Source organism: Pyrus communis, chromosome 16 (genome assembly GCF_041283825.1).
Source record: "Pyrus communis isolate YQ-2024b chromosome 16, ASM4128382v1, whole genome shotgun sequence".
NCBI classification, from domain to species: domain Eukaryota; kingdom Viridiplantae; phylum Streptophyta; class Magnoliopsida; order Rosales; family Rosaceae; genus Pyrus; species Pyrus communis.
In genome coordinates, this window is record NC_142580.1 from 15,291,759 (window position 1) to 15,435,937 (window position 144,179).

At 37.0% G+C, this 144,179-nt stretch overlaps 8 protein-coding genes and 1 pseudogene across 15 annotated transcripts; 4 read left to right on the plus strand and 5 right to left on the minus strand.

The window, feature by feature from the left end:
* The first annotated feature begins 31,283 nt into the window (after positions 1–31,283).
* Positions 31,284–32,983, plus strand: LOC137730556 (uncharacterized). The gene is made up of 2 exons (XM_068469538.2): positions 31,284–31,467; positions 32,632–32,983. Exons 1-2 carry the CDS (start codon positions 31,324–31,326, stop codon positions 32,854–32,856), a joined length of 369 nt encoding a protein of 122 aa, XP_068325639.2. The 5' UTR covers positions 31,284–31,323; the 3' UTR covers positions 32,857–32,983.
* A 2,216-nt stretch (positions 32,984–35,199) lies between these two features.
* Positions 35,200–37,682, plus strand: LOC137731833 (glycolipid transfer protein 1). 2 transcript variants are annotated; one of them, XM_068471067.2, is made up of 7 exons: positions 35,200–35,487; positions 35,648–35,780; positions 35,985–36,040; positions 36,264–36,394; positions 36,499–36,634; positions 36,867–36,998; positions 37,451–37,682. In XM_068471067.2, exons 2-7 carry the CDS (start codon positions 35,663–35,665, stop codon positions 37,484–37,486), a joined length of 609 nt encoding a protein of 202 aa, XP_068327168.2. In that variant the 5' UTR covers positions 35,200–35,487; positions 35,648–35,662; the 3' UTR covers positions 37,487–37,682. The 2 variants fall into 2 exon arrangements, with proteins under 2 accessions (XP_068327168.2, XP_068327170.2); XM_068471069.2 differs by having other exon boundaries at positions 35,351–35,487; positions 35,653–35,780.
* A 1,458-nt stretch (positions 37,683–39,140) lies between these two features.
* Positions 39,141–41,792, plus strand: LOC137733043 (uncharacterized). Of its 5 annotated transcripts, none has more exons than XM_088687987.1 (6): positions 39,141–39,638; positions 39,739–39,939; positions 40,245–40,345; positions 40,474–40,549; positions 40,684–41,212; positions 41,475–41,792. In XM_088687987.1, exons 2-5 carry the CDS (start codon positions 39,882–39,884, stop codon positions 41,166–41,168), a joined length of 720 nt encoding a protein of 239 aa, XP_088544113.1. In that variant the 5' UTR covers positions 39,141–39,638; positions 39,739–39,881; the 3' UTR covers positions 41,169–41,212; positions 41,475–41,792. The 5 variants fall into 5 exon arrangements, with proteins under 5 accessions (XP_088544113.1, XP_068328373.2, XP_088544112.1 ...); XM_068472272.2 differs by having other exon boundaries at positions 39,186–39,508; positions 41,512–41,792; XM_088687986.1 differs by having other exon boundaries at positions 39,287–39,508; positions 41,475–41,731.
* Positions 41,793–43,372: 1,580 nt separating this feature from the next.
* Positions 43,373–47,392, minus strand: LOC137732522 (kinesin-like protein KIN-10A). 2 transcript variants are annotated; one of them, XM_088688336.1, is made up of 6 exons: positions 46,602–47,392; positions 45,932–46,087; positions 45,731–45,838; positions 45,520–45,630; positions 43,964–45,418; positions 43,373–43,735 (listed from the first exon to the last, which is right to left on the minus strand). In XM_088688336.1, exons 1-6 carry the CDS (start codon positions 47,232–47,234, stop codon positions 43,445–43,447), a joined length of 2,754 nt encoding a protein of 917 aa, XP_088544462.1. In that variant the 5' UTR covers positions 47,235–47,392; the 3' UTR covers positions 43,373–43,444. The 2 variants fall into 2 exon arrangements, with proteins under 2 accessions (XP_088544462.1, XP_088544463.1); XM_088688337.1 differs by having other exon boundaries at positions 43,373–43,817; positions 43,908–45,418; positions 46,602–47,389.
* A 1,189-nt stretch (positions 47,393–48,581) lies between these two features.
* On the minus strand, positions 48,582–52,182 carry LOC137731981 (plastid-lipid-associated protein 6, chloroplastic). The gene is made up of 4 exons (XM_068471254.2): positions 51,297–52,182; positions 50,159–50,395; positions 49,102–49,228; positions 48,582–49,008 (listed from the first exon to the last, which is right to left on the minus strand). Exons 1-4 carry the CDS (start codon positions 51,552–51,554, stop codon positions 48,794–48,796), a joined length of 837 nt encoding a protein of 278 aa, XP_068327355.2. The 5' UTR covers positions 51,555–52,182; the 3' UTR covers positions 48,582–48,793.
* Positions 52,183–65,886: 13,704 nt separating this feature from the next.
* On the plus strand, positions 65,887–69,778 carry LOC137732340 (KIN14B-interacting protein At4g14310). Its single transcript, XM_068471651.2, has 3 exons — positions 65,887–67,824; positions 68,158–68,768; positions 69,051–69,778. The coding sequence occupies exons 1-3, from the start codon at positions 66,073–66,075 to the stop codon at positions 69,577–69,579; spliced, it is 2,892 nt and encodes a 963-aa protein (XP_068327752.2). The 5' UTR covers positions 65,887–66,072; the 3' UTR covers positions 69,580–69,778.
* Positions 69,779–79,006: 9,228 nt separating this feature from the next.
* Positions 79,007–81,383, minus strand: LOC137732754 (uncharacterized). Its single transcript, XM_088688313.1, has 4 exons — positions 80,838–81,383; positions 80,451–80,558; positions 80,295–80,348; positions 79,007–79,509 (listed from the first exon to the last, which is right to left on the minus strand). The coding sequence occupies exons 1-4, from the start codon at positions 80,840–80,842 to the stop codon at positions 79,278–79,280; spliced, it is 399 nt and encodes a 132-aa protein (XP_088544439.1). The 5' UTR covers positions 80,843–81,383; the 3' UTR covers positions 79,007–79,277.
* An 11,465-nt stretch (positions 81,384–92,848) lies between these two features.
* LOC137732755 (long-chain-alcohol oxidase FAO1-like) lies at positions 92,849–100,344 on the minus strand (annotated as a pseudogene).
* Positions 100,345–107,652: 7,308 nt separating this feature from the next.
* LOC137730532 (phosphate transporter PHO1-like) lies at positions 107,653–117,411 on the minus strand. 2 transcript variants are annotated; one of them, XM_088687120.1, is made up of 15 exons: positions 117,120–117,411; positions 115,739–115,822; positions 115,256–115,493; positions 113,793–114,132; positions 112,997–113,045; positions 112,770–112,841; positions 112,465–112,594; positions 111,959–112,079; positions 109,458–109,707; positions 109,189–109,293; positions 109,024–109,068; positions 108,767–108,919; positions 108,390–108,671; positions 108,166–108,305; positions 107,653–108,036 (listed from the first exon to the last, which is right to left on the minus strand). In XM_088687120.1, the coding sequence occupies exons 1-15, from the start codon at positions 117,354–117,356 to the stop codon at positions 107,946–107,948; spliced, it is 2,337 nt and encodes a 778-aa protein (XP_088543246.1). In that variant the 5' UTR covers positions 117,357–117,411; the 3' UTR covers positions 107,653–107,945. The 2 variants fall into 2 exon arrangements, with proteins under 2 accessions (XP_088543246.1, XP_088543245.1); XM_088687119.1 differs by having other exon boundaries at positions 113,793–114,144.
* Between the last annotated feature and the right edge of the window lie 26,768 nt (positions 117,412–144,179).

Here is a 144,179-nt window from a genome sequence, read left to right on the forward strand (position 1 = left end):
TGCAACTACATCAATGAATAGGTCAGTCATAGGCATAGGGTATTCATCCTTGAAAGTTGCTTGCCTAATATTTCTATAATCGACACAACATAAAATGACATTAGTTACAGCTTTCAGTACAGGTACAATGTTTGCCAACCACTCTACATATTTTGCAAGCCTAATAAAACTTACCTTCACTAGCTTCTAAATTTACTCATTAACTTTTTCTTCTATTTCTTTTGACATCTTCCTTGGTGCTTGCTTTACAAGTATGTACCTCTCTTTAATAAGCATTCTATGCTCTACTAAGCTAGAGTCTAATCCTGGCATTTCTGTGTAATGCCATGCAAAACAATCTTTGAACTCGTGCAAAAGATTAACTATCTTTGCCCCATCTTCTATTTCCAGTAGGGCACTGAGTTGTATTGGCATTGGATCCTCCTCAGTTCCCAAATTAATGGCTTCTAAGGGGTGTTGAACTTTGGGTGCTAGTTTATAAAGCTTTGTAGACAAAAATTCTACTGACTTTGGAGCCTCAAGCTCATTCTCCGGCCAATCCAAGTCATATATAACTATGTGGATGATTGCCTTCATTTCTTCTTCCAAAATTTCTTTTCCTTGATCATCTCTGGTGCTTGAAGTTCCCACTCCCCGTTCTGCCATTTCCTTGGCTGATCTTTTCTTGATCTTCCTTTGTTCTCTTCCATAGTCCAGCAGTCTTTTGATTAAGGACCAAACTGCTATCGCCTGGTCCTTTCTCTTTTGGTTTGTCATTATTGGGGTTGGCGGGCAAGGACAATATGAGGCTTATCCCATTCTTCTTGAGTAAGAGAAAGTCCTTGTTCTAAGAGCTTTTGGGTCGTCACCTTAATAGGGCGGCAGTTCTGATCAGCACCTAGACATTGTAGGATCCCAACATTGGGATTGTAGAAATTAGTCTCAACAACATTAGTTATGGGGAGAAATGGCCGTGAATCGACCTCCACTATCTCCCAAAAACCTTGTTTTGTAATAGTGGGTTCATGATAGACAACAACTTGTTGGTGCAAGGTAGATGGTATAGACAAACTCTGGTGTATCCAATCCCTTCCCAACAACACCTTATAAGTAAAGCTGTTATCTACTACAAAGAATGCCAACATAATCTTCTTGATCCCAGGTCTATTTCTAAAGGCAGTATCTCATGTGTTTTAGTAATGGTTCTAGAAAAACTAGACATTGCGAGATCACTGGGAATAAAGTTTTTTTTTTATCTATTTAAGTGGTAGTACATTAACTGCTGCCCCCCCATCTATCAACACCCTTTTAAAATAGACCCCTTACAAATGAGATGTCACATATATAGGCTTTAGATAGTTTGCTAAGGCCAAACTTGATTTTTTTTTTTTTTTTTTAATACCATTTCTCATAATAAACTCTTTCGGGCTCTTTTTATGTAGGGTTGGGCAAGTTTACGAAGCTTAACTTTTCCTTACTAACTCTTCAATGTTTATAAGAGCCATCATTGGCTCTTGTGCCAAATAATCATCCTTCATAACAGCTGGTTGATTTGGTTCTGCACAAAACATGGAGGACAACATATAGGTCATGTTAACATGAAAATTGCTAGGTCTAGGTGTTCTTTCCTTCTTCTCCCTAATCTGGCACAGAAACTGGTCCATCCAAGCTTGGGCATCTTTGCTTAACATCAACTCGGGCACTTCCTCTTCTTCTATTGTGTTGAAATCATGTAGTTGTTCTAAAGTCCAAAAGGGACTATCCTCATGTGGTGGTGGAGGCACCCTTCTCTCAGGAGAAATGGTTCCAAAACAAATAGGCTCTAGATTCTAACCTGGTGTAGGTACCATCACCATGCTCTCTTGCATTCTTCTTAATACCCTGTATTTCCCTGGATTAAGGGTTTGAGGAACATGATCCCCTTCGCCTTCAACGTTGTTATTAGCCTTCTCTACTTCTTTCCTGTTTCTCCAACTAGGTCGTCTCTCTTCTTCTTGGGTAAACTCCTCTAACTTAATATTCTCAGAAGCCTTTGAAATAGTAGGAATTTTTAGTAAGTTCTTATGAGCCTTGTGTTGCCTCTGAACCCTTCTTATCATAGATGCCCCCATTTCTTTGATAGGTCTTCTGTCTTTGCCCACTGTGTACCATTTTCGGCCAATCAGGTTAAATTCACCTTTGTAACTGGTGGTATTGGGCTCATGGTTCTTTCTAGCCTTCCTTATCTCATGCTGTCGTGGTTGGTTGGCAGAGAGTCTTAACATCCACCCAGCGTGGTAACCTCACATCTTTATCTTCCACTTCTTCAGAGGCTTCAAAGTTTCTAAACACTTCAGATAGACTCTTAGGCTCTGAATCTCCTCCCAATCTCTAGAACACATTCTTAGTAATCTCTTTAGTAGCCTGGAGAATACTCTTGCGGACATCCTGTTTTTCCACCTCTTTCATTTTGACCAACTCTCGATCAATGATGACACCTGATGCCGGTACCTCGAGCTTACATTCACATTTACATCTACTACACAAAACCATTCATTTGACCACAGCTGCTTGTGGCATGTCGGGCAACCTTCTGGTGCCTTTTGTTGGCCTACGTGATTGCCTTCTTTCTCCTTTTTCATCTAAGGTAACTTTTCTTTTCCCCCTCGTAACCCAATTGAGATTTATCATGTTGATTGGGGCTTCAGAGAATGGATTTATGTCAATCATCATGTTGGCCTAGGGTTTTTCCAGCAACAATTTCCCTTTGATTATAAGGTCTTGGATCCAATCTCTGAATTGCACACAATTAGCAATTGAGTGACTAAATGTGTAGTGGACCTTGCACTATTTTTTTCCTTCTGAGTTCTTCAGGTTTATGCATCTTCTTAGTGTTGTCGAGCAAGATTACCCGAGCCCTTACTAGTTTTTCATAAATGTCTGCTGCTTTAGTTAAGTCAAAGGAATATGACTGATACTTTAAAGGTTTCATGGGTACAAACCTTCCATCATTCATCATGATTTTTTGGTCCTTGATGGGTTGATTCAATCCTTTCACCATTAAAGGTTTGAAATGAGTGGTCATCTATGTAACTATAACTTTATTCCTTCTCCTAAGCTGTCATCATTTTTCCCTGCCTCTAGGCCTTTAAACTTCAGTTGATGTATTGGTGCTTTATTTTTATTAAAAAAATAGGTACTTTAGATGAAAGCTTCACTTGTTGTTCTTCTATCAATAGCTTCTCATACTTAATGGCTGCAATCATTAGCTTCTGAAGCTAGTTAAACCACACATCATAGAACTTCTTCCTCGGAGTTAGTCACAGAGCCTTCTGGGCAATGGCTATGAGTTAAGCATGGTTTATTGGGAACTAGCATCTCATCATGGTCTTTCTAAACCTCATCATGAAATCCTCTATAAACTCATGTTCATACTGCTTCACTTCCACCAGATCATTAATAGTCATCTCAAGTTCCACTTTATAGAACTGTTCATGAAAGGCCATCTTCATTTGCCCCCAGTTAGCAGTGGAATTAAGGGGTAACAAAGAGTACCATTGGGAAGCTATGCCCACCATTGAGTTCCCAAACAATTTTAGTTTGTAGTTGGGGTTGTCCTCGAACGCCACATAATGATTCAAAAATTTTAAAATGTGATCTCTGGAAGATACATTAGAGTCTTCCCCATAGAAAGTTGGGAATGCGAGCATTTTGAAATTGAGAAGGAAATGATTATGCTAATCAACATATTCAAGATAAGGCTTCTGATATGTTATTCTAAACATCGGGCGGTCTTGAGGTTGACCATTCTGTACCACCATCATTCTCAATTCTACCAACTCACTCATAAGTTGTTGATTAGCCATATTATTGTATGGAGGATAAAAAGTCCCCCACTTTGAGCCATGATCGATGCTTGAGAAACCTTCCCTCTGTATGTCTGGCTGCCTCCATCTAGCTTCTCTTCCTCCCTTATTAACCAATGGTGGTGGCCTGTAAGGAAGAGGCTTGCCTCCGATTGTGTATAAGCATTTTCCACTTGTTTCTCCTACCGAGTTAGATGTACCAATCTTTATTCCTTCCTGCCCGATTTGCCTTCTAACATCTGGTAATGGTGGTAGAAGATCGAGCAAGCCTATCTCTTGAAACTCATCTTTAGGGTCTTCTTGCTAACTGGTTTCAGCCTCTTCCTTCATTTTCCCTTTATTCTTCTTTTCTTCAAGTAAGTGAAACTGATGAATTGTTGGTTCTTTTTCTGGGCTCACCTCCATGACTTTTTTATTGACATAACCATCTTTTGGTGTGGAGTACTTTAACTCCAATAACCATCTTAAGGAGCACAACCTGTTAACCTCTCATTTAGTTTCCATATAGATCTTCTCCATGCTCCTTAATACTTGCATCATGTTGGCTTGCAAATCTTCATTAGTGATCTTCCCACCCGACTTCTCAGAAGAGGTCAGACTCTCTAAGATCCTAAGGTTGTGTGGTGAAGGAAAGTCTTCTGGGCGATCTGTCATGTCTACTTCTGTTGGACAACAATTTGCCTAAATTCCACCTTCCACTTGAATGTTTAATCCTTCCATCGTCTTGGCATACAATATTACAAGATAGGTCCCACTGAGCATGCCAAAATTATGTTCGGGCTAGATCTGTCCCTCACACAACTCCCCTAGGTATTGGCTGTCAGGCAAGGTTTGTTGCTTGGTGTAGTACAATATGAGTTTGTTATTAGTTTGAATGGTGCATTTGTGGGGCCTTTGTTAGGCCTTGAGGCTCTCAATCAAAACTAAATATGGGTCTAAGCGTGCCACCATTATCTTTGTATAACATGTTGTTCTTTTTTGGTTATTAAATGGATTGATTACTTCGACACAAGTTTTTTAGACTTCTTTGTTGGATTGTTTACAGATGGGTTAAGTCTGTATAAAGTTCTTTTTCTTGCTTTGTAAACAAAGACTTTTACTCCTAATATCATATGTCCAATTAAAGGGGCCCTTCAAATTATTTCTCTGGTTATAGTTTTAGGCAAACAATAAAGAAGAAAGGTTAATTAGTTTAGTAAGATTAATCATAGATGAAACTTTGAATGAAAAGCAATCGAAAATGATATAGGATCCAATGAAAGATGCATAAACAACAGATTTACTTTATGTAAGTACAAACAAAACAGAATCGGACAAGATTATGACCTTGTCAGGCAAGGTTCGTCTTTTTGCAACCATTTTTCTGTGTTTTACAAAAGTGATAATCTTTGGAGAATGAAATATAAATCGGGTTTACTAAAAAGATTTGATACTACAACACAGAGGAAAGGTAGCAAAGCTTCTAAAACTTGACAAAAGATGGCTTTCTATGGTGGACCTACGACTAAAAGGGTAAAGTTTGAACAAACTAAAGCTTTCTAGTTTATTGCTTAGTGCAGAGTTGAATGTCTTTTGATTAATTGATTGAGTGTCTTTCTTTCTTGTGTCCTTCATTGTTTTTATAAATTCTATAGCCCGACTATCCAAACCTCCTTTTTTGGTGATGGCCTCAAGAGTATGGTGAGTGACCATCTACTTTTGTCATTTACCTATTCAAGCCTCGGAAAAGTACTTTTTGCTGGGGCTGAGCTGCCCTCTGTCACTTGTCACTTGTCACTTCTCACATACGCTTGTTGCTTATATCTTGGCAAAAATGATTTTCAATTCTTCCTGGGCTGCCAATTGTCCGAACTCAATCTTCCTTATACTTTTTACGTTCTTGGGCCTTCAATCGCACTAAGCCCAGGATTAAATATCCACTTAAACACTGATCAGCTTAGCTCGGTATCCTGAGAGGATGAACAACCTGGATGATCTTAAAAAACACCCTATTGGCGTATAAAAATGTTAAAGTTGTGATCACAAATGATCCTTGAAATTGGCATACACCATCAATATGGTCCCTAAAATTGAAAATAGATTAATGTAGTCGCTGAAAATAGGTGCCGCAAATCAATGTAGTCTTCTGTCACATATTTGTCAAAAATTTTGTTATGTGCTGATGTGGCACATAAATAGGTTCCACAAGTCATTTCTTTTTTTATCACAAAAGGTCCCTGAAATTAACCCACACCATCAAGATAGTACCTGAATTTGAAAAACGATCGATGTAGTTCTAGAAATTAGGGTCTCTAATCAATGTCGTCTTTCAGTCCCAATTCTATCAAAATTGTGCTATGTGCTGATGTGGTATATAAATGGATCCCACAAGTCTAATTAAATTAAAAATAAATTAGAAATAAGTTTCATAATTTAATACTTAATTAAAAAAGTTGTCAACCTAAAAACCCAATCCCGCAATCACCTCTGATCCCATCTCACACTCCTTAACTTTCATCTACAATAGCTTTTGTCCTCTTTTATCAGATTGGCCCAGCACCGAGACCACCTTTAGTGACGGTGTGGATTGATGACGACTTATGTGACATCACCATCAACATTTGGGCGATTGACAACCTCACAACCTTAATCTTGGAGAGTTTCTTAGGCATTCCCAAGTGATGTTGGGGACTCGGAGAACGACGAGTTTTGCCTTGAGATAATCTCACTATGCAAAAGGTATTTTGAAACAACTATTTTAATTAATTATTAAATTATTAAACCCACATCATCACCTAACAAAATTTTGACAAAATTGTGACATGACCACATTAATTTGCAACACTTATTTTCAGGGACTACATTGATCGTTTCAATTTCATGGACCATCTTGATGTTGTAGGTTAATTTCAAGGACCATTTGTAATAAAAATCCTTAATTCTTGTAAGACTCATTTACGTGTCACATCAGCATATAACGAAATTTTTGAAAGAATTGTGACCAAATACCTACATTGATTTCTAACACCTATTTATTTTTTCAACGACTAGATTTATCGATTTTCAATTTCAGAAATCATTTTGAAGGTTGTGTCATTTTTAAAGACTATTTGTGATAAAACCCCAAATGTTAATGGAGATCCAACAAGTCGACTAAGAGGAATGTTGTCTCATCCCAAGCATTGGCCAGAAGATTCGAAGACGATACTAAAGATTCCAAAAATTCCTAAATCATGATGATTGTCAAAGACATGTGTCACAATCCTGTGGTGTAGCTGGTCCTCTGCCCAGCTAACAGAGCCGTCCGAGATATAAAGAGATTTTCTCCCCCTTAATCACAAGAACTAACTCTTGGTTTTTCATAAAACCAGGGGATTTGCTCTTCTATAAATACCAGATCTCTCAACAAAGAGAGGTAAGTCATATTGTTGCCCTAAACCCCATCTCCATCCTTCAACCCGTAGTGACTTCATCATCGGAGCATCGTTGATAGCCACTATGCCGATGTGCCTCGGATAACCATTTCCGTTCATATTTTGCAGGTTACTCCACTTAGGCAAGTTTGACCACCTCAAATTTCGACTAGAAACCTTGAAATCAATAAAGAAAGTTGAGGTTTCACTATAAAATTAATTGACAATATCGGGAGTAATCCAACTACTTATAAGCACATGCAAGGTTCTTCATTTTCCTGATGTAGGATTATTACTCTCATTACACCCTCTCACGTCTAACGAATTTTCAAGTCTAGCACATGAACAACAGAAATCGGATGAAGTGAAGCACACGTGGCTATTGGACTTCACACGTGAAATTACCTGACTCTAGTACCATGTAGAAGTTCATGTTTTTGTAAAGATTAAAATAAATAAATAAAAACTTAGAGAGAGAGAGAGAGAGAGAGAGAAATTGTAGAGAGAGATTGAGAATGAGAAGAATGAATTCTCATCGTTCACTTTACAATTGATATACACATAAAAATATCCACCCATTGTTGAATCATTATTATTACATAACAAACTATAACTACCAATACTTAACAGCTAAGATAAGTATTAATCTGGTGCCTTCAGTGCATTGTGATAGGGTAGTACTTCACTATCCATAACAATGGAGATCATTGAGGTTCCTTTGTTGGCTCTCAGTTTTTTGCTACAAGTATTATAATTAGTTAGATAAATAAAATTCATAACTTTATAATAGAAAACAGACAATCTCCTATCACTATTTAAGTAGTAATGTTTCATCATTTGGAGTGTATCTTTTTATATTATGGTCTGTTTAATCGTTATATCAAGAATTAATGTAGAGGAAGTGTGGTACGTAGGAGAGAGGAAGAAGGATTCACATGAAATAATGTACAAAAAAAAAAAAAAAAAAAAAACTAAAAAAGAAAATCTAATTTGATTTTCATGTGTATCACTGTTGACATTCATTTGGCCACGATCAGACACTTTCATGTTCTCTAAAACTCACTATATATCATCACTCCCACTTTATTTCTACTCTTTAATATTTTCGAGAAGAATTTTCTGTTTTTTTCCTCTAAATATCTCCTGGGTTGAATTCCCACTGCAACTTCAAGTAGGCCACTGCATTCAACATGGCTACCACTTCCATAGAACTTGTACAGTATGCATGGAGGAAACTGTTGATACGCGTCTGAAGAATATATGCCAATATTCAATGGGAATTGTTATTGGCACTTCAAAAATCTCATTCTACACTCCAAACTCTCTATATTTGGAAAGAAAAATACACTTTTGAAGAGTGTAGAATGAGATTTTTGGAGTGCCAATAACACTTCCCTATTCAATAGAATATAGTTTAGTCTTCACGCAACTCTGAAAAAAAACAAAAACTTAAAAAGTAGTAGAAGAAAGAAGAAGAAGCAAAGGTGTGTGATGCTTAGATAACATTTTAAATTTAGGTCCAAATGTTTTCCTTAATTAACTTGTTGGGTGATGGTAATGGTGGAATAGTAGTGCCGCGATATTCAACAAAAGGGAAAAGGGTGACTCATTGATATCTAAGCTTTGCATTTCCCTCTGTATCCTTCTCTCCAAAAGGAAATTCTTTACTCGAACTATTTGAGACCAGACATAATAAGACTCGATTTCAGAATCTCAGATCGTTACCCTAGACCCTCGAACTGGGGTTCGAAGACCTTGACGTGGACTCCATATCTGGACCCGAACTTTTCCTCCACCTTATACTAAAGCAGAGACGACTTTGGAGAAGGTAGTTTAGTTTAATTAGTAAAACCGTAGCTTCGACTTTTATTGAATGAGGGAGAGCATGTTAGCTTCGCATACGTTGTTATTCTCTAACAGTATGTAAGTTGTTTGAGTCTAGTAGTTGTTTTACTTGGTGTGCGAGCATTAGATGTTGAATGATTTTTAAGTTCAACGCCTTCCAGGGTAGGCAGTACATTGTTTGGCCATAAAATACCATAATAATATGCCAATATGCCCTATTGTTTATTTGAGTTTCTTTAGAAAATGTTTCGTTTTGAGAAAAACTGGATAGGATTTATGAAATTCCTGCCCAGCAGCAGTTAACATCACCCAGTTAAGATGGATGTCAAAGTCCAAAATGATCACCGACTAAACCCTAGCGCAAGAACATATTCTGAAATATTTCTGCCTGAGAATTTTTACATATAAAAAAAATTCAAGCATTATTGTGCGAACCCTTTGCTCATTTTTATCTTATCGTATCTTGAATGTGGCATTGAATATATCGTTATTAAGTTTATCTTTGTGCATCTTTCATGTCCACACCCTAGCTAATTGATTTCCACCTTTCTATCTTAACTTTTGTAATTTATTTATTTCTAATCCATATCGTATATTCTTGTATTTTTCGACTTTATTTGGATTTTACTCACATTATCTACTGAATTAATGATTATTCTCAAGGTTGCACTTGTACGTGAAAAAACTTTGCATTAACAATTTTTGTAAGCATTTGCTATACAGCGATGGTTTTTTAGTCAAAATGGTCCCTGAAATTTGTATAACTCCTCACTTTGGTCCCCAAGATTTGAATTCAATGGAAGTGGTTCCTGAGATTGTCTATCATCAATCATTTTAGGCCTTCGGTGAAAAATTATGTTTAATAAGAGTCAAAATGACAAAAATACCCTCAATCTAGTAAACTGTGACGACCCGTCCCGAATTATAATATATTTTATCTCTGGAAGTGTGGAAATGATGATTTTTCCCTAGAACGATGTGTTATGAATATATAAACGGACTAATAAAATAGAAAAAGGACCAAGATAATGGACCAATTACCTTATTTCCTATCTCTTGGGATCCAATTAAAATTGTAGGGTCGTTTAGGACCAAATTGGTGGCCCTAAGTTGTAGCCCAATAGAAATTATGGCAATTTAAAATTGCCCAATCCGGACAAGGCCACGCACACATACCTTGTTTCCTTCACACGCTCTCTCGTTGTTGAACTCTTTCTTTCCGTACAACTTGAGCTCACAGATCCAAAAATTCTTTCAAAACTTCACACATCGAGTGTAAGGTTAGCATCATCGTGCTTCTTTCGACCTCACGAGTCGAACCGTACCCTTGGTTTAAGGAAATGACTGGTAGAACTAGAGATACCCGAGCTCCAGCAAAGGGTGCAATTTTCTCTGACATGATCGCGAAGGTTTTAGTTAGTTTTGAGGCTTAGTAAGGTAATTACTCAACTTCCTTGGCACGTTAGACTAGTTTTGGTTAAGTTTGGATGTCGAAATAAGCTCGGTAGTGGGTATTCAAGAATAGCCGGTTTTTCAAGGATTTTTTCGGCCATTTTTTGTTGGATTTTGGAGTTTTAATAGGTATGGATGTGTTCTCCTTGTTGAGAGCTTTAAATCCATGTAAATTTCATGAAATTTGGTTGAGAAATGATGAAGATGTTAAGCTTTTAAGCTTTTCTAGTTTCCGGTGATACAGTCGGCGACTGGCAACGGAATCCGACAAACCACCAGAGAAGAAGGCGAATATTCCGTCTAGTTTGATGGAATATACCTCACGGCGTTAGGTATATTTAGCAGTATATTCCATTATTTAACGGAATATTCTTTAACGGCGTTAAAGATCAGAAAATTATTCTAAAAATATGGGGATGCTCATGGTGTTGAGTAGGCCATGATGGTTTATTCAAACACCCCAGTTGAGCAACGTATGAGAAGTTATTTCATAGTGATGGTTATGTGCTTTAAAATAACGTTAAATTAGTTGTTTCACATATAGGTGAGATGTTTCCAGAGGACGAGTGCAATCAGGCAAGACTTGGGGGTTACGACTCGGTTACATACTAGTGAGTGGGCTTTTGGTTTTATATATATATGCCTTATGTTTCCTAAAAACTGTTTAAATGGTTTTTACATTTTAAATACCATGTCATATGCATTATATATTAGTATATGATATAATATAGCTGTGCGTATTACTGCTCGACGCCATGGACGCTCAGGTAAGCTTCAGGTGAGTATATAGTGATAATTGTGATGGTAGTGTGTATCATTATGATGAATTTCTTTTAGTGAATTATATCCTGCAACCCGGTGTTAGTGCTCTGCCCGAGGTAGGGCCTAGCCTTCACATGATCGTTCACCTCTTGCACCACATGCTCACCTTGGATCCAAGGTAGGTGCCAACCTATCATACAGACCACATTAGGTGGTTCCGACTCGTAGGTGACTTGCGATACTTCGCACAGCCTTCACGTGATCGCAGCACTTGAGCATATTTATTTACACCTAGCATGTCGTACAAACCACATAGGTGATTCCGACTCGTGTGTAGAATTTGATTTGATTGTTGAGTTATTGATTCAGCCGTACAGGTCACGTTAGGTGACTCTGACTGATATGTCACTTTATATTAAGGCAATTCACCTGGCTTACTTATTCATGGTTGAGATAATTGTCATGGCATACACATGGTTCAGTTATTCTTGAGTATAGTTTTCATATATGTTTACACTATTATTTCTGGGAAACTTATAAGGGTTTTACAGCGAGGGGTTATTACATTTGAAAAGATAAATGGTTTTGAAAGTTTTGTTTTTACCCACTCACACTTTCTGTTTTGCGCCCCTCTAGGTTCTAGATAGAAGTTCGTGTTGATGGCTCATGAAGACGTCACGGCGGTTCTGATAGACATCCACTAGTGTAGGGTTTCTTTTATGATTTGTATAATTATTACTTAGTCTTCTGGACTGCACTTCGATACCTATGCTCTGGTTGTTTATGTCTTTACTCTAATCACTTTCATTCGTACTTATAGGCTAGTCTAAGGTAAGATAACTAGTGGTTTTTATTTATTCGTATTTTCATATCATTACCGCTTCCGCACAACGTGCATGGTTACATCACCCTCACGTGACGGCCAGCATGCCTCGATTGAGGTCGGGGTGTGTCAGTTTGGTATCAGAGCCTCGGTTTGGTAGTCTTGCATATTTTGTGAGTATTCTAATTATTTGATGTCTTATGTCAGAACTATGCCGCCTTGTAGAGAGCCCCGCACTTCGTCTGAGTCTAATTTCCCCGATATTACTCAACTTGGGGAAGCTATTAGTAATGCCATTCAGTCCTCGTTTCGTCATCCCCAGAGGACTCCCTTGGAGACGGTATATAATTTAAAGTTGAGTAACTTCATTGGTACTGAGGGGCCCGAGGGAGATGAGCATTGGCTCAAACATGTCGAGAAAACTTATCAAGTGATGCAGAGGCAGGGAAATTTCCCTGAAGATAGGTGGAGGCAAGAATCTTTTCAGTTGACACTAGAGGAAGCTGCAGACTGGGAGATTTTTAAGCAGTTATTTCAGAAGAGATTTGTACCATCAGCGTATATAAGACAGTAAGAAGCAAGAATTTACGCATTTAAAGCAAGGGAAGATGTCAGCTAATGAGTATTATCAGAAGTTTACTGATTTGTCTCGGTGTTGTCCAAAGCTTGCTGAGAATCCCGTAGAAATGCTTCGACGATTTAAGTTGGGTACTAGAAAGAAATGGCGTTCTATGGCGACCACGAGTCCCTGCACCACATACCAAGAGTTTTATGAGATTTTACTGAAAATAGAGGATTCTGAAAATATGCCAGTGACAGTGATGTAGAGGAAGAAAAAGATAATAGCCAAAAGAAAAATGATAGTAAAGATAAAGGTCAGTCGTCTCTGGAACCTCGCAAGACACAGAGTTTTAAGAGAGGTGGTACTAGTTCTAATTCTTCTAGTGGGGGTTTGAGTGCCACTGCGCCGCGGAGGGGCAGCCGTTTAGGCTGTTCCCGCTTTCAGGGACATAGAGGCTCTAGTAGTTCTAGTGGGCCCTAGATGTAACGGCCGACATTTTGGGAGTGCAGGCAAGGTAATAGAGGATGTTTTACTTGTGGCCATATGGGACACCGGGCAATTCAGTGCCCACAGAACCAGCAGAAATCCCAACCATCTGCCTTGCCACCACCAATTCCTATCCAGCAGATTCCAGGGTCTAGTGGTTATAACCAAACGGGTTATGGTGGAGCATATCATTATCAGGGAGATATAGCCCCATATTCCAGAAGACCGTATTAGTACCCATATGATTCGTATCAGCAGAGCGGTTACGCTCAATATTCGGGAGGTTACGCACCATATCCGCCATATCCAATTGGTGGATCACAGTGGTATTCCGAGGAACCATCCCAGAATGTTGAAGTTGCTTCCAGTAGTGCCGGATCATCGAGACAGCTTAACTAGCCTGTTCAGGGATGAGGTACGCAGGGATGTGGAAACTAAGGTAACAGAGGTTGTGGAGGACGACAGCAGGCACATGGCCGTGTTCATCATATTACTTTACAGGATGCTCAGAACAATCCCGATTTGATTATCGGTACATTAAATATTCTTGGCTATTTTGCTAGAATATTAGTTGATTCTGGGGTTACACATTCTGTTATTTCTCATACGTTTGCTCAGATGACACAACTACACCCTACACCTTTCGGTTAGGAGTTAGAGTTTTCGATGCCTAGAGTTGAGACATGTTATGTTAGCTGGGTATATCATGCATGCCCTGTTTTAGTAGAAGATGTCGTGTTGCCAGCTAATCTCATTTCACTAGATATTGTTGATTTTGATGTGATTATGTGCATGGATTGGTTACACTACAATCGTGCTCAGTTGAATTGTTATGAGAAAACGGTTACTTTCCATCGTCCAAGCTTGCATGTGGTACATTCGTGGGCGAGCAAGGTGGACTAAGACATAACAGTATCTCTGCCGTGAGAGCTAGAAAGTGTTGAGGAAAGGTTGTTAGGGGTATTTGGCTCACGTGGTATTGAATGATGATACTCCTGTTCGAGTAGAGGATGTTCAAGTAGTTATACATTTCCCTGATGTGTTTCCCAAGGATTTGCCTGGATTACCACCATATAGAGAAGTCAAGTTCACCATTGATTTACTTCTGGGTACTGATCCTATTTCCTTAACTCCTTATCGAATGGCTCTTGCTGAGTTGAGGGAATTAAAAGCCCAGCTGCAAGAATTGCTTGATAAAGGTTTTATTTAGCCTAGTACCTCACCTTGGGTAGCTCCAGTTTTATTTGTCCGGAAGAAAGATGGGACTTTGACGCTGTGTATTGATTATCGACAGTTGAATCGGGTAACGATTAAAAACCGTTATATGTTGCCACGTATAGATGATTTATTTAATCAGCTTCGAGGTGTCTGCGTGTTTTCCAAGATTGATTTGAGGTCTGGGCATTGTCAATTAAAATCAGAAGTGAGATGTTCCTAAGACAGCTTTTAGGACTCGGTACGGTCATTACGAGTTCCTCGTAATGTCACTGGGATTAACTAATGCACCTGCAGCTTTTATGGATTTGATGAATCAGGTATTCAAGCCATACCTCGATAGGTTTGTTATCGTTTTCATTGATGATATTTTGGTGTATTCCAAGTCTAACACAGAACACGTTCGACATCTCACTTTAGTTTTGAAGAAATTGAGAGAACATTAATTGTATGCTAAATTTAGCAAATGCCAATTTTGGTTAGATCAAGTGGCATTTTTAGGGCATGTAATGTCGGCCCAAGGTATTCACATGAACCCTCAGAAAGTAGTTGCCGTTAAAAATTGGAAGCAACCATGAACCGTCACTAGAGTACGAAGTTTTATGGGCTTAGCAGGTTATTATAGACGGTTTGTTAAATATTTCTCAGTTATAGCTTTACCACTGACAAAGTTGACGAGGAAAGATGTTAAATTTAAGTGGGACGATAATTGTGAATGGAGTTTCCTACAGCTTAAGTATTGTCTCACTCATGCACCTGTTTTGGCACTCTCAGATGACGGTGGTAACTTTGAGATTTATAGTGATGCTTCCTTGAATGGTTTAGGCTATGTGGTAATGCAGCATGGAAGCATGATTGCTTATGCTTCGCGACAGTTGAAGCCTCATGAGATGAATTATCTGACACATGATCTCGAGTTAGCAGCCATTATCTTTGCCTTGAAGATTTAGAGGCATTATTTATATGGAAAAAAGTGTAAGATCTTTACAGATCATAAGAGTCTTTAGTATCTTTTCGCCCAGAGAGATCTTAATCTCTAACAACGGAGGTGGATAGAGTTGTTCAGCGATTATGATTGCACAATTGAGTATCACCCTGGTCGTGCAAATGTAGTGGCAAACGCGCTTAGCAGAAAATCCCGAGGTCAAGTTAATGCTTTATATGCTTGTCGTGTTCCTCTTCTCGCAGACTTGAGATCCATTGGAGTGAAATTAGGGGTGGAAGATCGGAAGGAAGCTTTACTTGCTAACTTTCAGGTCAGGCTGATTTTGATTGATCGTATACTCAAGGCTCAGGTGAATGACGAAGAAACTCAAGAGTTAATTCAGGCAATGTCACAAGGGAAAAAGAAAGACCTCAGAATGCGGGAATCTGATGGCATGCTTATGCAGGAGAAACGGATGTACGTGCCGAATATTGTTGAGCTAAAGAAAGATATTCTTGATGAGGCACATGTTTTAGCTTATGCAATGCATCCTGGAAGTACTAAAATGTATCATACCATTCGGCCTTTCTACTATTGGCCTAGCATGAAATGGGAAATTGCCGAGTATGTGAGTAGATGTGCAATTTTCTAGTAGGTTAAAGCTAAAAGGAAGAGACCTTTTGGGTTGATGCAGCCACTTCCCGTTCCCCAATGGAAATGGCAAAATATTACTATGGATTTCGTGTACAAGCTTCCTCGTACACGAAATGGTTATGACAGCATTTGGGTGATAGTAGATTGGCTTACTAACTCAGCAGCACACTTCATACCAGTTCGGGAGAACTATTCCTTAAGCCGATTAGCTAAGTTGTTTATCTCAAGAATTGTTAAATACCACGAGATTCCAATTAGTATCATTTCTGATCGGGATCCTAGGTTTACTTCTAAGTTTTGGGTGGAATTTCAGGAAGCACTTGGTTCGAGATTACTTTATAGTACGGCACATCACCCCTAGACTGACGGACAATTCGAGAGGACTATCCAGACATTAGAGGATATGTTGAGATCTTCAATACTTCAATTTGGTGATGCTTTCCATAAGCGTTTAGATTTAATGGAGTTTGCTTATAATAGTAGTTACCATTCTAGCATCGGGATGTCACCTTTTAGGCGTTATATGGTAAATCTTGTCGAACCCCTCTTTGTTGGTTAGAAATTGGTGAGAGGGTATTAGTGGGCCCAGAGATTGTGGACGAGATTACTCAGAATATTCAGGTAATTAAATCTAACCTGAAAGTGGCCCAAGATCCACAAAAGAGCCTTGCTGACAGACACGCCACAGATAGGGTGTATAATGTGGGAAATTGGGTATTCTTGAAATTATCCCCATGGAAAGGCGTAGTGCGGTTTGGTAAGAAGGGTAAGCTAAGTCCTCGCTACATCGAACCTTACTAGATCAACGAGCGAGTCAGTGAAGTTGCCTACAGACTTGGGTTACCTCCAGAACTGGCGAAAGTGCACGATGTCTTTCATGTTTCCATGCTTCGCCATTATGCTTCTGATCTGTCACATGTATTACCTCCTCAACCATTAGAAATTAATTCAGATTTGACATATGACGAGGAGCCAATAACGATTTTAGATTGGAAGGATAAGGTTCTAAGGAACAAAACTGTGCGCATGGTGAAAATTTTGTAGAGGAACCACTCGGTGGAATAAGCCACCTGGGAGACAGAGCATCGTATGCGACATGTGTATCCACGCTTGTTTTATGGATATTAGTGGTTTGTTATATTATTGTATGAAATTTCAGGGACAAAATTTTCTTAAGGGGGGTAGGTTGTGACGACCCATCCCGAATTATAATATATTTTATCTCTGGAAGTGTGGAAATGACGATTTTTCCCTAGAGCGATGTGTTATGAATGTATAAACGGACTAAGAAAATAGAAAAAGGGCCAAGATAATGGACTAATTAAATTATTTCCTTATCTCTTGGGATCCAATTAAAATTGTAAGGCTGTTTAGGACCAAATTGATGGCCTTAAGTTGTAGCCCAATAAAAATTATGGCAATTTAAAATTGCCCAATCCGAACACGGTCACACACGCATACACCACACGTGCCCTTCTTCTTTCACACGCTCTTTCGTTCTCGAACTCTCTCTTTCCATACAACCTAAGCTCACAGCTCCCAAAATCCTTTCAAAACTTCACAGATAGAGTGTAAGGTTAGCATCATCATGCTTCTTTCGACTTCACGAGTCGAGCCGTACCCTTGATTTGAGGAAAGGACTGGTAGAACTCAAGATACCCGAGCTCCAGCAAGGGGTACAATTTTCTCCAACGTGATGGCAAAGGTTTTAGTTAGTTTTGAGGCTTAGTAAGGTAATTACTCAACTTCCATGGCACGTTAGACAAGTTTTGGCTAAGTTTGGATATCGACATAAGCTCGGTAGTGGGTATGCAGGAATAGCTGGTTTTTCAAGGATTTTTCCAGCCATTTTCCGTTGGATTTTGGAGTTTTATCAGGTATGGATGTGTTCCCTTTGTTGAGAGCTTTAAATCGATATAAATTTCATGAAATTTGGTTGAGAAATGATGAAGATGTTAAGGTTTTAAGCTTTTCCAGTTTCCGGTGACACAATCGGCGGCCAGCAATGGAATCCAATGAACCACCGGAGAAGAAGACGAATATTCCATCAAGTTTGACAAAATACACCTAACGGCGTCAGGTATATTTAGCGGTATATTCCATTATTTAACGGAATATTCTTTAACGGCGTTAAAGATTCTGTCCAACTTGCCAGGCACGTGGCAACGCGTGTGGCCGTGCCTTGGTTGGCGCGTGAGGGCGCGTGGAATGTCAGAAAATTATTCAAAAAATATGGGGATGCTCGTGGTGTTGAGCAGGCCACGATGGTTTATTCAAACACCCCAATTGAGCAATGTATGAGAAGTTATTTTATAGTGATGGTTATGTGCTTTAAAATAACGTTAAATTAGTTGTTTCACATATAGGTGAGACGTTTCCAGAGGACAAGCGCAGTCAGGCGAAACTTGGGGTTACGACCCGGCTACATACTAATGAGTGGGCTTTTGGTTATATATATATATATGTCTTATGTTTCCCAGAAACCATTTAAATGGTTTTTACATTTTAAATACCATGTCGTATGCATCACATATTAGTATATGTTATAATATAGCTGCGCGTATTACTGCTCGACGCCGTGGATGCTCAGGTAAGCTTTAGGTGAGTATATAGTGATAGTTGTGATGGTAGTGTGTATGATTATGATGAGTTTCTTTTAGTGAATTATATCCTACACCCCGATGTTAGTGCTCCGCCCGAGGGTAAGGCCTAGCCTTCATGTGATCGTTCACCTCCCGCACCACACGCTCACCTTGGATCCAAGGCAGGTGCCAGCCTGTCGTACAGACCACATTAGGTGGTTCCGACTCGTAGGTGACTTGCAATACTTCGCACAACCTTCACGTGATCGTAACACTTGAGCGTACTTATTTACACCTAGCCAGTCATACAGACCACATACGTGGTTCTAAATCGTGTGCAGGATTTGATTTGATTGTTAAGTTATTGATTCAGCCGTAGAGGTCACGTTAGGTGACTCCGGCTGATATGTCACTTTATATTTGTGCAATTCACATGGCTTACTTATTCGGTTGAGATAATTTTCATGGCATACACATGGTTCGGTTATTCTTGAGTATAGTTTTCCTATATGTTTACACTATTATTTCTGGGAAACTTATAAGGGTTTTACAGCGAGGGGTTATTACATTTGAAAAGATAAATGGTTTTGAAAGTTTTGTTTTTGCCCATTCACACTTTCTGTTTTGCGCCCCTCTAGGTTCTAGATAGAAGTTCATGTCGATGGCTCATGAAGACGTCACGGCGGTTCTGACAGACATCCACCAGTGTAGGGTTTCTTTTATGATATGTATAATTATTACTTAGTCTTCTGGACTGCACTTCGATACCTATGCTCTGGTTGTTTATGTCTTTACTCTAATCACTTTCACTCGTACTTATAGGCTAGTCTAAGGTAAGATAACTAGTGGTTTTTATTTATTTGCATTTTCATATCATTACCATTTCCGCACAACGCACATGGCTATGTCACATTCACGTGACAGCCAGCATGCCTCAATTGAGGTTGGGGTGTGTCATAAACAATAAGCCAAAATAATTTAACAAAAATTGGGTGCATTTTGTCATTTTATCCTCATTTTTTGAATATTTTTTCCAGAATGACTAAAATGATTGATTGTAGGCAAACTGAAGGACCAATTATATTGATTTCAAATCTCAAGGATCAAAGTGATGAGTTATGCAAATCTCATTGATCATTTTGGCTAAAAGCCTATAGTGATATATGCTTCTGGTATCTACCGCACACTTATACAAATAAAAAATCTGAGTAATAATTTGAATTAACAATCTAACAATATAACATACAAAATTATTTAAAAAAATCGATTAACTATTATATCTTTCTCGTATTAAAGAAAGTGTATTTGTGCCTGATGCCGCAACTATTAAAAGGAAAATCATCTAAAAGAAAAGGAGGATAAAAGCAAGGTTTTGCTTTTCTAGGGTTGTATTCATTGTTTGCATATTGATTTGGGCAGTATGCGGAGATTGATCCATTCAAAGATTCATATACACTTGTTAATCTCTGAATGATGTGAGATGCATATGGTCAATTTAAATTCACGGTACCTTAATTGCACAAATTGTGACAAGAAGATAATTTGAGTATTCTGAAGTGCTTAAACATTAATCAGTTAGTAAAAAGACAATGAAGTCGTTCTTTTGTAACAGGCAACTAAATATAACCAACAATTTAATATCAATGTTCCCAGAAGAGGAAGAGGGGGCGGTAATGAAAAGTACAATTACACCCAAAGGACTAGATTATACATGTGGAAAAGTGAATCGTATAAATATAGTTCTTAGGCGTTAATATGTTAGTAAAAAGACAAAGAGACCGGAATATAAACAACTTCACGTATAACCGCCCCTTTCAAATCAATGTTCATGAATTTTCCATGGTGTAAAAAAAAAATGGGGTAAATGATCAAACAAGTCAATTTGTTATGTTAAAATTGCTGCATTTTGGCCACTCAACAATACGGTCTGGTGGTATTTCTCTTCATTTGAAAGTGAGAGGTCTTAGGTTCGAATCTCGTGGATAGCGAATTCGATACCAAATTAGGTTGTCTATTGTGTGGCTTAGCCAAACTCACTACTACATTAAACACTTTGCACGATGAGGGAGTATGTGTCACGCAAAGCATTTCCAGGTCGCACAAAACCTATAGCAACGCAAAAATCGTGGCGCAAATTTTGTCACACAAAGGTCGTGAAGAAAGAGCCTATGTGACAAAGAGTGCAGTTTCGTCACGCAGCAAAACGATTGCACAACATTTTACTACTCGTCGCAAGAAAGGTCCACAGACAAAGGTTTTCATCGCACGATATAAGAGGGTACAAGTGTGCTTTGTGACAAGAAATTTATGGGGACGTCTATGGTTCGTCTAAAAAATGTTTGCACGCCGAAACATGTAAGACGCACGTGGTTTTGCACAACGACATATCTTCGTCGCACAAGTGTAATTTTTAATAAATAAAATAGAATTTAATAAATAGAATGTCATTAAAAAATATATTTCATACAATTGACAACAAAAAAAACAAACAAATTAATGAATAGAAAAACAATTTATTTATAATATAAATAAAAATGTGCGTACAAATACAAAGTTTAAAAAGAAAGCGGGAAAAAAAGTACGAAAAATGAGGCATAATCTATGGGCAAGTTGTTCGAAGGTGCTTGGTAATCTTGTTACTGGAAGGGGGTGGGGTTGGGGATGGGGTCAGAGGTCGACGGGTCTGGTTGCTGTGTATGCTCGGGGTGGAGGGGCTTTGACAAGAGTGGTGCAAAAAAATCACTATGCGAGCTCAATCCTCAGACCAGTGACTTCTTGCATCAAAGCCTTAACCTCGCCCTTTGACTGCTAGGATAAAGAGGCTTCACTATCCCGCCGCCTGGCATTTCCCATCCCCCGACAATATGTCATTGGCCTCTGATCGAAAGTTTGGTCCAATGTCTTTGTAAGAATGTGAAACCCCGCATCCTCAAGGGGATCCACAGACTCTATTGGCGTGTCCGGGGGAAGCTGGGAGGCGGACTCCTGAATGACCGACTGACCCTTCTCCACCATAGACGCCTATGAAATAAAACGTGAAATATTAATAGCAAACAATTTGAAATAATTAGTATAAATCTTTAATGCATAAGAAATTAATTACATGAAAGGACTCATTCAACTCATCCTCAGGCCAAACATAAACGTCAGCAAAGATGTCGATCTTCGGGAATTTTGAACCCCCCTGAAATAGAAAAAGATAAGGAATATGTTAGTACAGAAACAAACAAAAAAAATTATTATTAGTGACATTTTAAAATTGGAAATGAAAGCTTTAATATATAACTTCCGCCACACCTCCATCCTATATGGGAAATGCCTCGAACCCGATGGTGGAGAAGAGTCTTCTTCTCCCGATTAATCTTGTTCACCTTCACCTTCTTCTGTTATACACAAAATAAACGTATTAGTTGTAATATTTAAAGAAAATAAAAAAAAAAGTAATAAACATTAGTAAAAATTTTAAAAAGTAAAATGAAAGAAGTCCTATTTAAAAACGCACCACATAGCTCGGCTCCGGAAAATGACCGTAGAGCTAAACCCAACTATCTTCTCAGTCCTCAAACTCCTTCGGGCAGCCCTTCTCGAGAGCAACCTGCGGATCATCAAACATCTCGAAATACTGGTGCAGGTCACTCTTCCACTGCTTGTAATGTTTGGAGAAGAGCCGATTGAGGTACGCCAACATGTCCTTGTTGATGTTATTGAAATTGTAGTTTGTCTGCAATTTAACAAATATTATGAAAGTATTAGTAATAAAAGACATTAATAAATATAAATATATAAATTTTACATGAAAAGCATTAAAAAGGCGACGATACTTACCGACAAATGATTGCACACCGTGTTCTTCACCTCCTCCGGCATCGCCTTCCAAGACTTCCACCGCATAGAGCAAAGGTCTGCACGACATGCCCAATGTTGTGGACCAATGTCGCTCATCGTATCCGATTGTGATATGATCGTTGGTCACCTGGGTGACCTTCGCCGTCTTCAATTGCTGACAAGGTATCTGGGTGTTTTTCTTGGCTGCAAAGAAATGAAAAATTAACGTTAACCTAAAACTAAGAACAAATTCCACCAAAATTTCGACAGAACCTCCCTATAATTAAAACATTTCCCAAAACCCTAAAAATAACATAAACAATATATTTATCCTACAAAATGATCACAATTGTTTAATAATGGGTTTGGAACGATGACAACAATAAACAATATATATATATATATATATATATAATAACTTTTTAATCCTTAAATGACATAACTTAACAAATTGAACCTAAAATAACAAAACTAAGTTAACATGGGAATGAGAGAGTAAATTAGGATAATATACTTGGCTGTGGACTCGAGGCATCGGTTATGGATCCCGATGGTGACATCTACCTTGGAGTGCAGGGGCGCCAGTGAGCACATCGGGCGCTAATAGGTAGCGCCACCGAAGAAGTCGAAGATGCCAGTGCCTATGGGACTGGAGGACCAACTAGGTCAATCAGATTCATCGGCCTATGATCCATCTCTGCCGGAGCAGTTGCAGCAGTAGTAGGTGTAGTCGTTGGACGAGGTGTAGTTGTCGGACAAGGTGAAGTCGTCATCGCTTTCCGGCTTCCAATGAGCTGTGACACCTACAAAATTGGAAATAAATTTGTTAGATTACAAAGATAAAAATTATCGAATACATGCATAATAATTTCTACTTAAATTTAAAACGAATAAACCATTACAACCCTAAATCCAACTCACTATCCTAATTCTAAACCCAAATTAAAAAACCCTATTTCTAACTCCTAATTCAAAATCAACTAACCCCTAACGTAAGAACACTATATCTAACCCCGTAAACTAAGTACCCTGAATCTAACCCCACAACCCTAATTCTAACCCTTTACTTAAAATTAAAAAACCCCAAATTTAAGAACCCTTATTCTAACCCCCAATTGAAGAATTCTAATTCTAACCCACTACCCTAATTCTAACCCCAAATTTAAGAACCATAATTGTAACCCCTAATTTAAAATAAACTAACCGCTAACTTAAGAACCTTAAATCTAACACCACCCCCCCCTCCAAATAAATTAAGCACCCTAAACTTAACCCCATTGCCCTAATTCTAACCCCTAACTTAAAATAAAAAGAAAATTCCCAAATTTAAGAACCCTAATGCTAACCCCTAATTTAAGAACCCTAATCCAATCAGACATTTTTTCAGTGTTAAGAAAGAAAAGTCGACCACATGTTGAACATGACTACATAGCATTATAACAACAATTAAATATGCACAAACACTGACCCATGCTTTCAATTCAGATACCAGTAATTTAAGAACCCCTAATTTAAGAACCCTAATCGTAACCCCTAATTTAAATTCAACTAACCCCACTGCGCTAATTCTAACCCCTAACTTAAAATTAAAAAAACCCCAAATTTATGAAACCTAATTCTAACCCCTCATTTAAGGACCCTAATTGCAACCCATTGTCCTAATTCTAACCCCTAATGTAAGAACCCTAATCTAACCCCCAGTGAAGCACCCTAAATCTAACCCCGAATTTAAGAAAACCTAATCTAACCTCACTACCCAAAATCGTTCCCCTAATTCAAGACCTAAATCTAACCCCAATTAAGAACCCTAAAAACTCTAATTTAAGAACCTAAATGTAATCCCCAATTTACGAACCCTAAATCTAACCCCACTGCCCTAATTCTAACTCCCAATTTGAAAAAGAAAAAAATAATAATAATAAATAAAAATAAATAAATAAAATAAAAACTCCTTAATCTATAAACCCTAATTAACATGGTAAATAAAGAAAAAACAATTACGAGGAAATTACCTCTTGGAGATGAAGACGCAACGGCCGGAGAGAGGGACGGAGAGACGAGGTGAGTGACAGAGAGGGACGGAGAGATGAGGTGAGTGACGGAGAGTGGTAGTGAAAGGGTTTGAGGGTGAAATAGGGTGTCGGGGAAGAAGAACTAAGGGTGAGAGAGGGGCTGCAATCGCATCGGGAGAGAAAGAAGAAGGATAGAGAGGGTATCGGGGAAAAAAAAAGGAATAAGAGAGAAGTGAGGGAGGGAAGCCAATACATGGGAATAAATACTTAGAAGCTTACGTGACGAAGGCTTCGTCGTGCAAGGTTAAAAACTTCGTCGCGATGTTTTTTAAAGTTTCCGCGAAAAAAAAAAAGCACCTTAATTTTTAAACACTTACGCAAAGAATACCTAGATTTCATCGCGCAAATATTTCGTCACGTAAATATCCTTTGCGCGACGAAATCTAGGTATTCGTCGCGCAAGTGTCTAAAAATTAAATCTACCCGTGTAAAATTAAAACGCTTGTGTGACAAAAAAGTGTTGTGCGGCGCGCAATTATGTTTAAAAATGGTTTTTTTTTTTTTTTTTGTAGAATTTTGATTAAAATTTATTATAAAATACTAATAAAACAAATTTATTTACAAAGTAATTCACATATAAAATAAAATGATGCATTAACCATTTAATGTGTTTTACAACAAAAATTGCAAATAAATTGCATTAATCTTCATCCGAACTATAATAACTTTCACTTTCGTCGCTATCATCAATTTTAGTGTCCCATTCCTCATCATCGATAGGTACATCACCATCGTCGTTTGTGCGCACTAGACCATCGTATCACGGTAGATTACCGTGGTCGATTGTGATTGATTGAATCGGTATTTCAATTGAAAATACTTCTTCTATCAGAAATGGTTCTTGGATAAAATTAGTATCTCGGAGTGTTTCCACACCAATTTCCAACGAAGATTCTAGACGTTGGTTAACGAAATTGTCGATGTTGTCGTCAGTAGGGTCTTGTTCCGATATAGCATACACATTCCTATAATCCATCTTCTGAACAACTTTCCAACCCCTCCCAGCTTTAGGGTCATCTAGATACAAAATTTATTTTGCCATGTTTGATAAAATGTAAGGGTCGTCATCATACCAAGTTTTGGTAGTGTTCATTGATAGTAATCCATGATCTCTTTTAACACTTCCCTACCTATTTGGGTTTGTATCAAACCATCGACACTTAAATAGGATCACTTGGCATCGGTCTTTGTAAAGCAATTGCACAACACTTGTTAGTTTGCCATAGAATTCAATGTCTGTACTTTCACCTCCACTTGGGACATGAACACCGCTGTTTTGCATACACAACTTGTCATCTCGTGCAACCCGTAAAAACTTGATGTCGTTAACATGGCAACCCAAGAACAATTCAACGCGAATCAGTCTGAACGCCAAGTTATATAACTCTTCATTGTATGTTGAGGAATTTGATGATTTCAATTGATTCACCTAATATTACACAAACACTTAAATTTGTTAGTTCCAGCAAAATAATTGGTACAATATATATGTCCAATACAAAACACTTCAAACTTACATATTCGAGAAACCACCGCAGAAACAATTCACGGTGTTTCTTGGCATACAAATGTGAAGGATGTGTCTGCTTCATCATATCTTCACACTTGTCTAGGTATGATTGTGTCTCGTCACAATTATTGAGTACAAACCAATGTGCTACCTCTATGTCTTTTTTGGAAAACGACTCGCCTCATATCGGATCTCCAAATGGTTGAGCGATTTGGGCAAAAACTGAAAGTTTCTCCTTTCTCACACCCTCATCATTATTGCGAGGAGGACGATTGAAAGTTGTCTCTACATCCTTTAAATACATTCCACAAAATGTAAGTGTCTCATATGCCACCCAAGCTTGTATAATTGATCCTTCGGGCTTTGCTTTGTTTCATACACTTTTCTTCAAGTCTCCGAGAAGCCTGCCAAAATAAAACGATATGATACAAATTTTACTAATCGTAAGGTATTGATTAATAAAAATGACGAGGATTATATACCATTGAAAGTTAACTGGTCCAGCAAGCAATGCCTCATCCGGCAAGTGAACCATCACGTGGATTATACTTGTGAAGAAAGCTGGAGGAAATATCATCTTAAACTTGCATAGAACTTGCACAATGTCATGGCACAACTGATTAATGTCTGTCTTTCGCAACAATCTTGACGTCAATTGTGAAAAAATACTGGACAACATGATTGGTTTCACTACATCGGCTAGCAAGAGATGTCGAATACCAACAGGAAGTAAGCGTTGCAAAACCACATGGCAGTCATGACTCTTTAGTCCAGCTAATTTACCCCCGTCAGCATTCACGCAACGTGTGATATTTGAAGCATTCCCATCGAGAAACTTTACAGACGATAAAAACTTTAAAATTACTTTTTTGTCATTTGGTTTCATGGAAAAAAAAACGCCAGATCCCTTCTGCCTTTAGCACTGTCCCTATTCACCCATAAACCCTATCGTATTCCCATTCATTCCAATCAAGACTAGCTTTGATCGTGTCCCTTGTCTTGCACTCGATATTTAGAATTGTGCTGACCAATGTGTCAAATACATTTTTCTCAACATACATAACATCGAGGTTGTGTCTCAATTTGAGTTTCGACCAATATGGGAGCTCAAAAAACATAGACTTAGTTCATATGTGTAGAAAGTATGGTCCTACTGACATATTTCCCGAACGAAGCAAAATCCAAATGGTTAAGCTGTTCCAAAATCTTATCACTGGACCATTCTCTAGGTCTGAGGCGAGGCTTTTTTTTCCCGTCGAACTCTTTATCCTTCTATCGCCACTCGTGGTCCTATGGCAACCATCTCTAATAACCAAGGTAACAAACTTTTCCGGTGTGCCAACTAGATGTTATGTCTTCCTTGCATACAGGGCATGCCATATAACACCTAGTGCTCCACCCATAAACCATTGCATATGTAGGGAAATCGTTCACAGTCCACATCACTGCTACCTGCAAAGTGAACATCTTGCTAGTACACTTATCGTATGTGCGCACACCGTGTGTCCATAAATCCTTTAGCTCATCCACCAACGACCGTAAGTATACATCGATTAACCTACCAGGATCCTCAGCTATCAATAGAATCATCGTCATATATTCTTTTTTCAGACATTTACATGGCGAAAAATTATACGAAAATCGGCCAAGTACTGTGGTGTTGGTTTAAAACCCCGAACGGATTGAATCGGTCAATGGCAAGTCTCAATCTAACGTTCTGAGGATCAGTAGCAAAATCAAGGAATGTTCGATAAAACTTTTTTCATGCCTCCCCATCTGCATGATGCCTCTGGACATCATCATCTACCCGCTTTTCCTTATGCCATTTCATGTCGATTGCAATATGCGTTGACATATACAATCGCAGCAACGTAGGCTTCAAAGGCAAATAATGCATGACTTTTTGTGGGATCTTCGTCAATCTATTCTGAGATGTCATTTTCAACCTCGACTCATTGCATACAAGGCATTTATCCAACGTTTTATTCTCCTTATAGAACAATACACAATTATTTTTGCAAGCGTGAATTTTTTCATAACCCAATCCCAGACCATTCAACACCTTTTGGGCTTTTCTATAGTCTTTCGGCAAACAATTGTCCTTTGGTAGCATTCTCTTGAAAACCCCCAAAACGTAATCAAAACACTGGTTCGACATACGATACTTTATTTTCTTGTGCATTAGTTCCATAATAGCTGTGAAAATCAAAAATCCCTCACACCCCGAGTATAACTCTTGGTTGGCATTTTTTAATAGTTTTTCATATTGTTCGAATTCTCCACTATCCATTGGTGTAGGCACGTCATCTTCCATTTCCTTATTGGTATTTGTTGACGTAAATGGAAAAACGTCATTTAAGATTTCCATGACTTGTTCATTAGGATCAATATTAGGTTCAACATTGCCCACTCTTCTCACGTTTGAAGACGAAGCATTGTCCAATTGTTCCCCGTGATGGTTCCAGATATTATAGGTCTCTACCATTCCATTCCTTACTAAATGAAATCAAACATTTTCAATAGTTTCCCTTAACTTGTTGTTACACCTCCTACAAGGACACCAGATTCTAGTTGCAACCTGGTTGTGTGTATGTGCAAAGTCAATTAAATCCTCGACTCCATTCAAGTATTCGTTGGCACATCTGTTTAGGTTCTGCATCCACGTCCTGTCCATCATTCCTGCAACCACAATAACAGTACAACAATCACAACAACTTCAACATAATCTTGTCACCTTATGCCTCCAATAAAGGCCCTATCCTATTTGGGAATGCAAAATTATGTCACATAATTTACGACTAGTTCATATTAGATTTCGACATGTAGAAATTTCGGCAGCATCTTTGTACAGTTCTTCAAGTGCACGACATAGATATGAAATACCTATGTGCCACCCGAAGAACGTACATAGATGACACCGAAATCCCCACGACCGAAACCTAATCCTTCAACCATAAACTACACGTCATAACTTTGCATTCCCAAACTGTCCAAATGATGGGGCAATTCAAGAATCAATTGGACCGCAATCATGCTTTCACATCCATGCGCGGCATCCAACTAATCCTCAAACAGGAAACTAAGTTTTACTTAAAAAAAAAAAAAACAAATACGAAGTTAATTACAATTAACTCTTTACATCACAACACAAATTTGTACGTCATGTACAAATTTGTACATATACAATTCAACATTGTATATAATTATAACATAAATAAAAAAAAATTGTAATAAATATAATTTAACAACTTAATATAAACATAACAACATAATTTCAATATAATTTAACTAATTTATATTTTTGAAAAATAAAACAAACAAAATACCCTCGAAATCGTTATCCACCGAGCGCTAGTCACACACAATATCCATATACACAACTATTTTTATGGTGTTAGTATGAATTGACATTGATACTTTTAAATGAAAATATAAAAAAAAAAAAAATCCTTACCAAACACACCAAAATAGCTCGATCAACCTAGAGAAGATAGAGATTTAGATGGACGAAGTATTGGACGAAGAAATTGAGAGAAAATGGGAACGACAGATCTCAAATTGAAGAAAAACGAAGGGAAATAAGGTGCAAAGGCGAAATCTGCAGTTTTCTGCCTCTGTAGCTATAGTCACGTTATAAAGATTACTTTTGGAAGAATCACTTTGCCTGACGAAGTTAGAATTCGTCACGCAAGTTATTTTTGCGCTACGAAATATAATTTATTGCGCAACAAATTCTAACTTCGTCGCACAAGTGTCATATTTTTTTTTTTTTTTTTGCACAATTCTCTTTTTTGTTTTCTTTATAATTTAATAATGTAAACTATTTGTGCGACGAACACTATATTCGTCACGCAAGTTGCATTATTTTTTTTCTTTTCCTTTCTTCCGTTATCTTTCTAACTAATGTAAAAAAAATTTTATCCAACTAAAATTATCAAACCAAATTATATATTACCAAAATATTTATTAAAACTAATTTATTAACAAAAATATATATTACAACTAATGTAAACTTTAAGCCGTACATGTAACATACATTTAAAAAAAAAAAAAAAAGTCCAACATAACGTTCAAATAAATATTATTTCATAAATAAAAAAAGAAAAAAAAAACCAAATTAAGTTCACTCTTCCTCTGGGTCATCAGGGGCATCAGAAGCAGCAGCTCACTGTACATCGAACTTCCACTGCCGAAACTGCATCTTAAAAGGGTCGTCCACATACTTCTGCTGCTTCTCATTGGTTTCATCAGCATCCCAAACAACCTATAATGGCAATAAAATTAAATTAGTTATCGCAAAAATATTATTTTTAAACAAAAACAATTACACATTCTTTAATAAAACTTACCGATAACTCCTGCATCATGGAGTTCTTCAAGTACACAAGCACGATTTTCCAAGATTTAAACTTGGTAGAACATTGCTTCCGCACCAATACCCCTATATCGAACCTAAGTTTGGCGGACGCTTCAGCTAAACTTTTGTCATCAAACGAGGGCAAACGCTTACATCGATACCTCTCTATTGTCAACACAACTTTCCTCATTTTTTTTCCTACCACAAAAATTTAAAACGTAATAGCCTATTAAAACAATAATTTCAACCATATCAAATGTAAAACAATTAATTCAACAATTTTTTTTTTTTTTACCTTTCCCTTCACGAAAGCCTTCTCCCTCCCAACTTTTCATTGAATCTGAAACCAAATCGGCCATCGTTTGAAACAAAACCTTTTCAAAATAGGGTTTTGAAACAGTGTTTATGTAAAACTCGACAAACTTTGCTCGACGAATCCTTGGTCGCGTAAAGTGTGTTTTTAAATGTGCACTATAAATGGGAGTGTTTAATGTGCGGCTGACCGTTTTCGGCAACACTTTGCCAGTATGTAGAAAAACTCGTCTATTAAACTTTTTGTGCCAAATTTTATTTACCCGCCTTTTTTTTTATACATATCAATGTACAAAGAACTAGAGGTCAAAAAACTTTAGGGCCCCACTTCGACAGCTCGCTATGGCCCCAAAATTCTTAGGCCGGTCCTAATAACATTCGTAATGGTTGCTGATCAAACATGACATCCATGGTAACTAATTATGGAATATTCTCTACTAATTATATGCATTGAAGTTGGCCATTTTGCACAGTGGAGGGACAGTGAGGAATCTCTTGTATAAACATGAGGACGACTGGGGGCCGGCAATTTTAGACTTTTTATCCTTTTCCTTCTTTTATTTATTTTTTTATTTTATTTTTATTTTTATTTTTTGATTTTTTGGCATACAAGATACTTATTCCTTAAAAAGAGAGAAAAATAAAATTTGCACCTTCATCCTTTTTTTAAGCTATAAAAAGTCCCTCTCTTCTGCCAAAAAAAAAAACCCAAGAGAGAGTGAAAAATGGGAGAAGGAGAAGAGATTAATGCAGCAGAAGAAGAAAGAGAGAATATCAGTCTCAAGGACCTCTCTAAGAAGCTTGAGGAATTTGCCAAGGCTAGAGATTGGGAGAAATACCACAGTCCCAGAAACCTACTCCTGGCTATGGTAATTAAATCTTTTCCCATTACAATTCTACGATCATCATTTGTTTTGGTAACCATGACACTGCATATGTTTCTATGTATGATGCATGTCTAACAAGTTCATTGGTCTCTCTCTGCCTAACCACGCATTTCTGTGTTACTTTTCTCTGTCATTAGTTTTTACGCTTGGGTCATGCAATCTTCTTTGCTCTTGGAAAATGGTTTGAGGACATAAGATGCTTATATTTTCGTATTGTGAGTTTCGATTATATTAATTATGATGATTATTTTTTTATTGTGTGGTTCAAGTTCACAGATTGAAGAATATAAGTATATATACATATACGTACATACATGTTGGAAGATGTTGTTCCTTTGCCACATACATACATACATACATCTCTTTGTAGATGCAAACATATATTTCCTAAACACGTGCATGACCTGTCCATTTCATTGATTTGTTGGTGTTTCTTTATTTGATAATTATAAACTATTTAATTTACGGGAATGAGAATTCAAACTAGGGTTTAAATGGACATGCTCTGGTCAACTGCCCTAATTTATATCTGCTATTTTTTTTAACATAAGCTATCTTTCGTGAATGGCCAACGCCAGTAAACCTTATTCATTCAAATATGAGTGGGGTTAGCAGTTTATGAAATATGAAATTGGGTTTCCCTACTCCAATTTTGCATGCATAATGCATGCAATACTCTTTTGCAAACTTTTGAGGTGGGATACCACAGACAGATCGTACTTTTTAAAGTTTATCTTTCAACTTTCACCATTTGAACACTTCCTTCAGAAAGATTTGGATGACTTCTGATTAGGGAAGCTGGCACGCACTGGGGACAACTAACAACGTGTAGTGGCTATAACACCCTCTTTGACTCACATCAGGACCCCTTCCTGCATATCCATACAAGACCCAAGTAGGCGGGTCGAGGGGGTGTAGGCTAAGGCGGCATATTGGGTGTTGCAAATTTCATACCCTAATATGTGGAAAGCTTTCATTTAATTTCTTTTTTTTACCTAGTGTACATTTTTAGAAAACTATGATTGCAAAAAGAGAATTTAAGCCATTCATGCATGAGTGGTTGAAAATATATAGAAATGGAATATGAAAACAAGTAAATAATTTTCATGGTTGCTATAATATACACGATGGATGCTGCATGTGTAGGTGGGAGAGGTAGGAGAACTATCAGAAATCTTCCAGTGGAGGGGAGAGGTGGACAGAGGGTTGCCAAATTGGAAGGAATCAGATAAAGAGCATCTGGGAGAAGAGCTTTCTGATGTGCTTCTTTACCTCATCAGGTTGGCGGATATATGCGGCATTGATCTTGCTGAAGCTGCCTCCAAAAAGATTGTCAAGAATGCCATCAAATACCCTCCCAAATCCTTCTAAATTAATTACCTTAATTATTAGAACACATGATAATTTCTGTATTTCTCAACTTTGTTTTTATATTAAGATGATGAGCTTTGAAACTTAAGAATTTTCAATAAAATGTTTAAATCAATTTAGAGTGGAATGTCTAATTAATTTAATTTCTCCTTATTTTCTGATTGGCTGATGGAGATCATGTATAATTCAACAAGTTTGTCAATACTGACACTTAGTATTACGATTGAGCGATATTTATTTTACTTGTATGTTAGAGGTCAAAAATTCAAATTTTATGCATGACGAGTTTGATACCATTTTATTCTCTCATTGTTGAAAGAAAAACAGGTATGTCAATAATTTTTGGGAAATACCACAAAATGGGACATTTTCTTAATCTTGGGACAAAAATAGGGTTTTTTTAATATGCACAGAACATGCACACGCCATGCACATTCGCTGGACAGAAATAGGATTCTTCTACACCTTGAAATGACCTAATTGCCCTCGTATATAAATGGGTTATTTCCTCCCATTTTCTGATTTCTCTCTCTCTCTCTGGCAAAGAACCCTAACGATGCACTCACCCTTTAACAACTCACTTGCAGCAACCATTTCTCCCTCACCGATGGCCATCTTTTCACCAGTCCTCTCTCTCCTTTGTTTTCGAATTGGTGACCCAAGATTCATATCGCATCCAACTTTTAGGTCGCAATACAATTCCCAACTCACAATCCCAAAAGCTTGGTGTGTAATGGATAATAATTCATCCACCAAAGATCTCATGAAGGTCGTAGGTGGGATTGGATGAATCAACATGAGTCAAAGCCCAGTACGAGTGATGCCGGTTTCTTTACGATATCTGGGGAATACTGTTTTTAATTTTTTAAAGGTTTGTTTATGGGTTTTGATTTCAAAGTGCAATATTTATGAGTGTTAATTTCTGGGTTCGTATGTTTTATGGCTACTGGGTTTCTTGGCTTTACCTGTATTTTGTGAGTTCATGGGTTCTATGATTGGGGTCAAATATTTCTTAGCTTTGGCTTCAATTTTTCCAGAAAACTATACACTGTATGCTTATGAGATGCATAGAGGAGGTTAAATTTGGGTTTGTGCTCAATTATTGTAGTCTAATTTTGACGTAATGTAGTGAACAAGGACACAAAATCACATCTTATATGATTCGAACCTATGACATCGGGTTTTGGAGACTTAAGCATGCTTTGTTCATGCTTTGTGTTGTGCACCTTTTCATTTAAGAAAGCAAACATTGTTAATGATAACAAAAAAACTTCTCCCTTTTCCATTTACTAACAAAAATTACATGACTACTAAATTTGAAGAAAAGTAAAGGAAAAGAAACAAATTTAGTCCCTATTAAAACCATTTTAACATATCACAAAAAATGTTAAAATTTTCCCAATATGTGCATACGACGTGCATATGTTGTACAGGTTGTGTACATAAGGTGTGCATGTCTTGTGCCTACGGCATATTATGTGCATATGATATTATGCATATTATGTGCATTTAATGTGCATGGTATATGCATGTTATGTGCATATAACAAGGATACATAGTACGCATGTTTATTATCATAAAATACTTAGCTAATACATTGCCCAACAATAAAATGTCAAATAATTCCATTATGGTTGACGTGGTTCATTTCCCTTCGCTAGTCGACAAGAATCTTCAAAGCCCTTGTTGTGTTCCTCCTCTATTTCAGCCTTTCCATCCCGAGAACGCTCGTACAACTCAATATGGCCCCGATGCTTCTAGAACAATTCAAAATTTAGGAATGTGATCCTTTCTCTAGATGCGTCAACCTTTGTTTTTTGCTTGCTTGCACGGTAGAGAATAAAACATGAAAGAGCAAATTGCCACGCACATGAGCATGTGACAATAGACTAGTGTATTAAGTAAATGCATATGCTGCATTTAGTCCCTCGTGTGTGACAAGAGACTAGTGTATTAAGTAAATGCATATGATGTAATTAGTCCCTCACACGTGTGCCCGGAGACTGTGTATTAAGTATCATCATTGTATTTTGATGGTTGTAGTTACGAGAGTCGCTCTATAAATAGAGTATTCCGTCTGTTATCAAATGCACTGCGAAAGAAAGCAAGAGAAATAATATCAGTATCCCTCCCTCTCTTTATCTTGCATCTTTTTTTGTGTTATAGCTACTAAAGTCATAGTGTGATATTTTGTACTTACTTCGCTCATGTCCTTAGAAAGGTTATCTTTCTAACTTTTGTTTTATTTATAACAAAAAGTAACATATTAGAAAGAAAAAAAAAATAAAAAAATTATAACGGCCACGAACCCGCTTGAGCCGGCTGGCGGTTATCCCTTTCGCCAATCCAACACGTCTTCGGATCCCGGACGCTGCGGATTCGTATTTGGTGCGCGGATAGTCCCCCAAACACTCAATTTGTCAAATCCCTTTCACTTCTTTTAAACATTCACTTTCCAAAGCAATTCAAATCTCAGAACAAGAATCCGATTCTCCCATTGCAATTTCTCCACCCATAGTTTTCCCATTTCAGGAATAATCGAATCCAACGCAAACCACATTTTGATTTTCGATTTTGATCCTCTCCATTTCTGCAGCCTCACTCAGATCGAACCGTGCCAGCAACTTCCATGTAAGCTCCGATCTTGCTTTCACTCTATCTCAGTTACCCATTTATTGTTCGTCTGGATCTTGCTTCGATTAAGCTATTTGTGACTGAAAGATTTGAGCTTTGCTTGTAAATTTTACCTCTTGTTGTGTTGTGAATTTGAATGGTGATATGAATTGCGCAGTGAAGTGGGAAGAAGATGGAGGGCACTGTGTTTGCTCCCGCTTTGGAAGGATTCAAGACTGTCAAGTCCGACCAAGGAGAGATTCTGACCAAGCCTTTCTTGGATGTCTGCAAGCAGATTTTACCTATTATAGGTTCATTTCGCCCCCTCTTTTGCTCTGATCCTAGAAATTGAACCGGGTTTTCGCTTTCTTTAAGGCACGATTGTTGTTGATACATGGTTTTTAAGCATAATGCCAGCTACCCATTTGTTAAAATTTTATAATTTGAGATTGGTTATTTTGTTCTGGGCTTGATCTTATCTGCTTATGAATTGCAATTCCAAATTCTGATGCTAGATAAGTTTGGAGCTGCTATGACCCTTGTTAAATCAGACATCGGGGGTAACATAACGGTAAGAATGTTCTTTTACTTGTATTTTCACCATTGGTGCGCTGTGAGTTTAGTAGAATTATGCTTTATGTTGATTAACTTGAATGATCTATTTTTCATGCATCATTCCGATACAAACGACGTCCCTTGGGTTTTATGTATGTTAACAAGTAGACCATCTTTTAGTTGATCGATTTTGAGTGCCCATTCGTAATTTCGCTCTCAACAATTTTTTGTTTGTATAGAGATTGGAATCTAAATATGAATCCAATCCTGCCGCATTCAACCTCTTGTACAGTTTGGTACAAGTTGAGATTGAAGCGAAAACAGCAAAAGCGTCATCCAGCTGCACCAATGGTCTTCTTTGGTTGACAAGGTAATCGATATGATCATTAACGTTTGCTTTTTTGCTTTTATGATTTTGCACTTTGTTGAAATGTGATACCTGATATGCATGATACTATTCTTGTTCATTTTCAGAGCAATGGATTTCTTGGTAGAGCTGTTCCGGAACTTACTGGAGCATCAAGATTGGGCAATGTCAGAGGCTTGTACCGATTCCTATGGCAAGACCCTGAAAAAATGGCATGGATGGATTGCTAGTTCAACTTTCAGTGTAATGTCTCCAATGTCCCTTCAATTATTTGATGCACTACCAGTTTTCATACTGTTTTAGTCCTTTGATGTTTTTCTGCTGGACCTAAAATAGTATTAAGACGATTATGTTCTGCAAGTTCAGTGCTTCCTTTTTAAGTGTTTTACTGCCTAAATTTTTTATTTTGTTTGGGCCCTGCAAACGAGAACATTTTCCTCTTCAAATTTGGACTTATTAGTCACTATAATTATAGATTGCCATGAAGCTTGCTCCTGACAGAAAGAAGTTCATGGAGGTGATAGGAGGCAACGGCGATGTCATGGGTGATATAGAGAAATTCTGTGATGCCTTTACACCTCTTCTTCAAGAGAATCACAAGTTTTTGGTAAGATGTTTCATTCTCTTGCCGAATTGAGTGAGAGCCTTTTTCTATAACATCATCGTTTAGTTATGAGAAGGTTGCCATAGATTGACCACAATAATTGGTTAGAATGACAAATAGATGTGTATGGAGTAGTTGAAGGAAAAAAGAAACTCTATTCCATCAATTAGCCACATAAGATTGAGTTAGGAAAATGCTCATTTTTGAAAATTTCCCAAACTGTTGCCTTTGAAACTCATCATACTAAAAAGTCACTCAGGTTTTGTAAGATTAGCAAAACTCAACGTTCTGAGATGTTATCCTTCAGTTGGAAGGGAAGTTTCATAATTTCCTTGAGTTGCAATTCCGTTGATTTTCTATTTAGAAACAACGAGAAAGGAAGACAATAAATTATCAACTGATTTGCCATCACAAAATGTTAATATATGCTGACGAACTTTACTCTGTTTACACAGACTAGTGTGGGCATGGATGATTTGAAGGCTTCGTAATTGAGAAGGTTTTCTGATGAGAGGAAGCTTGTACCCATGGATCATGTCCGTATTATGTCCCAATCCTTCAACCTTAAACATGAAAAATAATGCAACTTTTTCCTACACTGCACTTGGATATTTGATTTTATGTTTAATGTTAATTCTTACTTGTATATGTTTATTACACAGTATCTGATTGTTATGTGGTTTTATATGCTCGTTGCCCACTCGTGCCTTGAGTTATTATCCTGCTTTCTTCTTCTATGCTTAGGTTGACATGAGAGATTGGATGAAACTAAAGAACAACCCTAATTTATTTTCTTTCATTCATCTTTTAATCTTATGTTTGAAGGTGGTGGTTGTTGATGTGAGTGCTCTACAATGTCGTTAACCTAAAATGTACAACTACTCTCTAATCAAATTTTACGACTAGTGAGTGAGGATCACCGTCGGATCCTCAAATCATATCCGTTCATCGTACATTGTGCAATAAAAAGTTACTGGAAATTCTTTACCTGATAAAAAATGACCGCACGATGTATGATGAACAAATGTGATTGGAGGATCCGGCGAGGATCCTCACTCACGACTAGTGTAGGTAACTAGTTAAGTATGCGAATGTGGCAATTGATCATGTCCTAATTTGGGGAAAGAGATCCTCTATGGATCTCTTCCTCCAAAGCCCACGGATCAAGTGATCCGGGCTCTTGAAATTTGATTAAACGGCCAAAAACAGAGAAGTTAGTTAAAACTTTTAAAAGTTATAATAATTTTTTGCCGTTGTATCAAATTTCAAGAACCCAAATCTCTTTCATGGACTTTGAAGGAAGAGATCCGGAAAGGATCTCTTTCCCTAATTTGGAGCCGCCAAATAGAGTTCATAAGGGCACGAACAAAAATTTATGTTGGATGAGAGTACAATGGGCCGGAATGGGTCTCAAGCTCAAATTTTGGCCTCTGTTGATTAAAGAAAAAGAGCACAATGTATTAAAACTCCTAACATCTTTCGGTCACGATTAAATAAGGTAGATATTTGATTCAAAAGTAATGTTAGGGAGATTAAATTTGTAAACTAAATGAAATGCAAGTTGATAATTGGATTCTCCCTTAAGCGTTGATAAACGTGCTCATTTTTATTGGTGACATATAATTTAGTTTGCAAATTTTGTCTACAAATTTAGTCTTCCTAGCATTACCCTTAATTCAATTGTAATTCATTATCTCCTATATTCTTAACTTTCCCAATTCATGACTTTACAAGTAAACATGTCATAAAACAAAATTTTCAATTGTACCCAAAATAAATAAATTAGGAGCCACTTAGCATTACAGTCTAGTGATATTCCTCTTCACTTATAAGTAAGAAGTATTAGGTTTGATTCTCACCAAGAGAGAATTTTTACCGGTGTAGATAAATATTGTTTGTTCAAAAAAAAAATTAGGAAGACAAGGTAATTTGCAAATTTTATTCTTTTATTATACAAATGATTTATTGTAGTGAGTTGTTGTGGATGAATTAAAAGATACTCCAAAAATTAGGAACAGGAGGATAAATGAGATGTGAGCAACTAGTACAATTCCACAACTGCCACACAATTGTTTTTCCCAACCGCTTTTGCCGCGCATTCACTGAAATACCGTTAACAAGCCCCCTCTCGCCCAAATTTAGCCTATGGTTCTGGCCATTTCTACTTCTATCTCTCTCACTTTCGCACCCGAAAATCCGGTGAGCTATAGGTTTTGATGACTTGCCACCGGAAATGAGCTCTGCATCGCCGCCGGATCATCCAACAAAACCTGTGCTCTCATTTCAATTCTAATTCTTTTCGGATTTTCCGACTCACGGAAAAAATTAGTTCAGGCCTCATGGCACCACATTCCACATTTGCAAATCTGAATTTGTAAATTGGTTTTTGGAGAAGAGATGAGACCTCTCTTTGCCCAGTTGGGTTGTTTGCGTAGGCTTGGCAACATTTATAATTATGTCTGCTTCACATTGCTAAACCTTGATGTACCATGCTGAATGCCTTTCTTCTCAAGGTACCAAACCCTACATATTTTCTGTGTTTTGGATCTTTCGTGTTACATATTTTTGGATCAACGGGGAGGTGGGATTCGACGTTGTTGTGCTACGTTAATTGGGATCAATTTGGAAATTTTCGCAAACAGTGTAGGAACTACCAACTAATGAATATTCTTTGGGAAGTGGAGTTTCCAATTTGCTGTGGTAGTATTGATTCTTTTCTCCTTTTTGTGGTTTTCATGATCAGGGAGCTTGTCATACACATTGTTGCTTTCTTTGCATTTGAAGTTCAGAATAAGCGCTGCTGTCCGTGCGCACTACACTTGCAACTTAGTTTCCGCCTGAAGGTTTCTTCGGAAGTTCATGTCCTGAAGCACTTGAACCAACAAAATGGGAACCAAGGTGAAGGGCCTCTTGAAAGGCCTCAGATACATTTCACAAATGTTTGGTACGTGCAATCTCCATTGATTTTTCGAACATTAATTAAATTCATTTGGTTTCTTGTCATATTATGTCCTTGGAGTTTTGGTTATATAGTTGTGCAGTGTCTCATTTCAACAGATGTTCTTGGTGAAATTAGCATGCCGTTCCTGTCGTCAGAGAGAACTAACAGTGCAAAATAAAATATTGGAGGATTCTTTTTTTTTTTTTTTTTTTTTTTTGCTTAATTTCTTCAGGGTGATATGAATAATCTTTTACCAGAAATTGAAAAGAAAGGGCAAGGGGATTGACCAAGTTGTACAAATTTTGCAGATGAGAAAGATGATGACATACAAATTGGATTTCCCACAGATGTTAAGCATGTTGCGCACATTGGATGGGATGGTCCGTCTACAAAAAGTACTCCGAGCTGGGTAAGTCGCTCTCTCTCTCTCCGTCTCTCGATCTTAAACATCCAAGCACACCAGTTGATCATTCTTAATTTGATGCACATTTTTCCCATTTTACATAAAATTGTGACTATATGACATTCATCTTGCAGATGAATGATTTCAAAGGTGCTTCTCCGGAAGTCCCATCCACAGGGAAATTGACTGTTGAAGAACTGGCTTCCCAAGGTTTGCCAGTTTTTCTAACACTGCATATCTTTTCCACCTCATAGTATTAGCCTTGCCTATTCAGATTGACTATCTAACAACATAGCATGTCAAAATTTTGCCGCGACATTAAAATTGATTACTGTCTTTTGCAGATATGCATAAAACAAGCCTTGCTGCCCAAGAATTGGTGCAGCAAAATGACATTCCAAGGTCTAGGCGCCATTCCACAGGTGAATCTGAAGGTTCCCAAACCAAGAAGAGCTCTGATGGGTCAAAGAAGCATTCTAGGCGCCATCGCTCCAAGGAAGGAGCAATGGATACTCCATCTCATGAGTCTAAAGAAGGTAGTAGCCGTCATTCAAGAAAAAGCCGGAATTCTAACAATCTTGGATTGGAATCACCCGGAGAAGACCGTCCTGGAATACCAAAGCAAAGGAGGAAAAAGGGGTCATCTGAAGGCGGATCATCGAGGTCATCAAGGAGGGCAAATAGATCAAAAGGCCAGAATTCTATGACTGATATTTCATTGGAAGGTTCGGAGCATGGATCATGCAAGAGTACCGAGAGTCCAATGCACCCCGTTTTGGCAGAAGCGAAAAGTTCTGAGGGGCTTTCTGGCGGGAATAACGTGAACTAAATGCACAAATTGGGGTCTTAACATAAACCCTCGAAACCAAAAATGTGAGACTTCTGCTTGCTTACTTCATTGATCATTTTTTATTTTTCATTTGTCATGTTGATAGCTGTGACTTGCAAAGCTGCAAGTGAGATTTGAGAAGTTTGGTTTCCAATTTATGCACTCTTACTGCGTCTAGAATACGTCAAAAGAAAGTTGAGAGTCGAATGAGTCTACGACAGCCCGGTGTTTGATTCTCTCACTCTATCAGAGGGTTTTTTCTTGGTTCATGTTGTTTCCAAACTCGCGTAAGAGGTTCTTCTCCAGCCTAAAGATTTTATTCTGCTGCCATCTCAAAATTCAGTTTGACAAGAGGAAGCAATTGAGGTCAAAAACACCACAATAAAAGAGGGGATCCATGCCCCAATTTATGTCAAAAACTGATTCAGTCTCCGGAGGACATTCATCTCATTCACCAAAGGACTTTGAGTGCTGCTATGCATAATTTTTATGCAACTCTTCTTGCAAAAACTCCTCTTGTAAAAAAATATTTCATGAAAGAATCAAGAATAAATTATTTCATATATCTGAATGTTAATCGTTCTAACGAAAATTCGTTCTAGAGAACTCAGATTGTTTCCAAAATTTTGTTCCTTGTGAATCAAGGCATTCTTACGCTGCCGGTTGTAGATCAACTTGACAAGATCCTTTTCTCCAGAGCCAAATGTAAGTACTTAAACCTTGTAAGCAACAACAGAATGCTCTTATAATTAATGATAAAAGTACAGCACAAAGCCTGTGTGTAGCGGAAAGTGCGAGCATTCAATTTAGATCGTTTTTCTTATATGCGACCGTATGAATTACTATTTGAACACTATATTTCTTGACTGATAACTGACTGGATCGATTTTGTCTAATCTAATTTTGTAATCTGAAAATATGAGAAAAGAAAAACAGTAAAATCTGTAGCAAAACATATAGGATGAGTTGGAGATTATTTTATATACAACTTTCAAAGGTAAACACTATACATCTTCATCGAAACCAAAAGAAAAGATTCGAATAGCACCTGACACAAGTTCAACTCTATCTTGAATTTCTTGTGAATGATGAATGATTTGGGAATTTGGTTCGCCAACCCAAAACCATGTGGAGAGTGGAGCCTTTCTGAATGTTGTAACTTGAAAGACAGCATTCATCATCAAGGCATTTACCGGCAACTACAATACTCTGAACACAAACTGGCACTCTAACCTTGCAAAATATCTTGTCCTTCATCTCTCTGACAGTGCTCTTTCATGCCACATCAAGTGCAATGGTTTTCCCACTCCACGTCTTAATGAATATCTGAAACCAGAAGGGCAAAACTTCTAAAGTGGAGTGTCGTAGAAATCCAAGGCATTCTATAAAGCTCTCAACAATTGCCTTGACATCCCGGACAGTTTACAAGACCTTAACCTCAAATTTAACCATCTTTCCACTTGGTGTTTTCACAAAAATCGACATCACATCTCTTCGATTGAAAATCACATGAAGGGTTGATTCTGTCCGAATGTCTAGTGATGCCAATGTCTAGTAATAATCTTTCTAGTATTAGGTCAACTTTTATGTTTAATCTTCAGTTTCTTGATTTCTCCTTTAGAAATATGACTTGTTGAAGCTACAAATCTATTGCTTGCTTGTAATTAAATGCCTTTTGGTTGACTGCAAAATTGTTTGTTGCTTTTGATCCTCTATCCCACCATTCAAACAGTCTTTAATTCCATCAAGATTCAAGGAGTTCATTTCTCTTTCTGTCACTTGTCAGAAAACATGTACTCACACCAACTAGATTACACTATAAAAGTGGAATAATACAGCAATATGTTGATGCCATCTCGAGACTTGAGAGGGATCCACCGTCCACGACAATAATGAACAAGAATGGCAACCAACCTGTGTCGATTTTTGGTCTTCAGAGAACCTTGGCTGGAGTCCATGACACAATAGGATAGATCAGCAGGTGGCAGAGAAGTTGAGATGTGCCAACTCCTTAATTGTTGCATCTAATTGTCCGTTGTACATTCTTATGATGTTTTCATGAATTTAATTCATTGAAAAATAGGTTTTATGGTTTTAGCGAGTCGCGGTGTATAGGTCAATTTTGGTCAGAGAGAGGCGCCTTCGTGGTCACGTAATCTTAGGCACGACAGTTTTGGTCAAATGATGTAATCAGAACAGTAATATGTACCAAAAGAAACACATTCATATAATATATTGTGCGTTTTCATTACAAAAGTTGCACTGTCTGAGTACTACTAATGTCTTCTGACAGTAACATATGGAGTAGAACCTAAGTTTGGTGCTACTTTGGGTGTCGTACAATCACCACCTTGGACTGAGAAGCAGGAAGTCGGAGTGACTGGTAGCCTGTTTTCCAGCAATTTCAATGGGAGGGGACTTAATGGGAGAAGCCTACTTGGGCTTTGCATTCCCTTCAGTGGTCTCAAGCAGGCCAGGTACCTATTTGATTGATTGTTGTGTAGGGGAAGCTTTGTTGTCTGAGTTGCTGCTTCCTTCTCCTTCGCTACTGATGCTCCACTAGGGTCCTGCGCATCAAGTATCCACAGAGTAGTTAGATGGAGTTTTTCGTGTTCCTCAATCGGCTAAAGAATTCTATGTTTGAGCATTCTATCGAAAACAGAAAATATACTAATGAACCGCATAAGTTGCAACCTATCATGCTGCATTCTATGGATGATAGGAAATTTATCAGGATACAATTGTAAGAGAAAATAGACCGTGTAGCCTAGCATGTTAAGAGGTTTGAGACTTACCCCAACTCCAAGCATGACTAAAGTGAATGCTTGATTGTCTGCACCAAGATAGATTTCAATCAACTTTCGGAGCTCAGCAAGGGTTGCGTCTTTTACAACCTTAAGTGTTGTAATGAACTTCCCGGGATTTTCTTTTGAAGCTTCCCATTTCACATACACTTCTGCAGTATCCGAGTCAGTGCCCTCATTTAAAGGGTCGTAGTTTTCCTTGGAGGCCAATGCTGTCTCATCACGCACTGGGCTTTTGTTTGTCTCTGGTTCTGCCAGTTTCTGCTCATTTTCTGATTTAACTGATGCAACAGTAGGTGCTGGACGTGGGATATGCTGAGAGATCTCTCTGTAATCTCCACAGAGTGTAAATATGTTGCGGATTCTGACAAGCCTATCATCTGGTTTTCCATTGTTATCTTCTTCCTCTGGATTTCTGCTTTGCCGAAGCACAGTTGGTGTATCTTGATAATCCTGAGGTAAAGATGTCAGGGAGTCCACATTATAATTACTCCTGAAGCTAGATCCATCAACCATACACACTCTCTTTTCCTCTATAACTTCTTTCTCAACCTCTTCAGCTTCCACATTTTTGTTAGCTCCTTCCTCTTCTTCCATTTCTTCTTCCTCAAAAACAGTGCTCAGGCATACCCTGTCAGCATATTTTGGCTCAAAAGAATCAATGTGTGCAGTGTTTACATTATTGCTGTCAGATGGATAAGCAACCCCAGGTACCACTCCTACATATTTGATCTCCCGAGCAAACGTTTCTTGATCATCCATGTCTAAATCCATTGACTTTACCATTCCTCCTGCATCATCACTGGCATAGATTCCTAACAACCTTTTGGCAAACTGCATTCCATCAGGCTCCTTCGACCCGCTTTCCTTACCATTTCCATCGCTTGAGCGGCACAGTTCAAGCTCAATTTCCTCCAACCGCCGCCTCAGCATTTCAACTTCCTGCTGCTGTTGCAATATCCTTTCTTCCATTCTCCTTCTCTCGAGTTCAACAAACTCATTCGCCATTCTCTGGCATTCTGCCAACTTCTTTTCCAACTCATTTTTCAGAGTCTGGGCCACTTCATTCACCTTCAAGTTGATTTCTTCCTCCTTTGCCCCTGATCCCTTCCCTTCCATAAGCTCAAGTTTAGATCTCAATGCAGCAACCTCTTCTTCTTTATTCATTAGCTCCTTGTGTGCTTTATTCCGCTCTTTCTCTTTGAGCTTATTCTCCCCTTGCAGTTTTAGGATATATTCATCCATGGCAGCAATCCTTGATCCTAAAATAGCTGCAGATGAATCTTCAGTCCCAGTTTTGTCCTTGATTGGTGTATGAGGTCCGCGGACAATACATTTTGCTTTTGCACCATATTCAAGGGTGGAGATTGTCTTGTGTATCTCCTTTGGGTCTGGACTTGCACACAGGACCATTAAGATTTTTGTCTTGTCGTCCTCAAAAGAATCCTGTACAGAAAGAACGTAAGAACCATCATCCACATACTCTTACAAGGTTAAAAGGCACCGTATAAACCTTAGTAACTGGCATCAGTGTGAATAGAAGTTACCTGTAGAAGCATGGTCAGTTTGCTGTCCCTGAAGGGCACATGAGAATCACCATTGGCAATGGATTCAACCACCCTTTTCAGAGCTATGTTTCCCTGGTTGATCTTTGCAGTCTGTGAATTCAATGTAAGCAAAAATAAGCAATCGTTACAATGCCAAAGAAATTGTTGCAACAATACAAGCATAGATTAAGCACCACCACCGAGAAATTACCTGCATTTTTGCCTCAAACCCAATTTGGCCAGCTTGCTCAATATTTTCAGATCCAGCCATGTCCACGAGCATCAAGCATCCTCCCACTGTTGGGACATCAAGGATTATCTGCGCAGAAATAGAAAGCAAGTCACATCCAACTAGTGACATAACAATACTCGGAAAGAATTACCATATAGTTGAAAGTTCAAGGGAATCTACCATGCAATGGCTTCGAGAACTTCTATCGTTGCAAAGGGTGCTCTTAACAATCCTTCTTTTCTCCACTTTCTGAATCTCTTTTGAAATTTTCCCAGCTTCGTTTCCAGAAATGTAGGTTGCATTCTTTGCCTTCTTCCCCATAACTTCAAGCCTAACCTGCAGACACAAGCATTAGTACAGAAAATTGCAGCAAAACTATGTACTTCCAACAAGGACAGCCTGTAAGATTTGTACATGAGTTCTCACTAATTTAAGCCAACATAACCAACTTGGCCAAACTTACAGTGAGCCAACACAATCAAAGCTAAAAATCCAAAGTTCGACGGAAAATCCATTTTGAAATCCAAATTAAATCACCTTAGAACTGGAGCAATTTCCCTTGATTTTAGCCAATAAGCAGCTTAACCAAATTTACACTGAGTTCACAATAATTTATCCTTAAAAATTGACAGTCTTAAGAGTGATATAATAAGTTCTCTCCAATTTAAGCCAACACAACCAATTTAATGAAATTTACAGTGAGCCAACACAAACAAATCTAAAAATTCAAACTTGCAGAAAACCCATTTCCAAATCCAAACTTACAATTCTACAGAGAGAAAATTTGATGGAAGAGTCATAAATCATCAAGAACTCGATAAAAAAAGAGAGACCCAGCTAAAATTTTCACCTTAGAATTGGAGCCATTGCCCTTTGGCCATCCATACCCGAATCCCCCGCCGCTGTTGCTCGGCAACAAATCATAAATCTCCTCATTGTAAATCTCCAAAACAGTGACCTGCACATACGACCCAACCGCGGCGCCGCCGTCATCTTCCCCATCCCCGAGAATATCTTTCAACGACCTGTAAACGATCCCGGGCTGCTTGCAACACCCGAACATGGTGTGACTCTTGCCCGACCCAGTTGGGCCGTACATCATGATCGTACATTTTTCTCCCAATTTCACACTGTCAATCCTTGACTGGACAAATTTGCTGTAAAACGTCCCCAGATCGTCTTCTTCCGATAACGAAACCCCATCGAGCGTGAAATCCCGGTACCCAAAATCGGCCCGGACACGAATACTCTGCCTCTGAGGATTGATCTGGAGAACCGATGCGGGTTGTTCTTTTCGATCTGGGTGGTCTCGGATTCGGGCTAGAACTTCGACCGGGTGCTCCGCCGGTGGATCTTTTACGGCGGAGTTTGGGTTCGGAGATGGGTGCACTTTCGGGAACTGGAGGCGGTGCTTGGATAGCGGAGTCTTGAACTGGGTTGTGTGGGAGTGGTTTGATTTGGAAGAAGACGGCGTCGGAGCCATTTGTAAGGTTTAAGAATTCAAGATTTGATCTGGATTTACAGAGACGATGAGACTGGAAAGAGAAAGATGAAAAAGGAAGAGTCTTGGAAAGGAATGTGATTTGAAAATGAGGGGCTTTCAGAATTCTACTCAACCTTTGAAACAAAAATATAGCCGTTGTCATTTGTAACGTCTAGTTTTCTTCTTTTAATTTTTATTTTAATTTATTTTATTTTTCAAAATTGACTTGTGAGTGGTGGATCAAATCGTTTCACATTAGGACCATCCGCAACGCTCCTTTTAATAAACAAAAGGGGCGAATCTAATTTAATTTTTTTTGTACTTTTGGGTCCATAAAAATGATTTTTGTTTAGAGGTGCATATATTTCTCAAGGCATTAAGGGTTGGCTTGAAATTAGTCAAAAATGAGTTTTGATTCGAGATGCATATCTTTCTCAAGGAATTAAGGGTTAGCTTAAAATTGACTAAATTCTTTTAAAGCAGCTTCTTAGAAAAGTTGAGGTCTTATATGTATTTGATAAATGAAAAAAAAAAATTCATTTTTTCGAAATCATGGTTCAAAACAGTAGAAAGTAGAATAAACTTTAAAAACATTTCTTTCATTAGAGGCAGATGAACAATATCAATTAGTGAAACTTTCATATTGACAATTCTACCCCATTTTTCTTTTGCTAAAAACACTTTTAAATTATAGTTTACCAAACATTTATTTGCTTTTTTCACCGTTATTTATTCTCACATCAAACAATTTAAAAAAAAAATAAAAATAAAAATAAAAAAACCATAACCACCTCAAACTAGCCCTAAATAGAAAGGGAGTGACAGCATAACTTGAGGTTTTCTACTCAGCCAAATGCATTTATTTCTAAGGTTTAATTTTGCATTTCAACCAAGAGACAAGTTCTCTTCAACTCATTGTTTCTTGGGTTCAAAATTATTCCCCCTCATTGAAATTTAGATAAATTTAGTGTAAGTAGTCTTATCATTTATCCAAAAAAGTATTAATTAACTCTAAATGCACTTGTTGTCCATTGTCACACACAAATTCAACCACCCTTTTAATTTTGGCCTTTCTAGCTCTGCATCTTGTTTTTGTACTTTGATTACCCTCAATCGCAAATGCAGAAAATTCAATAAAATAGCAATGCACTTTAAAATGTTGCCTAATTTAGCAACCACATCTACAGAACACAATTCAATACTCCCCTCAAATGTTGATAAAAGTAATGTCTTTATTTGTTGTGTTAAACATGTCAAGATTCAGCTAAAACTCCTACCTAACACCCCCCAAGGGCCACAACCATCAAAATTTGGATAAACCAGCAGCAAAACTGCTGAATGCCAGTGTGCCTATAAACTCCTGTAGATATCACTTGAAAGGGCAATGCAGATACAATCCAAGTGACAAAGACGATTCACTTTATCGATTACAAAATTTACACGTATACAGTGTTGTTCCTCGTTGAACATTTCCTGGAACCTCCATCCACTGGTTCATGCATACAACAATTGGAAGTAACAACATATGATCAAACGACACCAAGAAGACGCGAGGAAAACTATGAAACAACAAAAACCCTCAGCTCGTCTCTATCTCCTCTGGTGATGCGGATATCAGCATCAAGGTAGGTTACGTCAAATTCACCACTTCCTGGGTTAGACGGAGGTCGTAGTCCTTCTGGTAACTTAGGTAACTCTAATGGAGGAAGCTGCGATAAGTTTCCAGTAGTCTTCACAGTAGTTTTCTCAAAAATGATCTTAACCCTGGAAGATCCTGTAATTATTAAAAGGTCATTCGTTGGTTTATGTCACATTCATAAGTTGCTACGTAAACCAAAATACACCAAATAAGAGAGTTCATAAGTACCTATGAGTTCAAATTTGTGGGCCAAAGTGGCAGTTGCTTCAACGGGCGGCAGGGGCCATGGAGCACCTAGTTCAAGCTCCACTATGTTATCAAAGTCTTTGCTGAAGATGTCAATCCGTTGAAATACCTATTTGCATAACATATGTTACTTTCGGAGCAGCAAAATCATCAACGAATAACGAATATTCAATACATGGTAAATTTTGGTATGATGTAAGACAATGACAAGGACTAAGCAACATAGGGTCAGACGAGAAGATCTTAACCAGTTAAAATCTAACAACGTAGGTTGTTTATCTGAGTTTACTTAATTCATAAAACTGTTAATTTAAGTTCCAGATGATCTACTACACCTTCACATAGCAGATCTTAAACGTTCCCCCTTCCAACTGTTTGTATGTTGTGCGTGCGGGCACGCGTATTGTCAAGGGATACATAGACATATGCTGCTGCTATTTGAAATCCTAGGCCCAAGTTGAGGTCGAACAAATTTAATACATTTCTAATGAACTATTCCAAAGTTTTACTTCAGAACTTCGTTAGCTACAATGGACAATTTAACTACAAAAGAAAGACAGGTTCAAATGGATTCCTCACGAAATCCTGCGCACATTTATACAATATGGTTTACTGAGAGTAGAGCCCCTGTATTTTTCCGAGTGAAGTTTTTGTATTAGTCTATGGCTTTCTATCCTGCAAGGTTTCTTCCTTACCAAAGAAAAAGTTTTCATACTTGCTGGGCACTGCGAACAGGATACAGGAAGGAGGTAAATGGAAAAAGATCCACGCTAATAAAGAGTACAAATGATCAACTTCCTACAGCTATGGTGAAGGAAATTCAAACTAATGATGCAATCTGCAATGGTTTTGCAGACTCAATGGTTAAAAACTTAAAAGACTTCGTGGCCTTTGGGGTGTATGAGTTTCTAAAAAGGATCAGGTAAAGTCACTTGGTGATCATATATTGGTGTAATATTTCAATTGGTGTTCATAGTTAGCAAACATGCAAATGGGTGAAAGTATATCAATGGCGTCCAGGAATATAGTAGATGAGTACCTGGCCTAAGGTAATTGGGAGTAGCCTTCCGGTGGGAGGTCCAGGACGGCTCCCACCTAGAGTACGAGAAGAAAATGCACTGCTATATATCAATTTCCATCTCCCTTGCAGTTTATCAAGATCAGTTGAGATATCCACTGGACCTCCAGCAGCTTCAATCTCCTTGGCAGCAGCTTCTGCCTTTTGTAGATCCTCTCCCGATGCTGCAAGACCTCTGTTTAGCCCAGAAACAGCACTCTGCATCGGATTAGACACAAATTGAAAAAACGATGGTAGAAAGCACAAACAGTTAAATTCACATTCGCAAGCGCGCATGTGCACAGTGCCATTTTATGTGACAACAGTTAAAGCCATACTTTAAAGATGAAGCTGTGATATAAAAGAGATGTAAATTGGAGGACATGATTTGATTTTGCTCCACAGATAGGAAATTACTGATGAAACCGTATATCAAGAACCTTGTTGCGAAATCAACTTTCTAAGAAGAGTTAATAAACTGAATTACAAACATAGGTGACCAAAAAATTTAAAAAGGCTTTTCAAGAGCCTCTATTGAAATCCTATACTAGTAATATCAGCCTTCATATACTCATTCCAAAATATTTCACTCACAATTGTTAAGCACAAACATGATTGCTGTTGTCCTCTGATCATAAAACCAATACTCGACACAAAGCGAAAAACTCATATAATCATAGGGAAGTACAAAGGAACCCAACAACACCAAATAGAGTTATCCTTGTGTTGAAGGACACCACTTCCAACAACACCGATATTGTCCCCTTGGTAATTACCACCAGGCACCAGGCACCTGCACAATCCGTCAGGTGTGGGGTTTTATCACAAAAGGCCTCGGTATTAGTTGGAGTGGAGTTAGGATATTTAAACACTTCTTTTCACATAGATACGATCGATGTGGATGTTTCAACATAACAGCATGCTGCAGAGAATTTGTAATGAGATACCGATAACAGTTACACAAAAGCACAATGATTTCACCACCAAATTACCAACTACTTGATTTGCCTCCAAATTCCAAAATAGAATAAAATTACTGTACCAAATGCAATCAAATCCATAACTGGTAAAAAAAAATTGAGCAAGCTAAAGAAAAATGCCCAATAGCTTGAGAACGTACCAATAGCTTGAGCTTTAAAGACGCTACAAGTTCAGGGTTGGGCGTGGTTTTGCTTCCGGAAGACGGCGGCGGTTCGAGAACAGAAACCTCGTCCACAGCCGCTCTCAGAGCAAAGCTTTTGGTGTGACGGCGATTTGACGAACCAAAACGGAGGCGTTTTGGGCAGGGTGGTTTGCTTGGAATAACATGGTTTGCAGAAGAAGTAGAAGGCGAGGAATGTAGAGAGTGAGGGAGAGAGCTCAGAGAAGCCATGGCCATCGCTAGAAACTAGAAAGGAAAGGTCTTGGCTTTTTTGAGAGTTTATATTTGTTTGTTTTGAGACAACGCCATTGGATTCGTGGTTAGCATGAGTGCGCGCGTTTGTACTGTCTTCTAGTAAATTATTCAACGCACAATGGATGGAACCGGAAGCTTCATAAATTTTGACCCTACGATTGCAATTTCAACGGTCCAAAAAAAAAACAAAAAAAATCCTGCTCAAATCGAATATACGATGGGAAATTCTATGCGCAATCCAACCAATTGCTCACCGCGTCCAACATTCATGGAAAGAAATGCAGACTTCCAAATTACCACTGCTGAGGCATTGGCTTTGAGGGATACCCTGCATCTTGCAAAAATTTGTGGGCTCAGGAAGATCATCGTTGAAGGGGATTGTTGCAGGGAAATGTGTCGTTCCTTGGAGAATTCATGCCATTCTGGAAGATATGAGATGGCTCTCCACCTCATTTGATCTAATCCCGTGGAACCGCATTTTTAGAGGAGCAAATTTTACTGCAGATGCCATCACCGCTGTTGGACATCACTGCAAAAACCTTTTCATTTGGGACGGTTGTATTCCTAAACGAGCTTCAAATGCTTTGTTGTTTGACTGTTGAGGCCTTGGGTGTCCCCGGGTTTCTCTTTATCTTAATTTAAAGTTTTATTTTGCCCATAAAAAAAAGTGGGACTCTCCTAGATTCTCTGTCACATGTTTTTTTGTATAATATTTTATCATGTTAGCAGGGCAATTGATGTTAAACTGCAAGATGATAGAGATTATATGGAAAGTCCCATCTTTTGAAAGTCTCCTTAGCATTTTTCAACATTTTTTCAAGCTCAAGCTATTGGCGTGTCGTGTGAGTTCCAGCATCTTTAAAGCTCAAGTGAGCTTAAAAAAATTCAAGCTTGATATTGAGCTTAAATTGTTTCAAGTGATGTACTGAATATAAATAATATAACGCAAAATCTTCAAACATAATACTTTAAGATACTCGACATATTGACAATTAATTGTAGCGTGTTGATTCTCACACTCATGTACCGTACACTTATAATTACTTTCATGGCTCGTTTACTAATCTATAATCAAATAGAAGGAATTGAATTGAGGAGAAATGAAATTGATAAGGAGTTGGAATAGAGATGAGTCAAAATTTGATTTTGTTGGAGTTGTTTAGTAAAACCTTCTGGAATTGGAATATAATGGGTATAGATTTTATATAAACTGTTTACTAATTCACCTGAATCAGAATGGAAATCAATATAATTACTAAAATACCCTTGGTTGAAATAAATTATTTTATATACTAATTTTTTGGTTAAATTTTATATACTAATTAATACCAAAAAAAATGTTAAATGCCTTTATTCACCAAATAATAAACACACAAAAATTAATTTATTATTTTATTTTAATTATTGTTAAATTTCATATTAAACTAGCCAATTGTTGGTGGTGTTGGGTTAATGCAAATGGTAATTTTGAAATTTTAGAAATAAGTGAGGGGATAATGGGGAGGAAGAATCCATTCTGGATTTCCCCAGTAACCCAGAATTCAATTCCCACATAAATGTAGGGAACTCATGTCACGCCTTGATCCTAAGATATGTCAGGGATCGACACAGGGCAGCAAGGTTCTAAAGACGCTAGACGCTAGTTGGGCGGCGAGTTGTGGCCTAGCACCTAGACGGCTAGGCAGGGTCTAGGTGGGCACCTATGCGGATTTAACTAACTCCATTATATTTCATAAAAATAAGTGTATGTTTATACTTAAAATATATATAATTTCATCATAAACTACAAAATAGAATGACACATATATTATGAAGTATTGGAATATAATGAAAACATGGGGAACAAACATATAATGTGTGCTCATTTAAGTATTCGGCAAGTCTCTTACAATTTATTGAAAAAAAATAAAATGCAAATGAAAGTTATCAACTTTCTGCCTAAGTGAGTCAATGCCTAGGCGAGTCTGGGCGGGTGCCTAGGCAGTCTAGGCGGGGTGCCTAGGCAGTCTAGGCGGGCGCCTCAGTCGGTATATGGGCCATTTTTTAATTTTCAAACGCCTAGGCAATAATCGGGACGGTGACCAACCGCCTAGCGCTATAGAATAGTGCGTGGTAGTTGAAACTAGCGGTACTATAATACATAGAGTCAGATGGAATTCATACATAATATACATCAGATATTCAGCGAAAACGAAATTAGAATAAAGGGAACAAACCTACTCTCGAATGCACTACATATGTCAGCTATACCCCTTGAAACCTCTTCTCTAACCTTTACATGTTACTTTCCAATGCAATCATACGTCGTAGGAAGGGAGCACCAAGCAAAGCAAAATCTGGATAAGCTACGAAGGTCGTGTGAGTGACAAACCATATGTGACTTAAAATCAATAGTTTGCAATCCTATATATATATATATATATATATATATATATATATATATATATATCCTCACTCATAAATCTCGTTTGACTCCACACATGCATCCAATCATCAGTTTCATACATTTACTAAAATCATAGGGTTATAACAACATCATCAAGTTTTGTGTTCCAAAACCTCTTATGGAATCGAACAACAAGGATACACAAAATAGGGTTCCAAAACCTCTCATGGAACCGAATATAAACTATACACATGGTTCCTAAACCTCTCATGAAATCCGACAGGATATAGGTCCCATAATTACTCATGGACCATGACAGATGTAGCATTCCAGAACCACTCATGGAACCTATTGAAAAAAGAAAGCAAGATTTCAAAACCACTCATGGAATCATAAAGAAAGGTAACATAATAGGGATTTAATATCTACACATGAAACGAGAAAGGAAGTATACAAGGTATTAGTCCTCTACTAGCCCTCTAAGTTCACAAACATTTCAAATATACATACATATACATTTTATAAAGCATATTGATGACTGGGTAATAACCATTTGTAAATCCATGCTATGCACACAAAGAATATAACAAGAGAATTTCATATGCAAATACTTATCACATAATCTTAAAATCAACTTACCTAGATCCAACACACTTCTAGAATCAACACAATTGAATCGTCGTGCAAAACGATGTGCACGTCACCGAGACATCATATGTCTCGATGAGCCAACAATGCTCCGATAAAAAAACTTAATAAGAATGACACCCATTTTTTCATCTACCTCCAAAGGACACCAATTTTATATGCATGCAGAGCTCAACAAGTGGAACAAACTTTTACACCTGCGACAAAGTCTAAAACTGAACGAAAGACGGTCAATTTTGTTGATAAGGGCGATAAGTATCCAAAACTTTACGGCGTCGATTCTTCGCCTACGGTGGTCCAACTACGTCGAAGTTGGTTTGGTTTTAATCATGGGATGGCGTTGGTCGCTGCTTTGCGGATTCGCCAAAAAATGGAAAAGAGTTGCTAAAACATGTTGGTTTCGTGGCATAGAACCGCCACGTACAATGGTCAATGGGATGGTACTTTGGTGGATTTTGTAGAGGGAAGTACGAGTTTCAAGAAGGTGGGGGTAGCACGGTCTAGTTCATTCTAAGTTGCCTAGAATTTGCGTCGGAAGACATGAAGATCGCGCGGATTGGTGGATCGATGGGCTGGGTTCTGGGTCGGTGGGGTTTTAGGCTGTCTGGGTTCACTTTCCAGAAATGGAATATGTCTAATTTTGGCAAATTCTGTTTTGGAAACTTGTTATTTATAGTAAGTCTAAAAGTCCAAAATGCTCCTCACTTATAACGCCACTAACTTTTTCGTTTCAATTCCAATTCGCGAATAGATTTTGCCTAAATGTTCATAGGTTCGAATTCTATCCATCTATTCCAACCTACCTCCAAACACTAAAGCGAAATTTAAAATATGACCAAAAAGCCATTGAAATTGTTTTTTTTCCCAAAATGTAAATTAAATAAATAAACAAATTTCGGGATGAGTGTCACATCCCCGCCCAGGGCGGATCACTTCCCAGACCCGTTCCACCACCGTAGTACGATATTGTCCGCTTTGGGCTTACCATTCCCTCACGGTTTTGTTTTTGGGAACTCACGAGCAACTTCCCAGTGGGTCACCCATCATGGGATTGCTCTAGCCCCCTTCTCGCTTAACTTCGGAGTTCCTATGGAACCCGAAGCCAGTGAGCTCCCAAAAGGCCTCGTGCTAGGTAGGGATGGGAATATACATTTAAGGATCACTCCCATGGGCGATGTGGGATGTCACAATCCATCCCCCTTAGGGGCCCGACGTCCTCGTCAGCACACACGCGACCAGGGTTAGGCTCTGATACCAAATTGTCACATCCCGGCCCGGGGCGGATCACTTCCCTGGGCTTACCATTCCCTCACGGTTTTGTTTTTGGGAACTCACGAGCAACTTCCCAATGGGTCACCCATCATGGGATTGCTCTAGCCCTCTTCTCGCTTAACTTCGGAGTTCCTACGGAACCCGAAGCCAGTGAGCTCCCAAAAGGCCTCGTGCTAGGTAGGGATGGGAATATACATTTAAGGATCACTCCCCTGGGCGATGTGGGATGTCACAATCCATCCCCCTTAGGGGCCCGACGTCCTCGTCGGCACACATGCTACCAGGGTTAGGCTCTGATACCAAATGTCACATCCCGGCCCGGGAGGACACTTCTCGGGCCCGCTCCACCATCGTAGCACGATATTGTCCGCTTTGGGCTTACCATTCCCTCACGGTTTTGTTTTTGGGAACTCACGAGCAACTTCCCAGTGGGTCACCCATCATGGGATTGCTCTAGCCCCCTTCTCGCTTAACTTCAGAGTTCTTACGGAACCCGAAGCCAGTGAGCTCCCAAAAGGCCTCGTGCTAGGTAGGGATGAGAATATACATTTAAGGATCACTCCCCTGGGCGATGTGGGATGTCACAATCCATCCCCCTTAGGGGCCCGACGTCCTCGTCGGCACACACGCGACCAGGGTTAGGCTCTGATACCAAATGTCACATCCCGGCTCGGGAGGACACTTCTCGGGCCCGCTCCACCATCGTAGCACGATATTGTCCGCTTTGGGCTTACCATTCCCTCACGGTTTTGTTTTTGGGAACTCACGAGCAACTTCCCAGTGGGTCACCCATCATGGGATTGCTCTAGCCCCCTTCTCGCTTAACTTCGGAGTTCCTACGGAACCCGAAGCCAGTGAGCTCCCAAAAGGCCTCGTGCTAGGTAGGGATGGGAATATACATTTAAGGATCACTCCTCTAGGCGATGTGGGATGTCAAAATGGGATATTAACAATTCAATTCCTCCAAAATTTGGAGTTGGATTCCAAAATTCATGTAGATCCCACCAATTTTTTGATATTTCAATATTCAATAAACATTATAATATCTTGTAATTGGAATTCAATTTCACGTTTTAATTCCTATTACCATTACATAAATGTGCCATTAAACAGTTGAAATATGAAGTACATTACGTATTAGAATATGTGACAGAAAGCTTCAAGGTAATCCCATCTAAGAGGGAGGTGGGGACCCATCTCAGAGAACCATGGTTTGGTAGTTGCTTCCTTTGTGTTAAGTATTTGGGTGCACAGCACTGATCGGACGGCTGGGACTTGGGTGCATATGGAGCCATCTATATTTTTTTTATTTGTTAAATAATAAATTTAGTTAAATTATATTTTAGATTAATTACCGATGAAGTTCGAACTCACTTCTAACCTATAAAATTAAAGAAAAAATAATGAAAAGAGTTTCAAAACATTGAATTTAAATAAAAAAACTATCAAATAACTTTATTTAATGGTTAAGATAAAACTCAATATCCAACTAGCCCAATAAAATTGGTCCAAGCAAAATAACTGGACGGTTTTCCAATTTTAACCCTAATTGGAGCTTTAGCCCGTTTATTTACTCTGTTTCGCTCTAGATGAAGAGAGAGAAGGGCTTTTGGGAATCGTAGAATTTCTACAGCTCTCAGATCATTTCTATGGCTGCCAATGCGTAGCCTCCTCGCGTAAAACCTCCGTCTTCTTCTCGGGCTGCCAAAATGTAGCCTTCTGGCGTCTCATCCACCGTTTACTGCTGTTGGAGGTGAGTTTTCCGAAATCAAACTGTTTTATGTTCAAATCACGTTGTTGATGACTTTGTTATTGCTTATTTTTGTGGATCCAAGTCTTGATTAAACCACAAGTGTGCAGAATAGCAGACATCATCTCATCCCGTGTTGATTAGGCGAACGCCTAATTGTTTGAAAGCAAAGCAATTTGTTTTTTTGAACTCGTTGATGAAGATATATCTGTGGATTTGCACATAAGATGATTAATTAATATATGCAAACCCAAAAGTAAGGGAGTTTAATTAATTACCAACTGGCCTTTTACTACTTATAAATGGATTAGATCCATACATACTATGTAGAACTATATTGCATAAGATGAGATTTAGAACTGTATTGCATTTTTCTTTTCTGAAATAAAATTTGGTGTAGTTAACAATCGCACAACCCTTTATATATGTTTGGTTGCACAAAACAGAATATATATTTGCAGGATCATGCCCTTCTTTTATCAAAGCGTCGCTTTTAAGTTATTTTGTTGCATACAATTATAGATGTCTTAAACGTTTTTTTTTTTTTTTTTTTTCTAACACTATTTACGAAATTTTAGTTCTCCAACCAAAGGAAAAGATTAATCCTCTCCTCATGCGCTTTCTTTCCGTGCTTCTTCAAAATTGATACTTTCAAATTTGGTTCTACAAATGGTGTTAGTACTTAGTTTTAAAATAGTGGCAGTGTTCAGTTGTAAAAATAGTGGTAATGTCAATGTTCAGTTATAGAAATAGCATAGTATCAGTGATGAGTTCTAGAAATAGTCAGTGTTCAGTTTAAGAAATAGTGATAGTACTAGTATTCAGTTTTAAAAATAGTGATAATATTAGTATTCAGTTTCAGAAATAATGATAATACCCATTTTCAGTTTAAGAAATAGTGATAATAGCAGTGTTCAGTTTAAGAAATAGTGACAATACACATGATCAATTCTAGAAATAGTGTTTAGTTTAAAAATTAGTGATAACATCAGTACTCAGTTTAAGAAATAATGATAGTACCCTTGTTCAATTCGGAAAATAGTTAGTATTTAGCTTAAGAAATAATGATAATACAAGTTTTCAATTTAATAAATAGTCAGTTTTCAGTTCTAAAAATAGTCAATGTTTAGTTTAAGAATAGTGACAGTAGCTGTGTTCAATTCTAAAAATAATCAGTGTTCAACATAAGAAATATTCATTATTCAGTTTAAGAAATAGTAATAATATTATTGTTAAGTTCAAGAGATAGTGATAATACCCGTGTTTAGTATACAAAATAGTGAGTGTTCAGTTTAAGAAATAGTAATAATACCCGTGTTTAGTTTACGAAATAGTGAATGTTCAATTTAAGAAATAGTGATAGTACTAGTGCTCAGTTTAAGATTAGTTTAAGAAATAGTGATAATGTCAGTGTTCAATTTAAGAAATAATAATAGTACTAGTGTTCTTTTTAAGAAATAGTATCGGTACTCCTATCCAATTCGAGAAATAGTTAGTGTTCAATGTTTATAATTGATAATTTTGTTTACTTGGGGAACTATTGTAGCTATTTGATCGTTTTTTTTTTACTTGAAGACGTAAAGTATCAAATTGTTAGTACAATATTAATGCATTTTTTGTTGATTTGTTTTCAGATTGTTGCTGGGAAAAAACAAAGCCACAAACAACACTACCGGTGAAGGCAAATAACAAGGAGAAGGTGATGATGTTGAAAACACCCGAGCCGATGAAAATACTGGAGCTCTACGGGCAAATTTACAAGACAATTGTTTTATCCGTCAAGAGTCGAGACCCCACTGGCAAATCCACAACGACTCACACAAACAAAAAATGAAACTGGAATAATTTCCAATGGAAGTGGCTCTTGCATTCTAGGAAAGTGGGTTCTAAGTGGTAAGCAAAATTAAGGGTGGGAATTGATTAACAAAAGAATATGAAGATTCTGAACCACCTAATTACAAATAAGTAATAAACTAATAAAATAATAATACTTAAAAATATATATAAAAATAATAAAAGAAATTGGGGAAGCAATTGCTCCCATTTTCTTTAAACGTGCAAAATGGTTTGAGGAGGTGGCCACTCTCCTTCACCCACATTGAGTTTTACCTCCCTTTTAGGAGGAAGGGGGACGACAAGAAGAAAACAAGAAAAAAAAATTAAAAAAAGGCAAAACCTGAAGAGAGAACAAATGGCCAAAAGAAAAAAAGAAAGAGAGAAAAAACTGGTTGACATAATGACATACTTGTAAATAAAGGGAAATTTATTTCTAACAGAATTGGCTGACAGAATAGCATTGCTGTTAGGGGCAAAGGTGGAAAAAAATCATTTTGTTTTCGGTTTTTAGTTCAGTCCATGTGTTTTAAATGTTTGTGGGTCTAATATAGATTAGTGGGTCTAATATAGATTAGTTTTGTCTTTATAATTAAATATGAAGTTCTTTTAGTTAAATAATAGTATAGTATGATTTTTAATTAGTTTACCTCAAGCCCTTTTCATTAGATTCACTCCAACCCTGGGCTAAAATCCAAATTTTCCCTTTCCCCCTCCCCCCAAATCCAACCCAACCCAAAACCTAAACCAAACCTAAAACCTAAAACTTAAAAGGAAGCCCAATATCAGCCACAATTTAGCCCACAAATTGAAATGGGACCCATGGGTGAAAGTGAAAAATGAGTTGTGAAGCCTACACCCCAAAACCTAGACGCCTAAACGCGCGTCACACACCACAGCCCTTTCCAGCCGAGGCCCACCCACGTGGGGTTGTCCCCCTTGCGTGTCAGCCTCACTGTAGCCCAACGACTACTTTTCTTCATCAAACGACTAGTTTAATTGGACTGTTGGTTAATCCAACGATCCACATTCAAATGTTATTATTTTTTTGTTTTATATTTATATATTTATTGAATCCAACATCTTAGATCAAATATAATCAAAGCTAACAGTAAAAAAAAAATCTAACGGTCCAAATTTAAATCCAACGGCTAAAATAAATTTTTTTTTTTTAAATTTAACACAAAATTCAACCAAAAATTCTATAAATACCTATGTATTTGTTCAAACATCCACACAAAACTCACTTTTCTCCTACAATTCTTCCAATTTTTCTTTCTACCATTTCTTCTCATTTCCAAATTTTTCAAGATGGCAAAAGAGCATGTTAGAGGTTGTAATTGGACCTTTGACGAAGATATTGCTTTATATTGGCATGGATTTCTGTTAGCGAAGATGGTGCCGTCGGCACGAATCAAAATAGAAAGGTCTTGTGGGGTAAAATCGTTGATAAGTTCTATGAAAACTCCAACGCCGGTCCAAGGGAAGTTGGTGGTGTTTATGATCGGTGAAAGATTATCAACAAAGCGTGCACTATGTGGAAGGGAAGCTTAGAGAGAGCCATAGTTGACGTGCCTAGTGGAAGGGGCACCTCAAAAATTGTGAGTTTCTTTGTTGATATTTTATTTGTCATGTACATAATAATATTTTGCAACTAATTGTTTTTATGTATTTGTTGCATAGGGTGACAAAACAATGACAATTTACAAGACAAGAACTACACCAAAAAATTAAGCTTTTAAGTTGCATCATGCTTGGAACATCCTCAAGGATTGTCCAAGGTGGGGAACCAATGCGGACCAACAATGGGGAAGATTATTTCATAGTGAAGCCCCGCCCCCAAATGATTTCAATGAAGGTGTCGAACAAATGACCTCAACTTCTTCTTTTGCAAAGCCCTTAGGAAGAGATAAGCAAAAGGAAGCAAAGAGAAAAGGGAAGTCCCAAGATCCGATGAGTGGACCCATTGCTACCAGAATTGCAAAATTGAGCGAAACCCATAGAACTTGCCAAAAAGGAGCGGTCCGAATGCATTTGCAAATGAAGGAAGAAGGGGATAGGGAGCAAGAGAGGTTTGAAATAAATTTGATGATGGAGGACCTCAACAAATACACTCTAGAGAGAAAGAAGTGCTTACATGGTAAGCAAAGGGAAATTTTGCAAAGGGATGCTAGAAGGAGTATATTTCAAGAAGATAATTTATCTCAAGGCTATATCCCAAGTCCACCACGAAGTCAATCACCAAATTAAGATGGTGGATATCATTATTAAGTTTATGTCATTTATGAATTTTCGATTGTATTAAGTTTATGTGGTTTACTAATTGTTGTTTGTATTAAGTTTATGTACTTTATTAATTGTCGTGTATATTAATTATTGTTTCTATTAATCTAGATGTCTTCAATAATTATTGTACTTATTATTCCACACTTTGATGTAGAATAGATGCCTTCAATAATTTAACCTCTATTCAATAATTTATCCAATGTACTACACAAAATACTTTGCACAAGAAGACACTTAAATTTATTACTAGAAAATACCAACATAGTACACTTAAAATTATTACATAAATACTCAACCAACATCATCAACGTTCACCTCCTCGCCGCCATACATGTTGAACTAAATCATTGCGGAGTGTGTCATGACCTTGAGGAGCTTGAATTCTATTTAAACGTCTCATATCCTCACTAAATGTGACCCTATCCTATCTGGCCTCATATGTGGTTTCAGTGACATATTCAACATCTTTTGCAATAGTTATCGCATGTGTTGGTTGGTCATCATCCACATCTTCGTCTGAATCTTCTTCAATTTCGATGTACTCATCTTCCACAATCATGTTATGCAAAATTATGCACGTCATCATGATTGAATAGAGGTCTTCGGTATGCCTAAGTCGTGCAGGCCCTCTAACAATGGCCCATCAAGCTTGTAGGATCCCGAACACTCTTTCCACATCCTTCATTTAAGACTTTTGCCTTTGCGAAAATAATTTCTTCTTTGCACTATCAGGATGAGAAAAACTTTTGACAAAGGTAGACCAACTAGGATAAATACCATCAATTAGGTAGTAACCTAGCTCATACCTATTACCATTTACCTTGTACCGAAATTCTGGTGCCCATCCATTGACAACATCATCAAATAAAGGTAAAGACCAAAAAACGTTGATATTGTTGTTTGATCCAGGAATGCCGAAGAATGCATGTCAAATCCATGTGTCGTAATGATTGGCTTGTTATGACGACTCTTGAATTGGTCACCCCAAGCAGTAGGACAATTCTTCCACTCCCAATAAATACATTCGAGACTTCCTATCATGCCATGAAAGCCTCTTTTGTTTGCCTTGCGTAGAAGCCTCTTCAAGTCTTCATGAGTTAGCTTGCAGAGGTATGTGGCTCCATATATAGCTTGAATTGCCTAATAAAAGCGCTTCAGGTTCTCAATAGCAGTACTTTCCGCAAGTCAGCAATACTTGTCAGTTGAGTTTGCAGAACACCTATTAGTTAGCATCCGAAATGCAGAAGTGAGCTTTTGATGAGATGATAGACTTTGTTGGTCAACGACATCTATCTTCCTTGCAAAGCAGTGGAGATGATTGACAACTGCGTTCAATATACTTTCAAAAAGCTCTTTCCTCATCTGAAATCGCCTCTGAGAATCATAAGTAGGAAATCTCGGACGCTTGATGAAATAATCTTTCATCATTTGATCATAACACTCTTCTCTATCACGTTGCACAAATGAACGCCATATGACAGAACCACAATGGCTAGATTCGGCATGGTGCTCATATTGCATAAGCGAGTTTGCAAGTTTAGCTTTGGCGTTGGTCATTTTAGCATCCTTAATGTCAAGCCTTGCTTGGTATTGTGCTATTTGCATTGCCCTGCTACGCCTTCTTCTATCACCTATTGATGAGATATTGAGGATTTTTAGGAAACAAAAAGAATTTGAAAGTTGAAAGATTGGTGAATATAGAGGATGATTGAAGGTTGAAAGATTGTCAACTGATATTGGACCTATGTTTATATAGATGATAAAAGTTGAAAGGTTGGTGAAAGTTGAAAGTTTGTTAAAAGTTGAACGGTTGGTGAAAGTTGAAAGTTTGGTGAGTTTCATGTGTCGATTTAGTGATCTTTCAATATTTATCGGAATTTAAATATTTTTAGATTAAAATGTTCATAAAATTAAATTACAATAGTCTACATAATTTTTTATTTTAAAAAAGTTAATTTGAGAAAAAAATTAGCCTAAATTCATTCTTTAATAATCCTGGGCTAAAATTTTAGGCCAGAAGGGTTGGAGGAGAAAAGCTGTTTTTAGGCTAAAACCTAAATTTTCTAGGCTAAATATTTTTAGGTTTTAGGCCAGGGTTAGAGATGGTCTAAAACCTAAAATTTATTAACCTAAACCCTAAAACTCATATGGGGGTCAAATACCGGTCCAATTTTAGGCCACAAAGCAAAATGGGCCCCACCAACTAAGACTGAAATCGGGGTTGTGAAGCCCATTGCCTATCCCCTACTCGCCTATGCACTGCACGTGCTCAGCCTTTTCAGAAATCCAACAAACCCACTTGGGGTTGTTCCCCTGGGTGTCATATCATCAAGTAGCCCAACGACTACTTTTCTTCATCCAACGAGTCGATTTAAATGGGCCGTTGGTTAATCCAACGATCTAGATTCAAATTTTTTTTTTTTAGTTTTATATTTATATATTTATTGAATCCAACAGATTATATCGAATATAATCAAATCTAACGGTAAAGAAAAAAGATATAACGGTCCAAATTTAAATCCAACGGCTAAAATAATTTTAAAAAATAATTTAACTTAAAATTCAACCAAAAACTCTATAAATACCTATGTATTTGTTCAAACATCCACACAAAACTCACTTTTCTCCTACAATTCTTCCGATTTTTCTTTCTACCATTTCTTCTCATTTCCAAATTTTTCAAGATGGCAAAAGAGCATGTTAGAGGTCGTAATTGGACCTTTGACGAAGATATTGCTTTATGTTTGGCATGGAATTCTGTTAGCGAAGATGGTGCCGTCGACACGAATCAAAATAGAAATATTTTGTGGGGTAAAATCGTTGATAAGTTCTATGAAAACTCCAACGTTGGTCGAAGGGAAGTTGGTGGTGTTTATGATCAGTGGAAGATTATCAACAAAGCGTGCACCTTGTAGAAGGGAAGCTTAGAGATAGCCATGGTTGACATGCCTAGTGGAAGGAGCGCCTCAGAAATTGTGAGTTTCTTTGATGATATTTTAGTTGTCATGTACATAATAGTATTTTGCAACTAATTGTTTTTATGTATTTATTACATAGGGTGACAAAGCAATGACAATTTACAAGACAAGAACTACACCAAGAAATTAAGCTTTTAAGTTGCATCATGCTTGGAACATCCTTAAGGATTGTCCGAGATGGGGAATCGACGCGAACCAACAATGTGGAAGATTATTTCATAGTGAAGCCCCACCCCCAAATGATGTCAATGAAGGTGTCGAACAAATGACCTTAACTTCTTCTTTTGCAAGGCCTTGGGTAGAGATAAGCAAAAGGAAACAAAGAGAAAAGGGAAGTCACAAGATCCGATACGTGAACAATTTGCTAGCGAAACGGCAAGAATGAACAAAAACCAGTGCCATCGGCAAGAAGAATTAGCCCAAATGCGTTTGGCCATGAAGGAAGAAGGGGATAGGGAGCAAGAAAGGTTCGAAATTAATTTGATGATGGAGGACCTCAACAAATACACTCTAGAGAGGAAGATATACTTATGTGGTAAGCAAAATGACATTTTACAAAGGAATGCCACAATGAGTATATTTCAAGATGATGATTCATCTCAAGACTATCACCCAAGTCCATCCCCAAGTCAAGATGGTGGATATCATTATTAAGTTTATGTAGTTTATGAGTTTTCGATTGTATTAAGTTTATGCGGTTTATTAATTGTCTTTTTAAAAAAAAAAAAAAAAGTTTATGTGGTTTATTAATTGTCATTTGTATTAAGTTTATATGGTTTATTAAATGTTGTTTGTATTAAGTTTATGTGGTTTATCATGATTTTCATGTGTCGATTTAGTGATTTTTCAATATTTATCGGAATTTAAATATTTTTAGATTAAAATGTTCATAAAATTAAATTACGATAGTCTATATAATTTTTTTTTTAAAAGTTAATTTAAAAAAAAAATAGCCTTAATTCATTATTTGATAATTTCGGGCTAAAATTTTAGATCAGAAGAGTTGAAGCAGAAAAACTGTTTCTGAGTTAATACTAAATTTTCTAGACTAAATATTTTTAGATTTTAGATCAGAGTTGAAAATGTTCTTAAAGTCCTATAATTAAAGCTCAGTACTGTAAAAGTTTCGAGGCCCAAACCGTAAAAGCGAAACTTAAAACCCCAAAAATTTCAAAAGCTCAAAATTAATTTCATTTTCCCGCTCAAATGCGAACCAGAGTGAAATCAAATCCAGTCGAAAGATCCCCATTCATTCCATCTTCCCAGTCTCTAAAAGACACTCATCTTCCAACCTTAACACCTTCGATTATCCATTTAATCGATTAATTTATTTACTGACAAAATACCATGTCGGCCACATCGGCTCGCCGCTTCAAAGACCGCGGCGGCGCCGGCGTGGCAGCAGGATCCAAGCCCGCCCCCACTCTCAAACCATCCAAGCCTCTAACGCCGATACCCTTTTCCGACAAGAGGTACGCCAGTGCCGGAAAGGAGAACCCTCTTCCTGGGACCGCTGCTTTCCGGGCTTCGGCCCAGAAGCCCACAATCCGGCCCATTCCTCGCGTCGACAAGGCGGCTGTGTCTGCGGCTACCAGTGGCGCAGGTAGCGAAACGCGTTCCCGGTGGTCCATGTCATCGGCGCCGAGAGGTAGGAGCTCTAGCCCTTCTGAGTTTACGAGCGTAATTTCTCATACGGGTAAGGAGCGGAGGGTCTCGGTGGATCGGGTCAGACCGGGTTCGGGTCTGAGTTCGGTGGGGGAGAGGGATCGCGTAGTGTCGAGTGCAGGGAAGGTTAGAGGATCAGCTAGTGGGAAGCAGAGAACAGGGTTTAGGGATTTGGATGTGAAGAGGAGTGATGTGGGACCGAATGGGATTAGGGTTTTGAGGGATATCAAAGAAAGTGGTAAAATTGGTGTGAATTTAGAGAAAAAGAATGCAACTTCTGGAGAATTAGAAGTGAGAGCGGTGGAAATTGAGAAGAATTCGGATGGGGTTAGGGTTAGGGATCCGGGAAGTGGAGATGGAGAAGCTAATTTGAGCTCCGATCTGAAAAACCCTAGTGCGGTTGATAAAAAGGATCAAAATTTGGCGAGGGTGGATGATAAAGCTGTGAAAATTGGGAGTGGTGATGCTTTGGGACTGAAGGAGTCTGGTGAAAAATCTGTAAGTGATGCAAAGGTTTTGGAGGGTTTGAAAGAAAAGAGGTTGAATGAAGAAGGTAGTAGTGGCGGTCGTTCGGGTATCAAATATCCGAGTAAGCTTCACGAGAAGCTTGCTTTCTTGGAAGGGAAGGTTAAGAGGATTGCCTCGGATATTAAGAAGACAAAGGAGATTTTGGATATGAATAATCCAGATACGTCGAAGGTGATACTCTCTGATATTCAGGAAAAGATTTCTGGAATTGAGAAGGCCATGAGACATGTCAATGATTCAGGTGGTAAGATGGGGTTGCCGAAAAGTACTGAGCATAGTGACAGGGATGCAAAAGTAGTTGAGAAGGGCCATATTGAGCTGGTGTGTAATGCTAAGAGTTTGGTAAAGGGGTTGAACAGTGAGGACTTGGAAGCTAGGCTCTTTCCTCATCATAAGTTGCTTCAAAACTGTGTGGCGTTGAAAGAATCATTAGAAAGCTCTCAAGGTCATGGGTTCCAAGCTGTTGAAACTAGTTGTGAAGCAAAGGTTGAAGAGAAGTCATTGAGCCTTACAGATGATAACCCAATTGCGGTAGAGTTCTTGGCTTCCTTGGACCAAACTAAAGTTTCAACAAGGGATGATGGACGTGAAGGTTTGGAATGTTTTGAAGTTCAAGAAGTGGATGGTGTCACTGCTGCAGAAGTTGAAAAATCTTCGAAATTTGTCTCTGGAAAACAAAATTTGGAGCTCATTCTCACAACCGATGAAAAACTTGATGAGTTTGATGATCAGGAGAATAGACAGGAAATGTTCTTTGACGAGGAAAATGAGGATAATTGCAGTTACCAGCTGAACCAAATAGGCCAAAAAACCTCAACTGGAGGGTGGTTCATGTCTGAGGGAGAGTCGGTTCTTCTTGCTCATGATGATAGTTCGTGCACCTTCTATGATATTGTAAATTGTGAGGTATTTAACTTTTCTCTTCTATTGCCTGAGCTTCATTGCGTAGTTATGCTTATAGTAATTGAATTATCAAAGCAATTTCAGATCATGTGCACCTTCAGTATAAATTAGGTTTACTCAAATTAAGTTTGAATTTTTGGTGTGATTTACTTTTATTGCAAAATATTTTGATTTTCTTTCAATTAGCGTATGTCAAATAGTAACATTGAAAAAGCCAAGGTAAAAGACATGCTTATTTATACTGTAGTATGAACAGATGAACAATTGGGGGACATAAAATTGTAATTGCTGAATGTGAAATTTGCATTATTGATTGATGGTTTATGGTCTCTTCAGGAGAAAGTTGTGTACAAGCCTCCTGCTGTAGTTTCACCTAATATGTGGAGAGACTGTTGGATTATCCGTGCTCCCAGTGCTGATGGTTGCTCAGGAAGGTATGTTGTGGCTGCATCAGCTGGCAATACAATGGATGCAGGATTTTGTTCATGGGATTTCTATGCCAAAGATGTGCGTGCTTTCCGGATTGAGGATGGTTCAGCCCCTTCAAGAACAGTGCTTGGCCGCTTGCCCAACATCTCACATGGAAGAAATGCTTTGTCTGATCTTCTGGATCCAGAACCTAGACAATGGTGGTATAGACCTTGTGGACCTCTCATTGCCTCAGCTGCTAGCTGTCAGAGAGTTGTGAGAATCTATGACATCCGTGATGGTGAGCAAGTTATGAAATGGGATGTATCAAAGCCTGTTATAGCAATGGATAATTCAAGCCCCTTGCAGTGGAGAAATAGAGGAAAAGTTGTTGTAGCTGAAGCTGAAACAATTTCCCTTTGGGATGTGAACTCTCTTAACCCTCAAGCTTTACTATCTGTTTCTTCTTCTGGTCGGAAAATTTCTGCTCTTCATGTGAAAAACACTGATGCTGAACTAGGTGGTGGTGTTCGACAAAGGTGGATGTCAACCTTTCATTTGGCATTTACTTGTTTTCTATTCTATTTCTGGTTCATGCATTTTACCTGTTTTGCTTGCGTTTCTTCATGGATATGTCCTCTATCATGTCCTTGAATATGTCACTATGCTACTAGTTTTTTATGTGCGATTAATTAATTTTTTCATCTGGTTTTCTTGCTTGCTTTTTGGATATATCAGGTAGGAAATTAGTTCTAGCATGAGAATATACCAATTGAAGTAGAAGATTCTAATAACACTTAATGTGGTTGTTTGGTTTGCAGAGTAAGTTCTGCGGAAGCAGAAGGAAATGACGGAGTGTTCTGTACTCAAGATTCTATTAACATTATAGACTTTCGGCATCCTACTGGCGTAGGTCTTAAGATACCAAAACTCGGTGTAAATGTGCAATCAGTTTTCTCTCGTGGAGATTCTGTCTTCCTTGGCTGCACTAGTGCAAGATCGGGATGGAAAAAGCAGTCTTCTTCACAGGTGCAACAATTTTCAATCCGAAAACAAAGTCTATACAGCACCTACGCTTTGCCAGAATCAAATGCTCACAGTCATTACACAGAAATTACACAAGTTTGGGGGAATTCAAACCTTGTCATGGGTATTTGCGGATTGGGGCTGTTTGTATTTGATGCGTTGAAGGATGACGGAGTTCCATTGTTGACCAGTGATGACGGGAGTCAAAAAGCCAGAGAAACTGTTGGTCCAGATGACTTGTATGCACCTTCTTTTGATTACTTGGATTCTCGGGCACTTCTTATCTCAAGAGATCGCCCGGCACTGTGGAGGCACCTATCATAGGTCTGCAGAACGCTTGAAAATTCTTCTTACATTTATGATTATCTAGGAAAGAGGGTAGTCAGCAGCATAGGAATGTGATGCTGCAATGAGTTTTGTTATTTTGCTAAGATACTGCTGTGGTGTGTAATGTTATGTGTACTGTAAGGCTTTCTGTTGAAGGCTTATTTATTAGATGGAATTACACTTTTATTTTCTGTTATACTTGTATGTTTTTTGTCTTTGTGAGTAAAGCCTTTTTGGTAGTGTCTTAAACCTGCCCTCCATGTTTATTAGGTCTTCTTTCGGGATCTTTGTTTATCTTGGTTTTTATGCTTGGATTCCAAGTTGGTTATTGAAGAATCTGGGACAGTAGGGCGTTAGAACATACTTTCAGTATCCTGATGAGGCATGTACGCCGACACCCAGATTTGCTCCCGAGTGGTTTAAAGGAAATCTGTCAGATTGGCTCGTTTTGAACTACATTTAAAAAAACACTTTTGCCCATAAGCCTTTTTAGTAAAAGCGCTTTCATTAGAGCAACTCCAGCGTGGTTGGTGCTCGGGGGACGGTGGACCAAATAGGGCCAGGTAGCCCGGCCTTGAAGCTCCAGCGTGGGTAGCCCGAGGGAGAGTGGAGGCCAGAGCTCCGTGCCCATGAGGAATTGCCAGCCCGAGTGGATGTGATGTAATGGCTGACATCATCCTGGCGTCAGCCCAATTTTATATTTTTTTTCTGTAAAGCGCGTGCGCCTCATCTGCACATGGGGGCGCGTCAGTCGACAACTTTTCAGCGTATGGGGCCTGCGTCACAGTCTGCCAAGGTTACCGTTGGGAAGCCACGTGGCTTCCTACGGTCCGTTCGATCTCAACGACTCTTTAAATTGGATGGTCTAATTTGCAACGGTAATAAAAATAAAAAAAATCTTATTTAATATCAACCGTTGGATCTGAGATCAACGGTTGATATTATTCTGCTTTATAAATAAATAAATAAAAGAAAAAATAGTTTGAAAATTAAGAAAAGGTACCGTTGCAACATATGGCACAATTTGGAGTGTTGAAATTCAATTTATTATTTTTTTTTAAATCCAACATCAGAGATTAATTAGTTCAATAAAAATTAAAAAAAAATTGTAAAAAATCCGAAAAAAAATCTGAAATTTTTTTTAAAAAATTGTTTTTACTTTTCTATAAATACCTTCTCATTATCATCTACCTTACACCACAATTTCATATTTTCTCAACTACTTTCAATCAAATTCCTATCTTTCTCTCAAAGTTTCAATCCAATTTTTTTTTTTCTTCACAAAATGACTACTGATTCAGGTACGAATTGGACGCTTCTTGAAGAAATTGCGTTGTGTACTAGCTGGGTTGAAGTTACTCATAGTTCGCTTACAGGTAATAAGATGCAGTTGCAAGAAATGTGGAGTCTTATTCATACCAATTATCTTGAGAAAATAGGTGGGAAAAGAACCAAAGAATCGATGTCCAGTCGTTGGAAATTACTTAGCCAATTGTTTAGTACATGGAGAGACGCCTTGGCACAAACTATGAAGAAGAAGACATTATAAGAAAGAAGCAGAAACTATGAATAATTATAGAGATTTTGGTGAAGAAGGAAACAAAAACTATGAATAATGATAGAGATCTTGAGAAAATTAGTGTGAGATGTGTGAGGATGGATGGTGGATTATATGGAGGATTCAGAAAGGATTAGATTGTAGATAATGTCACGTGGCATGCCGTCATTCGTTAAAAATCTGATGGAAATCTATCCTCAAAGATTGTAAACAGATTATGACACATGGCTCGACGTGATTGGTTAATAATCTTATCGGAAACCCATCACTAATAATTGTATTTTCGGATAATGACACATGGCGCAATAAGTACGATTAAAAATCTTATCGGAAATCCATCACCAATAATTGTCTTTTCGGATTTTATAACAAGTGGCGCAACGAGAACGATTAAAAATCTTATCTGAAATTACAAATAAAATTATTTTGTATTATTTTATAACTTTTCGGATAATGACACGTGGCGCAATGAGAACGATTAAAAATCTTATCCGAAATTACAAATAAAATTATTTTGTATTATTTTATAAATAAAAAAAATACTAATATTTTATTGCCTATTACCAAGGCTATTGAAGTGCAACGGTGGAGATGCAAAAGGACAGTTCTTTAAGGGCAGTTATTGTTCATTGGGTGGATATCATAGTGTATTGCCTGAGGGGAGGGTTCCCACGCTGGAACTGCTCTTAGAAGCACAATGGAATTTTTAATAAAATGCAAGTGCTCCTTGAAAAGAGCACACATGAAGTGCTTCTTTAATAAAACATTTTAGGTGTTTTTTTGAACCCAGAACCACTTTATAACTTTTTCTATCTAACATGATCAGAAACAAGTAAACTTTCCAAAGTCCCCAGTTCTTCTAGTTTTGAAGGTTGATTCCTCCAGCAGGCAAGGGAATGAGGGAAAAGCCTTTGGAGGTTTCAAATGGCTTTAGTTGAAGTGAATTCTTCTCTTCTTGTTACCCTTGTCAAAGGCTAGACAGAGAGTAAGACCGTTTTAGGGTTGGTTTCTTAATGTTATTTTTTTAGTATATTGATATTTTGTTTTTTACATTAGGGAAGGAGCAGTTTGGTTAAGCCACACAATGGGTAACCTAATTTGCCATCTACGAGATTCGAACCTAAGATCTTTCACTTTTAAGCGAAGAGGAATACCATCAGACTGTAGTATTAAGTAATACATTGGTTTCTTAATGTATAAGCCTCATTTCCCACATGCAATTTCGCTCAGCATCCGTTGCTCACAAGAATCAATGGTTAGAAACTGCACACGCACGTGCGAGCGACTGACCGTATCGTGCTATTTTCCCCTAGTACAGTAGAAGCGCGCTCAGCTGATGGCCAAGCTAAACTTAGCCTCAGCTTTGGCGTTTATAAGCTGTAAGACACTCCTACATTCATTGTGTATTGTAAGATGAGTGGGCTAGGGTAACCTGCCCAAACTTGATTGTGGCTTTTGTTTTATTGGACCACTGGCCCACTGCCACACATGCAACCCAAAACCATAATCATGTCATTGTTGTATTATTAATATTTTTTTTATATACAAACGAGATGTTTACACTAAAGGAGTGAAAAAATAAATTGGTTAGGAACTCATTATCTACGAGATTCCTACCTAAAATCCTAAAACTACTCATTTACAAATGAAGCACTAAACCGTCGTAGTAAATGACTTCATCATATCATTGTTATTACCTAAATAATTACAACATCACTTAATATGTGTCTTAATCAACATTACGATAGCTATATTAGGTCCCTTGAAAAAAGGATCCCTATTTTTACCATGCAAGACACTACTTGTGAGGTTGACATTACATTCTTTTATAATGATATAAATTGTCTATTTTTTAGATATCTATCCATGAATTATTTTTACAAAAAATTAATTCAATCCGATATTATTTATTTATTTCATAATCAGAATGAATTTGACTGTTAGTTAGGACAATATTCACCAACTTCTTTGCAATTATAATTTATCAAATCAAATTTAAAGAAAAAAAATAAAGAATTCAAATCGAGGACATTTAACATGACAGCTCTTGCGCCGAGGTTGGTTGGTTGATAGATTTCATCATCGAGGGGTCAATCTAAATTAAGGAGATTTCATATTTCTAATTTCTGATATAATAACTTGGGTGTCGGCCAATAATATTATGAGATGTTTTATCCATAATTTTTTTTTACTTCTCACACATCATTTGTTAATTTCTGTCCGTTGATTTTATTCAATTCATCCGATCTGATAGTTGAAAATTAAAAAAGTACGAGAAATAAAAAAAAGTGTGTATATCATAAATAAACCTAATTTTCTTTCATAAATAAATGTAAGCGGAGGTGAGAGAAAGGTCTGATATAACTTGGGTATCGGCTAATAATATTATATGACTCATGTGGCATCCAACTTTCTTTCATAAATAAATGTGAGCTGATGGGAAGGGAGGAGAAGGGCAATAATGTTCCTCAATGCCAAATGAAGGTTGTTTCTTTGATTGATATGTACGAAAATAGAAAGAAGAAAAACGTGCAAACTTCTCTCAAGATTGCCCAAAATGTTGTGAGGGTAAGGATAAGGTCATTCTGAGAAACATGAGATTCTTATTTTCGATCTTTGATTATTTTATGAGGTCGATATATGCTACATAAAGGAAGTTGTCAATTTTTTTTTTTTAAAATTTATTTACTTATTCAAGAACTAATGTTTATGAAGAGTTAAGCCACACAATAGACAACTTAAAAAATGTGTAATTTCTTAATATTTTAGTTCAAATGACAACTTGAGCGTGTCCTACATCATCTTACTTGAAGAGCTAATTAACATCGCTTAATTTTTAATTTTTTTTAGTATATCGATATATTTTTACACTAAGAAGATGGAGAGTTCGGTTAAGTCACACAATGAGCAATCTAATTTAGTATCGAATTCGTCATCCACGAGATTCGAACTTAAGATCTCTCACTTTTAAGCGAAGAGGAATATCACTAGACCGTAGTACTGAGTTGTCTTAATTTTCAATTTAAAATCATTACTTTAGGATATGTTTCATGGGGCATGGCATGAGGATTTAATTAAAGCTTAATATTGGTTTGGTAAATGGAAGTCATATTTCTCTAGAGGATTTGCCATTTCGAAATCATGAAACCACAAGTTCCAACTGTGGCGAGTGACAACTGACATAAACACCCTCCTCATCGTCATCCCTGAATAATAGTTAATTATATATAAACGTACAAAAGATCGTCTAATAGTCTATTTCATTAGCATAAAAAGCTTCAAATTTAAGTAATTCATTTAGGAGATGTTTCATGGGGGCTTTGGCACACGGATTTGATTAAAGCTTCATATTGGTTGGGTTAATGGAAGTCATGTTTCTCTAGAAGGATGTGCCCTTTCAAGATCATGAAACCATGATTCCAGTTGAGGCGAGTGGCAACCGGCAAGAAGACACTCCTCATCGTCGTCCCTGCATAATAGTTAATCTATATGCGATAGTTTGATCACCCAAGGAGTTTTATGCAAGAGTAATGCTAGGTAGACTAAAATTGTAGATTAAATTTATAAATTAAATGATGTGTCACCAATAAGAAATAAACACATGAATCAACACTTAAGTAATAATCTAATTATCAACTTCATGTCATTTAGTTTACAAAATATAGTCAATACATTTAGTCTCTATAGCATTACCCTTTATGAAAAATGAAAAATGAAAGCACAATAATTTATTTATTTTTCTTAAAAGGGGTACAACTGGTGGCAAACCATGGTTATCCACCCCTTCTGGGGGCTGGGAAGACTTACAGAGGCATTTTAGCCTCCCTTGACCACAAGTCTGGCTTCCACACTAGCAACGAGTTTTAAATCCAAGACCTCCAGTTTTTAATTTGAAGGAAGCCTCGCAATCCATCATTTACCACTGGACCACTAGTTCGTGGTTGAAAGCGCAGTATAATTCAAACGGTAACTTTGTTAATTTTTCAAGAGTGACTACAAAATAAAAAATTCTGGTCAACGTGTAATTAGAACAAAAAATGAAAGAGAATAAAGAAAAATTTTAAATGAAAAGATTACTAGCATTCCTAACACCTAAATAGGCCTTGCCAAGTTTTATTCTTAAAATAAAAACTCTTAAATTAATCCAAACTTTAAACTTGTCCAAATGCCAAAAACAAAAAACTTTAAACTCGTCCTTGAGATCTTACTCAAATGACATTTAAACTTTGTACATGCAGAATTTGATCATACGTTATTCCCGATGAAGATTTGTGTATAGGTGGATAAAGGTGTTTTTTACTTATTAGATTGTATGCTTTACATAACAAAATCTCATAAAAATCTCAGCTACTTCTTTATAAAGCACAAAAATTATTTATTGTTGCAGTCCTATTAAATTAAAAATGTGATTATGAAAATCTTAGTGTATTAAGAAATATCTTTGAATATTTTCTTTAGTAGTTAATATCTTATTAGAGTTGTAATTCTTAAAAGGGTAAGGAATTAACCTTCCTTACTACTATAAATAAAGACACAATGGGGTGAAACAGAACACACCTCATAATTACACATCTCACTCTTCTCTCTCAATGTGTCGCGCCCTCTCTCTATGGTCTCCATAAGTGTTCAGTAAATTATGCCTACAACATGTTATCAGCACGCTCTTGACGATGCGCTAAAGAGAGTTTTGATCTTCAATCAGAGGAGTATTACGTTTTAATCATTCTTTTTATGATTAAATTATTATTTTATTGATCTACATGCTATTGATTTAATTTAATTTTTTTGTGTTGAACGTGATACAACATATTGGAGATGCAATTCCGGCTTTCCGAGAAGGATCTTTCTACAAATTCAAAGACTTTTGTTGTTTTTTGCCAATTAGGAACACTTAAAATAAAGGAAGATATTTGAAATGACCATGAAACATGAAAGCATTCATCATGATGCATGAACCCCCTACATTTATATTTACCTTCCGTTGTATATTGTATATGTTTCATATATTTGTCAATATATCTATACATTTCATGCATTACACAATTATATTGCTATGTGGAATTTGTGAGTTAAAGCATATAAATAAATTAGAAGCAATTTGGGTTTTTCAAACCCTAGAAAATTCGAGGAAAAAAAAAACCAAAACTAGGATTTTTTTTTTTTACGGCACCGCACTACCGTGTCACCATGTCGGACCACCGCGCTGCCCTGAAGCCTAGCCGCGTGGGAAAACGGTGTCGTATTAACACCTGTACAAGGCACACAGCCCTTTGGGCTCGCTGCCTTGTTGGAAACCAACTAGACTTCGGCCTGGGTTGCATAACCTACGGGCCTGAAGCTCCGGTCCAACCCGAGCCTATAACCCACAAGCCTTTGGCTTGTTGGGCTTGCTATCGCCCCAGCCTCGCAGGCTAGGCTTGTCCCACGGTCCAAAAACCAAAGCCAGCTTGTGGCTGGGCTTTACGTGCATATCCCTGGGCTAGCTCCCGAACTGGGCCCTTACCCCCCACACTAGTTTTTGGGCCAAAAGCCAGCGGCCTTGCTGCTAGGCTGCCTAATTTCTCGGACCGTGGCCTACAGCCACATGTGGGCTACTTAGCAACCAAACCCGAGGCATAAAAGCCTATAGGTGTCACATCCCAGCCCGGGGTCCACCACATCCCGGGCTCGCTCCACCACCGTAGCACGATATTGTTCGCTTTGGACCCCAACCATGCCCTCACGGTTTTGTTTATGGGAACTCAGACGAGAACTTCCCAGTGGGTCACCCATCATGGGAGTGTTCTCGTGCGTTACTCGCTTAACTTTGGAGTTCCCATGGAACCCGAAGCCAGTGAGTTCCTAAAATGCCTCGTGCTAGGTAGGGATGAGAATATACATATAAGGATCACTCTCCTGGGCGATGTGGGATCTTATAATCCACCCCCCTTAGGGGCCCGATGTCCTCGTCGGCACACATGCGGCCAGGGTTAGGCTCTGATACCAAATTGTCACATCCCGGCCTAGGGTCCACCACATCCCAGGCCCGCTCCACCACCGTAGCAAGATATTGTCCGCTTTGGGCCCCGACCACGCCCTTACGGTTTTGTTTCTGGGAACTCAGACGAGAACTTCCCAGTGGGTCACCCATCATGGGAGTGCTCTCATGTGCTACTCGCTTAACTTCGGAGTTCCTATGGAACCCGAAGCCAGTGAGCTCCCAAAAGGCTTCGTGCTTGGTAGGGATGAGAATATACATATAAGGATCACTCCCTTGGGCGATGTGGGATCTTACACTAGGGCTTTGCCCTACTCACGACACCTAAGCCCAAATGCTATTGGGCTATGGTTTTTTGAATCCAATGCTAATTTTTGACATTTTAAATAATTTAAACCCGAATGTTATTATTAATTTTGCTTCCACGATCGATCCCGTTTGGTCCCGATCTATTAAATTAATTAAAAATGACCTGCAATCTAATAATCTGATAATTAATCCAAAATTATTGACCTGAAGATCACTTTTGGACATTATCGATTAAATAATTTATTTTTATACTTTGAACCGTTGACATCCTTTCGTAGTCCTGAAGAGCTCACACTTGAGTTCCCGAAGCAACTCAAATCGACTACACTTAAATCAACATATTGTATTATGTGTTCTTGCAGGAACCTCTCTTTTATGAACTAAATGTTGATAAACTAAATTGAACTTGTAGTTTCAAATTTGGTGCCTTTGAAACCCGAAGTTTTCTTAAAACAATACACCCATGAAAACCCGATGTTTTTCATGAAAACCATGTCTTAGAACTCGAATGTTGTAACCTTGATGCTTATGGATGATTCATTCCCATAACATCATTCACAATCTTGTTCCTTCCAATTCTGTGGATTGTCGAACCGTGATAAGTTCGATTTCCCTTATTTGGACGTTTCTAATAGAAACCACTTTATATGGGGTACAAGACATGAATCTCCACTTGACTATCAAGAAGTTGAGAAACCATTGAAGCCAACAATGGCATGGAAAAGTTGAATAAGCCTCTGCCATGATTTTCATTCGAAGACTTATGCCTGAAGCATTACCCACAGAAGTACCTCCTGAACGAGGATTCCTTGGCTCTTTGGCTCGCTCCTATGGACTATCTAATCATGAAAGACATTTCCTAAAGCACATCATGATTACGTCTATGAATGAGTACAATTCTAAAGTTTATAAATCCGATTGAATTTTGACTAGAGAATACTTTTCTTGTCCTTCCATGTTTCTAACCCGCTTCTGAAGCGGCAGTGTAGAAAGCAGAAGTTTACCAAATTCTGAGATCTGAGTACTACCAAAAATGTGAGAGAAAGGTATAGACCCAACTTTGATTGAAGTCTACTGAATGGTATAGACTTAGTTCGGTTGGAGTCTACCGAACGGTATAGACTCAGTTCAGCTAGAGTCTATTGAATGGCTTAACCTAGTTCGGTCAAAGCCTACCGAATGGTGGTGCCCTGCTTCGACAAGGTTGCATCGAAATGCATGCTCTACTTCGGTAGAGGTGCACCGAACGGTATTGCTCTGCTTTGGCAGAGGCCTACCGAACAGACCCCTCCACCTTCGGTTGGAGCCTACCAAATCCAATTTTGGGTATGTCTCTCTCACAATCGAATTTCGAGTTTGTTTTTACAACATATGGTAGAATCAAGGCGTGCCAAGGTTTGGCACTATGCCTGAAGCGTGCTCCTTGGCACCTAAGACCTAAAACTTCAAGAATAAGGGATAATATTCCTAAACCTTAACCCTGCAGAATCTATTTCCGTCTTGATGGAATAGATCATTGGTTATGCATCTGTTCGTGCCTCTACCAATGTTGTTGAGCAGTACCATTCTCGTAGTCAATATGTGAAACAAATTTTGCTCCACCGAACTTCGTTGGAAGAGTAGAATTTTGACATGGATGACCTTGTTGCCCGAATTCCCTCAGTAAACCATTTACTTTGTGAACATTTTTCCATGTTCTTGTATTCAAGTTTGTTGTTTATTTTCGTTATGGATAATCTTATTGATATTGTCCTCGAATACGAGTGAATTGAATCATGTTTCTTAAAACATGTACCCGAATTCAATTAAACTCCATGACAATGTCCATTTTCACTTTTGGGAAACGACCCACTAACTAAGCAATCTAATTGAAATCTGAATTCCGATATCAAAAGTCAAACTACAAATGCGCAACATGACCATAGAATCCAAGGGAGAAACTGCAGAGAAAGAAATAAAAAGACTTATGTCTATCTCCGGTATTGTAACCCCTAGCTTAGCAGACAAATTTTTCTTGAACACATTAAACTTGGGAGCTAAGTCCTTTGCAACAGGGCCACCATCAACACCAAATTCATTAAACCTACATATACATATGTGCCATCAACACAAAGGAACGTGATATTGTTTTAATTTTTAAACACATCAAAGTGCAACGAAATTTTTGACAATCTCAACAATAAGCCTAGCAAAGTCGTGCATAATTCTTGCAATATAGCATACAAACGAATACACATCAAGGTTGTAAATAATATGTAAAAGTTAAAACAATAGCAAAACCAATGGGTAAAGCACCCGAAGATACTGAAACTTAACAATATCAGGGTAGAAAACTCATGCGAGGAGGCTAACTTAATCTCAACATTGAAGACACTGAATACCACATTTATAACGAGAAATGCATTACCCTTAACATATTATCTAGCTTGTCAAAAAGGCTAACAATTTTTTGAACCTTCTCTGTAGCATTGAGACCAGGATCTTTTAAAGCAGCAGCTTCAAATCCAAAAAGGGCCGTTTCATAGTTTTCCAGATATCTGTTTACTTGAAATTAGAAACTTAATCTTATAATTGTACAAAACATGAGATATTGAGCAGTACTAAGGACCCAATCGGGTGGCATAATGTCTTTCTAAGACTCATGCAACCTATGTCAGTTCATACATCCTCCTATTTACTTAACAAAAGAAGAAAATAATATATAATTTATCATTACTGTTTCCTATTATCTCCACTTGTATTAGTACAACTCTATCTTTAACCTATCTAGATGCTGATTCATAGAAAAGAAAGATTGAAGAATCATCATCTACTTGAGAAACTTATAAGTACCAATTCCAGACAAAACACGAGAAAAACTGAGCTTACAGTGGCACGATTAAAATATAGGTCTGGATTGGACTACATTCTTTCATCCTTTTCCTGAGACGCAACATAAAACATTAGAACATCTTCTAACTGACAAAAGATCCATACTTACAAGAAATACATCACATAGACAACTGACTCTGCAGTAGTTCTTACTTTAAGCACTTACGGCATTTTGGTATGCCTTCAAAGATTGTAGAAGTTTGAAATGGTCCTAAGCTCCGGTCACAAAGAAACTTGTAAGACATGCATTTCCAAGATTGTCTGCCAATAAAGTTAGAAAAATTCAGTTAAACAAAATAAGCAATGATCTCCAAAAAATAACCAAAGAAATGAAACAAGGGATTAAGTGAATGAGTAGAAAATATTTATGCATGTACAAGATACCAGTCAAACTATGCTAATTGGAAGAAGGCTAGCAAACATCCAAGGTAAATGGCAAAGCAAACTAAGTGTTACATGCTATACAACTTATCAAGTATAAATCTTACTCAAATCCGAAGAATATAGAACTTTTTGAGATGGTTGATTATGAGATCTTACACCATGAATTGCCATCCTTGACATCAAGAGTTATGGCTTCCTTGGCATGTTGAATGCTTTCATCAACAAGTTATGCCTCATTGTCGGTACCTAGAAAAATGATGAAAATTAGGTAATCATAATGATGCACACATCATGAAAAACAACAGGAAAAACAAGTTGAGAGACAAAACGGTTGCCTTGAGCCATTTTCCTTTCAAGCATCAAAAGTTGACAAAGTATTTGCCTGTTTAGACCCTGCCTCCAAACGCAATGTATGTATCAATCATAAAACTTATAGTACAATGAATCGAGAGGTCACTGCAATAAAACTACAAAAATCTAATCAAGAATAACCTTGCTTAGGGAAAGATTAAAGTAGTTCTTGGCTGAAGATAGATATCATTTCTTCCGAATGCAGTTACCTAAACATAGCCAAGCATCTGCAAGACATGGATTCAACTTAGCCTGCATCGTCGTTTAATCTATTTCAGGAAGTGAACTGAAAGCATTACAAACATGCTTAACAACAGGAAGTCACAATGCATTCTTATAGCTTTTGAGAGATGATCCTTTGCTTCTTTTCTATAATTCGGTAAAACATCTAGTATCTTTCCCCTCAGATATTCGTATTTCGCATGTTTAGTCGAATGTTTTCTTTGCTCTGGTAAAAGATACAGTGTTTGAAACTTGAACTAATAAGATACAAATACAAATGCAACATAATAACAAAGGAATTATCAGTGACAACAATTCAAGAACACAATGTAGGCATTATCGAAATAACACTTTTATCGAATTCATCAACTTTTTAGTCTATTTCTTAAATTTTAAGCTTCTATGTGTACCAATGTAGTCCAAAATTGGAGCTTCAAAGTTGAAACGAGCATATCAACGAAAACCTACAAAAGAGAAAGGCACAAATTAGGTTTATAATAAAATGGCACTTAGGTCAGCTTCAAATGGAATTAACAGAGATTAAAACAAAATGGGTAAATGGAAAAATTACCAAGAGGAATGGAATCGAGGAGGTTGAGGGCAAGATCGGAATCGACGTTTAATTTGGAGATTTTGTCATTAGGGTCAGCTGGAAAGTAGGTGTCTCGGAGGAGGTAAAGAGCTTTGGCAGCTCTTATGGCTTTGGCCAGTGCGTCATCTTCCACTGCTCGACTGCTTATCGCTCAGACACAATCACATGCAGAGCCAACTATGAGAATGAGAAAGGACTCTCAGCTCCAAGTTGTTCTTCGGAGGAAACTTAAACGATGTCGTCTGGGTGAGGATAGGGGAGATTATGAGCTTGTGCTATGTGAAAATAAGCAGGAGGAGCACTCGGCTCTGAACGTGAGCGAGATAGAGTGAGAAAGGGCGAGATGAGAGAGAGGGGAGAGAGACCGAGTGAGCCAGAGGGAAGAGAGAGACAGATGGGTGGATAGCATCTGGACTCTTTTCCAATTAAACCGTAAAAAAACACCTATTTTTTTCAATTAAACCGCCAAAATTTTAACAATTGCGTGATGTAGTTATAAATTATGACATCGCGCAAAGTGCTTTTGCGCAACGATCAAATTATGGCATTGTGCAAGGTATTTTTTTTAAAATTATTATAAAATTTACTAAAAATTCACTTTACTCCCTTCAAACTAAATTTTTTTTTACATAAAGCCCACAATAATATATTTTTCTAAAAAAACCCAGACCCAAACTACAATAATAAATTTAAAACTACTTAATAAATATACATACCATTCAATTTCTTAAGTGTTATACATACAAAATAAATAAATTTAAATCTACTTAATAAATAAATAAATATACACACACACACCATTGAACTTGGTGGGATACGAATTCTACAAAACTAATTTCAACAATCCAACCGTCAAACTTGTTTGCATATGCTTCAAGATCGCATATGCAAAAAATCACAAAAAAACAAACATTTAGAGATCAAGTAATGGGACAAAACATTTCGACGATTATAAACGAAAAATCACGATTTAAGGGTTATTTTAACTCCGATTTTGATTATTTTTTATAGCTACACTCCTTGATCCTATATGAATACGATGAATGAATTCGATCTTCAATTTAAAATATTTACACTAGTGGATACTACAAAATCTTATGTTATACTTAATGAAAGTATAAATAACTCTTTAAGTGTTAGTAAATCTATTATTTTGATGGGATACGCATTCTACGAAACTATTTTCAATGATCTAACCGTCAAACTTATTTGTATATGCTTTGAGATTGCATACACCAAAAATCGAAAAAAAAGTAAACATTCAGATATCAAGTAATGGGACAAACCTTTTCGACGACTATAAATGAAAAATCTTGATTTAACGGTTATTTTAACTCCGATTTTGATGATTTTTTACAGCTACACTCTTTGATCCTATATGAATACAATAAACTAATTCGATCTTCAATTTAAAATATTTACACTAGTGGATACCACAAAATCTTATGTTATACTTAATGAAAGTATAAATATACTCTTAAATGTTAGTGAATCTATTGTTTTGATGGGATACACATTCTACAAAACTAGTTTCAACGATCCAACCATCAAAATTATTTGTATATGCTTCGATATTGCAAACGCCAAAAATCACAAAAAAAAAAACATTCAGATATCAAGTAACGGGACAAACCTTTTCGACGGCTATAAACGAAAAATCATGATTTAACGGTTATTTTAACTCCGATTTTGATGATATTTTACAGCTACACTCCTTGATCCTATATGAATACAATAAACTAATTTGAACATCAATTTAAAATATTTACACTAGTGGATACCACAAAAACTGATGTTATACTTAATGAAAGTATAAATAAACTCCAAGTGTTGGTGAATCAATTGTTTTGATGGCAAAGGCATTGTATGAATCTAACGATCCAACCGTCAAACTTGTTTGTATATGCTTCGAGATCGCATACGCCAAAAATCACAAAAAAACAAACATTCAGAGATTATGTAACGGGACAAACCTTTTCTACGGTTATAAACAAAAAAGCACCATTTAACGGTAGTTTTCACTCTGATTTTGATGATTTTTTTACAGCTACACTCCTTGATCCTATATGAATACAATGAACTAATTCGATCGTCAATTTAAAATATTTACACTAGTGGATATCACAAAATCTTATCTTATACTTAATGAAAGTATAAATAAACTCTTAAGTATTTGTGAATCTATTGTTTTGATGGGATATACATAGTACGAAACTAGTTTCAACGATCCAACCGTCAAACTTGTTTGTATATGCTTCAAGATCGCATAAGCCAAAAATCACAAAAAACAAACATTCAAATATCAAGTAACGGGACAAACCTTTTCGATGGCTATAAATGAAAAATCACGATTTAATTGTTGTTTTAACTCCGATTTTAATGATTTTTTTATAGCTACACTCTTCAACCTTATATGAATACAATGAACTAATTTGATCGTCAATTTAAAACATTTACACAAGTGAATATCACAAAAGAAAAAGGCAATGCAATAACCCCAAAAGAAAAAGAAAAAAAAAAACTTTGCACGACGTAGGTGCACCTGTGTCACGCAAAACAACTTTGCGCGATGAAGACCTACGTTGAGCAAAGTTTCCCCCCCCTCCCCTTTTGCTTATGAATACAAAATAACTAAATTAAAATCTACTTAGTAAATATATATACCATTGAACTTGATGGGATACGCATTCAACGAAATTAGTTTCAACGATCGAATAGTCAAACTTGTTTGTATATACTTCGAGATCACATATGCCAAAAATCGCAAAAAACAAACTTTCAGGGATCCAGTAACGGGACAAAACTTTTCGACGGTTATGAACTAAAAATCACGATTTAACGGTTATTTTAACTTCGATTTTGGATGCTTTTTTACAGCTACACTCCTTGATCCTATATGAATACAATGAACATATTCGATCGTCAATTTAAAATATCTACACGAGTGGATACCACAAAATCTTATGTTATACTTGATGAAAGTATAAATAAACACCAAGTGTTAGTGAATCTATTGTTTTGATGGGATATGCATTCTACGAAATTAGTTTCAACGATAGAACCGTCAAACTTGTTTGTATATACTTCGAGATCACATACGCCAAAAATTGTAACAAAAAACATTTAGTGATCAAGTAACGGGACAAAACTTTTTGACAGTTATAAACGAAAAATCAGGATTTAACGATAGTTTTAACGCCAATTTTGATGATTTTTTACAGTTATACTCCTTGATCCAATATGAATACAATGAACTAATTTGATCGTCAATTTAAAATATTTACACAAGTGGATACCACAAAATCTTATGTTACACTTAATGAAAGTATAAGTAAACTCGAAGTGTTAGTGAATCTAAGGTTTTGATAGGAAACGCATTGCACGAAACTAGTTTTAACGATCCAAACGTCAAACTTGTTTGTATATACTTTGAGATCGCATACGCCAAAAATAGCAAAAAACAAATATTCATTTATCAAGTAATGGGACAAACATTTTCGACGGCTATAAACGAAAAATCACGATTTAACGATAGTTTTAACTCTAATTTTGATGATTTTTTATAGCTACACTCCTTGATCCTATATGAATACATTGAACTAATTCGATCATCAATTTAAAATATTTACACTAGTGGATATCACAAAATCTTATGTTATACTTAATGAAAGTATATAAATAAACTCTAAGTATTAGTGAATCTATTGTTTTGATGGGATACGCATTGTATGAAACTAGTTTCAACGATCCAACTGTCAAACTTGTTTGTATATGCTTTGAGATCGCATACGCCAAAAATCGCAAAAAAAAAAATATTCAGATATCAAGTAACGGGACAAACCTTTTCCATGGCTATAAATGAAAAATCAAGATTTAACGGTTATTTTAACTCCGATTTTAATGATTTTTTTACATCTACACTCTTTAACCCTATATGAATACAATGAACTAATTCGAAGACATTTACACAAGTGGATACCACAAAAGAAAAAGGCAATGCAATAACCCTAAAAGAAAAGCAAAAAAAAAAAAAAAAAAAAAAAAAAAACTTTGCGTGACGTAGGTGCACATGCGTCGCGCAAAAACAGCTTTGTGTGATGTAGGTGTACCTACATCTCGCAAAGTTTTTATTTTTATTTTTATTTTTTATTTTATTTTTTAGTACAAAATAAATAAATTAAAATCTACTTAGTAAATATATATACCATTGAACTTGATGGGAAACACATTGTACAAAATTAGTTTCAACGATCCAACTGTCAAACTTGTTTGTATATATTTCGAGATCGCATTCGCCAAAAATTCCAAAAAACAAACATTCAGAGATCAAGTAACGGGACAAAACTTTTCAATGGTTACAAACGAATAATCACGATTTAACGGTAATTTTAACTCTGATTTTGATGATTTTTTATAGCTACATTCCTTGACCCTATATGAATACAACGAATGAATTCGATCTTCAATGTAAAATATTTACACTAGTAGATACCACAAAATCTTTATGTTATACTTAATGAAAGTATAAATAAACTCGAAGTGTTAGTGAAATTATCGTTTTGATGGTATACGTATTCTACGAAGCTAGTTTCAACAATCCAACCGTCAAACTTGTTTGTATATATTTCGAGATCGCATATGCCAAAAATCCAAAAAAACAAACATTCAGATATCAAGTAAGGGGACAAACATTTTCAACGGTTATAAACGAAAAATCACTATTTGAGTGTAGTTTTAACTTCGATTTTGATGATTTTTTATAGCTACACTCCTTGACCCTATATGAATACAATGAATGAATTCGATCTTCAATTTAAAATATTTACACTACTAGATACCACAATATCTTTATGTTATACTTAATGAAAGTATAAATAAACTCTAAGTGTTAGTGAAATTATCGTTTTGATGGGATACACATTCTACGAAACTAGTTGCAACGATCCAACCAGCAAACTTGTTTGTATATCAATCGAGATTGCATAAGCCAAAAATCGTAAAAAAACAAACATTTAGAGATCAAGTAACGGGACAAAACTTTTCGACGGTTATAAATAAAAAATCACGATTTAATGGTAGTTTTAACTCCAATGTTGATGATGTTTAACAATTACACTCCTTGACCCTATATGAATACAATGAATAAATTCAATCTTCAATTTAAAATATTTAAGCTAGTGGATATCACAAAATCTTTATGGATACCACAAAACAGCTTTGCGTGATGTAGGTACACATGCGTCACGCAAAACAGCTTTGCCAGCCTTCGTCACGCAAAGGCTGTTTGCATGACGTTTTGTGTTTTGCGTCACGCAAACATACTTTGCGTGACGAAATTTGCTTCGTCGTACAAGTTGATGTCGCACAATCATGTTTTTGTACTAGTGATAGGTGAGCATGTGCTATGCACGTGAGTGTGTGAGTTGGATGAGTGAGTGCTCCTCCAATGGCTATAAGTCACCCTCCATTTCCATTTCTTGTAAGCATCAATTCAGTTACACCTAAATCGAATCCAAAGAGCTACGACTCTGAGTTTCTCTGATCTCCATTATTTCATCCTCTTCGAGCAGAGATCATCATCTCATTGATTTTCTGCTTGAACAAATATAGCTTTGATACCTCCATTACCACACACACATATCATAAAACACGAACATGGCCTCAGAGCCAGGTTCATTGCTTTAATCTGGGTGTGAATCTATGATTTCTGTGTTCTTCAGCGAATCGCTTTCATCGAGCTTCATCGTTGTAAAATCGTGTTTTAAAAACCTATAAAAATCGAAGATCCGAGTCTAATATGACTGGATTAACGAGTTTTGAGCTTCACACTCCTGTTTTCAACGGTGAAAACTATGAATCCTAGAGAATCAGAATGCGAATCATCTTATGTCTCATGGACTTTGGGAGCTGTAGAAACTGGGTTTACCATCCCAGAATCATCTAAAGAAAGTGTTGTGGTAGTAGTTGATGAAAAGGAGAAGGGTGTGGCTATTGAAACTCCAACAAACTTTGGGAAAATTATAATGAAGGATGCTAAGGCTCTTGGTTGATCCAAGGAGTTGTGATCGGTCAAAATTTTCCCAAGATTTCCAATGAAGAAACCTTGGAGGGAGCTTGACACATCTTGCAACAAGAATTCATAGGTGATAAACAGGTTAGAAATGTGAAATTACAAAGGTTGCGCAAAGAATTTGAGTATATAGGATGAGAGATGATTAATATTTATATGCATACGATACTAAACTGTTTGACATTATGAATTAAATGAGAGGCTTCGGTGAAGAATTATCTAGGGAGAGAGTTGTCCATAAATTGCTTCTAAGTTTCCCTAGAAGTTATGATTCAATTTGTGCTGTGATTGAGCATTCAAAAGATATTGAAACTCTTGAAATCCAAGAAGTTGTAGCTTCTTTGAAGGGTTATGAACAAAGACTAGATATGCATGCTGAGAGCTCTACTAAGAAGGAATTTGCTAGTCTAAATGTTGGTTCTAAATTTCCAAAGCATAGTGGGTTCTCTGGTAATAAAAAATGAGGGAAGAATTGGAAGAACAAAGGGAAAGAGAGGGATAACAAAGCCAACTTTTCTCCTAAGCAGAATAATACTCATGATTCAAACAAAACAACTTGCAAACATTATGATAAGCTACACTATGGGAAGTGCTGGTTTGAAGGAAAACCTAAATGCACAAATTGCAATAGTGTTGGTCATGAAGCCATAAACTGCAGTGGAATCAAGATGGTGCAAAAGGCTAATTATGCAAATCAGGTTGATGAAATGAGAACTTTATTTTATGTTTGCAACTCTGTAACTTAGGTGAAGGTCAATAACACTTGGTTTATTGATAGTGGTTGTAGTAAACAGGGAATGATAATTTACTTGTGAATGTGAACAAAAATTTGAATGCAAGAGTGAAAATGGGAATTAGAGAAATTGTGAGTGTAGCAGGAAATGGCACACTTGTCATTAAATCCAAGTTAGGTAGAAAACACATACAAAAGGTGATGCTGGTACATGGTTTGGACGAAAATCTCCTAAATGTAAGGCAAATGTTGAAACATGGTTACTACCTATTATTTGGTGGTGACACTGTTTGTAATTATGATAGTTGGAACTTGAATGGCTTGGTTGTTAATGTTTAAATGACAAGCAACGTATGTTTCACTATAATTATGATGCTAGCTACATCACTGGCACTGAAAGCTGGCCTATCCCATTGCACTTAGACTTGGCACAAGAGGCTAGGTCACCTAAACACAAGGAGCCTGAAGTTACTTAGAAAACAAGAAATGCAAAAAATGGTTCATGGACTACCACTCTTGGAAGATTCTGAGAATATTTGTGAAGAGTGTATACTTGGCAAGCAACGTAAAGATGAATTTTCAAGAGAACCAACCTGGAGAGCTAAATTCTCACTAGAACTGGTTCACCCAGACATTTGTGGTCCCATGCAAATTGCTTCAAATGCTGGAAATAGATACTTCATTTTATTCACAGATAATTGCACTAGGATGACATGGGTCAATTTTATGAGATACAAGTCTGAGGCATTTGAGTACTTTAAAAGGTTCAAATCAGTGACAGAATTGTAGTGTGGGCACACAATAAAGTGTCTAAGCAATGAACATAGGTGGTGAGTTTATGTCTACTGAATTTAATGATTTCTGCAATGTCATTGGAATCTAAAGACAATTGACCATGTCATACACCCCACAACAAAATGGTGTCAAAAAGGAAAAATAGAACTGTGGTGGAAATGGCAAAAACTGTGTTGCATAAGAAAGGTACACTATATCAGTTTTGAGCAGAAGCTGTGCACACTGTAATGTAATTACTCAACAGATGTCATACTAAGTCTCTAGACAAGATTACTCATTTTGAAGTCTACAGTGGAAGAAAACTCGGAATTGCACACTTGAAGGTCTTTGGTTTAATATGCTATGTTCATGTTCCATTGAATCTGAGACACAAGCTTGAGTGTAAAAATCATAAGTGCATTTTTGTGGGATATAGCACCAGTGAAAAAGGATACAGGATATTTGGTCTTATCACTAACAAGATTATCTTACCCAAAGATGCAGTATTTCATGAAAATGGTAGCTGGAGTTGGGAAGAAAATTTTGAGAAGTATTCAGTGTATTAACCACTATTGAAATTCAGAAAATGAACTAGTTTAAACTCCAGAAGAACACGAAGAGTTGGTATCTTCTAGGATTGCTCCTGACACTCCACATGAAGAATTGAGTTTAAACATTGATTGTCCAAGTTCATAGGGGGACTTAAGTTTATCACAGAGCTATGACTTCACTCCAAATAAGTGGAGAGCACTCAATGAAGTTCTGGCTTAGTGCAATGTATGCATTATAGAACCTAAGAATTATGAAGTGGCAACTTAGGATGATTCTTGGAAGAATGCTATGCAAGCTGAGCTAGATATGATTGAAAATAATCATACATGAATGCTGGTTTATAGGCCTTCTAGTAAACCTGTCATAGGTGTGAAATGGGTGTACAATACTAAGTTGAACCTCGATGAGACAATACAAAAGAACAAAGCTAGATTGGTTGCAAAAGGTTATTCATAGAAGTCAGGTATTGACTTTAATGAAACCTTTGCACCAGTTACCAGGCTAGACACCATAAGAACATTGATAACTCTTACAACTTAAAAGGAATGATAACTATTTCAGTTGGATGTAAAGTCTGCTTTTCTTAATGGTGTACTCAAGGAAGAGGTTTATGTTGATCAACCTTAGGGATTTGTCATTCAAGGTAAGGAGGATAAAGTGTACAAGTTGAATTAGGCATTATATGGCCTTAAGCAAACTCCAAGGGCTTGGTATGATGAAATTGATTCCTATTTTACTAAGGCTAGTTTTCAAAAGAGTCCGAGTGAAACCAACCTTATACACCAAGGTTGAAAACTCAGGAATTCTCATTGTCTTTCTATATGTTGATGACATTGTGTACACTGGAAGTAGTGTTACAACTCTTGAGGAGTTTAAAAATGACATGATGCAATATTATGAGATGATAGATTTGGGCTTGCTGCACCATTTCCTTGGTATGAGAGTTATACAAACAAAGAAAAGCATTTTTATTCATCAGAAAAAGTATGCAATGAAGCTGTTGGAGACATTTGGCCTAAAAGACTGCAAATCTGTGGGAACCACTTGCAGCAAATGACAGGATATGCAAGAATGATGGAAGTGAGGTTGTAAATGAGTCTGAGTATAGAAAATTGCTAGGAAGTTTGTTACACCTTACAATTATTGACTAGACATTATGTTTGGTGCTAGTCTCTTGGCAAGATTTATGCATGATCTAACCAAGAAACACATGAGAACAACAAAAAAGGTACTGAGATACATTCAAGGTACTTTGGATTTTGGCATTGAATATATGAAGGGAAAATCTGCTCTTCTTATTGGATATTGTGATAGTGATTGGGTTGGCAGACATCAGGGTATGCCTTTAATATGAGTTCAGGTGTGTTTTCTTAGGCTTTAATTAAGTAAAGGACAGTTGCACTATTTACTAGAGAGGCTGAATATGTGAGTGCAACAGAAGCAACTTCACTAGCTAAGTGGTTAAGGTCTGTTCTAAAAGACTTTGGGGAAAAAGTTGAACCTATATTGATAATGTGTGATAATACTTCAGCAATATCAATGGCCAAGAATTCAGTATTTCACCAAAAAACAAAGGACATTAGTAGGAAATTTCACTTCATCAGGGAAGAAATTTAAGAGAAGGAAATTGAGCTTGTTTATTGCAAATCCGGAGAACAAATGGTTGATATCTTGACCATGGCACTACCAAAGGAAAAGTTCAGCTACTTTAGAGAAATGTTGGGAGTCAAATTAGCTACCAGTTTAGAACAGAGTATTGGTGCTTAAGCTTTTGCAGCTGCATTTGATCTAAGTTTCTTGTTTTTTCTTTCAATTTTGAAGTGTTTGTTCTTAGTTTGTAATGTATGGTTAAGATTAAAACAAAGCTAATAGGCTACATGTGTGCCACATGTCATAACAACTCAATTACAGGTGAGCATGTGCTGTGCATGTGAGTGTATGAGTTGGATGAGTATGTGCGTCTCTAATGGCTATAACTCAACCTCAATTTCCATTTCTTGTAAGCGTCAATTCAGTTACACCTGAATTGAATCCAAGGAGCTAAGACTTTGATTTTCTCACATCTCCATTCTTTCATGCTCTTCAAGCAGAGATCATTATTTCATTGATTTTCTGCTTGAAAAAAAAAAAAAAAAGCTCTAATACCTTGATTACCACACACGCATATCATAAAACACTAACACGAAGCTAAAGCAATGTCCTCCGTCGAGTGATCTTTCACCCTCTTTGTAATAATTAATGAGTGACGGCGGATTGTAGCTAGTGGCGGCTCAGTCAAGGCAATTGAGGACTGACGCAGTGTGATTAGGTTTACATATACACCCTCAACTAACGGCTACTAATGGGTTTGCAGGTAGCCCAAAATGACCTGTTAAGTACACCACCCAAATGCTCATTTTAACGGGTGAATTGAATCGGGTTAACAGACATTTAGCTCTTTCCCTACACAAATCATGAGTCATTAAGAAGTTAACTGATGTTCAAACCATGGACATTCACTTTATATTGTTTCCTTGTGTTTTAACATGTGCATAACATACATTTCTGGTTTAAACCAACCGTATTTTTCATATAATATAACCAATACATTGTATGACACTGCTTCTAGATATCTGCACTCAAATAATATAAATTTGAAGAAACATTTGAACATAGGTGCATGTATATGATCTTTCTCATGATGATACAACAATGTCCACATTTTACCAATACTCATTAACATCTGCTAAAACATTATTATAACAAGGATAAAATTTAGAAATTTTCCGTCGATTTGAAAAGAAATTGGTTGGTGGTGTCCTGTACCATGTGGCATGTGTATGTGTTTGTGTGTATGGGTGTGGAGAAAAATAAATCTAATGATTCAGTCAAACTTAGGAAAACTCCTCATTTGTTTGAGAATCAGCTATTTTCTTGGAGAGACAGTAAACAATTGATTGGATGGTAATCATGGGATTGACACTAATAGCACTGGGAAGAACATTACCATCGCAAACGAATAAGCCTTCTGCTTTCGAGCTCTCCCCGTTCTCATCAACAACACCTTCTTTTGCATTGATTCCTATTCTACAGCTCCCCATCTAATGAGTTGATGAATAGGTTGTCCAATTCTCGACCAATGATTGCGGCCCTTCATCTGCAGTAACCATGTCGAAAAAAATCCTCTAGTTCCTTAGTATCAATCCCTTTACATTTGAGTCTCAGCCCATCACTGTGACATGTGCCAACTTTAACTGCTCATGCTGCTATCAGAATCCTAAGTGACTTCCTTAGGCCTTTCTTCATGTTCTCCCTGTCTAAGGCAGAAAACTCATAGCTTACTCTTCCCTTATTCGTAACTACCCCAGAACCCTTATCTCTAATAATTGAAATCAAATGGGCAGTTCTTGAAAACTTCAGCATTCTATTCTTTATGTTTTACCCAGACTCCCATGGGCACAAAGCAGAAAATGTTCCCAGCCCTAATGCCAGTGTTTCTATGATTGCTTTTGCCTTAAAGTCTGGTGATACCACTTTACTGATGTAATTATTCCACCCTCATAGAACTCTAAATTTGAGTCGGGGAAGTGCCCCCAGGCCATTAAAACAGGGCGGAGATGAAGATTTCGACCAATATTGTTGCTTTTCAGTCCACTAGAGAGCATTAAAGGGGGTGTCAAAAGAGCTCCACAAGCTGAGACTGTAACTTTAGCCTCAATTTGCAGCTTCATTGTAATGCTATTGCTCAAAGCTTTTGCCATTACTCCTAAGCATTTCTTTTTCCTTTTACGTTTACTCTTGCCAGTTTCCAATACAAATTTCTCGGCTTTACATCCAGTTAAGATCACTGCACCATGATCCACTGCATCTACCAGCCATGTAGAATCAGTCCCCTTTTTCTCTCATTTCCTGCAGCCATAACCACAAGATCCACAGTAATGCTCTTCGAAGAATTTTGAGGCACAATATCAACTTCGAGGCCTAAATTCTCACACCCATTTCTTAGTACTTGATTTTGAAACCCTTCTTTTATACAATTCTCAGTAACATCAATTCTCTCACACCCATTATCTATTGCAGAAAGATACTTCTGTCCCCCAAAAAACTTGATTGTATGATCCTTATTCCATTCTTGAAGCACATAATCTGGTGTTTTAATACAAGCTGACTAATTAACAACAGAGAACAACAGAGCGACCACTAACCGTTGATCCGGCTTGAAGTATAATTTTTCCATCAGTAGTTACAAGAATGCCTCATACTTTTGCTTCATACAGCTGATCGTGGGAAGAAGCTTCCAAAGAAGAGTAATCTAAATGAGTGAAGTGGTTTCCTTTTTTGAGAACGATGACCTTGTGGCTTGAGCTTGCAAGAACAATAGCTGCAACACCTCCTCCACAACTAGAACCAACAACTACATCATCACATTTGATGTTGTAAATGTTTTTTATGGACTCATGTGTGACTTGGAGGCCTTTCTGTTCAAGGGAATTTAGAAGAATGGTATCAGTTTCAAGCATTGTTTCTATGATTCCTTTCTGAAGAGGTCTCTCTTGTTCTTGCACTTTTGAAGGGTTCTTACGTTCCTCCTGATCATCAGATTCTACATGGTATCCAATGGCTTGCCATATTGCATTTTCTGCATTCTCATCGACCTGTGAGAAGAGATTAAAGATTGAAAAGTTTAGGGATTGTTTGGTATTCAATTTGAAACTAAATTATAGTTTTCAAGAATTATGAATGTTACTAAACTACATAGTATTCATTCCAAAAGAATACCAAACAGGGTTTTAAGCTATCTCAAATGTGTTGAAACTACTCTAAAATTAAATATGGGGATTTTGCCTAGCACAACTCATGGGATTTGAATCCATAATTATTGGAAAGTCTTGTTATTTTCTGTCATGTGTTTTGACATCAGTAGGTCAACATTAATATAACTCACCTATAGGAAAAACTATATACACAAGAACAATTAATGGTCATATGCTTTTTCTCAAGTGGCATGGCATGAGTAGGGATAGGAGGATAAGGATTCAAATACAAACTTACACATGACCTCCATGAAATGAAAAGAAAAATAAATAACCATCCAAGACTTCTACAAGCTCACACATGATCAGTTGATCTAGTTCTTTTTATATTACAAGTCTTCATTTAGTTAGAGGAGGTCTTATGTATGACACATGAAAATACGAAGATAATATATATACAAATATATATATGGACGGATTCGTGGCACCACTTTTTTCACAAACTTTTGACACAAGTTTATGTGGGGTCCACTCTGGAATGTATTTTAGCGATTTGAACCTTCTATTTTTTAGAAAATCATTCATCGATCATTTGTAGTGAAGAAAATGGACGAATACAGAAAGAAATCCTAAACCCTTAATCCAAAAGTCATATGATTTCAGATTTGGTAATTTTTGGTATAGATGATTTTCGAGGGAGGACCTAAAAGATAGACAGTTAAGATCGTTGAAATAAATTATAGAGTGGGCCACCTAAAAACTTGTGTCAAAAGTTGTGTGGAAAAAATTGGTGTCACGGATCCACCCTATATATATAGGGTTAGGATTGGGAGACCCATTTTTATGCACACTTTGTAGGGTCTATTTTGTAACTTTTTTCAACGATCTAAATTGTCTATATTTCAATTCTTCATTCATATATCATTCCTACAAAAATTTGACAAACGAAAACATTTAGACGTCCAATTGTAGTAAAGAAAATGGATGAATACGGTTATGCAAAGAAATACTAAAATGACTGTCATCTAATTCACCGGTCGTATTGTTTTGGATTTGAATGGCTTTTGTAGACATGATTTGAGAAAAACCCTAAAAAAAATAGACAATTTGGATCGTTGAAATACTTTATATATTCATGTTAGTCCTCCTCCTACCGATTAGAGAAAATTACCAATAGACCGAAGACTAATTGGTATACTTGATTCCGGGATTAGGTATCTTTCCTGCATGAAATTCTCTTTCTCACAAGATAATATGTTTTAGAGAGACAATTAATGTCAAACTAAGTTTAAGGGCTTAATACTAGCTTGTAAGGATATAAATACATGTCATACTTAAAAAATTATGTATGATTGTAAGGGCATATAATGAGTTGAGCCACTCCCTTTATAGAGAGATTTTAAGTGTCTGGAACATGGAGCACATATGCATATGTCAATAAATAGGTGGAAGGACACTTGAACTATAAGATCCATCCACTTGTAATTTTTAAAATTCTTAAAGGACAATTTATGGTATTTTTAATGTTTCATCATTTTAAGATGCTCACTTTATATATATATATATATGATTTTCTGCCCCATATTCGATCACATTGAAAATCTCTCCCCCTAATGGCTACTTGGTTTTGACTATTGCGGGGAAAACAGTGACAAAAAATTATAAAGTATTATTTTGGAAAAACTTAATATAAGTCCAATTTTTTTTAGCAAATATTTGAAATAGTCCAATTTGTTAAAATAAGTCCAATCCAAGTATATGATTATTTTATTATCAATAATTATTCATTTATTGATAAGATTTCCTATAAAAATTAATTTCTTCCTAATTATTTCTTGAATTTTTATAATCAACCTATATCACAGGTTAATTGTATTTACCTATGTATATGAAAGATTCATTTTTATAATCAACATGTGTCACTGATTAATATGCCTTGTTTGTAGGTGTATTATGTTTTTGTATCTTTTAGTTAGGTTTCATATCTCGTTTATAGTAAGATTCTAAAAGACGCTAAGCGCCAGTCGGACGGCGGGCTGTGGCCTAATGCCTAGGTGGCTAGGCGGACAAAACGGATTTGGATAAATTTATTATATATCATAAAAATTAATTAAAATTACTATATAGAAGATATAAATGTTATGTTTTTACTTTTAAAACAATATATATGGAAGTTAGGATTTAAGTCCATAATAATATAATATGATCTTAAAAAGAAAAAGAATAATAAAACATTAAAAGAAAAGATAGAAAAATAAATGTAATGATTGATTTAAGTGAGAAAAGAAATAAAGAAATTTAAAATTTTAAAAATTAGTAAAAAAGTTAGTGGGGATCAGGAACCATGCAATTAGAATAAAGATGGGGTTGGACACGTCTATTTGAATTGACAGCAACACGAATTTTTTCAGATTCGTAAGCTTCCAGATTCCGGCCGCTTCACAGACGCCAGCCTAGCCTACGCCCAACCTCGCCTGGACCTCTTTAACTCCGTCTAGTCCTGCCTAATCTCACCTAGTGATCACCTAATATGTTGACCGATTTTGTGATCGATTAAGGGTTAATCGCGGCGACCAGCCACCGTCGAACGTCTAGGCGCCATCTAGACTGATTTTTAGAATACTGGCTTATAGGTATAATATATATTTAACTGTTTAACTATCTATACCATAGGTTTTTGTTCATAGTCTACCTATAACAAAGATTAATTGTTTTACATATTTTTTTCTTTTTATAATCTACCTTTATGACAAAGTTAATGAATATAAATATTTTTATTTAAAAAGACAAACTGGTTAAAAACATGCAATTAGATAACTGAATTCACTCCAAAAAATAACCTATATTTTTTTACTTGAATCTAAAAGCCCCTTTTTTCCTTTTCTAAGTGTTCATGGTATTCAAGTTAAGTAACATCTGAAGCCTCAACGATTACATCTGTTCCACCTCACCGTCTTAACTTATTCTCGTGTTCAACTTAAAAATTTTCTGCACATCAAAAAGTATGTAGGGACGTGATAACAAAATGTGCTCAATTTTCATATGGGGGGAGAGCTACAACTTCCTTTGTAGCTCTCTAATTATGATCAGAGTGGTTGGTCACCTCATGGTGTGGCCCGATAAGAAAGATTACGCTTTTGTTGATGCCTAATTGAATAATTGGCTAAGTACTAACTGGATTTATGCCTAAGATACAGTATGTTAAGGCATAATCATCTTATTATTATTAGTGTATAATATTTCTTCGATACATTGATATTTCCATAGAAATATTCAAAAAATCAGAGAAAGATATGGAAACATTGATTATTTTAAACATTGATTATTAGCAATTCAACTGCACTGGCGCGTGATGGTGATGATATTTCAACCACTGGTTATTTTTAAACTTCTTAAGATTTGATGTCTCATGACTATCATGCAGTGATCTAATACGTAGCCCTTCACTATCTGTATGCACTAACCGCTTACCAGTTCAATTTCTTAATTTGTTTGATCATGTCATATATAATATATAACATGAGTACTCTATTTGTCAACCCAAAAATTATTATAAAGTTCTCGAACAAGAGTTCCCCTTACTCGTATTGCAGGCAAATCCTGTTACTAGCAGTAGTTCTGGTTAGCCCACTTGGTATTGATCGGAATGCTGTGGAATAACTAAGTCACTTGCTTTAGCTGCCGTAAGATATTGTAGGTACTTAAATGATGGCTATTTGGATTAAGGAAGTAGGGTAATGCGCGGACAAAGAAGGCCTAATAAATGGTGAGTCGAATCAGGCGTGGCTGCTGTTCCAAGGCTTTTATGCCGCCGTTCCGCTCATATCTCAGGGGATAAGGGTGCAAAAAACCGAATTTAACAGGGGTGCCTCCCGTTCGGGAACAGGAAAAGAGAGAAGCACTTGCCGTGCTTACTTATCCCAATTAGAATTAGAAAGAAAGGTTAACTATCCGCAAATGCCCTTCGACGAACTTTTATAATAATATATATTATATATATATATATATTATACGATACCGGTCTACGAGTGTTTAGCGTACCTACTTGATAGAGCTACGACCGTCACGGTCAACTTTCTTGTTCTTTTTTCTCTCGCTATGCTTTGCAACTATAAAAAAGGATTGTACGATATTTAGTTCAAAGGGTTTGTTATAATAATTTTCTATCAAACTCTCCATCTATAGAAGCCGAAAATAAAAGTTACAACTTACAAGTATAGAAAAATATCATTAGACTACCGTATTAAGTGATGTCATCCAAGTCATGTAATTGTACTATTTTAAATATGTATCATTTTCCTATTTTCTCTCAACTTCTTCCCCAAAAACTGCCTTACATTTTTTATTAAAAAAAACTGTCTCACATGCAAAACATGTGTGGTATTGCTAGTATATAAGAAATAGAAAGAAAAAAACTTGAAGAGAAAAAATCATTAATTGTGAAAGTGCAGTTTAGAGAGAGTGAAAATAAAATATTACCCGAGAGAAGAAAATGTAGAGGCAAAGGAACTTGATGTAGGTAAAGGCAAGCCTTACTGGTGTGAGAAACCTGTGCCTGAACCACTTCTGCAGTACCTTTTCTCTTTTCTCCAACGACAAACTTGAAAAGTTGTGAACGAAGGGCCATGTCTTACCAAAACAAAGAGAGCCACAAAGCAGTAGGGTTCCCAACTTAGTTCCCAGTCACAAAACCACTTTAACCAATACCACAGCTTCTATCAAGGCCCTTCTTACCAATAGCTGTGCAACCTGCAGCCCACGAATATCTTGAAGTGATGTAATAAATCCAAGAAACATGAAGACCTAATTTGAAGAATACAAGCTTACAGTAATAATTGTTTGTATTTGTCACTTTAGCACCACCTTTTACACATAAATTATTACATAACAGGACTTCAGAGTCATAAGTTTGACAAACGAAATAGTTTATATTAGTGCGGTCAATCCGGAACTACCCTGTAATTTTTTTTTTTTTTTTTTTTTTTTGGTCAAACGATAGATTTTTGTTAAATTAGATGTTAGATTTGCTAACGACAGTGTTTGAACCCACGCCGTCGTGCAAGGGTTCAACACTTTTACACCATTATAGTAAATGACCACTTGCATACCTAACTTGTGATTGTATATTATTCATTTTCATTTAACTTTGTTAAAAAAAAATTATCAACTTATAAAAATAGTAGCTCCGAATCTTTCTTTAGGTCATAAGAGTAAGACTCATAACTATGATCATTCATGATGTAGTCTAAATATCATTTTTTTTCTACGTTAAATTTGATTTGTATAGTCTTAGAATTAAACTTGATCTGTATAGTTTTAGAATCCGTCGAGAATTACTTTTTAACGATTTTCAGTTGAAAATAAAAACTCCGTGGAGAGAGATATACCTCATCGGGGATGGGAGTTTGAGCCGCAGAAGCCTTGTAGAAGGACTGAACACCCTTGTTGGTTGTAGGTTGTTCCACCTAATCAGTTTCATACAAAGGAGGTAATAAAGCCTCACAGATACTTGCCAAAGACTGCATCTCAGCTGAAGAGAATCCATGACTGTATTTTCCATCATCTCCTGCATATCCTCTTCCCCCATTCAACAAAGGATGACACTCCTTTCTCATCTCTGTCTCTCTCTCTCTGTAAATTGAACGGTTGTTTATCGATACACAGCTTGGCTGGCTATTTTTTGTGTTTTAATAATTGCATGTATAGTGAGAGCAGAAGAGAAATTAAAAAAAGAGAAGACGCCCAACCAAAGTTTATATGATTAGAAAGTAGAAACTATATCATGTCTCTCTTTCTCTCTCTGTACTTCTATATACAGGCGCTTTTTCTATTGTCCACTTACGAGATCAGATAAAGTCATGTGGCAAGCGCATACGTGTCATATATGTCGTAGCCATTATTAGACTGTCCCCCCAAGCAAGGGGAAGGCTTTAAATTTCTTAACCAGACTAAAACAAAATTTTCTCCAAGGTTTTTAGTTTATGGAAAATTGTGGGGTTTAAAATCTGGAAATGTTGAAGGAAAACTTGTATGGTAAGGTGGATAGGGACGGCAAGAGAGAGAAAGAGAAGGCATTCAGTGATTGTAAATTGTACACGCTCGTTTATGGTCTTATGCTTTTATTTATATTAATCAGGTGGGTTTTTATTGCCTCACAAATAATAAGATGATAAAAGGATTTGACATCCCAACTCCTATTAAAATCTACTTTCCTAAACAGTATTAGCTACAACAAGTAAAATATTATATACTAAGAGTTAGGATATTACTTACAAGTGAATAAGAATACTATTAAACTATAATACTAAATGACAAAGAGAGTTACTTAATATTTAAACATTAAAAGCATGTGGAGAATGACAAATCTTGACTGCACCAAACTTCGTGATTTGTTTCGTCTTTGATAAAAAAAATGGCATTTAATCTTCTGATTAAAGGACGGTGTTCTAATGTTGGTAAGTTGTTTTCATCTTCATTTTAATCACTTGACACACATATATATAATATTGTAATCGCTCATTGATCAGTATGTGGACAAAGCTCGCCCAAAATATTATTGTACGCATGCAAATTTAAGTGAAAATAAATATTCAGGAACGCATTAAATTTGATATGTGAGAGCTTACGTAGTGTGTACCATGTGTCTTACAAATCATACACATGGCATGTGACTCATCAAAACTGGACGAGTCATCAAGAGAACACGTGTCAATACTTGCCGAAAAGGAATTATTCAATTTAAATTTATATTAAACTAATTAATTAATTAATTTAAATGTAAATAAAATGAAAATGCCAAACTCGGAAGATTGATTTATTTCATTTTTATTTGATTAAATCAAATGTTAACTAATGTAGTCAAATCATAAATCATGAACCAAGACACAAATCAAGTCTTGGTTCTTATGCAGGCAAAGCTTGGAGTATCTATAAATACAAGGCTCCAAAAAAAAAAGAAGGGGTCCAGAAAATCATTCCCACACCCAGACGTTGAAGCTCTGAACCTCCCAAAGTCCCAAATTCTCAAACACTTAGAAGATTCAAAAAACTCTCTGCATTCTTCGCCACACTCCCAAATTTCCAAACGCTTGTCCTCCATTGCCAAGAGCCAAAACCTCGTGGCATCTGTAATAATACAAATATTATTTTGTACACATATTCTTGTTTCATGTGCTACAGAAAATTTGTGTTTACAAATACATGGACAAAGCATGTAAGAATCATAAACCCCAAATCCCTAGCTCACCCGTACAGGTCACCATTGTATGTCTTACTCCAACACAAAAGATCTAATGTTGCAATCTATTTTGAACTTAATTGATCGGTAGCAATGACAATGACACCGGTGCGTTCGCTGGTGTTTTCGACAGTTGCAGACAGTATTATACGATAATGCATGCATGTGTCATTGAAATTAATAAACCCAAGTTTAAAATAAATAAATAAAAATAGATAAATGTTGTAGGCATAATTTATTGAACAATTATGGAGGCCATCGAGAGAGAGGGTGCGGCACATATAGAGATAAGAGAGAGATGTGTAATTGTGAGGTGTGTTCTATTCCACCCATTGTGCCTTTATTTATAGTAGTAGGGAAGGTTAATTCCTTATCCTTTTAGGATTACAACTCTAATAGGATATTAAGTACTAAAGGAAATATTCAAAGACATTCCTAGATACACTAGGGTTTAAACAATCACATTCCTAATCTACTAGGATTGCAACACTTCCCCCTTGAGTGTGTAAATACTCAACTAAATGGCGAATCAGGTTTTTAGCGATGAAGTAACTACAGTTGATGAAGTCGACACAATGAGCGAATGCGAGTCTCAAATCAACGGAATAATGCATAAAAAGGTAAAACTCACAAAACCTCACTATAGTAAAGCCCAAGGTGGGAGAAAACCCATAGACTAAGGACAAAAGTGAGAAGTTGCATTAAGTCAAAATTATACGTCTTATGGTCGCAAGTAGAAGAGTTCACAAGGGTATGATCAGCCCCCAATGGGTGCCTCGTCAAAACCTAGTTAGGTAGCAAAAACCCAATGGGAAAAATGCTCTTAATCATAAGAAAAAAAAGTACATTAAGATTAAGTGAGTATACTTCTGGATACTCCCCCTGAGTTTGGTAGAAATTTTAAATGAGAACTACAAGCATTGCATATGAATACTTAGGCATACCAATTCCTCGAACAAGCTTCTGGAAGGTTGACTTCGGCAGTGACTTCGTATAGAGGTCGGCAAGGTTGTCTAGGATCGGCTTGCATGACTTCAATCTCTTGATGCTTTGCTGATGTTGATGTAGGCGCAATATGTCTTGGCATTGACTTTGTTGGTGTATCATGTCTTGGTCGGGTTGATACATGCAGCATAGTCTTCATGGATCATTGTTGGGACTCAACGATGGATGAAAACAACAAGTACTTCAAATATGCTCAACAAGAACTCCTAACGATGTCTCACGTGTGACGTAGTGAAGTGAGGTGAGTCTTGGAACGATTCAAAGATTTCGCAACTAAGGTCATATTGTGGACCTCCAAGATATTGTGATATCCCTTAATGGTAAAGACATAATCATTCAGGGATTTTGCCTTGTGTGGGTTTGATAAGTAACCAGTGTCAGCATAAAAACAAGGCAAGCATCATTCCGAGGATCAGGGGGGTTGGATCCGCTCGAGATGCGTTGGGATTTGCCTAAAATCATAGTACCTTCAGGGTACTTCTATAATACCAATTCAGTGGTTGTGTGTAGGCACGGTGCTATATCTTTACAAATAGATTAACAGCGAAGGAGATGTCCTGTCTAACGCAATGAGCTAAGTACAATGAAGTGCAAAGTTGAACTTAGATATGGAATTTCAGATTCCATAACCTCTTCAAGGGTTTCATTTACATATAACGTATGAACGAACATAGGTATACTCAAAAGTAACACCTTCAAGGTGTAGTTCGACTGGTAGACCAAAGTACCGTCAGAACAATGCTTCAATTTCAGGTCAAGCCATAAATGAGTTTCCCAAGATCATTCATCTCAAATTCCATCTTAGGTGCGAGGCAGTTTTCTCAAGCTCTTTTGGAGTCTTAGTGAGATTCGCATCAATGACATAAATTGTAACCCTAGCAATTCGGAATAAGACTTCATAGTTTAACACGCAAGGGCATTCATTCATATCCCTGACTAATCAAATAATCACTTAGACGGGTATGCCACATTAGTCAGATTGTTTCAATCCATAAGTGAACACCTCAAACAAGTTAAGAGGGTATTCCATGGTTTGGAACTATTTGAACCAGTCTATGTAATTCTTCGGGAACTTACATGTAAATCTTTGTATCTATATCCCCATGGAGAAAACACTAACCACATTTCATAACGTTGCTATCAATCACATGACGTTTAAGAGAAACCTTGCGCTGTAAAGTGTGCATCATATCACACTATTTCACTCATCTCATTACGCTTCCTTTCCCACTTGTAAAACAACGGGGTTTCCTTGGGCAGTGTAGTAACAATAGGTCCAAAACACACGTTGGTAAGGAATTTTAACCTGGATTGTAATTTCGGTTGTCCAATTAGTTCTACGTTATCACTTAATCAACGGAATACGGTTCGATATCGTCGCTTTTCATTTATGTCGGTAACTACCATATAAGTGAAAATATCATCAATGGTAATCTCATTTCAATTCCATTAACTCATCCAAACTAATATATTGGACCAAGAACTTCAAGTCTTGGGAGTAATCCGAATTAATCTCATGAGATGGAAATGATTTGAGACAACGATTAGTATGGATTCATTATTGTGTCATGTCTTCATCTTCTAGGGAAGTGAATCCTATGAACCGAGTGATCTGTCGTGCTCCAAGCTAAGATAGATTAATTGGCTATCCACTGGTGTACTCGACCGTCTAACAGGGGTTTCCGAATTGTCCAACAGGGGTGGCACACCCTTCGAGGATGTTGACTCGACATCTGTTAAGTATGTCTATCCTTGCAGACATGTTTGCAGCTGGTATATGATTTTGTCGCTTTAGCTAGATCAAAGGAATGCGTATAGAGCAACATTCTGAAAGCTAGAATACATCGCATTTTCTTATCACACTTGTGCGGTACGGGGATCAAGATGAGACATAGTGGGAAACGTCCACAAAAATTCGCTCCGTTCTCCAGGAACGTTGACGTTCTTATCTCCCCCTAACGGCGAGAAGACTATCTCATTGAAGTGACAACTTGCAAATAAGTGGTAAAGAGATCGCATGGGCTCTAAGAAAGCTAGTGTGAAGGAGAATCATAATCGACAAAGATTCACATCTTTCTTTTGAGGACCCATATTGGTACATTGTGGCGGCGCAACTTGGCACAGGGAATGCACACCCAAATGTGTAAATACGAAGCGTCAGGTTTGTACCCAGTAACCAATTGTAACGTCAAATATGTCGGGTGGCAATGGTCCTTAAGGTGAACCAACATAGCTGCGTACAAGATTTCATAGCCCTAGGCAAAGACTGAAAACTTGGTACATTCACCAAGGTCCGGGCGATCATTTAAATTGCGCTTTATGATCACTGTGCGAGGCTATTTGGGGTGAACATGGAAATTCGATGTTCAATTATAAACCCAAAATACATACAATACTTTATCGAAAACTGTCAATATAAACCCTGCATTATCCAGTCTCCTAGACTTCAAGGGATAAGAAGAGTGGTGAACCTTTAAAATCGGTCAAGAGGTTTAGCAGCAATGTGTGTGGACAAACATGTGACCAATTTGTTGATTTATCAACCAAAACCATAAGTATTTATATGGTATGCATTTTGTTTGGATTAGTCCACATATATTCCCTTAAATCCACTATGAAAAGAGAGTCGTTTCGTATCTTTGCGAGGGACGATTTAGAAAATCAATTTCCCTAATAAGCAGGCTTGGCAAAGTGTGCTTGTAGGCACAAGATCCTTACTTCGGGTAAGGAGATGCATTGTAGCATCATAGTTCGACCTAAGTGTCCCAAATGGTCATGCCAAAGTAAGTAAATTGCTCAATCACCAGGCTTCAAGTCAGCCACAGGCTGCGTGTTCCCAGTTGGGAGGTAGCCAATTGGCCCCAAATCAAAGCTTCAGGCTTATTTTTTGAGGTAGTGCAAAGATATTTCACTCTATTTTCTTCTGTGATTTCATTGATGATCATTGTTCTCTCGAATATCCTTAAAAAAACTCAACGACGTTTTTTCGGAACGGATAGAGTATAAGGTCTCTTAAATGGTAATGTAGTACCATTTATACAATGAGGAGCGTGCCAATGCTCTTAATCAAGTTGGATAGACCTGAAGTCATTGCTAGAGATGTGATTTAGGTGTAAAGTTAGTGTGCGTAGTATTGCATTCATCCAGACAACTAACTTTCCCACATTCCTACCCATTCCAGTTTTTGGCCTGGGAAGCAGCTGCTCGGGAAGCCCGAGAAGCTAAGATTGCAGCCCAGTTTTCAGCATAGGACAAGAAGATGGGTATGATCTTACGGGCCTTATAGATATCCGGCCTCCAAATCCCGATGCCAGCACTTGATCTTGCTCCACCTTCGACCTCCCAACCATTTCGCCCAGGCGGTAGCTTGATGCATCAAGCCTAGAAGACTACTTATTGTAGTTTTTTCTTTTATATTCAAACATCTTGTATGTACATTTTTATATATTTTATAATTAAATACTTTTTTCTTGGTTTATTAATTATTGTTTAGAATTTAATTACAACATTTATTAAAAATTAAATAAAAATATTTTTGAAAAGAAAAAATAAGGGTTTGCGCGACGAAGAAGTGACCACCGTGGCGCAACGGTTCGTCGCGCATACCCTTCTGTCATTGCCTTAGCGCGACGGTTGGTGTGCGACGAAGGTTCGTTGGGCTAATTTTTGCGCGACGTTTTTTTATTTTGTATGACGGAGTACTTGCATCGCTCAAAGTGTTTTTTTTGTACTAGTGTATAAGTGAGTTGTTATGACATGTGGCACACATCTAGCCTATTAGCTTTGTTTTAATCTCAGCCTTACATTACAAACTAAGAACAAACACTTCAAAATTGAAAGAAAAAACAAGAAACTTGGATCAAATGCAACTGCAGAAGCTTAAGCACCAACACTTGGGATGATGTAAGTCTCAGTCCACTTACTCGATTAAACTTGAATCAAATGCAACTGCAGAAGCTTAAGCACCAACACTTGGGATGATGTAAGTCTCAGTCCACTTACTCGATTACTCCTCCATTGGTTTTCTTGCTCCATTTTATGGGTTTTTGTATTTAGAGACTGAATAGGGTTTTTCCGTCACTCCATAAGAATACAGTGGGAAAACTGCTATTTTTGTTGCAATGTTGGATGCTTGGTATTGAACTTGGAAATTGGAACTGCTTGTAGTCACCTAATTTTACCGGCGATGTCGGTGTGTGGTCCATATCAGCTTCATTCTGTATCAGCAAACTAACAATGGTGATCATATATTAACACCAACGAGTCTTTTGCATAAGTGCTAGCTAAGCTCCACCTCTCTTGCATATGGCAAATGATATTTACAGCTCTAATGGGTGTTAACGGGTGACCTGTAGGCTTAACGGTTGAGTTTAGGTATTCCGTTAGCTTAACGGGTTAAGTTTAAGTTATCCGTTTACTTAACGGGCCCAACCCCCATAAAACCTTACAGGTCTGACTCTACAGAGGTGCCGTTTCCTGAATTGCATACATTACTTAATTCTCACAGTAAAATTTCTCATGCAGAACTTCAAACCCAAAACTTTGATTTTAAGGTTCATATCGGACCAGCTTTCCCAAGAAATGGTAAGCCCTAATTGTGTTATTTATTCTGTGAAATTAAGATAAACTGTTGGAATCAGATCACTTACTCCAGTTTTCTTTTCCTGTATCTGAGATTAGATCATTATCTTCAGATTCAAACATTTTTGTGGTAAATCCGAAAAGGAAGTGTCTTGAGAAATATTTCATAGACGTACATAAGCAAATCCAAATTAATATGCCAAAATGTACAGCAGAAAAATGTTATTCCATTTGAAAAGTGCTTTTCTTCATTACACTTGGCGCCTCACAATTCATATTCCGAATTGTAATATCAGATGAATAGATGGCAGGATCTCACACATTGATATAAGAAAATGTGGATTCCTTATGCCTTGGCTTTACTTTACCCATATCAGCATTTCGGGGTTTCTATACATGTTAGACCGGATCATCTCAGCCATCAGAATCTGTCTCGCGGAATGGTAAAGGAACTGTCTTCACTGCCCTGTACTTGCCAACATTGTTTAGATGCTCATTCTCTAACCTGTTTGATACAAAAATACAGCAAGTTGAGAAGCTTGTGGTTTTATTTCTGGTGCTTGTAGAGAAGGATACGACTCGGGAGTTATCCTATACATTGGATCAAATATTTTGTTCAAAAACAATTATGCACCTGTAAAAGTTCCAATGCCCTCGCCGGATAACCTCTAACGAAGCTAACAGAAAGTCCAGCAAACGTGACTCAACATCCGGAATTCTGTGAAATCCCATTACTGTTTCTACCCAAGCAACTCTCAAAACCGCATTCAAGGCCTACATAAAATTTACACTAATTGTTTGAGAAATTGAATGTGGTTTATGCATATAAAACTCAGAAAGATTTAAAGAAAAACTTACAACAGAAGCATAGTAGATGTTCTTGTTCTTGAGAACGAGCTCATCTCTTAGCCATGGGTTCTTGGATTTTGGGTTGAAAAGCCCCCAGTCCTTGACAAAATCCCAGTACAACTGGTAGACTGTAGCCATCACAGAGGTGATCACTACTATATAAAACCATAGGTGGCTGTGCGGGTTGTTAGCGTATGTAATCCTTGCTCCGGCTGCCACCATGGCGGAAACATACTTCCCCATGTTAGCCAATTGGTTAACGTCGGATTCATCAACCCATCGTCTTGCACACTAGAAGTTCATTGCATTGATAGGTCACATGTTAGTGGGACTAAAGAATTATGATTTTTCACCGAACAGAAAAATAATTGTAGAATCTGCATTACTTGCATGGCACGCCAGTAGTACGGCAAGAACGAGATAACATAAAGCAGCTCTCTAAATAGCCTTCCACTTCGGCAGGTTTCATATTGGTGTGATCTGAAATTTCCGGCAAGAAAGTAACATGCTGTGGATTCCATGTGTCTCAGCAATGGGATCTACAAGTAGGGAGATATATATTAGGCCATGTAAATTAAAGATGAATTTTAGAGCAATTTGGCCTTAGAAATTTCTTTTTATCACTGCATATTACTATGATTACCTGGCTAGTAAGTTGATCAGCCATAAAAAAATCTACCATCAAAACCTGCATATGTTTCAATTTAAAGAGAAAAAAAGAAGATTAGAGCTTCTTTGTGCTAACTGATTTCAAAATATTGTTAACAAATAATAATTGATGGGATAATGAGAAAAGAAGTAAATGTACCTTATAAAGTGGGGAACAGACTATGTTACGAATTACTTTGATGAAGCTGTAACGAGTTGGTCGATAGAAGATGTCAAACGGGCACACGAGCAGTGCAATGGAAAACTGGAACATTGAGTTGAGGATTAGCAACAATGCTTCATGATATGTGGCTCAATTTTCTTAGTTACTTTCTTTTAAGCTTGAATAATGAATATTATGTTTTATATAAGTTGTCCAAGTCCAAGCTATCTGCCTAACAAGACCTTGACGAAAGCAATGGAACTAACCAGAAGGAAAAGTCCAGGAATGCCATCAACATGGCTAGGTAAGAAGTTGTTTGCCCTTAATATAAGGTGCACAACCATGGCAGCAACCACTGCTGTCATGAAGGTTGTGCATATGAGGAAGGCGTCACGATACTTTAGGGCAGTGCTTGGTTGGAATTCAAATATGAAGTTGTAATTGATTCTTGTACTCTTCCACATGAATAGGTTGCATCCATACATAAACAAGTGCAGGCTGAGTAATGCAAAAACGCTGCACAAATTGACACCCTTCAGAGTTAGCACACTGATAAATGTTTCATTCATCATAAGTTTTGGGGGTGGATTGAAATGCAGACAAAGAAAATTCATAGCCACAGCCCCATCGTCACTTTGCAAACCAACAAAGGATTGGGAACTGATTAGAGGTTTCGAACCCAAGACCTCATACACCTAAAGCTCTAATGCCTTACTAGAATACCACAGAACCCCGAAAGTTTAAACTGTTAGAGAATGAGCTAGTAAGCTAACAACGTCTCTGTAGTTTTCTTTTAGCCAAGTTTGTTTCCACTAAAATGTATAAATCAACAAATTCTGCGTAGTTAAGCTTAAAAACTTCATTAACTAGCCTTTAACGAGATGTTAAGGATATATTTCACTTAAATTAATGTATTCAAGTGACTGACAATGCATATTTCATCGCCACGATACTGATAAAGTTATGGCTAGATTTATACAAGAAAGGCTTGGCTATTCATTTTACTTAGTAACTGATTCACGTAACTTCGTGCTTATGATCAGAACCGCTCGTATTGTAAATCACTCAGTAAAGATCATATTTACAAAGAGTCAATTAAAACTAAGGTTGTATAGTCAATCAATTATAGAAAGTAGATAGATGTTTCATAATTCATTTACTGAATCCTTTTTCTGTTTTAGTACAGTTCTATGACTAAACGATCTCATATTTAATTGATTGTTTTGTAGAGATGATCTTTACATAGTGAATTTATAATATGAACGATTCTAATTATAAACATGAAGTTCCTTGAATCGGCTACGTATAGGGATGGGCAACGGTTATGGCGGGCAGGTAACTGCGATTATTTACCCATAACCGTTTAATTAAGCTTTTACCCACATAACCGTTTACCCGTTGGGTATTTATATAAACGGGTATACCCATACACATAACCGTTTATAAACGGTTAACCATACCCATAACCGCATACCCATTTACCCATAACCGCTTACCGGTTTATTTTTTTTTTCTTTACCCGTCTACGTATTTCTTTAACAACTTGAAAATTAAAAAGAAATTTGTCATAATTTTCATTTTTCTAACTATTAAATACCGTTATAAGTACATTAAACATATATTTTTATATTAACGGAAATATTATTTATGAATATATGCGATGTCTCCCAATTATTTGATGGTCAATCTATTACAAAAATCATGCATGGTTGTAGGTTAATTAATATTCTTGTATACATACATCTATATATATATATATATTTAAAAGTAGGCATCAATCTGCTAATAGGCTAATTTGATAAATGTTCATCGATCCAAGCCATTTAATCGATTTCTAATTTTGGGGTCAAATATTTATTGAAAATTCGAGGCCAATTAAATATATATATATATATATATATATATATATATATATATATGCATCATCTAATAATAACATGTTTCTAAATGCTCAAGGTAGTCATTATCTTGAATTGGTCAAAACTCCAAAAGACTCCAAAACAAAACTGTCGAACACTAATGTTTTAGCATATTTAATCACATATATTAAATATTAGCCCGTTCTATCAAGTATATTCTTCTCTCAAGTGAGGCATATATATATATATATATATATATGTATGTATTATGGCCCTTTATAACCAAATATATCTCTGGATACTAAACCTAGTTAGAAACTAATTTTTATTTTATTTTTTAGTTTTACATATATTAAAATAAACGGTTAAATGGGTACCCATTTATAATCGTGCGTAACACCTATAACCGCCCATTTAAATTTCATGGGTAAACGGTTCTACCCATAACCATTTATTTATCTAAATGGTTACCCATAATCGTAACCGTCAAATTTAAATGGACGGATAAACGCAGTTACCCATAACCAATGGATATTTGCCCATCCCTAGCTACGTAGTGAATTGAGGAGAAATCCCTCCTCTCATTGAGGAGCCAAGTTAATTTCGATATTACAAGTGAGCCTAGCTGATCTGTTAGTGATATTGTCCACAATATGGTTCGCAATAGTCCAAATGGTTTACTTTGAGATAGGTTGTAATAGAAACTATATATTGCTATTCTATGATATAATTATTGGGATCAAAGCTACATAGTACAACGGTTAGTAATATTTTTTTTTTATCAATTTTAAATGAAAGGTTGTATGTTCTAATCTTATAGATAGCAAATTGATACCAATTTATATCTTGACTTCTAAGTATAAATATATCGTTGTATAAAAAAAAAAAATTGAGGATAAAGAGTGCACCTGAAAACAGGGTAGACAGTTTCCATGTAATCCCTTTCTGTATTAGGAGAGAATATACCAGACAAGTGCGCTAAGATTGCATACACACAAAACAATGATACAAAACAACCTGTAAACAAACCTGCAACAACATAACCAAAAAAGATTAAACTTTATTAAAAGAGGGAGACCACAATCAGACCAAACAACTAAACTCATACAACTTTGTGGGGCCCCAAGAAACTTTGTGATCACCATTCATTCAATTATATATTGAGCAATCCCACTATCAGGATTAGTGGCAAGCAAAGCTTTATACGATACAATGGAATGAGGTTCATGTTGGCCCCAAGACTAATCATGCATTATATTGCATTACTTACATGGTTAAATAGTCATTGGACTAGCAGCTCTTATTATTTATTTGTCACTAGATATAGTGGATTATGAAAGACAGTTTAACAAAAAATGAAATGATGATTTATATACACACGTACATAAATATTAGAGAGAGAGAGAGAGATTACCAACAAAAAATGTGACCATATGAGAATCCTTGTTTTGTTGTGGCCTCAAAAACTTCATTGCCTTTTTCTTGTCATTACTGGCGAAGTGCTTTGTGAATAGGGACTCCACTTCGTCCATTAGTCTCACGACCTTTTCAAACCATATATAATAATGCACACAATCCCCATCAGAAAACCATTAAAACCCATTCTCCTAAACTAGTTAAAAGAACAAAAACAATAGGATTTAGAAATCTACGTATCATATTGCGGAGAAAATTTTCTTAGCTAGATTAGGGTTGCAGCTAGGGTATTTGACTGGTTACCTTATCAGAACTAATGAAATGTGATCTCTTCACTGCTTTCAAATAACTTGCTGATGCTTGCTGGTTTGATACCTATACATGAAAAAGTTTAGTTGCTCCAAGTTATAACTTACAAGTGTGCGAAGGAAGTTGTAATATCCAAAAATTATCATGTCTCATAAAGCTGAGATTTTTTATTTGCTAATTAGATGAGGGTGAAAAATGGTAGAATATCAATAATATCTTACCTTGTCGAATTTCTTTAGGATTTTTGTAAAAGCTAACATATTCAGTGTGCTGCAAAAATTGCAAATTTGATTAGATAGTTAATCGACTACTTAAAGAAAACATATTCCAAAGGTACAATCATTAATTAAGCTAAGTGATGCGTAGATGCAGTGTTGCACTTGCACTGCATAAGTAGCTTTCACTATTAAGACAGTGTTTGATTCCTTCCACTTCTCTATTTTAGAAAGAGCATTATTCATTACTAAATGGTATCACCACCTTGATAATTTTCATATCCATGTGTTATCACCCTATGCCTACATCAGCAGCATCATAAAAACAGTCATTTGTTATATAACTTTCAGAAAACTGTTGCTAATGCTTTGCTACTGGAAGATATTTACTCATATGCTTATAAGTAAAGTGATGGATTCTGCAAAGGTGTCATCTGCGCGTGCTTAAACATGTATATAAACCGAATATTATACGTACTTTCAAAATACAAATGACAGAATATGTGGTCCAAATTAATGAGGACGTCATTCACTTCCAACAAACTAGATTTAAGCCACATTTACTGATCATCTTGCTGACTATTCCTTTAATCGACACGACACCCATCTTATTACACGGTTTATTTCTCTTGTTGTTAACAGAATCAGAAAATATACCCCAAACGTCTTAAGCTATTGGTTTGATTGCTTTTAACTGAGTCTGAAAAAGTAAATTTAGCTCAATCACACCAACTTCACTATGTAGCTTTTTTATCCCTAGCTGGTAAATCAAAGTAATTATATTAAAAGAAAGAGAGAGAACCTGTAAGTTTTAAGCAAACCAAGGCCTCTATAGAGCTCCACAAATGCCCCTCTAATCATCTTTTCAGCACACTGTATCTTCCTTCGATTGATGAACTCTCCAGGGCCTTCCTTTTTAGGATTGTTCACTAAATCTTCCCAAAGCATTGAAGTAACAGCTGTGATAGTCCTTGTTGGTGTTGTGTTTGGAATATCAATCCTCATGGCCATTTTAGGTTTGCCCTTCATGGTCTTACCCCTAGTTGCCGTGTTAATGAAGTTAACTCCATTTTTTTCTAATGCTGCAATTGCTTCACTAGTTTGTGTTTCTGTAGGAATAGTTTTCGATTCCGCCAAGCTCTCTGCATAAAGGTCTATTGCTAGTAATTAATGCATGCCAGCACAATTTTGATTTTGATTTTTCGAAAAATTCTTTACAATCCAATTCTTTTCTCAAACTCTCTCACGTCAAATAGGAGGCAAGGATTCTGTTACCTTTTGGTTACGTTTCGCATGTTTGCCCTATGCACATTCTTGTTCGTTCTTTATAAATTTTGATTTGATTAAAAAGGGACTGTTACCTAAATCTTATGTTAATTCGTATAAAATTAGTTTATAGTGGAACATGGAAAATATTTGAGACACAACAGAAAGGGTAAATTTTGAAAGATTTTCTCTATGCCGTTCTCAAATAGGAGAAAAGTTGCTGATACTAGCGTTAAGGATTTGGATTTGTCCAGAATTTATCTTTTTCTAGCTGTGATAGAGGATATTAGATAATTGCACTAACGATTAGACTTGCGACTTGAAAGCCAAAGTGCCATAAAGACCACGAACATTCCCATACGTTTAGTATACCATACAAAGTGGTTTATTTGCACATGTATATGCATTAAACCTACAAAGTTGACAAATTAGCACTTGCAAACGTGAAAGAGGATTGAGAATGCAAGCAATACTTGCAATTAGAGAAATGTGACCTCATATAGCACTACTAGAAAGTTGGGTATAGGACATGATTTTGTGGCGGCAGTTTTCCTCGTTAACAGTGACTTCATATAAAGAAAAAAATGATTTTGGGATTAAAGAAAGCCCTAATTTTCTTTTACTAAGCCACAAACTGAAGACTGAAATTAATTACTAGGGCACTGGCTTAAAGAAGCCATAACACCCTGAAGAGTGGTGACGGAATTAATTTTGGTTTGATTGAAATTGTAAAACGACCCAAGTTTTTTCCCTTTCTGGGCATATTATTAGTTGGTCCACGGCCTTGTCATAATCTAAAAAGCAACATTAAATGGTTTATTTTCTGTATTAGTCTTATTTTGCAAACCTATCATGTGGTCCATGGCCTCGAAATTTCCATATGTTTCCACTAACCTATCATGTGGAAGTACATGTAAGCAAAACTCTTAATAAGGCCGGGAGTATAATATCAGCACAGAAAACGTAAGCAGATGCCCTATTTCGAAACAAGAGGCTTACCGGTACTGAAGTCGGAGTTCCGAGGAGAAGAAGACCATGAGCTGGGAACACTCGGCATGTTCGATTTTGTTCCAGAATTCTTCCACCGCCGGTCATTGAGAATTTGCTTGAGGTCCAGCAGAATCTGTAGCTGTTTGTTCAAAATCTCTCCTCTCTCAAGAAACTCAGTCTCTTTGGTCTTGTAAAATTGGTTCACTTTATTAAGTTCTTCATCTAGTGCCTCAAAAAACACCCTGACCTACATGAACACCAACCCAGTACATTAAATATTTCCCTAATTAAAAGGTTTCTATAAGTAAAATATTAACTAAGGTTAGTCACCCTAATTACTGTGGATTGGTTAATTATTTAGTTGTAAAATTTGTACCAATATTTTTTTTAGGGAAAATTTGAAATAGGTCCAATTTTATAGATTACCTTTTGAAATAGGTCCAATTTTTAGTTACTTTGGACCCATATCAAAAAACCCCTATTTTTTATTACCTCATCCTCCGAAGAAAACAACTGAGCGAGCTCGGTCTCGAAAATTTCTTCCTCCTCACCATCCTCCATGATTTTACTCTTCACCTGTGCAACAGAAAAAGGATCCATATTAATTTGTGGGACCTCTGTCATTGTTTTTAGTGTCCTTTTCATGGTGGTTTTGGATTTACTATCTCATGGTCACGATGGTTTCGTGATATGAGTATGTCTACTACTACAACCGTTCCATAATTTGCTTTCGTGTGAAAGATCGAAACCCTCAAAAAAGTGTGTAACCAGACCAAAAGGGCACAATACTTGCAGGACTCTGTTCCGGCTACTTTATTGACGTTCGTTTTTAACAAATTTTAATGTACGTTCACGGAAAAGCAAAAGAGCATGTATTTGATGTGAAAAAGATTACAGAAGCCGCTATAAGTCATCCCCGATCCCGGCAGCCCAATAGCAAATGTTCAGTGGAAAAAACCTCTTTTTATGAAGAGAAATTATTGTTTGGTACTATATATCAATTTGCAGAATATTGTCTTATTATTTAAAAATATCGATGACATATTGTTGTTTTTTCTTTTTTCTGCATTAAGAAAAAGCTTTTGGTGTTAGTTTCGTGAGAAAAATGATAAACACACGCTCTTTTTAACCTCTGTCCTTTTACACACTTATTTAACCCTAATCGTTGATTTATTCAATTCAATGGTTAATAAAAAGTTAAGTGTGAGAAGTTGAAAATGGGAGTAAAAGGGTCTTTGAAAAATGGCTAGGTAGCTAGATATATCCGCCACACAAGTTGAAGTGCAATGTTTGCGCCATGCACCCATTCACGGCACCAGCAATAAAGCAAAGCTTTGGTGCTTCTGTCAATAAAGTGGATGTTATGGCTGATAGAGTACTAAATGAACGTAACTTTTACACACACGTAGAGAGAGAGAGAGAGAGAGAGAGAGAGAGAGACTGAAGAATATTTGAAGCAGAGGTATCGGAGTATCAGTTTAGGAATCAACATCCAGGAAGCACAGTCCAAAACCTTTTGCCTGAAAATGACGTGATCACTTGAGTATTTTACAGGTCTGAACACAACCCACCAAAAAAATGACACAATCCAAAATACACCACTTTATTTATATTGGGGAAATAACTAATGAAAAGAAGGGAGGAAAGAAAGAAAGTTAGGTTAACCGAGTGTTGGGAAAATATTCTCGGTTCCTTTTAGATTTGTAAACTTGTTAACAATTTCCAGAAACTGGCCTTAAAATCCAAAGTAAGCAAAACCCTTCCTAGCAACCACCTATAAACCTCAAAAAAAAAAAAAAAGCTCATTGAAAATTAATAAGCTAATACATATATAACTATTGACATGTTCTCTATGTGTGCATTAATTGATTACCTGAATTATCTCCGTTTTGTTATCGTAATTGAACAACTTGTCACTAATTTTTTTAGTGAAAAAGTGAACTGGATCGAAAATGGAGACACCGAAATCTCCAGCTGCGTCTGGGGGTTGTTTGGGGACTCTTGAAAGCTTGATCTTCTTTACTTGTTTCTTGAGCAGCCAGTAGTTGACGAAAGCATCCTTCCATTCTGGTATAAGCTGTGCTTCAAGCTCCTTTGAGAACTTCACCATTTTTGTTGTGTGTGTGTGAAGGAAGAGGAGGAGAAGAGAGGAGCTTATTAAGAAGTATTAGAGGGAAATGAAAGAGGTTTATATAGAGAGGCAGGAGAGAGAGAGAGAAAGAGAGAGAGAGAGAGAGAGAGAGAGAGAGAGTAGTAAGAATTGAATGATTTGATTTTGGGACAAAAATTTTATCCAATAAAAGACAAATTTAAATGAATCAAGTATAGGTATATTGCCATTGGCCGGAAATAAAAAACAAAGATATATTGGTTAAATTCTCACATTAGTACCTAACACACAATTCACTGGCAGTTTGTATATAAAGTTATAAACACAGTTACTGCTCTCGTTTTATTAGTTACATATGAAAAGACATTCATTTTCTTTCAAATTTAAAAATGTAGAGAGCCACTTAGTACTATTGTCTAGTGGTATTCCTCTTCATTTGTAAGTGGGTTTTAGGTTCGATTCTCGTCAAAGGCGAATTTGAACAACATTATTACTAGTCTATTATAAGGCTAAGTCCACCCCCTTAATATCGTTTATTTAAAAAAAAAGAAAATGTAGAGACTTGTAGCTGCTGTAACAAAATGAGAGTCCATCTTGTGCTTAAGGTTGTGTGTTCAAGTCTACCTTCTACAAGAGAGTTTCCTTGCACTTAAGGTTCTGTGTTCAAGGCGCTTTCAATAAGAGTTCCCTTCTGCACTAAAATTTTTGTGTTCAACATTTATAATATTGCTTGTTTTAAAAATAAAAAAAAAATCAAAAACTGCTTAAACCCTAAACCCTTAATATTAATGTCTTCGACTGTGACTTTTACTACCCGGCCGTTAAGGATGTGGTCTTTCCAACTAGTTTTAAGATATAGGGCGTGCTTAATTAACCTTAACATGTGTTAACGCAGGGTCCTTTCGATCCTTGAAAATAATACAAGTCTGAAAAAGGCCCAGAGAAGGCCCAAGGAAGGAACAAAAGACCGGGACAAGGGGCCCATAAACAAGCCCAATAGAACTAGAGGAAGCAGCTCTGAGCACTATACACAACCACTTGATAGTTTGTTTGACTATTAGCAAGGACAATCACCTTCTCATAAAGTACTTTCCGACCATTTAAAGCAAATAGGCAAACTGACAACATTATAGCATGGAGACCTGAGGACAGCCTACCTAAACACAAACTCTAAGCCACATGTTGGCCATCAGCAAGGGCAGCAGCCTATGAAGAGACATAAAGGTTGTCAGACCAAGCGCTTGGGCGTGGGTCTCCTTAAACCCATGGTTGAGCAAGGCACTCGGTATGTGTTGGCCTAGGAAAACATGCAGTCAACTTTGAACAAATTTCACTTCATCTCCAGGTGTCGACCAAACAACAAAAGAGTAGCGACCAAGTCTTGTCAACACATTTGGTTTACTTAATGCTCAACGGTGAGGTACTTGAGAGCCAAGGACTTTTAGGGCTACTTGAAGACCTATAAAAGGGGGACTAGTACCTCTTGTAACTAAATGGTCGGAGACACAAGAGAAGAGAGATTAGACTAATACCAAGTGCCTCTTGTAACTCATGTACAATATATATGAGCACTACAGTTACGTAACCTAGCTTTTAAAGGTGAACCACTTATATCTTGTTGTCTTTTACTTGAAGTGTTGATCCCGAGCACATCAAGCATCAAGGGCCGACCACACTGGTCTTTGTTAACCCGCCAATTTTGAGCATTATCAGCATGAAGTTATAACAAATATATCACTTACTTAACCTTCATACAATCAATCATTTATATATCATATTTAGTTACAAACACACGCTACAAGACTTGTCGTTCCAACAATAGTGTCTAACTTTTTTTTTTATCACATACCATTGAATTAAATGATTGTGGCCCCATAGGGTGAAGTTTTTTTTTTTTTTTTTTTTTTGGTAAAGATAAAAAATCTTTGTCATATGCAGCCTGTTCAACTCATTAGGATCTTGGGTTTTAATTGAGATAATTGCTCAATAAAACTACAAACAATATGTGCTTGGGTAGTTATTTATACACCTATTTTTTCTTCTTACACATTATTCTTAGTTTTCGGCCACCAGATCGATTGAATTGAAGAAGATCAATGGCAAAAAATTAAGTGTGGGAGGTAAAAATTGGTGTATGAATAATAGTATCTTGTGTGCCTTTTGTTGTAGTCATATTTAGAATAGGAATGTGATTGTGTAAATCCTATTTTACTAACTTAATACCCAAGAAAGCTCATTTGACAACTCTCAAGCCCATCCAACTTGATTGAAGGATACGGAAATGCCCGTATCATGTTGTCCAATGGTACTATCTTAAACATTAAGGAGGCACTCTATTCTCCATGTGTCGGAAGAACTTGCTAAGTTTTAGAGATATTCGAGATAATCAATATCATATTGAAACCACTAAAGATAATGGTTCTGAATTTCTTTATATCACTTTGTACAAATATGGCCAGAAGCGTATTCACAAGAAGTTGGAACGTCTCCTGAGTGGGTTGTACATCACAACCATTTGTGGTATAAAAGCCCACAATGTGGCCGACCCTATGCCTAAGTTCTAGGACACTTTGTTGTTTTGGCATAACTGTTTGGGACATCCTGGACGTGACATGATGTGCCATATCCTCAAATCTTCATATGGGCATCGGTTACCTCCCTACGTTGGACGCCCACCATGCAAAACGTGTTCTTTAAGGAAGTTGAATACTCAACCCTCACATACAAAGATCATTCATGACCCCCCCTAAGTTTCTTCAGAGGATTCAAGGGGATATTTGTGGACCTATCCAACCAAAATGCGGACCATTTAAATATTTTATGGTGTTAGTTAATTGATCGACATAATGGTCACATGTTTGCCAGTTGTCCGCACGCAATGCTGCATGTGCTAAACTCCTAGCACAAATCATTAAGCTAAGGGGCTCGCCACCCTGATTATCCGATTAAGTAGATTTGACTGGATAAGGCTGGAGAGTTTACGTCATAGACTTTTGACGATTATTGCATGTCAGTGCTTTTTGACGATTATTGCATGTCAGTAAGGATTGATGTGGAACATCATGTACCCTATGTTCACACCCAAAATGGCCTGGTAGAAGCTTGCATAAAGCGCATTCAATTGATAGCTCGGACATTGGTTATGAGAACCAAACTGCTGTTATCTACCTGGGGCTATGCAATATTGCACGCAGCTATGTTGGTCCGCCTAAGACCCACCACTACCCAACCATATTCACCGTTACAGTTGGTCACTGGATACAAGCCTGACGTCTCACATTTACGGTTGTTTGGGTGCACCATTTATGTGCCAATAACTCCACCACAACGTACCAAAATGGGTCCTCAAAGAAAAATGGGAATATATGTCAGTTATGATTCGCCATAAATTGTTCGCTATTTAGAACCCTTGACAGCAGATCTCTTTACCCATGTTTTACGAATTGTCACTTTGATAAGACAGTCTTCCAGTCGTTAAAGGGAGATAAGCATGCTAACTTTCCTATAGAACGCTGCGAATTGTCGTGGTATGCTCTCATTATGTCTCATTTAGATCCCCACACTGCCCGGTCTGAAACTGAGGTGCGACGAATTATAGATCTTCAGAGCATTGCTCAAACAATGCCAGATGCTTTTAATGATCTAACAAAGGTAACAAGATCACATATACCCGCTGCAAACGTACCTGCAAAGATAGATGTACCCCGCGTATGTCAACAACCTACTTGGAAAGGCTGGACCGTCCCTAAAGATGGGGAGGCTGCATCTTCCACGCAGCAAGGTACATTGGCGGCTAGCCAATCATCTGCTCTGACCTTGAAGCGTGGCAAACCCCTTGGTTCAAAGGATTCACAACCCCATAAGAGGAAAATGGCACCAACTAGTGACCCTAGTTTGAATCCGACCATCTCTCACTCAGCTGTTCCAACGCATACTGTTATTCTAGATTACAGTGATGTTTTAGACGAAACATGTCGACATCCCGAGAATTGTGAGATTTTGGTCCACTACGCAAAATTGGATAAGGTTTGGAATAGGAATGAGATGATCGTCAACGATGAATTTGCATACTCAGTAGCTACTAACATCATGCTTAGTGATGATATTAAACTGCGTTCTATCGATGAATGCTGACGTAGAACCGATTAGTCAAACTAGAAACAAGCAATACCGATGTAAACCCACTTGTAGCCAACGGGCTTCATGCTCGCGAAACGTAAAGTGTTTAGACCTATCGTTTCTACACCACCACGTGTGAAGCCTGTTGGCTACAAGTGTTTTCGTGAGGAAGTGTAATAAGAAGAATGAAATAGTGCAATACAAAGCACGCCTCATAGCGTAAGGCTTCTCTCAGCGCCCTAGGATTGATTACAAGAAGACGTATTCCCTCGTAATGGACGTTATAATGTTCCACAACCTAATCAGTTTGGTAGTTTCCGAAAAACTGAATATGCAGCTTATGGACGTGGTAATGATGTGACATATTCTAACACTCAAATTAAAACCCTATGATTGTAGTATATGAAAGTAGGGATCGTTTTAGGCCGGGGATTAGAAGGGATGCTAATCTACTCAAATTAAACTCTAAAACACTAAACTAGACTCAATAACAGAAAACTAGACTCTAACAACTCAAAGCAAGCTAAATAGACTCAAAACACACAAACTAAGTTAAATTGACTCAAAACAGGTACTAGAAAGTGATTTGGACGAAAATTAAACTAAAGGGACTCAAAATACTAAATAGGGACAAATTTTGACGAATTTAAACTAAACTAACACAAATAAGAACTTAAAGGGGTATTTGGACGAATTTTAAACTTAAAACAAACAAACTTGTAGAACTAAGTAAAAGGGTACGAATTTGGGTGAATGAATGGGTGAATGGCTAGCTAGAGGGTCTTTCTCCACACATGATACACTTGCATACAAATTGATTTGCATTTGCTTTTCCAATAAACCATGAACCTCAACGCCCCATATTAACCGTGAACAGCACTAATTAACCCTCAGATTTTCCTTAGGTCATTGAATTGGATGGGATGCGCATCGGCAACCAAATTATTCTTCAATAGTTCCCTACATGAACAACATAATAGAGATACAATCAAAGATCATTAAGCTTTGTGAACATCATAAGCATTGACAAGGCATTTGTAACTATGAACAGCATGATACTCCTGCCAGGAATTTACTTAACACGATTGTGACTAGCAACCTCCACTACTTATGAATATAAGTTCATAACTATTATGTGAAACTCCCTTATATTCTAGCATCAAATTCATGCATGCAAACTAAGAAGACCCTCTTAATCAACACACAAGAATAAGTTCTTAATCAAATAGTTAAGTAAATTGCATTCACAATTTATGAAATCACAACTGGAAGTAATCAATTCATATTACAAATATAATCATGGTTTCAAAGTCTCCTCTAGCCAAAATGAATTTAGTTCCTCATGTTCGCAAAACAATGATAATTAAATTCAAACATTGAAAACAAAGAATAGAATACACCTAGAAACACTCCAACAATCCAACGTCTTGAATGGAAAGCATGGCTCCAGGTGGCTCCTCATTCCTTCCTTGCTATGGCACAATGGGGATTTTTTGAATTTAGGCTCTTGAGGTGTGGTGATCTGATGGTAGAGGGTGGTGATTTGATTTGTGCGGCATAATGAGGTATTTATAGGCTAGGGTTCACACAATTTATGAAGGGAAAAGGATTGCACAATTCTAGGGGAAAAGGACTAGGGTTACACGGCAAAGACCAAGGGGGAAAGGGATTCAAAACCTACATCAAGGAAATAGGCCTTCTAGAAAGGGTATTGTGGCAAATTTCTAGAAGGAAAAGGGATGAAATATGTGGCACAACTTAGGGCATGAAAATAGGGCTTCTAGAACCTGATATTTAGGTGATTTAATGTGAAAATGAGTCCTCTTTGCAGCTAGAATTAAGGTGGAATAAGATTAGGTTAGGATAAAATAAGATAAGATTGGATAAGGTTTGGATAAGATAAGGTTGTTTAGATAATGTTCCTTCTTTGTAGCTGATTCCTTATCTTCAATGCTTCCAAATTTGTTTCTCCAGATATTAAGCACATTCCTAGCCTCTCTTGATCTTCAAATTCATCCATCCACCTTACTTCATGCATGTGCAATCCATTTCAAGCCCAAAACTGCTCTAAAATGCTCCATATTGTACTTTCTTGCCAACTTGTCAATTGAACCTGAAAACACACGAAAATAGCTTAAATCACTATAATAAATAGAAATTAACTTACTAAATGCAAAGAAACAAGCTGACAAAGTCGCATAAATATGCTCCTATCAGGTAACCGCATATCTCTATGGGGATCTAGATACAGAAATATACATGAAAGTTCCAGAAGGACTTCCATTGACTGGTTCAAATAGTTCTAGACCATGGAACACTCTCTTAATTAGGTTAAGGTCACTTTATGAATTGAAACAAGTCGGGCGGATGTGGTATAACCGCCTGAGTGAATATTTGACAAGGGTTATGTGAACAACAAATTATGCCCATGCATGTTCATAAAGAAGTCACATTCCGGATTTGCAATCGTTGCAGTTTATGTTGACGACATGAACCTCATTGGAACTCCTGCAGAGCTTGAGGAAATTGTTGCACACTTGAAATCAGAAATTGAGATAAAGGATCTTAGGAAAACTCGATACTGTCTTGACCTGGAGATCAAGCATTGTTCGGATGGAATCCTAGTACATCAATCGAACTACACCCAGAAGGTGTTGTGACGTCTTAATAAGGATAAAGCGAAGCCTTTGAGTACACCTATGGTCGTTCGGACTCTAGATGCTAAACGAGATCCCTTCCATCCAAATGATGATAAGGAAGAGATTTTGGAACCCAAAGTTCCTTACCTAAGTCCAATTGGGGCTTTATTGTACTTGGCTCAGTGTACTAAACCTGACATATCCTTCGTTGTTAATCTTTTGGCAAGATACAACAATGCGCCCACACGTAGGCACCGGAATGGTGTTAAAGATATTTTCTGCTACTTTAAGGGTACTACAGACTTGGGCTTGTTTTATACCCGCAAATCTTTGAGTGTTGCTGCCCCCTATGGTCCTCGAATTGATTCTTGCCTTATTGGTTATGCAGATGCTGGATATTTGTCTGACCCATATAGGGCACGTTCTCAAACAGGTTATGTATTTACCGTTGGAGACACCGCTATATCTTGGCAGTCTACCAAGCAAATGCTAGTTGTGACTTCTTTGAACCATGCTAAGATTCTCGCCCTGCATGAAGCATTGCATGAGTGCTTTTGGCTGAGAGCAGTTATGGAATATATTGGAAGCACTAGTGGTCTTACATCAGTCGTTGACCTTCTTACGACGATCTTTGAAAACAATGCAGCATGTATCGAGTAGTTAAAGAAGGAATACATCAATGGAGACAGCACCAAGCACATAACGCCGAAGTTTTTTTACTCACATCAGCAGCAACATCAGAACATTGAAATTAAGCAAATCCGTTCCCAGGACAACCTGGCCGATCTCTTCACCAAGTCATTGCCCAAGTCTACCTTTCAGAAGCTCGTCCAAGGAATCGGTATGCGTAAATTATCTGAGTTGAATCGCCTGTAGTTCTTTTATTTAAAAGTTATGTCAAACTCAGAGGGAATATCTTGAAGCATACTCACTTGATCTTAATGTACTCTTTTTCCTACGATTAGGAGCATTTTTCCAATTGGGTTTTTGCTACTTAACGAGGTTTTGATGAGGCACCTATCTTGGGATGATCATACTCCGTTGAGTTCACTACCTTCGTCTTGTTTGACGTTTGTTTTAGACATTATGCATACTTCTCACTTTTCTCCTTAGTCTATGGGTTTTCCCCATTCCCTTGGGTTTTACTGTAATGAGGTTTTGTGAGTTTTACTACAATGCATACTTTTCTTAAATTTGAGACTCGCGTTCACCCGTTGTGTCGATGACTTCATCAACTATTCTACCTTCTCTGTTGTAGATTTGATGCGATGGTTCGTTGAGTATTTACATACTTAAGGGGGAATGTTGCAGTCATATTTAGAATAGGAATGTGATTGCGTAAATCCTAGTAGATATAGGAATGTATCTTATATTCCTATTAGGAGTTGATTACCTATTAAGAGTTGTAATCCTAAAGAGAAAAGGTTTTTGCCTATCCTACTACTATAAATAAAGACACAATGGGGTGACTCAAACACACCGCACAATTAAATCACTCTCTCTTCTCTCTAATTGCCGCCGGCCCCCTCTCTCTCTAATCTCCTAAATTAGTTCAATCAAATAGGCCTACAACACCTTTAAAGTATTTCCACCCATTTTGGTGGATTTGGTTCTAAGAGTACACTTGTGGAAATTATTATTCGTAATAATTTATGTCACATCCTGACCCGAGCCCCCACCACATCCCGGGCTCGACTCTACCGTAACACGATATTGCCCGCTTTGGGCCCCGACCACGCCCTCACGGTTTTGTTTCCGGGAACTCCAAAGCTAAGCGAGTTTGCGCAAGAGCAATCCCAGGATGGGTGACCCACTAGGAAGTTCTCGTGAGATAACACATGAGTCGAAGTTGTCTAATGCAACCTATACAACTCATAGGCAACTTGTATGACTCATAAATCAATCTATGATATCACATGAGTTGGAGTTGTCTAATGTAACCTATACAACTCATAGGCAACTTGTATGACTTATAAATCAATCTATGATAACACATGAGTTGGAGTTGTCTAATGCAACCTATACGACTTATAGATTGATGAGCACCTGATTTTTTTATATATACTGTTGCCGATATGTAGTCATTTGGAATATTCCTGGATTTACTATTGATTTACATTTGATTTCATACTTATACGTGGTATGATTTCCTGGAAACTATATAGGTATTACAGCGAGGGATTATAACATTTAGAAGGTCTTTTTTAAAGCGTTATTTTCAGGCCCACTCACTCTTGTTTTTTTATGCCTCCAGGTTTTAGTAGCAGAGTTTTCGTATCGACGAGGATTCGTGGTAAATCTTGTATTGGAGATTACCTTCGATGGTATAATTTTCAATCCACTCTACTATACTTTACTTATGTTCTGACGTCACGTGTGAAATGGGTTCATTTTCGCTCACATCGCACTCTCGTATTTAGGCACTTTTAGGTTTAAATTTATTCACATATTCCACATCACTATACTTTATGGCCTCGTCACCTTCCAGGTGTCAGCTAGCACATCACGATTCGGAGTCCTAGTGGACATTCTAGGTCGGGGTATGTCAATTTATTTTATTATTATGTATAATTATTTAATAATTATTCAACTGATGAAATTAATTTAGCATAAGTTGTTATGTTTATGCCACATGTCCGGCGTTGACTCCGCCAAACAAAAGATGCCACTTTTGTAAGCACAAACGAAAATGTAGAAAATAAGGGTACAAAAGATTGTACAGAGTTTTGGTGTGAGAATTGAAGAATATGATTGGTATTTATAGAAAATACTTCAAAAGAGTCGTTAGAATTTTTTAATTTTTTTCTTTTCATTTTTTCGAATTTTTTACATTTTAAAAAAATAATTATTATAAAAAACAATAGAATGGATTAAAGTCATAATTTAAAATGAACAATCAGAATTGCACCACCTGTAACAGACATATTGGAAGCCCAATTAATCGACTTTTCATTACTACAAAATTATCTATAACTGGCGGTTCAAAAACCAACAAAAAACGTATATTACTGTCGGATTTTAAGCAAAATTTAATAGAAAATGGATGCAGTGGCGGATATAATAAGCGACAGAATTGCCAGCATCAAGAAATGAATTTTCTGACAGAAAATACTCTAAAACCGACAGAAATTGTGTCGGATATAACCGACAGAGATTATATTAATAATGAATAAATAAAAGGATTCTCTGTCGGATAAAACCGACAGAACTTGTGTTGGCTATAACCAACAGGGAATATATTAATTATAAGTAAGAGCATTCTCTATCGGATAAAACCGACAGCAAATATATTAATAATAAAAAAGTATAAAAAGGACATGAGAGCATTCTCCCTTCTCTTTCTCATTGAGCATTCTTCTCCTCCTGTGTTACTATGAACTTCACATCTTGCACAATCTGTATTCGAGGCAAAAAGCAGATTCAGAACCCAAACTAAAAAAGCCTACACCATGACCCACAATCAACTGGTTTCATGTAGATACCAACTATCTTTCAGTTCAAAAGATGGTTGGACATATTGAAATATATTAGAGAAAAATAAAAAAGAATAGTTTCAATCTGAAACATTTGTATCCGTTCTTTTTTGCAAATAGTTATCACCTAACCACAAACATCAATTAGCAGCTTTCGTAATTTACACATGTTTTCCGTGTCTTACAGTGCACATCCAATATCAACAGCAATCTACAAATCTTATTGGCTATACCAAGGTGTAACACTAGTTGTTTTAATATATATATCAAAATAATCCTTTCAACTGAAGCTATGTTCCAATGTTTTTTGACATAATGTACAACTAAATAGATACTTACACATCCCCCATCACCAATGAAAATGTCCTGAACACTCTCTCTGATGGTCATGCCGTTCTTGACATCAATGTTAGGAGTGGGGAAGCGTAGCTTTGTGGGGCATTCACTATCCCTAACCTCCCTTTAGATCCAAAGGACAGTCAGCCGATACATAGTCTCCAAGAACAGAGACAGTTCTAGGGAAACATCTCCCATCATCTCATAAGGTTTGGCAGGAAAAACGTATAGGTGAACAACAGAAGCAATGCCCATCTGTGCAGGGTGAAAATGCAGAAAGCAAAAACCCAAAAACCATGTAACGGGAGAAGGGAGAATGCTCAACAAAAAATATAAAAAGGAGAAGGAAATGAGGAGAGGAGAAAAGGGGGAAGGAAATGGGAAGGGAGAAGGCACCGACGCAAGGAAGAGATGGAAGGGTTTTATTTTGGGAAATTTTCATTACTGTCGGTTATAACCGACAGAATAACCGACAGAAACACTTTTTTTAAAATAAAAACCGACATAAAATTTTCATTACTGTTGGTTATAACCAACAAAAAAAAAACGGCAGCAAAAATCCCCCCCCAAAATTCCCTCCCAAAATTTTAAATTCCACCCCCCTCCCCCAAAACTTTGTTACGATTTAAAAAAATAAAATAATAATTGTTTGGTTTAATAAATAAATAAATAATATGTATTAAATAGAATACGTTTTAAAAATTAAATAAATAATTGTTTAGTTTAATAGATAATAACTCATGTAAAATATGCGATAAAGAAACAAAAAGATAACTGTACAATGAAAATGTCATCACATAAACTAAATATTGTCTAATCAATACTTAAAAAACATAAATAAATTAGCACAAATTACTTTTCCCACTTAAAAATTTAGGCAAATTTAACAGAGATATGCATTCTACGAAACTAGTTTCAATGATCTAACCGTCAAACTTGTTTGTAGATACTACAAGATCGCATACGTCAAATATTGCAAAAAAAATAAAAAATAAAAAGAAAATTCAGAGATTAGGTAACGGAATAAAGGTTTTCAACGGTTATAAACGAAAAATCACAATTTAAAGGTTATTTTAGCTCCGATTTTGATGATTTTTTACAGCTACACTCCTTGACCCTATAAGAATGCAATGAATGAATTTGATCTTCAATTTAAAATATTTACACTAATGGATACCATAAAATCTTGTTTTATACTTGATGGAAGTATAATATTAACTCTAAGTGTTTGTTTAATCTACCGTTTTGACGCGATATGCATTCTACGAAACTTTTCTCAACAATCCAACCGTCAAACTTATTTGTACACACTCCGAGATTGCATACGTAAAAAATTGTAAAAAAAAAACATTCAAAGATTACGTAACGGAATAAAAGCTTTCGACAGTTATAAACGAAAAATCATAATTTAACGATTATTTTACCTTTGATTTTAATGATGTTTTACAGGTACACTCCTCAACCCTGTAAGAATGTAATGAATAAATTTGATCTTCAATTTAAAATATTTACACTAGTGGATACCACAAAATCTTATTTTATACTTAATGGAAGTATAACATTAACTCTTAAGTGTTTATTTAATCTATCGTTTTGATGCGATACACTTTTCGAAACTTTTTTCAATGATCTAACCGTCAAAATTTTTTGTACACACTCCGAGATCACATACATAAAAAATCACAAAAAACAAACATTAAGAGATTAGGTAACAAAACAAAAGTTTTCAACGATTATAAACGAAAAATCACAATTTAACGGTTCCAATTTTGATGATTTTTTACAACTACACTTCTTGACCCTATAAGAATGCATCGAATGAATTCGATCTTCAATTTAAAATATTTACACTAGTGGATACCACAAAATCTTATTTTATACTTGATGGGGAAGTATAACATTAACTTTAAGTGTTGATTTAATCTACTGTTTTGATGCAGTACGCATTCTACGAAACGTTTTTCAACGATCCAACCATCAAACTTGTTTGTACACACTCCGAGATCGCATACGTAAAAAATCGCAAAAAACAAACATTCAGATATTAGGTAACAGAACAAAAGTGTTCAATGGTTATAGACGAAAAATCACAATTTAACGGTTGTTTTAGTTCCGATTTTGATGATTTTTTGTAGTTACACTCCTCGATCCTATAAGAATGCAATGAATGAATTCGGTCTTCAATTTAAAATATTTACACTAATAGATAAATCTTATTTTATACTTAATGGAAGTATAACATTAACTCTTAAGTGTTTGTTAGATCTATCAATTTGATAGGATATGCATTCTACGAAGTTATTTTCAACGATCCAACCGTCAAATATATTTGTATATACTCCAAAATAGCATGTGTAAAAAATTGCAAAAAAAAAAAAACAAAACAAAACAAAACAAAACATTCAGAGATTATTTTGGTAGCCGTCCAAAATTTTGCTTTGTTCGTGTTGGTTATATCCGACCGGGCCATGAGTGAAAAAAAAAATATTTAAAACATGAGTTTATTTATTTATTTTTAATCAATATAACATTTTAAAATAATAAAATCAGACATGATAGAGTACACCAGATGTTCATTGTGTTTATGTGCCAGACAATGTGCTTTGTGATGCATTGATAAAAATTGTTTAAATTTCTTTGTATCTTGTTGCTTGCCTGTGAGGGAGCATAATCCTTATTACAAAAATGATAGAGCTTTAGATTGTAGTCTGTTGGTATTATTCTCTCAAAAGATTTATGGCTCATCGAAATTGGGTTCATTAGACTTTAGGGTTATGAGTGAAAAAAAAAAAGAAAGTAAAATATGTGTTTATATATTTATTTTTAATCAATATAACATTTTAAAATAATAAAATTTTCATTTCTATCCGTTATAACCGCCAGAATACTAAAATAATAACCGCCAGAAAATAAAATAATAAAATGGTCAATTTCTGTCAAAAATATTTAAAAAAAAGATTCAAAAATACTGTCGGTTATAACCGACAGGGTTGTTTTGATATCCGCCAGGACTTTATGTCGGATATAACCGGCATGATTTTTATAATATCCGCCACCATCATCCACCACCTAAAACTAATATTGTAGTAGTGTTTGTGACGGGCCCTAGGTGCAAGTTTCTATCACGCCACTCTTCCTGTCGGCTGCTTATAGAGCACGCGCTTCACACACAGACACACACACACACAAAAAAGAAAAAAAGAAAAAAGAAAAAAAAAATACATTGATGATGTCAGCGCCTTGTTTTGGGCCTTGGGGTAGTCAGGTCTACTGCCAAGGCTCATGCAGCCATGCTTAAAGAAATAGGTGGAGGTGATTTTGGATATCTATGATTTAGCCATGGAAAAAACCATGGGTGAAAAAGCTCTTACGCTTATTTGCCATGCACCAAGTGCAATGAATGCTGGAATTGGTTCTGCTTTATAGCCATGCAAAATACATCCCATCGTTGTGTTTTGGGTAAAAAAAAAAATCCCTCGCTTGTCAAGAAAATATGTCCTGTAGTTGATAATCACCATCATTTGTTACATGCAAAATGCAAAACAAGAATTTTTTTTTCTTCTTTCAAAATAAATCAAGCCACAAATGTATCATACTCTAACTGCTATTACCTGACTTTATTTAAAGACTTATAGCACAGTTAGTTAAAAATATTCACTCTTATTTACTAATTTTATTTTTTCATCTCCTAAAGCTTGCATATAACATAACAAAAATAAACTATTGCCTCGCCCTGTTTCACTACTCTGGGCTGTAATAGCTTTAAATCTTGCTCTTTTTCGTTACAACAGATTCATGGAACCTAGAGGGACTCTCGTGGAGCTTTCGTTTCTTTTGTTATAGAACTAAAGAGCCTTCACCGGGTGCTTAATATTCACGTGCACCACTATTGTGAGATCTATGTGCAATTGGCAGTTTCTTCTTCTTTGTATGGATAACGCATAACAATGTGCAAAGTGATAATATCCTCTCCTTTTCTTTTGCTCCAATCATCCCCCAAATAGTTGATGCTCCTTTTTCATCTCTTAATTGATTAACATTAAGTACATATTTTAAGTTGTTAGTGAATTCGATCCATCATTTCCATGTGTTTGATAAGGTCAAATCGGATAAAGGGTCTTTATAAGCATAAGGTATTTGGAAGATAGCGCCTGTGATAAAAATTTCGGATTCAAAACCTTGTGGCATAGTCCGTTAGCAAATTTAATCCAAAAATATTTGTTCCGTTAAATCATGGGTAAAATTGTATTTTCACAACCTTCTTCTTCCTCATGCTTTCTCTGTACTGTGTATTTTCACAAAGCCATGTCTGAGAAGTATGGATAAGAAGAAGGTCTGTAATTTCTTTTCAACTTCATCACTGATCTCGATGCCATCCCACTCAGTGCCCTGAATACACTTTCCACAAATCCATCTGCCACAGCTCTGGCAGTGACATCTAGGACCAATACCGGTGGTGTTTGTATTGCAATCGCAACACATCTTGCAACCGTTACTGGGCATATCAAACTTTCACAGACAAAACCCGCGAATCCTTGATCCTCCAGAAATCCAGGACCTAATTTGTCCATTTGATCTGGTAGTGAACGATCAGGTATTCCCATAGAATGGCAACAACCCAACAAGGAATAAGGAAGCAGCAGCTATTCCTCCTCCTCAAAGCTAGATTCTTTTTCTTCTTTTCAATTTCAGTATAATCAACAAATAAAACTAAACCACTCCCCCCCAAAAAAAAAATGATGGATGAATTGGAATAAAATGTATAATTGCTACTAAAATATTGCTTTTCACAACACAACGTCAAAGTACAATTTTACCCATGCATTTAATGGGCGTTTAATGGAAAAATCACTTTTAGACTAAATTTGCTAACGGGCTACACCAAAAGAGTTTAAATCTGGTTTTTTTATTTTTTTTTATTTTTACCACAGAGGCTACCTTCCGAATAGTTTATAATCACATGGACCATTTATCCGATTTGGCCGTTTGATTATGATGCATAATTATTGAACAAAAAATATAATGATGCCTAACTAATATTCACTCCACACATGTCATATGTTACCTTATTAAGAGTAACCTCAATAAGCTCCCTAACTGAGCTTCTAACTTAAATTTAGGGAGGATTTAATAAAAATCAACTCTAATCATATTTCATATCCACCTCGTAAGATAAGGAGTCATCTAAGAGCTCTTAGTTGTAGGAAGGGAGAAAGAAGCTCTTAGTGGCTCTTTATAATTAATGCTAATAGTTTTAATGTTATTTTAAATTAGGAAGGGAGAAAGGAGCTCTCAGTGGCTCTTTATACTTAATGGCTAACTGTTTTAATATTATTTTAAATAAATAATTCATACTTATTAGATAATTATTGACTCAGTATGATCCTTGAAATTAGGGAATATGGTTAGAGTACAACTTTTTTAGAAAGCTCTTAAAATAATGTTTTGATAGTTGTAGTTAAAACTTTGCTATAAAATAAAGAACATGATTGGAGATGCTCGTTGTCATTTGATACTACATATTTTTTATTACTTGGAAAATATTAGATTCACTCTATAGGCTACCTGGCCGCAGAAATATTAGATTCACTCTATAGGCTACCTGGCCGCAGTTCTGATGTCCCCAACTTGGTATCTTATTCATGTCTCCTTTCAGTTTAATTGACACGTGTCCTCTTACTTAACCGTCCTCCTTCTTAACAGAGTTTTTAACTGTATTAAGTCTTCTTTTTTTGTGTTGTAAAAGAATCAAAGAAACGACATAGCCAAAACTCCCCTGTAACATAGCCGCAACCACCACCTATTATCACCACCGACGAACCTCATTCTCCCTCTCTATTCTGTCTCTTCAACCTTGTCAACGGAAATAGAACAATTTTGGTTAAATAGGATTCCAACTCTCGACTATATATGAATCATAGACTCGTGTCCGATTCGATTCATCGCCTCCAATTTGATTTGATTGATTGACCGATAATTATTAAAACGCTAGGAATCAGTGTGTATACTCGCTGACGACAACCATGTGTATATTCGCCCACGACGACCATGATTCCTGGATTTGTTGTGCGAGTTTGAGAAGGGAAGGAGGGAGAGAGGGGAAGAGAGAGAGAGAGAGAGAGATGGAGGGAGGGAGGGAGAGAGAGGGAGAGGGAGAAAGAAGGAGGCTTGACGTTAGCAAGGAGGAAAGCAACTGATTTTGACGGTAAGGTGGGGTTCTTGTTGCGGCAATCGGCAAGATTTGTGGGTAGCTTATTCATTGGCGTGTCGTCACAGTCTTGTTCTCCAAGACTATCATCTAGTGGTTTATTCTTTTTATCAATTCATATCCTATTACTAATTTATTTTGTAAAACAAAATAATAAGACTTAACACCGTCAAAATCTCCGTTAAGTAGGACACATGTCAATCAAACGGAGAGGAGACATGAATGAGACATGTAATTGGGGACAACAGATATGAGACCGAACTACCTTGTCCACCTTTGCAACTTACATATTTTCAATCTACAAATTCCCTAATTGGAACAACTTAATTTTTCAATTATCATTTGATGATCATCTATGTTGGAAGTTGGAAGCAAATTGGTGCACCGCCAAAGACGGAGGAGCTACGCCAGTTCAGCCACCAACAAGAAAGTAAACAATCGTAATCGGAGCTTAGGTACCAGTGTGGTACCTGCCAAAGGCTCTTCGATGGTCAAGTTAGTAAGCAATATTAAGACTCAAGCAGTGGGCAAGAGAATAAGCAAACAATACTCGTTTTACCAGTGAATTGTGTTACGTGAAAGAATTTTGTTACCAGAGATATACCCTAGATGAGGGTATTTATATTAGTTGAAAGAGAGACCTTTTAGCATATAGACTTCGTATTGAACCGGGAGAATCTAAGATCAAGAATATCTTGGATTAGATATTGTTTCCTCTTAGAAGTGTAATCACTTGCGGTGGACCTAGATTGTAGGAATCTACAAGAATATAGGAAACCGGTGTGATCCCACTAGTAAAAAAAAAAAAGAAAAACTCTTGCGCAACGAAACACGCATCGTAGCCCAAAGTCACTTTCGCGCGACGAAAAACACATCGTCGCACAAAGTCACTTTGAACGAAGAAATTTTGCGCGACAAAATTCTAAACTTCGTTGCCCAAAGTCTTGCGTGACGAAAAACACATTTTCGCACAAAGTCACTTTGTGTGACGAACTTTAAACTTCGTCGGACAAAGTCTTTACAAAAATAAATAAAATAAAAAAATTATTATTTTTTTAAATCTTTGCGTGACGTAATTCAAATATTTTGTCGCCTGAACCACTTATTTTCATTTTTTTATTTTGTACGTATAACACTTAAGAAATCGAACGGTATATATATTTATTAAGTAGCTTTCAATTTATTATTGTAGTTCGGATCGGGTTTTTGTTAGAAAAATATATTATTGTAGTTCAGATTGGATTTTTGTTAGAAAAATATATTTTAAATTGACGATCGAATTATTTCATTATATTTATATAGGGTCAAGGAGTGTAGCTGTAAAAAAATCATCAAAATCAGAGTTGAAATAACCGTTAAATCGTGATTTTTCATTTATAACCGTCGAAAAATTTTGTCCCATTCCTTGATCTCTGAATGTTTGTTTTTTGCGATTTTGGGCGTATATGATCTCGAAGTATATACAAATAAGTTTGACGGTTGGATCGTTGAAACTAGTTTTATACAATGCGTATCCCATAAAAACAATAGATTCACTAACACTTGAGAGTTTATTTATATTTTCATTAAGTATAACATAAGATTTTGTGGTATCCACTAATGTAAATATTTTAAATTGAAGATCAAATTCAGTCATTGTATTCATATAGGGTCAAGGAGTATAGCTGTAAAAAATCATCAAAACCAAAGTTAAAATAACCGTTAAATCGTGATTATCGTTTATAACCATCGAAAAGCTTTATCCCATTACTTGATCTCTGAATTTTGTTTTTATGTGTTTTTTGGCGTATACGATCTCGAAGTATATACAAACAAGTTTGACGATTGGATCGTTGAAACTAGTTTTGTAAAATGCGTATCCCATCAAAACAATAAATTCACTAACACTTAGAGTTTATTTATACTTTCACTAAGTATAACATAAGATTTTGTGGTATCCACTTGTGTAAATATTTTAAATTAAAGATCGAATTAATTTCATTGTATTCATATAAGGTCAAGGAGTGTAGCTGTAAAAAATCATCAAAATCGGAGTTAAATTAACCGTTAAATTGTGATTTTTCGTTATTAACTGTCGAAAAGTTTTGTCTCGTTACTTGTTCTCTGATTGTTTTTTTTTTTTTGCAATTTTTGGCGTATGCGATCTCAAAGTATATACAAACAAGTTTGACGGTTGGATCGTTGAAACTAGTTTCGTAGATTGCGTATCCCATCAAAACAATAGATTCACTAACACTTAGAGTTTATTTATACTTTCATTAAGTATAAGATTTTGTGGTATCCGTTGGTGTAAATATTTTAAATTGAAGATCGAATTCATTCATTGTATTCATATAGGGTCAAGGTGTCACATCCCGGCCCGGGATGGACCACTTCCCGGGCCCGACTCCACTACCGTAGCACGATATTGTCCGCTTTGGACTTACCATTCCCTCACGGTTTTGTTTTTGGGAACTCACGAGCAACTTCCCAGTGGGTCACCCATCATGGGATTGCTCTCGCGCACTACTTGCTTAACTTCGGAGTTCCTACGGAACCCAAAGCCAGTGAGCTCCCAAAAAGCCTCGTGCTAGGTAGGGATGGGAATATACATTTAAGGATCACTCGCCTAGGCGATGTGGGATGTCACAATCCACCCCCCTTAGGAGCCCGACGTCCTCGTCGGCACACACGCGACCAGGGTTAGGCTCTGATACCAAATTGTCACATCCCGGCCCGGGCGGGACCACTTTCCGGGCCCGACTCCACTACCGTAGCACAATATTGTCCGCTTTGGGCTTACCATTCCCTCACGGTTTTGTTTTTAGGAACTCACGAGCAACTTCCCAATGGGTCACCCATCATGGGATTGCTCTCGCGCGCTACTCGCTTAACTTCGGAGTTCCTACGGAACCCAAAGCCAGTGAGCTCCCAAAAGGCCTCATGCTAGGTAGGGATGAGAATATACATTTAAGGATCACTCCCCTGGGCGATGTGGGATGTCACACAAGGAGTGTAGTTGTAAAAAATCATCAAATCGGAGTTAAAATAACAATTAAATCGTGATTTTTTGCTTATTCATATAAATGTAGCTATATACATGCATCGCGCAAGCCAATTTATTTATTTTATTTTTTCATAAGTTTTTGTTATTTTTTTAAAAATTTGCGCGACGAATATCAATATTTCATCGCCTAACCATTATTTACTTATTTATTTATTATATTATATTGTTAAACTAATTTTTTTATTATTTTCTTTGCACAGCGAATACACATTTGGTCGCACATAATGCTTATTTATTTAAATTTATTTATATTTTAAATTGTAAAATAAAATTATTTTCTTTTTTAGTATTTATAAAAATTATTTTTATAAATTTTAAGCGACGAACCAATATTTCTTCGTGCAAAATTTTGCGCAAGCAACACTTGTCGCGACCAACACTTGGTCGCGCAAAACTTTAAAAATTTGGGCTGGCATAAAAAATGGGCTGTGGGAATTTTTTTTTATTTTAATTTTTTTTAAAGACTTTTGTGCGACCAATTTTTCGTCGCACAAAACTCTAAAAATTTGGGCGGGCACAAAAAATGGGACACGGGAAATTATTATTTTTTTAATCTTTTTTTTAATGACTTTGCGTGACCAATTTTTCGTCGTGCAAAGCTCCGAAAATTTGGGCGGGCACCAAATATAGTACGCGGAAATTAAAATTTTTTTTTTTTTAAGACTTTGCGTGACTAATATTTTGTTGCACAAAGTGATACGGCTTTTAAAACCAAAATAACTCCTCCAGCATTTTCTCAATGTCTTTCTCTACTCTTACCTCTCCTCTCTCTTTCCCTCTCCCCAAATTTGACCCTCTCTCTCACACTCACTCCTCCCTCTCATTCTCACTCACTCTCAATCTTTCCAAAAGGTATATTCTCCCCAAATTTTAATTTTTTTTCATTAATGTGTGTATTTGGAGTTAGTTTTGAGTTTGGTGCGGGGTTTGGGGTCGAGTATATGATGAGGAGTAAAGTTTGAGGTATACCAATTTTAGGGGAGATTATACCAATTTTTTGTTATTCTATGTTATTTGACCATAAGTTTTTTTGTAGGGAATCGTCAAGACTTTGACGGCTAAAGTTAAAGATTCGGACGCTATCGAAACATATCCCCCACCACTACTGTAACATCCCACATCGACCAACGGAGATGGGGTGGTGCGCCTTATATGTACATGCTCCTCTCCCTATAGCACAAGGCCTTTTGGGAGCTTACTGCTTTGGATTCCATCGGGATGGGTGACCCACTGGGAAGTTCTCGTGTGAGTTCCCAGAAACAAGACCGTGAGGGCGTGGTCAAGGCCCAAAGCGGACAATATTGTGCTACGGTGGAGTCGAGCCCAGGATGTGATGGGGGTTCAGGCACCTTGAATCAGAAAGTCCACTTGGACTCCGAATCAAGTTGTGTTGGCCGACACCTGGAGGGTGACGAAGTCATAAAGTGTAGTGTAATGGAAAAACAATGTGAATAAATTTAAACTTAAAAATGCCTAAACAAAAAAGTGCGTATGTGAGCAGGATTGCACCCATTTCACACGTGATGGTAGAGCATAAGAACGGTACAGTAATTAGGGTGAGGGTTATACCACTAAAGATAACCATCTACTGAGAATTGTCAGAATCCTCGTTTACACGTAAGCACAACTACTAATCCTGGAAGGGCGAAAAACAAAGTTGAGTGAGTCAGCAAAACAACGTTTTGTAAGGACCTTTATTTTCGAATATAGTAACCCCTCGCTGTAAAACAAGTATAGTTTTCTTAAAACATACTACGCAAGTATGTAAACAATAATACAGCAGCATTATAACCAAAATTATGCCAAGTCATGATATATCAAATGCCAAAGTAATATAATCATGTGATAATCAAGTATAATCAATTGCTCATCAATTTATGCTAGCACACGAGTCGGAGTTGCATAATGCAACCTGTACGACAGGACTGGGTGTAATCAATATGCTCTAGTACTACGTTCACATGAAGACTGGCGTCGAGGTGCGGTCACATACGAGTCGGAATTGCCTAATGCAATATGTACGACAGGACTGGCACCTAACTTGGATCCAAGGTGAGCAAATGGTGCGGATGTGAACATACACGTGAAGGACTGGCCTTGGCCTTGGGCGGAGTACTAACACCGGGGTGCAGCAGATGAGTTTGTACAAATATGTATGAATGTCATGACAATTATATCCCAACCATATAGCAGCATTTCTCACATTTGATATCACAATAACGAATACTTGGCAAGTATAAGTGTAAAAATGAAGTAAATACGAATTTATGGAAATTATAACTATGTATAGGTATAAAAACAAACTGCCCACTCACCTGGAGTCTGCGCTACAACTCCCTAGCATGAATATCAAGGCATCACGAACGATCGTCGCCTAGAACAATTATCCAATCACGTCTTAGAATTATTATCAATAGAACATGCAACTCACGTAAAACACATCCCTAAGGACGTTCTAGAATGATTTGAAACCCATTGACTAAAGGTCTACCGTTGGTCAAAGGTCAACGGTAGGGTCCACAACCCTACATAACTCGATCCGGAGTCCAAGTGGACTTTCCGGGTCGGGGTGTGTCAATTTGGTATCAGAGCCAATCCCTGGCCAGAAGTGTGCCGATGAGGATGTCGGGCCCCTAAGGGGGTGGATTGTAAAATCCCACATCGCCCAGAGGGAACGATCCTGTAAGCCTGATATGTATATTCTCACCTCCATATAGCACGAGGCCTTTTGGGAGCTCACTAGCTTCGGGTTCCATCGGAACTTCAAAGTTAAGCGAGTTTGTGAGAGCGGTCCTAGGATGGGTGATCCACTGAGAAGTTCTTGTGTGAGTTTCCAGAAACAAAACCGTAAGGACGTGGTCGGGGCCCAAGGCGGACAATATCGTGCTACGGTGGAGTCAAGCCCGGGATATGGTGGGGGCCCGGGCAGGGATGTGACAACGACGACCACAATAGATTTGTATAAGGATTTTATTATTGTACTTTGTTAATTTATGTGTACATTTTGAATATATTATATATATTGGATAATTTGATCACTATTTTGAATATGTAATTATATTTTGAATATGTCAATTTAAATTAAAGTAATTAAAAAAAATTAAATTATACAATAAAATTAAATTCAAAAAGTAAAAATTCAAAAAATCTTGTGCTACCAAATATTTCATTGCGTAAACAATTAATATAAGAGAAATAATAAAACAAAACGTCAAAAACTGTAACATCCCACATTGACCAACAGAGAGGGGGTGATGTGCCTTATATGTACATGCCCACCTCCATATAGCACGAGGCTTTTTGGGAACTCACTGGCTTCGGGTTCCATCGGAACTCCGAAGTTAAGCGAGTTTGGGCGAGAGCAATCCTAGGATAGGTGACCCACTGGGAAATTCTCATGCAAGTTCCCAAAAACAAAATCGTGAGGGCGTGGCCGGGGCCCAAAACAGACAATATTGTGCTACAGCAAAGCCAATCTGGGATGTGACAAGAATGGTATCAGAGCCACTCTGCTGTTTGGCGCGAGTGTGTCGATAAGGACGTCAAGCTCCTAAAGGGGTGGATTGTAACATCCCACATCGACCAACGGAGATGGGGTGATGTGCCTTATATGTACATACCCACCTCTATATAGCACGAGGTCTTTTGGGAATAGCTTCAAGTTCCATCAAAACTCCGAAGTTAAGCGAGTTCGGGCAAGAGCAATCCTAGGATGGGTGACCCACTGGGAAGTTCTCTCGTGAGTTCCCAGAAACAGAACCGTGAGGGCGTGGTCGGGGCCCAAAGCAAACAAATCATGCTACGGCGGAGCGGGTCTAGGATATGACAAAAACCTTGCGCAACGAAATATTTGTCGCGCAAAATCTTAAATTAATTTATTTTAATTAAAAAATTAAAAAATAAAAATATTTCCTCGCACAAAGCTTTGCACGACGTTAATCTTCGTCGCGAAAACTCTATCGTCACGAGCTTTGCGAGACGAACCATGAACGACCAAACTTTGGGCAACAAGCTTGTTTTGTCACACAAAGTATTTTTCGTAGTAGTGTCCCCAATCGGATTAGAAAATACTAACAAGTGCCTTATATGTACATGCCTACCTCCATATAGTACGAGGTCTTTTGGGAACTTACTGGTTTTAAGTTCCATCAGGACTTCGAAGTTAAGCGAGTTCGAGTGAGAGCAATCCCAGGATGGGTGACCTATTGGGAAGTTCTCTCGTGAGTTTCCAGAAACAACCCGCTGGGAAGTTCTCTCGTGAGTTCCCAGAAACAAAACTATGAGGGTGTGCTCAGGGCCCAAAGCGGACAATATCGTGCTACAACAGAGTGGGTCTAGGATGTGACAAAAACCTTGCGCGATGAATATTTCGTCACGCAAAATATTAAATTAATTTATTTTAATTAAAAAATTAAAAATTAAAAATATTTCCTCACACAAAGCTTTGCGTGACATTAATCTTCGTCGCGCAAACTCTGTCATCACGAGCTTTGTGAGATGAACCATGAACGACCAAACTTTCGTCGCGTAAGGGTTTGCGCAACGAAATTGTACTTTGTGCAACGAAATTGTACTTTGTGCAAATTAAGTATTTTTGTAATAGTGTCCCCAGTCGGATTAGAAAATACTAACAAATGTAAAATAAATCCTAAAATTTTGTCAAGTAAACTTCAAGGGTATGTTGAGCAAATTTGTCTAGACTAGTTTAATTTTGACGAAAAAATTGCGTGACGAAATTGTACTTTGTGCAACAAACTTGTTTTGTTGCACAAAGTATTTTTTGTAGTAGTGTCCCCAGTCGGATTAGAAAATACTAACAAATGTAAAATAAATCCTAAAATTTTGTCAAGTAAACTTCAAGGGTCCGTTGAGCAAATTTGTCTAGACTAGTTTAATTTTGAAGAAAAATTGATGGGAAATAAAGTTTGCCCAATGAAATTTGGAATATTTCGTGAAGCAACCTTTTATTTTGGTGCATATTATTTTTTGGTAAAAATTAGGAGGAAATTTTTAGGTTTGTCCAACGAATTTAGAAGTGTTGACCAACGAATCTTTGTATGTTTGCCCACCTCAACTTCCTTACAAAAATTCACGTAAAAGGAAGTGTTTGGTTATCCAATAATGATGATATAAATAAACAAATAATGTTGGGTTATCATGAAATGTTCTCGACAATAAGCCAATGGCTAAACGATATCTGATTTGTGTGTATTTTTGCAAGAATAAAATTTAATTGAAGATTTGAAAAATGAATAACTTAGATCATTAATATAAATTGTGGAACGGCCTCAATTGAGTGGACAACCGTATTCGCTTACTACCTAGTTCGCACTTGGGCGTTATTATATACATGAGAACTCAAGTGCTAATCAGTGGTAAGTTGATACAAAAATAACCACTCATTTAGATCTACTCTGCAACGTCATCTTATGATCCGAAACTTTAAATTTTTGGATCATATGGGTTATGGAGATTTCTAGAACCAAAATGAGGATTTCAATTAATTTAATTAAGAAAAGTCTTACTCAGTGGATCACACTCAGACTTAACACAAACTTAATTAACTACCTCAACAAAGCCAAGATCGTGTCAATAAAATCGATATACCACATTGAGTTGTCTGTTTTCCTAATCGAAACGCCTATAATTTACTCAAAAACAGTATTGCTCCCAGCGTCAACAGAGCAACACACAGGTCATCCAGTGGTCATTTCCACCCCAAGGTAGTAAAAAATTGGCAAATGATTATGCCCACAAGTTGTTATATTAATCCTACTGTAAAATTAAAAAATGCCACCACTCAAAGTTTGTGAGACGCAATTTGGAAGCATTCTATTTCTAGATCAATACCTAAAATTGTCACTTTTTTCCTTTCTTAGTGGAGACCCGAAGTGTTTATAATGCTTGAGTGCAAAGTATCTATTTTCAGAATATTCCCATGTAAAGAAATATATTGGTGAAGCATAATTGGGGTACGAGAAAGCACTTATAACACAACCTCATCAGTTAAATATGTGGAACCTGGATCTTCCATGTTCTCCATTATTATTAGCTAGCAAGTTTCATTATTGCTGACTTATCCTCTGCAAACATATATGCCCAGATTCATGGTTCTGAGTAGCTCTTGGGAATCATTGGTATAGCTACCACCTTGTTAGATAGGAATTGGCAGATGTAATGATATGTTTTTTTAGTGATTGTTGAATTCTCATCCGAATGAGCGATTCAAGTTGACAGTTTGATGATAACATAAATGATTTACTTCTGTTACTAATAAAAAGTTTATATCGTCAAATGGAAATTTGGCACTTGATCAAAGATTTATAATTACAATCTATCAATATAAACATCTTATGTTAAGAGAATATTTTCTTTAGACGTTGTTCCCAAAATGATGATCAGTTATAGAAATTTAGACACCAACCGAAGGTATCCATCTCTAATTGTGTATGTGCGTGTGGTTGTAATTCTTTGACTTACTACGTGTTCTTACAGTACGATAAATTGTAGGTCCTTCACTCACCAGTCAACATGTTATAGTGATTATTATTTGTAGGGAATTTAATTAAATAGTTGTCATTTTATAGGTGGTCCAATATCTTAATGAATAAGGTGTTGAGTTTCTACACATGCATTATGGGTTCGAAACTCTCCTCCCCCTATAGATTAATGTAACCATTATGAATCCTCTCTCTCTCTCTCTCTTAATAGTAATCATAATTAAAAAAAAAAAAGTAGTGACTAACTAGTAAGGAGTGCACAACAATGTTTTGAAATGCTTAAGCAATCAGTGAATGACTTAGACATTTTGTGCCATCTTTTGTAAATCCATGAGTTACTTCTATGCTATAAGTATATGTGGTGCAAATATGGCCGGTTGTTGTTGTTGGAGTTTGAGACCCTCTTATCTCACATTGGTCAACAATATTTTTTTCACTAGCCTTTATATAGGTTTATTCTTTTTTCTTAGTAATTAGAACTTGGACCATTTAGAAATGGATT

What these genes read in the sequence shown, in the direction of transcription:
- LOC137730556 (XM_068469538.2), top strand. Translation starts at nt 31,324, where the DNA reads ATGGGAGAAGGAGAAGAGATTAATGCAGCAGAAGAAGAAAGAGAGAAT. An exon ending in GAAACCTACTCCTGGCTATG is followed by an intron (nt 31,468 to 32,631) that starts GTAATTAAATCT and finishes CTGCATGTGTAG; the next exon opens with GTGGGAGAGGTAGGAGAACT.
- LOC137731833 (XM_068471067.2), top strand. Translation starts at nt 35,663, where the DNA reads ATGGAGGGCACTGTGTTTGCTCCCGCTTTGGAAGGATTCAAGACTGTC. An exon ending in GCAGATTTTACCTATTATAG is followed by an intron (nt 35,781 to 35,984) that starts GTTCATTTCGCC and finishes TTCTGATGCTAG; the next exon opens with ATAAGTTTGGAGCTGCTATG. An exon ending in GGTCTTCTTTGGTTGACAAG is followed by an intron (nt 36,395 to 36,498) that starts GTAATCGATATG and finishes GTTCATTTTCAG; the next exon opens with AGCAATGGATTTCTTGGTAG.
- LOC137733043 (XM_088687987.1), top strand. Translation starts at nt 39,882, where the DNA reads ATGGGAACCAAGGTGAAGGGCCTCTTGAAAGGCCTCAGATACATTTCA. An exon ending in ATACATTTCACAAATGTTTG is followed by an intron (nt 39,940 to 40,244) that starts GTACGTGCAATC and finishes CAAATTTTGCAG; the next exon opens with ATGAGAAAGATGATGACATA. An exon ending in CAAAAAGTACTCCGAGCTGG is followed by an intron (nt 40,346 to 40,473) that starts GTAAGTCGCTCT and finishes TTCATCTTGCAG; the next exon opens with ATGAATGATTTCAAAGGTGC.
- LOC137732522 (XM_088688336.1), bottom strand. Translation starts at nt 47,234, where the DNA reads ATGGCTCCGACGCCGTCTTCTTCCAAATCAAACCACTCCCACACAACC. An exon ending in AACTGACCATGCTTCTACAG is followed by an intron (nt 45,419 to 45,519) that starts GTAACTTCTATT and finishes CTTTCTGTACAG; the next exon opens with GATTCTTTTGAGGACGACAA. An exon ending in TAGTCATGCTTGGAGTTGGG is followed by an intron (nt 43,736 to 43,963) that starts GTAAGTCTCAAA and finishes CTTGATGCGCAG; the next exon opens with GACCCTAGTGGAGCATCAGT.
- LOC137731981 (XM_068471254.2), bottom strand. Translation starts at nt 51,554, where the DNA reads ATGGCCATGGCTTCTCTGAGCTCTCTCCCTCACTCTCTACATTCCTCG. An exon ending in CTTTAAAGCTCAAGCTATTG is followed by an intron (nt 50,396 to 51,296) that starts GTACGTTCTCAA and finishes AATCCGATGCAG; the next exon opens with AGTGCTGTTTCTGGGCTAAA. An exon ending in TCCCAATTACCTTAGGCCAG is followed by an intron (nt 49,229 to 50,158) that starts GTACTCATCTAC and finishes TTATGCAAATAG; the next exon opens with GTATTTCAACGGATTGACAT.
- LOC137732340 (XM_068471651.2), top strand. Translation starts at nt 66,073, where the DNA reads ATGTCGGCCACATCGGCTCGCCGCTTCAAAGACCGCGGCGGCGCCGGC. An exon ending in ATGATATTGTAAATTGTGAG is followed by an intron (nt 67,825 to 68,157) that starts GTATTTAACTTT and finishes TGGTCTCTTCAG; the next exon opens with GAGAAAGTTGTGTACAAGCC. An exon ending in GGTGGTGGTGTTCGACAAAG is followed by an intron (nt 68,769 to 69,050) that starts GTGGATGTCAAC and finishes TTTGGTTTGCAG; the next exon opens with AGTAAGTTCTGCGGAAGCAG.
- LOC137732754 (XM_088688313.1), bottom strand. An exon ending in AAATGCCGTAAGTGCTTAAA is followed by an intron (nt 80,349 to 80,450) that starts GTAAGAACTACT and finishes GTTGCGTCTCAG; the next exon opens with GAAAAGGATGAAAGAATGTA. An exon ending in TATATTTTAATCGTGCCACT is followed by an intron (nt 79,510 to 80,294) that starts GTAAGCTCAGTT and finishes ATGTATATGTAG; the next exon opens with GTTTAATGAATTTGGTGTTG.
- LOC137730532 (XM_088687119.1), bottom strand. Translation starts at nt 117,356, where the DNA reads ATGGTGAAGTTCTCAAAGGAGCTTGAAGCACAGCTTATACCAGAATGG. An exon ending in TGTTTTCTTCGGAGGATGAG is followed by an intron (nt 115,494 to 115,738) that starts GTAATAAAAAAT and finishes GTGTTCATGTAG; the next exon opens with GTCAGGGTGTTTTTTGAGGC. An exon ending in ACTGTCTACCCTGTTTTCAG is followed by an intron (nt 109,708 to 111,958) that starts GTGCACTCTTTA and finishes CAATTTGTGCAG; the next exon opens with CGTTTTTGCATTACTCAGCC.